This window comes from Amblyomma mixtum, chromosome 9 (genome assembly GCF_055824585.1).
Source record: "Amblyomma mixtum isolate Tamu chromosome 9, ASM5582458v1, whole genome shotgun sequence".
NCBI classification, from domain to species: domain Eukaryota; kingdom Metazoa; phylum Arthropoda; class Arachnida; order Ixodida; family Ixodidae; genus Amblyomma; species Amblyomma mixtum.
The window spans coordinates 77913261-78034031 of NC_143020.1; the positions used below are offsets into that span (position 1 = coordinate 77913261).

The 120771-nt window shown below is 45.5% G+C and overlaps 1 protein-coding gene across 4 annotated transcripts; it reads left to right on the plus strand.

Moving 5' to 3' along the window:
• Positions 1-10180: 10180 nt before the first annotated feature.
• On the plus strand, positions 10181-115606 carry LOC149329805 (uncharacterized). Of its 4 annotated transcripts, XM_089560471.1 has the most exons (27): positions 10185-10410; positions 13163-13410; positions 14561-14671; positions 16090-16245; positions 18125-18295; positions 18701-18862; positions 26784-26912; positions 29897-30022; positions 34017-34148; positions 34668-34799; positions 37324-37452; positions 38462-38557; positions 39514-39645; positions 42071-42199; positions 45407-45502; positions 54946-55041; positions 70956-71009; positions 94174-94246; positions 96118-96417; positions 99826-100110; positions 103643-103945; positions 104769-105053; positions 110036-110338; positions 112793-113092; positions 113960-114247; positions 115016-115130; positions 115434-115606. In XM_089560471.1, exons 2-27 carry the CDS (start codon positions 13186-13188, stop codon positions 115501-115503), a joined length of 4398 nt encoding a protein of 1465 aa, XP_089416597.1. In that variant the 5' UTR covers positions 10185-10410; positions 13163-13185; the 3' UTR covers positions 115504-115606. The 4 variants fall into 4 exon arrangements, with proteins under 4 accessions (XP_089416599.1, XP_089416597.1, XP_089416598.1 ...); XM_089560472.1 differs by lacking the exon at positions 29897-30022; XM_089560474.1 differs by lacking the exon at positions 103643-103945 and having other exon boundaries at positions 10188-10410.
• The last annotated feature ends 5165 nt before the right edge of the window (positions 115607-120771 follow it).

Consider the following 120771-nt stretch of genomic DNA (forward strand, 5'->3'; position numbering starts at 1 on the left):
TGGCCTAAGCTTGCAGCGACTGTGCGACACTGCATGTGTACGTGCCACGATTGTCAGCGACGGAAGAGATCCCCTGCCAAGCCAGCTGGACTTTTAAGTACATCCCTTACAAGTACCCAAAGTCCCGTTTAAGCAAGTTGGTATGTACCTTCTCGGCCCTTTTCCCACTTCATCTTCGGGGAACAGGTGGATCATCCTCGCCATTGATTATATTACTCGTTACGCTCAAAGCAAGGCACTCCAGTGTGGAACAGCAGCCGACCTGCGAAATTGTTCGTGAAACAGATCGTCCTAAGGCGTCCTAAGCCTTATTATCACTGTTAGAGGCGCCGCTTAGATTCCCTCATTCGCTAAGTGGCACTACACATTGGAAAGCAGCCATCAACCATATCCAGGCGAATGGCCTGACCCAACATCTTAACAAAACTCTCGCCGACCTGCTGTCTATATACATTGGCGTTCAACATTGATCATGTAACGGTGTGCTGCCATATCTTACTTTCGCGTACAACGCGGCGCAAGAAGTAAAAATGCGTAGGACTTCCTTCGATCTGTCGTATGGCCGCGAGGTATCGACAATGGAAGCAAAACTACCCTACGATGATCACGACCCCGACGTTAGCGCCGAGGAATTTACTTTTCTTGTGGAAGAACCCAGATATCTTACGATGCTGCGCATCCGGCATCAAGCAGACTGTGACACCCGGTGTTGCAACTGCAGCCACGAACTGATAACGTTCGCACTAGATGGCAGAGTGTGTATGTGGACACGCATTCGACGCCGCGATCTTTCAGGAAAACTGCTAAAGCTCTACTTCGGCATATACAAAGTTCTCAGACAGCTAAGCGAAGTCACTTCTGAAGTTCTTCCGGATGAGTTTTCCGGGACTACTCGGCGTCAGCGGAGACGTGAGATCGTTCACGTCGTACAAATGAAGCCCTACTTTTCAGGAGAAGTTTAGTGGCTGAGCCCCGCACGTTACCCTGTGCCATGTCAGTGCACGTTAAAGAACCCCAGGTGGTCCAATTTCCGGAGTTCTTCGCTGCGGCGTCCCTCAGACACTTAGTCGCTTTGGGACGTTAAACCCCCCTAAAACCAAACCAAAGCAGCCGCCCGTTACTCAATCTTTTTCTGCTTACCATGTTGTCATTGTTGTATCGTATCGCGGCGTCTGCTCGTGGCTTGTCGCGTGCGCCATGCCTTGGTGCGCATGCGCCGGCGTCTCACCAAATGTAATTAACCCCGTGAGGATGCCATGCACGGAGGTCGTTGGTTCGATGCTGCTTATATGCACCTCGTAATAAAGCGTCTCGTTCCCTGGCTGGCGTCTGGTTACCAGGCGTCTGGTTACAACAAGTGGCGACGAGGATGGGATGGATGAATACAACCAAGAAACCAGAATGACCGCAAGCGTCGGGAAGCTACCGGAGTTCCAGCCGGGAAGTGATAACTTCGAAGTATACCTGGAACGCTTCGAATTATTCGCTGCTGCCAATGACATCAATGATGACAAGAAACTTCAAGTTTTCTTAACGGCTATTGGCTAAAAAGCCTATGTCATGCTCCGGAGCTTGCGGTTGCCGGCGACGCCTGCTAAGTCTTCATTCAAGGAAGTGGTAAGTGCTCTAAAGAAGCACTACGCTCCCAAACGCTGACTTGTCACCGAACGCTATCGGTTCAACCAGCGTAAGCCAGAAACCTATGAGACCACCACGGTCTTCATTGTCGAATTGAAGAGGCTAGCTTGAGCCTGCGAATTCGGCATGCTTCTGAGCGAAGCTCTGCGGGATCGGCTCGTCGCTGTATTGCGTTCCGAACCCATACGGTGCCGGCTGCTCGCCCTTCCTGAAGATGAGATAACATGGGACTGAGCGTGTAGAGTGGCCGTAGCCATAGAAGCTGCAAGCCAGGACACCAACGACATGCTGAAATCGCCGAGCGCAGATCAGCTTCGTCAGACAGCACCGAAGTCTACTGGACACGAGAGGCAGGGAAGCAGTGTAAAGTTGCTAACAGAGAAACGCCTGTCAAGGAAAGAGGCAGAGAGAGTCCAGTTCGGAAGACGTCACAAGGGACGAAAGCTCCATGTCACCGATGCGGAGCGTAACACTAACCCGTGAGTTGCCCTTTTTTAAACAGCCGGTACTACAAGAGTAAAAAGAAGGGGCACGCTGCAAAAAAGTGTAGAACTAAAGTAGTGCACTCTGTAGAGCCGGATGATGGCAGTACTGAGCTACTTACTTTGTGTCACACTACCCAAAAAGCTGGTGCACCTGGTATTGTCACTGTGGTTACGATAAATGGTCAAGATATTCCCATGGAAATTGATACAGGAGCAGCTTTCTGAATCATGACGGAAGTGGAGTGGGCGGAACACTTTCCTAATGCCGGTTTAAGACAAGCCAATGTGAAATTCGCGACATACAACGGCACGGCTGTGCCTACTCCTAGAGTTATATACGTCAAAGTGCAATACAAAAATCAGTGTTTCGAGCTGCCTCTAGTTATTGCAAAGGAAAAAGAGGACTCGAGAATGCCCACGCTATTTGGCCGGGACGGGCTTTCCCAGTTTAGGATCAATGGGCACGAGATCATGTCTGTGCAGGCAGTAGAAAGTGACACGCCCATTAGAAAAAAACAAAACCATGTGTTCGACTCATGTTTTGGCGCAATCAAAGGGTTCAAGCTAGCATTGTCCTCAAAGAAAATGCGCGCCCAGTGATTGGTAAAGCAAGGCTAGTTTCTTACGCTTTACGCGAGCAAGTCCAACAGGAATTCCCATACATAGAGAAAAGGGGCGTCGTGTACCGGGTGAGGCACCACAGCACTTGGGAAACGCCCCTGGTCAGTCCCTAAACAGAACAGCAAGGAGCTTCACCTTTGCGGCGATTACGGGGTCACCGCAAACCCAGTAATTAAAGTGCACCATTATCCCTTGCCGCTGCCTAAGGATATTTTTGCCACTTTACAAGGCGGAACATTGTTTTCTGTTCTTGACTTGTCTAAGGCGTATCTCCAGCTCGAGTTAGACGAGCAAGCTCAAGAACAGCTTCCTATATACATGCACTTGGGCCTTTTTAGGTTTTGTCGCTTGCCATATGGCGTAGCTTCTGCAACTGCAGGGCTCCAAGCAGTCATGAACCAAATACTGCATGGTATGCCGGGTACGGCCTGCTACTTGGATGACATAGTCATCACGGGCGAGAACTACAAGCAGTGCTACGAAAGGGTGGAGCAGGTTCACTCACCGTGAGCGAACACGGTGACTGAATAAAAAAAAAGTGTGCTTTGTTTCAGCAGCGCATAACGTACTTGGGACATTACATTGATAAGGATGGGTTGCATCCCACGCCTGAAAAAGTGCTGGGCGTTAATAATGCACCTAAGCCGACCAACGTGACCCTGCTGAAGGCCTTTTTGGCATGGTGAGAATTTACGCTAAATTTTTGCCAAACTTAGCTATGGTCATTGAACCACTGCACAACTTGCTCCCTGTAGAAAGCAAATGGCACTGGTCGCGTCAGTGTGACGAGGTTTTCCCATTATGTCTGATGCCTGATAAAAATGTCTTCCAGCTTTACGATGTGAAAAAAGAAATTCAGATTACATGTGATGCTTCTGAGTACGGGCTGTGCACAGTACTGTCACACGTCGAAAATGGTAGAGAAAAACCAGTAACTTTTGTCTCGCGGTAATTGTCTGCACCAGAGCGGAACTGCACCCAAATAGAAAAAGAAGCCCTAAGCATTGTGTTTGCAGTGAAAAAAACTACACAAGTACCTTTATGGCCGAGTGTTTAACGTCTTGAGTCACCATCAGGGGCTCACTAATCTTTTTTGATCCAAAAAGACAGGCCAGTGCTGTAGCTACTGCAGGAGTCCGTCGTTGGCTCGCATTTTTGGCCAGCTATCGCTGCGAGATAAAACATAAGCCGGGATCTGCTATCAATCATGCGGACGCATTGTCTCGCTTGCCTCTACCAGACACGTGCGACCGGCAAGATGAAATCTTTTATTTCTCGTCTTTGAACGAGTTACCATTACCGGCAAAGGATGTGGAACGAAAAACAGGGCGAGATAAATTACTCAGCACTGTTCGGGAAATGATATGGTATGGCTGATCAAAAACACTGTCTGATGAGCTGAAACCATTCTGGACGCGCCGACTGGAGCTGAGTATAGACGACGAATGCCTTGTATGGACATAGCGGACATTCCCGAGTTGTTGTAGAATCTTGTGCTGGGTTTGTTGCATGAGCAACATCTGGGCATTTCTAGAATGAAATGAGTAGCGAGATTCATAGCATGGTGGCCTGGTATTGATGACGCTGTCGAGAGAATTGTGCGGAATTGTCAAATATGCCAGTCAGTTCTGACCTCCGCACAGCCCTTAAATTTGACACCCCGTAAACTGTGTGGAAACCCATGGGAACGAGTACATTTGGACTTCGCAGAAGAGAAAGGGAAATTGTGTCTTGTCGCGATTGATGCTTATTACAAATGGTTGGAGGTCAAGGTAATGACAGTGGCAACTGCCGGTAAAACAGTAGACTGTGTTCGTTCGTTGTTTGCGTCACATGGACTGCCTGTGGAAATAGTAACCGATAACGGTGCGCAGTTTCCAGCAGGTGAATTTTAATTTTCTTTTAAATCCAATGGATTTAAGCACACACTCACGCGTGTGCTTATAGTGTGTGTGGGTTTGCTCTGTGCGTGATAATGTGTTTAAATGGTGGCCTGGAAAATTCACCCGAGTGAAGTCACCGTCACCGTACTTGGTCAGTGTGACAGACAGAGTGCGGTTGGTGCACGCGGACCACCTGCAACGATCCGGCATCGCATCAAGTGCACGATCGAACGTTAACCCAGACGTGGAACTTCCGCACACATCAGACGGGGTGCCTCATTCACCCCGTACAGGACAATCGGCTGAGCCATCCCATTCTATCCGACCACCACAGCGAGCAAGCGGCAAGCAACCGGTGCAACTACGAAAGAGCACCTTGGAGCGGCGTCCGCCTGATTGTTTCACTTGTGCTTGCTTTTAGAACTTTAAAGCGGAGGAAGTGTTGTATCGTATCGCGGCGTCTGCTCATGACTTTTCGCGTTCGCCATGCCTTGCTGCGCATGCGCCAGCGTCTCACCAAATGTAATTAACCCCGTGCGGACGCCATGCACGGGGGTCGTTCGTTCGAGGCTGCTAGTGAGCACCTCGTAATAAAGCGTCCCGTTCACTTGCTGGCGTCTGGTTACAACAGTCATGCGAAAATATTCGTATGTCGTGCCCAGGGGCGTATTCGGCTCAATTCTGAACTCGCGTCGGAATTATCTTGACTGTCAGTGCTTCGGTTCTCGAAATGTACGCGCGCTGAGGCTTTGCTTCCGAGTTTTTCGACACGATTCTTAATGCGGACGTCAGGCATTTTGCGAGGGAGCTGTGGGCGCACAGATAAAACCCGGAAGCGCAGCTCGTACTCCTCCATTGCAGGTCCACAAAAGCTTGGCTCTGAAGATTACGTCGTCCAAAAGTGTTACTCAGGAATGCGCCCATATGTATCAAAAATTCGGGAGGAAAAAAGAGAAATCAAAATTTATTTTCCCCATCAACGAGCTAAATCGAACGTTCGCGTGTGTCTTCTTCAACTGTTGCGTAAAGAACCAATAATGTTCGCTCCGGAGCGAACATGTACCGCTGCATTTGCTACTAGAGCACATTGTCTAGCTGTTTCTATTCCGAAAGATTGCCGAGACGAAGGCTAATAGCTGCTTCCGGCGATGCGCACAAAGTTGCCGGAACTGTCAGGCCACGCCAGCAAATGTGACGCGGACGCGTCCGTGGCCAACACTGGGGAGCACATATCCCAAGCCAAAGGTAACGTATTAGCGAAGACTTGTCCTACAAAGGACTAGAATGAAGCCATCCATTTGAAGTATTGCGACGATTACCTGTGCTGCTTGGGATCACGCTCGATATACATGCGCAAGGCGCTTATAAATGCAGCTGCGCATTTTAAGGCGGAAGCCTTTAATGCCTCATCGTTGTAAGCAGGAGTTGTCGACAGAAATGTCACGCTTTTCAATTGGTCGAAACGGTCGTGAAGTCACAGTGCGCGAATTTCCAAAGGGGCCAATCGTACTTTGGCTAGTAACCATGCAACCAATTGAAGGGATCGTATAGTGATGCTCCAAGTAAGTGGGACAGAGTTTAGTTAATTGCCTAATTGCTTGCTACTCAGGTCAGAGAAATAAATAAAACCGGGTAGGAAACTGGTCGAGCTTGGGAATCGAACCCCGGACTCCGGAGTGCGAGACGGGCATGCTAACCCCTCCGCCATGCCAGCTTGGTGGTTTGGAATGAGCAAAATGAGGTGGAATGAGGTGGTCTAGTGAATGCGGTGTCTTCGCTCACTGCCATCTTCCTCCCTTCACGTTACGGCGAGGTTTAGGTGTGCACCGAGATATGAGAAACAGGTACATTTCGTTTCTTCAAAAACCAATTTACCGATGAACAAGGCGTAAAACCGAATGGGCGATGGCATTTTGTGGACTCCCCGGCAGCGTTGTAAGACGCTGTCGCGTTCCACTCTTAGAGGCGAAGCTTAACATCTTAACCACACATCAGTGACACAAGCAACAACACTGCGCTTAAGGCTTTCGCCTCACCGCACTTTAGGTCAACACAGTGCCCCCTGAATTTTTGGGAGCGCGGCGATAGCTTTGGGCTGTTGGCGAGAGCTTTGAAGAAAACAGAGAGGAAAGAGCGCAGTGGGAGATAGTGGCCTTATGCGCGCTGCGCCGGATGCTTGAGTCACTTGGTAGAACGCGTGCATATCACTCTTCGCCTTAACACAGCACGTGACATCTGATGCTGCCGGCTACGGTCCGGACGTGGCAACTTGAACGCTTGATCGCGTGTGTGTGAGGTGGTTCAGGATATGGAGAAACGCCACTATCCTGTTCTGAAATGGAACAGTAGTACGGGGCAACAGTCACCGTCGGTGCGACGCTTAACTTCAGAACAAATTTTTATGACAAAAAAATGCTCTAAACATATTTGTGCGAAATTTGGACTATACTAGCTATGAAAGGGCTGCGCCTTTTTTGGTACTTCAACTAGCTGAGCTTGAAATTGAAGGCTGAATACGCGGAAAAGCGCACTTTTGTGGCCATTGGAAATTTATTTTCTGGATTCTTATTTATTAGACAAGTTTAAACTCGTAATTAAAAACTTTTACACGCACAGTCTTTGTCAAAAGCATACAGGCCAAGAGGTCTGCTTCATAGCCCTACAGTGCGGCTCCTCTTGCATACTCGGGGACCGTAATCTTACGAAGGTAGGAGGAACTGAAGTCCTCAACCCTCCCAAGCTTAGGACTGTCAAATGTGCTTAAGAGCTCCGCTACACCGCCTGGAAGCAAACCCCTTGGTCTCTATATTTTTGACAAAGACTGTACATACAATATACGACGGTTTCAAGCCTACTCTGTTCCTTCATCAAGGGGCGACTGCGGACGGGTACCAGCTTAGCTTTAGTTTATGCCCACGAGTGCGACTGCCCCTGCCGCTTTAGGATTACAGCTGTGACTATCGTGATCTTGAAGTTGCGCAGAATGATCTCATGCTTTGAGATCTTGAGGGATAAAATAGTTATTTTATTCGTTAGCTTCAGGAGCTCGTTCTGCTGAAAACGCGGCGTCTTCCGTCGCTGTCTTGCGTCAGTTGGAAAAAATCCTGGAAGTTTCAAATACATCAAAAAATGCGGGAGGGTTCAAATGAAACCATAAGTGGTGAAGTGGTTCGTCTAATCAAGGTTTGTCACAATATTTCAATGAGTCAATAAAAATCAGGTGGCATGGATGGTGGAACCCAGGCCCACTGCAAGCCAGGCAGGCACGCAACGCATAGGGCACGACCGGTGTTTTTTTTCTTTATTTCATGGAAGTACAACCACTGTTACACGCTTCAAAGGTCGTCGTTGGTTCAGGCGTGTTAGAGGGGCACCTAGAGAATGCGTCGTGGTGTGTATGACTTATATGCAGTTACGATGTGTATATGAGTATCTAGTGGCCTAGTATATCGGGAAGTGTAACCTAGACAGTGACTGGTAAAGGTAATATGTAGTCAGTAATTGTGAGAAACTGTTGGCAATCGCTAATGTGATCGGTAATTAAGATTCCAATCTATCACCGTTATCGGCAGTGATGGTGGATTGGTAACTGGTAATGGCGATTGGTAATCGGCGGTGAGTGATACCTGATTAGTATTCGATAATTGTAATCGATTATTTGGACTGGTACTTGGTAATTTAATGCGCTTTATGATTAATTATTGATACTCGCGATTTCGCAAATCTGTAATCTGTGATTCGTAGTCGATAATTGTGAATTCGAAAAGTCTTGACTTCTCGCGGAGGCCGCCTGGTAGAGAAGGCCATGGCGATATTTCCGGAAAGTTTCAATCGCGCGCGAGTACTGCTAGGGGCGCCGTAAGTGGGAGCAAGACGTCAGAACATGCGTAAAAGAATTCAAGGGGCACTTTGGTTCTCTAAAGTGCTGCAAGGCGGAAGCCTTTTCTGGCGCACTGTTTGGCATTGACTGCGAGACTGTGCAGTACTAGTGCTTTATTTCACTACACACTTTGACTACACATTACAACTACACATTTTGACTGCCGACTTTGACTGCTGCTTTAGCGGGTTGGGTTATATGCATGGCTCTGTTCTCAGTGATGAGGTATGTAATGTGGTCACCCACGGACGCCTTATGCCCCCTCTCAGAATGGACGACAACTATTTTATTAGTTGTCGTCTTCTCCAAAAGGGGGCGTCAGGCATCTGTGGGTGACATCATTATTGCGAATCGACGCATTCTGACGTCATAACCATTTCGACCAAAAAAAAAAGAGCGTGGCACCTCTGTTGACAATCTGCTGCTGACAACCTTCTGTCGACAACGAGGAGGCATTAAAGGCTTTCGCTTTAAAAGTTTTCATCGATCATGAGCACCAGCAGGGCGCGTCACCAGGGGCAGCAGGACGTGGCAACATGGGTGGAATGTTATCATAGCTAAGGAATAAAAAGAGAAATATTAAAAGTAGTAGAAGACACTATCACGTCTACTCTTAAGACGAAGCTTGAGCGTCCTGCTATTTATTTACGAAGGCGTGCCACCCCCTCGAGCAGCGAAACGCGAACATTCAAATGACTCCGAACGAACTGGCGAGTAGTGCGCCGTACTTAGCGGCGTTATATTAGTTGCAGCAAAAGTTTGACTGGATATATTTGCTTTTAACTTCTTGGAAATATAGCGCAGAAAAGACAAGGACGGAGCAAGTGGTGGTCTTGGCGCTAACTTTATTTCAGAAGAAGTCATACGAGGGTTATATGCACTCTTCATCTGGCGAGGAGGATGACGAAGCGCCTCCTCTCCGGGCTGTTGCCATTAGGCCTGCGGACATCATCATCTGTTGCAAGTAGGTTCCACTCTCGCTTCGACCGTAGTAGCGCGGGTTTGCAAACAATCATTCGGAATGTGGTTTCCCACTTGTGGCTGCCTGAGAGGCTGACCGGAGGAGTTCTTAATCGAACGTGGCGACAATGGTAGCGGCCCCTGGGTATTGCACGTTGGCCATTGTACGAGCGAAAAACACTAAAGAAAATTCGTTCAGTGCGCCAGCAACGAACGAGAAAAGTAGTGCCTAGATAGCGACTTGCTGTACATATGCGCTGAAAAAACTCGCCAAGGCTGCCCTGTTCGCCTGAGACTGCCACAGCGGAAGCGAATTTTCAACAAGGAAAGCTGTGTAAAGCATGGTTGCGCATAAATCCCAAGGAAATCTCTTTCCGAACAGCCGCGAATGTTATGTAGCAAGTGGCTCCACTTTGTCTGTCACCGTTGCCGTAGCCTCTCTACTTTTGCTCAAGTATACTTACCTGGCACGCAGTGCTTGCTATAGTTCACAATCTACAGCACTGCGGCGCCAAGATGCCGTGGGTCGGCAATGCTTACCCAACAAACCAATAGATGGCAGCACAGTGCCATAAACTGCTGCGCGTTCGAGACACGCGTCGTCTGTCCCGGAGCATGGCGGCGTGTTGTAGCGCAGACGCAACGCTCTATGCGCGCAGCAGCTCTCAGACGAGGAACCCGTTTGTATCAACAGGACGAAGAGAACGGAGGGGCAAGGCACCGGTTGCTATGGCAACTATCGCTGCGCTGATTGTGGGCCTCGCCGGTCGGCGGAGCTCGGTTTTCTTGTTATCTTGCTGCGTCAATGGCGTCGCTGTGGTTTCTGCCTTTAGAAAATGGAAAATTAAGTTACCATACTGCTCCACTTACAAGTTCGTAGAGCGATCAGTGAGACGCCATCGTTGTGCTGAAAAGGGATGTGTTTGCTGAGGACATAGAAAAGGTTAGTGCTGTTTGCATCTACTTCATCCATATACGTGTTGCTGATGGAAGCCCTTATGATGAATAGTTTGCGGTGGCTCATGGAAAGCGTAAAATTACTCAAACGATCTGTGATAAAATTTGGAGGTACGAGAAAGGGAGTCGTGGGAATATTTAGAATATTTAGAATATTTAGAAATGCCTTCCACATGTGGATGCATCACCTGCGCGCTTCTAGCAGAACGTTATCTGTGACTACGCCTACGCCACTGAAGAATCAATTTGGCATCGCCATGCACTCATTACAGTGCGTTCCTTCATTGGTTTTAGAGCTCGAAAAGTCGGTCAGTTGCCCGCTGGGACCAATCGATGGCTCAATGCACGAGGCAGCGGAGATAAGCGCATGTCGCATGACAAAGCGACACTTCTCTGAGTCACACCGTTTGCGGCTTAATGTTTCCGTTTCGAAGAAAAAAAACGTAATTGCATTGTGTTAACGAATAAACGACACGACCTGATTACCGCGCTTTCCTTCCTTTAATCGACGAGTGAATGATACGTGCGACGTTACTGTTGTGAACCGGAAATTTTGGCACGCATCACGAAGTCCGCTTGCGCCATCAAGCGACGAAGCCTGGCACTGACTCTCGTCGCACTCTCCGCCTACGCACGCGGCGCTATCACACGGCCTTGCATGAGTTCCGTGCTGCTCAGCTCCGACCCGGAGATCCAACTCCGGGCAGTGGAGCGAGCCAACGAGGTCGCCGTAACCCACGCGCTGACGGCCATATAGCGCGACCAAGAAATCACCCTGAACCACTTTCTACCGGTGAATAAATGTTTTCCAATCCAATCCAGTCCGTCGATGATTTTGCATGGATGTCAGGCAAGCTGGTGTGGTGATAGAGGTTTGCTTATAGAGGACTTTGACAGCTTCGCTGTGTTCGAGCAGCCGCTCAGAGGTTTACAAGCGCGAACAGCATGTGTGCACAATTTCGTCGTGTTTCACCTTTCTGCAGGGTTGATCAAGCTTGACCCAAAGTTCGCACAGTTGCATGCACACGAAGCATATGGGGGCAACTGGCGATAAGTGTCGGACCTATGCACGACATGCACTGTCTTGTAGGGCTTAAGAGATAACGAGATATGACGCACATTTCAAATTCTCTGGTTTTGATATACTTCTTAATTCGTGGTTCTTAGTTCCTTCTGTACGTGACGAATAAAATAATTGCAGGATGTGAAGCGAAGGAAGGAGCATGGATGAAGAGAAGCAAAATAAACTCAAAAGCCGACACAGGGGCCGGCTAACGGCACACCTTGTACTTTCCAAAAACCGCCTGCGAATGCTGCTTGGCACTTGTTTTTTTTTTTTTTTTAAGCTATATACCCTCTGCAGAGCAGAGAGGTGAGGTGTGGGAGGGAAAACAAAACTCCCCAGGAGCAGAAATATTGGTCTGTGGGCAGGGTGTCGTGGGACTGAAGACGAAGGCACGAAAGGGCACGTGTGCTGGAAAGTATAGTGAGGTTTGGAAAATGCAGACGAAACGGCAAATTAACCTCAAAGAATGCGGCTGGAAGAAGCATTAACAGAAAGAAAGGACAGCACTTGAAGGTGAGATGAGACCAAGCTAGGGTAGTAAACCGATGGAAGAAATTAAAGGAAAGGCAGTGTCTTTCCAGCAAACGGGAGGAGTGACCAGCCAATTCTCCCCACACTTGCCTGTGATTGGCTAGAAAAAAAATTAGCAACATTTACCCTCGTAAACAGTTATGCTTTGACATTCACTGCCGGACTGTGCAAACAAAGCGCCCCTGGCATTCCCTTCCGCACCACTTGTGTAAGAAATGTTCGTTAAAAGACAGTTTTCTTTGAGATGCAAGCGACCGCAAACTGGGACGTATCTACTTGATCTTTCTGGATAGGGATACCAACTGTATTCTTGGACAGCTTTTTGCGGCATTGCAGCATAGGCCTAGGACGAAAGAGGAGGAGACGGGCTTGTGTTCTCTTGCGTGGGAAATGAACTGCTCAGCTCTATCGACTCCTCACTTCATTTCCGATTAATTCCAACTTCGCACTTTGAGCTCTCACCAACTTTCACCTATTTACCTCCGCCAGTATGACTGTATACATTTAACCCAGTTTTTCTTAAGTAACAGTACGAAGAAAAACAACAACCATGCAGTAAATGCTGTGGTTGGTTCGTTCAATTTCACGTCAGAATGTGATTGATTCTGTGGGTTGTCGCCGTAGTGGAGGGCTCCGAATAATTTCACCACCTCGGTTTCATTAATGTGCACTGATACCACACCCTACTGTGCTGTGCTAACCTTGAAGAACTAAGAGAAAACATTGTGGTCCATTTTTGTAATGAACAAATTGCATTTCAGTTTAGCCTGTCGCTAGAAATAAAAAGAACTAAGAGAAAACATTGTGGTCCATTTTTGTAATGAACAAATTGCATTTCAGTTTAGCCTGTCGCTAGAAATAAATGTCGTTTATATTACATGTACGCTTGCTTCCTCAAAGGTAGTAGAGGTTTGATATGAACTCTGATTTTCTGAAAAATTGTTAGTTTTTAACACGAGAACAAAAACCGAACCCTGTGCTTCAGACATGTCGGCATCTGATGCTTATCGGCTACCAAGCCCAATAGAACAAAACAAAAATTTGCGGTAATATGTTCAGTGACCTAAAGCAGTCACGAAAACTGTTTAAGGCAGTTCGCTTACACAGGTTTAAATAAACATTTGTTTTAATTCGTTTACAGGAAGAACACCTTGAAGCTTCAGAATGAGGACAGAGGTGATGTACAGAGACCTGCCGGGCGGGCCACTCTTGGTCAACTTCACAGACGAGCTCCCCCTGAGCATGTTCTGCTCGAAATGCGGCATGCTTTCAAAAAACATGTTCGAGGATCAGAAGTCCCACGCTTTTTGCAGTATATGCATCTTCGAATCGAGCGACCGGAAGAAAATACATTGCAAGTATGAAAACAAGGAAGTCTCTGTCGACGAGGTATTGCCGCCTTCTTGTCAACCATATCTTTTTGAATGAAGTTCTTGTGCGTTTCGTCACCTATATTTTTTGTCTGAATCAAGCCCGGGCGCCATTATTGCAAATTTTACTTGTCAAACAACGCGGATCACCTAGGTTGAATGCAATGCCAGATGTTTCATACGTTTACGAACAAGTGCAGGAATGAAGAAGTCAAAATAACGAATAGTAAGCATCATTACGATTAGTAACAGCACGAACGTAATCATAGGGCTTTATTCCATGTAGCAGACAACTTCTGTAGCAAAATGAATTTTCTGCCAGATAGACAACCCACAACATCGATAAACTGCTCTGAGACGCTAGCAGTTTAGTTTAGGAAGGCGAATAAGTTGTGTAAAAATAAACCGCCACTCCGAAGCCGGGAATTGTCACAATCTTGTCAAGGGGAAGACGTTTGGAGCTAGTGAATCCGAAGTAATTTAATCAGGTATAGCAGCACTACAGCTCAAGCATGCACATTAATCTTAAATATTGAAGCCCATGGCACCATATTGCCCTGTTCCCGTGTTTTTAAACATAGGGCAAAGCCTACTGTCTGAGGTTCGGTAGCAAGTGATTGATATTCATGCACAACTTACAAGTTGCTGACAGCTGGATACAGCGTGTTGTTCAAAGCAATTCTTGCACTTAGCTTTTTTCATATGGACTGTGACGCTTATCTACAGACGCACATTACATGAGCAATGTAGAAAAAGCGTTTATTCGGCCGTATGTAGCAGATATCAGATAAGAGACACGTTTCAGCAGCATGGCTGGACACATGAGTCAGTGCCGGAAATTTGAGAACAGAAAAGGCTTGGGCAGGTTGGTAATTCATTGTAACACAGTAATCGTAGCGCAGGAACAATGCAGGACAAAGACGAGACAAGACAAGTGCTATGCTGTCTCGTTTTCTCCTGCGAATTGTTCCCATGCTACCTGAAATTTCTTCTGAGGATATGGGCACGGCTCTGAGGAAGCAAAATTGAGAGACGGCTTTGGCGCTGGGTGAAAGGCTTGCAGAGACAGAGATCGGTGCTTCCTGTCGTGCTGAAAGAAATAGGGGCATCATGAGCATGTGCCACTGTCCATGTAAATTTGCCCACCCGCACTCCCGTTTTATACGCAGATGATGCCCGCAGTTGATATTATTACCATTGCGATGGACCAACAAGTTTATTGTCCGAACAAAGGTGGCGACAACTCCTGCGACAGGTACTTTTGCCTGAAGGACCTGGAGGTCAGTGATATTTCCTTTCTAATTCGTTATTAATGCTTCCAGCAAGCATTGTTGGTAGCGGTTACATCACACAAGGGCTAGGCCACTAGCACACAAGAGAAAGCCACGTATTTCATAAACAGATTCGAGTGAGTGGCGAATTGTGTTGCGTGACATTTCCTTGGACTATGCGGACAACACATACGTACTTCATATGATGGAAAGTCATCCCGAGGATATCTTTCAAACGCCACATTAAATTCATAGAAAAACAAAGCGAAAAACATTTAGAGCACATGGGAATTATTCTATGTTATACCAACCACATTTTCGCTTGAATGCGTTCACTAGGATCTTAGATAATATTTATAACAGTAAGATTAGCGATTTTTTTATGTGTGGTATACTGCGATTTTTAGCTGCGATTTCTTTCACGTACCAGCGTTTCAGGCAGCTTCTTCTGTTTTGATAGCATATTGGAAGCGTGATACATTTGACATTGTACATTTGTACAGCCATAATTGCGGTAGTTCTATAAACGGTCTGGTGTTCTGGCTGTCCTCCCACTATATAATGGAAATTTCGAGGCTAGCTCTCCTTATGCACTTTATTCCGGACTGTATTATCTCAAAGCAAAATGAATATTTCTTAGTTTGCAGTCATTGACGTGTGCGGAAAGCTTTTGCACACTGAAATGGGATCGACATTTAAAAAAAAAAGTCACTTGCGACAGTAGAGGGTGTTCTATATTCGCAACTCTATTTGGAGATAAATATGGACGGTAAGGATAGCAACACATAATATGGACACACTAGAGAGTGGACTTAGGAGACAGCCTCTGTAGTCGCTTAGCTGGCTGACGACTAAGCACAAGGTTCCGAGGTCATATGTTCGGATTCCTTCTGCTCCGTGTTTATCACTTCTCCTTTCTGTAATTTTTTTATTTTATCTCTATGGTTCTACAACTAGTTTCACAGCACTAACGTTACCCCGAATTAGAGTTAATGTTATCCTATAGTTGGAATCAAGAAGAAAAAGCGGGCATGGGCGGGGCATGTACTGGGAAGGCAAGATAACTGATGATTTCTTAGAGTAAGATAATAGTTTTCAAGAGAAGGAAAGTGCTGCAGTGGGCGGCAGTGAATGAGGACGGTGCATGAAGTTGGGATTTATAAGGATAACGTGGCCGCAGCTGATACAGGGCAGGGTTGAATGGAGGAATATGGGAGAAGCGTATGTCATGGAGAAGATCGAATTAGGTTGCTGATGGGCATAAGGATCCTAACGAGTCTGAAGTCGTCGTACCCTTGTATGCGTAATATGCTTAGTAATATTCTCTCCGAACCTTACGGGACGCGAAGCATTTTTCTGCTTTTTTTTTGTTTGCCTTCCCGAAAAGACCGCGATCGAGAAACACTGCATCGATATGCATTTTACAGGGACACTACTTGGAATGCGAAGAAACGAAAATTTCTTGCCTCACCTGCGGAGACTGTGTGAAAGGGCGGGAGTGGGAAGATCATGCTAAGAACTGTCCTCAGCAGATCCTGCAGTGCCGTTACTGCGTGGTGGCAGTACCTCGATGGCAGCTTGAGGTAAGCAGGTGCACAGTTACTCCACTGACGATTCAGAGCAAATCACGTAGTGATAAGAATTCGTGATATGATATTTGGTTCGGTATGAAACCGAAAAAAATTCCTTCTCTCTCGCAATACACCACCCGTCGTTACTAGGGGTTGTGACCTGTTAAAATAAAATGAGCTTTAAAAACGGATGCACTTTTTCTCTTTTAATTCGTCTTTACACCACCTGACCTCTACCTTGTGGGATTCACTGGGGCGAAAGAGAGGAGTAGAGAGTGAGATCAAGGTGGGCGATATATCCCAGTAACGAGTTTGGGCATTTCTGTCCCGTTAACATTTTATGGTCGTTTTCTTGAAAACTATGCTGCGTTTCCGGACTCCTTGATTTCTGCTCCTTGATGATCTTCACGGCATGTTTCTATATATTCCAAAACTTTATAGATATCACAGGTTATTTAGGAAGCTTAGAGACGCACTTGAATAACCAGCAGTAGAGTGACACCATATCGGACACCTAGCGATAGCCGAGCATGCACGTGTATGAATTGCGCCACTGCTCAGTTTTTTTCTAACACGAGGTAGGCACAGTTTTATGATATCTATCCTCCTCCCTCCCTCGTCCCTTCCCTCCCTACCTCTCCAAAGAAAATACTTGTAAAATGATGCTTTTGAAGTCTTCTCACACTATTCGTGTCTTTCGACTAGCAAGCTACCATGCCATTCTCTGTATGCTTGAACAAAAGTCTTCAGGCACGTGGGGATTGACACTTACTGTTTGTGTTTGGACCACATAGGATATATAGACAGAGATTAGCGGGAAAGCAAGTATACGTAGAATCTTCGCATGGTTTTCTGACCTGCGTGCACAATTAGGAACAAAACATGTGCTCGTGACTTTAGCACTCCAAGAGATCCAAGCACTTACGTATCTTTGAAGGCTGGTGAAGTCTTGGAGCACAACTTAATCTTTCAATATGCGTATATTTAGAAGAACCTACAGAGTGAGGCCAGATTAACTTTTTAAGCTGTGAGATAGAATAAATGAAGTATGATCGAGTGCATTGAAGTTGAATAGGGTTAATTAAGAGACACAAGTTTCTATTCGGATCCTTAGCCTTGACACATGAGACATGCTTTAATGCACAAGTCCAAATGAAGGGACCCAGTGTGGTCGCTAGAAATGGTATAAAATATTCAAGATGTGACTTTGGTCAAGTTTTCACACAGCGAAGAGACGCAGTGCGGGAGGAACAGGACTCTCTGTCGCTGATTGCGCCCTGTCTCTTCCCAGTTCTTATCCTTAGCAGCAACAACCTTGTGTAGTGCGAGGTCAGGCGGCAGTGAAACAAATCAGACGGTAGAATTCATTCGTGAAGCTTCTGCTAAATCTCTCATTGTACTCGCACCAAAGGGGCGAATAAGGATCATAACTTATAACGACTTACCATGCAGTGTCATATTCTGTGAAAGTTTCTGGATCAGAAATTGCTGGATACGATTTTGAGAAACATCCAAATTATTATTTGATTCCGAAAGTTTACGGCACCACTGTGTGATTCCTTACTCAATACGAGCAAGCCGATTGCGAGATGGAAAGCCTACGCTTTTCAAAGTATTTGTCTTGCATGGATGCTGTATGGATTTCAGCATACTTAACAACATAACATGTTTAGAGCGTCATAAGTTGGTGACAGTTCGCACTATGTAGAATACTTAGACTTGGTCATATATATTTGTATATAATTTGCAGGACAAACTGGCCGGCCAGCATCACCTTTATATTGACGTCGTAAATATGCCTGCTTGAACCACTGTCATTGTTGTTGTACCTTGTAGAGTGACCATGATGTTCAATATTCTCCGCACGGGTCTTTATTTTGTTGTTTGTCAGGCGCACGAAAGAGTGTGTAATGAAAACCCTTCCGCCATCCGTGGAGGCACTGAAGAATTAAAGGACCCAAGAGATTCTCCGACACCTCCGATGATGCCTTCTCAAAACAATGCTATGCCCGTTGACCAAGAGAACAAAAGTCAGAATTTCAAAGCTCCTGAAAGGAAGGAGGTAATATTCTACTTTATTATGTTCTTTAGCATTAGCCGTGCTTTGTCTGCATGATGCCTATGGGCCATGGGCTAGTGGTGTATCCTGTAAGGAATTCATTTATGCGTTCCAACGGGCAGCAGAATGCTTACTGAACTTTTCAGTGCAGTTGGCTGGGCATCGTTCTGGCATTCTTAAATATTCTCTTCAGCACGAAATGAAAACGCTAGGCGACGAAACGAAAATTTTGCCATACTTAATGACGTGGCGAAATTTTGACGCTCCAGCCTAAATGTCTAACGGCAAAGCAGGTCGCGGACACTGTATTCTCAAAGGGAGGTTTATACATAAAAAATGGCATTTCTTAACTCTTGATACTGGTACATATGTTGCAAACGTTAATCCTTACGTCAACTTTCCTTGCAGCCTGGCTTTATAAATACCAGTGACGGAAACAAGACTACGATATGTACACTTTGCAACAGGAAAGTGAAGAAGAGAAATGTGAACAAGCATTTAGAAGTCTGTCTAAAGCACAATAGTTCCACGCCAGTCAATTCGGTACGGAGAGATGAGCATACATCAGAGGTAAGAAAAATTGACAGCAAATATGCGATATGCTAGTATGGTGGTACTCATTTGTTCATTGGAAATTTAGTATTTTTAATATCAATGTTTTTAAGAGTCGGGGCTCGCACACAGTTATGTGTATAGGCGCGACGAACTCTAATGTAAACTTCAAACCCTGGGATTTTCGCAGCTTTACTAAAAAATAAATCAGAATTTATCTTTTAGAACAGTTTTCTTCAAACCACAGTGGGATTTTTTTATTTGATTAAAACATTAAATGTTAGGCTGATCTGCGAGCCCAGTTGTATACTAGTCAGAAAAATACAGACCATTTGACAGGGACGTGCCGCGTCGCGTAAATAAATTCTGGTGATTTCTGCGTTCAAAACTACTGTGCTTGTTTTTGGTCCTCAAGTACTTATTTTGTCACTGAATGTGTTGCCTACTACCGTATACTTGTCCTACAACCGCCCTTTGATCTAAAGATATCTATCGACAGGGAACCGATAATTGTGCACTCCTTGTGTTTATACGTGCACGAAATATGGTTCGGATTTCCCAGTGCTGTCGAACTTAAATCAGTCCTGTAACCAGAAGAGTGCGAGCCTTAGTTGCATTATTGTTTCCAAGGAAATTAGCCCTGAAATGCTTGTCAATGCTCTCATGTAAACATATCTCGTTCCTTCGGTTTCGCGTAAAAGAAATTTGATTTCAATAAAATTGAATCTTGAAAAGCCGATTATATGAATGGATTCCTTACATGACTTTTTGCATAATCCTCCAGCCTCAAGAGAGAGCCACGAATCCTGCTTTCTAACCACTAAATGACATGAGTAGCACGCGTAAATTATACGGGTGAGACTATAATGTGAATCCCGCAGGAACGTTACCGAAATGACCGGGTGCCAATAACGCATAGCGCTTTTAAAATCAGGCTGGGATTGCATTAAATTGTCTAAAACTGTAGTGACGAGCTGCATGCTAAGGTGGCGTTTAAGGCGCAAGAATACCGCTCAGCATTTCCCATCTTTTACCTTCGGTTCAGTTATCAGGAACAACTGAGAGTGACCATGGTATTCAGAAAACTTTCTGCTGATCCTTATGGACTTTCTGCTTCCATTCTGGTGTTATTATTGGCGTTTTTGTTAGCATTTCAGTTCTCACTGCTGGTTACTATATTTTTAAATTTGAGCAGACATACAAATAGTTGCTTAATATATACATCAGCGTACACCAGAATGCTAGCACACAATATTCCGGCTGCTAGTTATTGTTTGGTTGTCCGGTATTTTTACGCACTATGATTTGGTCCTCTATGCTTTCTGGAGTGAAGAAATATTTTTTTCGCACAATTCAACGAAACCAAAACGGCTAGAATGCTCTGTGATGCGATAATATTTATATTTTTAATGTATACACAAGCCATTTAGCAGAACATACATTTATGCAAAATTTGTTCATCGCTTAATGTATACATGGATGAACGATCGGAAGGACGGCCAGCAGTCAAGCGGGTGCATGGATGCATAGATGGTAGGAACGTCCCCTTTGAAACGACATGTAGGCAGATGCCACCACGCCCGGCTTTTTTTTCTTTATTTTTCGCTAACGGTGTTTGTTGGTATTATAAATCAGACTGTAAAATAAATTACAATCTCTAATATACCTTTCATTTCTAAAGACGACTGAGAGCGCCCCCCTTTACTCTGAACGTATTGCAACGGTAATTTTGCCGTTTTCCACGGCACTCAAAGTGCAGTATTGGAGTCTTTTCTAAAAAACGAAGAAGAAAAATATTTTAAAAAATGTTATGCATGAAGCTGGCAGAAAGAGAATCCACTTGCGTAGTGTGTTCCATACCAATATACGATTACGTGCAGGTAAATATAGTCTTGGTATCTATGCGTTTTTGTCCACATTTCAATTGGCCGTAAGTAGGAATGAACTGTAGTTAGTGGGCTTGCAAGGCAGCGCCATCTTGCGTTCTCCAAGATCGTTCGGTTCGACTGATGTTGGGAACAGCAGATAAATTGGTCAACTGACAAGATGGGGGCAGCGGTCTAGCTGAACTAGCCGAGTTGATGGCATTTGCCATTTTGATGCCTTTCTAAACTACATAAAAGGTTGCTTTAATGGCCAAAACTCACAGCTACAGCTTTCACAATCTGACTTTGCACATTTACAGTTTTCACAAATATAATTAGTGCAACCCATCTAACGCGCGAGGCGGCATCTGAGAAACAATGGCTGAACAATTAAGCCGGATGTGCGTCTACTGGATTGTTTTAGCTCTGTGTGATGTTCAGTTGCGGCTTGCTTAACGCATAAAACTTTAGAAGAAATTGTGTTTGAATGAAATAAAGCACGCAATCAATGCTTCGAGTTAAAAAAATAGAAAAAAACTTAGTTCATTTATAAATCACCAGCGCGTGGCATAATCATCACTCGAAAAAGTGAGATTCCTTGCCGCAGGAATGTTGCTCATTCGTTCTTCACTTTTACGATAAATGAATGGGATAATTTGCTGAAAGATAATCAATGTTTAATCCACCATGTTCTTTCAGCCTTGCTAGGGGTATTTTTGTTAATTTTATTGTATATTATTCACATTATTTCTTGTTGTGTTCGTGGTCTTTTTTTGTTTTTATCTCACTTTTGATTTTTACGAATGCATACCGAGCAGTTCTGGAGAAAAGCATTTTTAAGAGGGCAACTGTTTTTGAACGCAATTTTTTCATATAATGTGAGAAGTCACTCTAACAATTAATATCTCAGAAGATCACCTGAGGGCAGTCTTGTCTGTTTTTTTTTTCTATTCACGTTCTTACTATCGTCAAAAGCGTTCCCTATTGGTTTGTTGCGGCAGTCTTACCTGTTCAATGCGATTGACGGAAACTCCTTAAAAGACCAATTTTCCTGCATATCAGAATAATGAACCATCACCTTCCGGGTTTGTAATAAGGGAGTAATTACTCATTGGCATCCACCCAAGCCCAGCCATACGGCTACAACGGAAAGCTATATAGCTTTCTCAGAAACTTCGCAGTTAAAGAAAAATTCGTCCTGGTCCGGGGTTCGAACCGGGGACCACCGCTACACCGGAGCAGTCGCTCTACCAACTGAGCTAACCGGGACGGCAAGCTTATGGTAGGGCGAGAGCGAATTGATCAATAACTCGAAGTGGGAACAGTGTTGGTCAAATGTTTAAGGGGAATCCCCCAAGGTGGAGTAAATTTGTAATAAGGGAGTAATTATTGGCATCCACCCAAGCACAGCAATACGGTTACAACGGAAAGCTATACAGCTTTCTCAGAAACTTCGTAGTTAAAGAAAAATTCGTCCTGGTCCGGGGTTCGAACCCGGGACCACCGCTACACCGGAGCAGTCGCTCTACGAACTGAGCTAACCGAGACGGCAAGCTTATGGTAGGGCGAGAGCGAATTGATCAATAACTCGAAGTGGGAACAGTCATCATCATCATCATCATCAGCCTGACTACACCCACTGCACGGCAAAGGCCTCTCCCATGTCTCTCCAATTAACCCTGTCCTTTGCTAGTTGCCGCCACTGTATCCCCGCAAACTTCTTAATCTCATCCGCCCACCTAACTTTCTGCCGTCCCCTGCTACGTTTGCTTTCTCTTGGAATCCACTCCGTTACCCTTAAGGACCAGCGGTTATCTTGCCTTCGCATTACATGCCCTGCCCAAGCCCACTTCTTCCTCTTGATTTCAACTAGGATGTCATTAACCCGCGTTTGTTCCCTCGCCCACTCCGCCCTCTTCCGATCTCTTAACGTTACACCTATCATTTTCCTTTCCATAGCTCGCTGCGTTGTTCTTAACTTAAGCTGAACCCTCTTTGTTAGCCTCCACGTTTCTGCCCCATAGGTGAGTACCGGTAGGATACAGCTGTTATATAATTTTCTCTTCAAGGATATTGGTAAGCTACCATTCATGACCTGAGAGAACCTGCCATACGCGCTCCACCCCATTCTTATTCTTCTAGTTATTTACCTCTCATGATCCGGATCTGCGGTCACTACCTGCCCTAAGTAGACATATTCTCTTACTACTTCTAGCACCTCGCTACCAGTTGCGAACTGCTGTTCCCTTGCAAGGCTATTGAACATTACTTTGGTTTTCTGCATGTTAATTCTTAGCCCGACCGTTCTACTCTGCCTGTCTAGCTTATTGATCATGCTTTGCAGTTCTTGTCCTGAGTGGCGTAGCAGGGCAATGTCATCAGCGAATCGCAAATTACTCAGGTATTCTCCATTAACTCTTATCCCCAACTCTTCCCATTCCAGTCCCCGGAATACCTCCTGTAAGCAGGCAGTGAAGAACATTGGCGAGATCGTGTCTCCCTGCCTGACACCTTTCCGTATTGGAATTTTATTGCTGACTTTATGGAGAACTATAGTAGCTGTGCAATCGTTACAAATATCTTCCACTATTTTCACATAGCACTCTTCAACACCCTGATTCCGCAATGCCTGCATGACAGCTGAGGTTTCCACTGACTCGAATGCTTTTTCGTAATCAATGAAGGCTATATATAGGGGTTGGTTATATTCTGCGCATTTCTCTATCACCTGATTGATAGTGTGAATGTGGTCTATTGTCGAGTATCCTTTACGAAAGCCTGCCTGATCATTTGGTTGACTAAAGTCCAAGGTTGTCCTGATTCTATTAGCGATTACCTTAGTAAATACCTTGCAGGCAACGGACAATAAGCTGATCGGTCTGTAATTCTTCAAGTCCTTGGCGTCTCCTTTCTTATGAATTAAGATAATGTTAGCGTTCTTCCAAGCTTCTGGTACTCTCGAGGTCACAAGGCATTGCGTATACAGGGTGGCTAGTTTTTGTAGCACAATCTCTCCTCCGTCCTTCAGCAAATCTGTTGTTACCTGATCCCCACCAGCTGCTTTCCCTTTTTGCATTGCTCCTAAGGCTTTCTTTACTTCCTCCTTCGTTACTGGCGGGATGTCCCATTGCTGTGCTCGACTGCCTCCCTCAGTAACTTGATGATTACATTCGCTACTGTATAGATTTGTGTAGAACTCTTCGGCTATTTCAACTATCTTATCCATATTGCTGATGATATTGCCCTGTTTGTCATTTAGCGCATACATGTGGTTTTTACCTGTGCCCAGTTTTCTCCTCACTGATTTTAGGCTACCTCCATTCCTTAGAGCATGCTCGATTTTCTCCATGTTAAACTTTCTTATGTCGGCTACCTTGCGCTTATTTATTAACTTAGATAGCTCTGCTAGTTCTATCCTGTCTGTGGAGTTAGACGTCCTCATGCTTTGACGTTTCTTAATCAGATCTTTAGTCTCCTGAGATAGCTTGTTGGTATCCTGTCGAGCCATCCTACCACCTACTTCTGCGGCGCACTCTGTAACGATAGCTGTAAGATTATCATTCATTGTTTCAACACTACGGTCGTCTTCTTCAGTTAAAGCGGAAAATCTGTGGGAACAGTGTTGGTCATTAATTAAGGGAGTAATTACTCCCTTATTACAAATTTACTCCACCTTGGGGGATTCCCCTAAAACATTTGACCTTCCGGGTTTCTACAACAGTTTCTTACAATCTTCAAATTTTCAAAATTTTTCCACTAGAAAGATAAATATGATACATTGTTTGTAATGCCTCGTCAATAATGCCCCACAGTAGGCATTGGAATATGCAGACATAAAATTAAAAAAAAAAATGGAGATCACTGCGGCTACCCGCATTGGAGGAGTGCGAAAGCATTGATGCCTTCTCGGCTCACGGCATCCCTCTTTGCCTCTCTTTGATTGTCTTTGGCCCCCTTTGCCACTTTGATTCTCTTTGATCCTCTTTTTCCCTCTTTGCCACTCTTTGCCTCTCTTTGATCCTCTTTTCCACTCTTTGCCACTCTTTGCCTCTCTGATTTTTTTTGCTCCTGTTTGCCTCACTTTGATCCTCTTTTTCCCTCTTTGCCACTCTTTGATTCTCTTCGCCCCTCTTTCACTCTCTTTGATTCTCTTGGCCCTTCTTTGCCTCTATTTGATCCTGTTTTCCCCTCTTTGACACTCTTTGATTCTCTCTGCCCCTCTTTTCCTCTCTTTGATTCTCTTTGCTCCTCTTTGCCTCTCTTTGATCCTCTTTTTCCTTCTTTGACAATCTTTGATTCTCCTTGCCCCTCTTTGCCACTATTTGATTCTCTTCGCCCCTCTTTGCCTCTTTGATCCTATTTTCCCCTCTTTGATTCTATTTGCCCCTCTTTGCCTCTCTTTGATCCTCTTTTCCCGTCTGTGCCACTCTTTGATTTTCTTCGCCCCTCTTTCAGTCTCTTTGATTCTCTTGGCCCCTCTTTGCCTCTATTTGATCCTGTTTTCCCTTCTTTGACACTCTTTGATTCTCTCTGCCCCTCTTTTCCTCTCTTTGATTCTCTTTGCCCCTCTTTGCCTCTCTTTGATCCTCTTTTCCCTTCTTTGACAGTCTGATTCTCCTTGCCCCTCTTTGCCACTATTTGATTCTCTTCGCCCCTCTTTGCCTCTCTTTGATCCTATTTTCCCCTCTTTGATTCTATTTGCCCCTCTATGCCTCACTTTGATTCTCTTTTCCCCCCTTCGCCGCTCCTTCATCCTCTTTTCTCTTCTTTGCTACTCTTTGATTCTCTTTGCCTTTCTTTGATCCTCTTTTCCCCTATCTTCCATTCTTTGATTCTCTTTGCCCTTCTTTGCCTCTCTTTGATCCTTTTTTCCCCTATTTGCCCCTCTTTGATTCTCTTTCCCCTCTTTGCCTCACTTTGATTCTCTTTGCCCCTCTCTGCCACTTTGATAATCGTTGCCCCTCTTTGCCCCTCTTTGCCCTTTTTTCCCTCTCTTTGATTCTCTTTGCGGGAGTCGTTTTGCGGACATGTTTTGCAGACATGTTTTGGTGGCACGACTGCGCCGAAACAGCCTAGAAATGCTTTCGCATCCAAAAATCCAGGACAAATGAGATTTGCATAAACTACCTTGAGCTGCGCCTTGACGCAGTGCTTAACAGCCTCAGTTCGAATCCTTAATTGACGTTAAACTGAACGCCACTTGAATCTTTACTACAAAGAGGGCAGCAGCCACCATTCCGGGGCTATGCTTTTCTTTTCTAGAGGCAACTCCGTCTTGAACTCTGTGTTTTATTGCTTCTATCTTGAACAATATTATATTTCCTTTGCACTTGATATTCTGCAGTTGAATGCGTAGGCTCGGTAAGCTTTAAATCCGCTTGAGGTGAGTTTACTGAGGTTCCATATTTTTGTCATTGATATTGTAATCACTCGAGCAATCGTGCAGTGGAGCGCAGGAAATCTGTATTACTTTTGATGCATCTTTTAGACAGGAAACCGAAAGTCAAGTCCAATGTCAGACCAAGCGCCAAATGAATCATCAGAGTTGCCTGATGCCTTTTAGCAAGTTGAGAACACTCCACCACTGTAATTAGTTGGTGAAAAACAGTCCACGAGGACATTTACAGTTACTAACACAATGCAACTAAGTTTTCTCTGGTTGTGCTGTTTTTCTGTTACGCCACTGTGTACAACAATTTAGTAGTACCGCAGCCAATCTTCTGTAATGTACGATGCGCCATGCATTCAAAACAAAATGGTTCTTGCACGGTCATCGGATGCAATCTTGCAATTCATTCGTAGCAAGTAGCTTCTACTACTGGGAAAACAGCTCACCTGTATCAATTTTCATGCCATAATATAGAAACTCTAATGCGAGCCGCACAAAACTTCATATAATATTCAAATTTCTTGCCATAACAATTTCTGAAGGGCTGTAAAACTTGGTAGCCTAGCCGAAAGATGACTAATTGAGTCCTAGACGAAGCAACCGCGCCGTTGTGGATTCTCTATCCACGCCTGCTGCAACGTAATAAACTGTGCATAATCAGTAAGTCTATAAATTTATCTGATAGCCAACGGGAACAACGACACTCATGCCAAAGACAGGTCAAGAACAAATCGCTCCACCGGCAACTAAGGACGGGGCTGAGGAGTTCAACTTTTCACCGTCAAAGCCGTCAACGTTTCACGGTGATACACAGGTGACAAATCTTTCAAACTTTATGGCTTACTATACTTCGCCTTTTGCATTTTCTGTCGTGGCTGTTTCTTTTTTATCGAGGAAGGTTACAAAGTGCTCAAAAGGACGAGAACAGGAGGTGATTCTACGCAACCATTTCTTTACTTGTTTAGGAACCACTAGTGGTTCGATCTTGGCCTGGGAACTAATAGAAATTCACATGCGCGATTCATGCGATTAATAAAATCCGTAATATCTGCAATTAACTCAAACTTGCTGCTCGCTTACTGGAGTGAAATGTACTGAACAGCAATGCGTAAAATTTTACCACTAATTAAATATAGAACATCTACTCCTGTCTGGTGCTAAATGCTTTGTAAACGTTAGAGAGCATGAAAGATTAAGTAGATTTACAAGCACTGCTGCCGAGAAGGTCGTAACTTAGCTTGTTGATTCAAAACCCATTCATAGAATAAACACGCTACACCTCTTACTGTTGCTATACTAAATCTAAAACAGCGCACCTGCTTAAGTACGAGCCAAGAAGAGACGAGACATAGCGCTTTCTTATATTCAGCGCAGTGTCTAGTCTCTTCTTCCCACCTACTTGTTCATGTGTGTTGTTCTAGCTTTAGAATGCGATATCAACTTTCCTTTCGCTCTACAAGGTTGCCTCTGTGTCCATCAAGGCACCAAGTATGATGGTTTAGTAAGAGCCGCCGTGTGCAAATGTTCGCAGAGAACTTGCTACATTTTGCTGTGGGCCCTTGACAGAAACCCATATTCATTTTTAACCTTCAGGTTTTAATGCGAAAGCACTAATCCGGAGGTCCAGAGTATAGCAAAACTGTGTATTACCGATGTATGTCCGCATCTAAAAAAGTTGTATAAGGAGAAATGATATTAAGTTATACGATAGGAAGTCGAACCCGCGTCGGTGCCAACTGATCAACTTGAAAGGCTCCTGTGCAAGACCACCAGGCTATCGCCATTTTTTTATTTTTAGCACGGTATTCATTACAGTGAATCAATGCGCATGAAGTGTACATGAACCATGCACAAAACATCAAAACATTCGCATATAAGCACAGTACATAACAGGACGCCCCAAAACAAATCGCGAGAAAAGACGCAAGCCGGTTAACACCACTAGTACGTCATAATACGGCACGCCTAAGCAACGGTGCACTAGAATAAGCGTAATGAAGTGCACAGCTATAGGAGTGGTTGCCGTTCCGGCTTAAACCCTTTCTGGGCGTACAATTCCCTTAAGTGAACAATCATACTGCTGAAGTGGACTTTCGAATAAACAACGCGTTCACAATGTCGGTTCATCCTGCGCGTTTTCCGGAGGCTGTGTTTTCTAATCAGAAAGAGCATGCCTAAGAGCTCTTCAACAGATGACAGTCAATTGAGATATTGTGCAGAATGGGGTGTCAAATTAAGTCTTTTTGTGAATGTCCGTTGCAAGAAATCGCAAAAGTGTATCGCATCAACTAGAAAGTCTAGCAGTATAACCGTTCGAAACTGGTAGCGAGGTGCTGGAAGCAGTAAGGGAATATGTCTACTTAGGGCAGGTAGTTACTGCTGGTCTGGGTAATAACAGAGAAATAACTAGAAGGAAAGGATAGGTGTGGAGCGTGTATGGCAGGTTCTCTCACTTCTAGAATGGCATGTTACCGATATCCCTCAAGAGAAAAGTATACAACAGCTGTATCTTACCGTCACTAATCAATGCGGCTGAAACGTGCAGGCTAACAAAGGGGGTTCAGCTTAAGTTAAGGACGCAGCGTGTTAGGAAAGAAAAATCATAGGTGTAGCGTTACGAGATCGGAAGCGGGCGGAGTGGGCGAGGGAACAAACGCGAGTGAATGACATCCTAGTAAAAATCAAGAGGAAGTAATGGGCTTGTGCAGGGTAAATAATGCTAAGGAAAGATAACCGCTGGGCCTTAAGGGTAACGCAGTGCATTACAAGAGAAGGCAAGCGTAGCAGGGGACGGCACAAGTTAGATGGGCGGATGACATTAAGAAGTTCGGGGATACGGTGGCCGCAGCTCGCAAAGGACAGTGTTAATTGGAGAGACATGGGAGAAGCATTTGCCCTGCAGTGGGCATAGTCGGGCTGCTACTGCTGCTGATGATACAATCGATGAAACAATATACGTTGGACCCAAAAAAGCCATTTTTCCTAACCATGCTATAACGAGCAATGTCTCATTATTTAGCTTATAGAGGATTGTCTTGGTACACGGCGAGAGGGGCATCTTACGTACTCTCTTGAGTGCGTCATGTCCCGGTAAACCAAAATGCACAGAGCGGTACATGGTGGAGGAAACAGCGTACGTATTAAATCCTTGTACAACCGTTTCCCCGATACTCAAAACAGGAACTCAGAGAAGAAACGAACAAGCAGGAAACGGACAGCCAAATGCATGAAGCACCACAAGCACAGACGCTGAGAAAGTTTACAAGACACAGTGAGGTTCGGTAAAACATAAACTAAATTGACCTGCAAGAATGCACGCCTAATTGGATTTGTAGTGTCACGGAAAAACATGAAACGTGAAACTACCTGCCAGACATAGACCTATTCGTAGACCTATAGCCAAGACCACCAGCGCTACAAGGCCCACAAACATCGCAGCCAAACATATCTGGAGTTAAAGTGCACCACACCCTTGCACTGTGCAATGGACAGCATCTTCTTCAGCATCCATCTGCTCCCTCCGGCGATACTACCCGCTCATCGTCTTCTCCTTAGCTTAAATCCGTGTTTCGCACTGATTAGAATCTAGTAAACATTTCCTGTAATTTGTTTACACATTTCTTCGTCTTTGATGTTTCATTTGCTATTCATCCACGTCTGTTGCATAATCTTGAGGCAAATTATAAAAAAAAACTGATTACTTTCAGCCCCTTTTGTGGCCTAGATCTAAAACTCAAAGCTCGTATAGATAATTTCTGACAGCTTACAAAGGAATCTGGTTTGGTTCTTTTGTCTTAGACACCTCCTCTAGCTCCTGTGGCGTCCATCTATCCTCGCCTTCCGCCAGACCCAGTGGAAGAATGTATTCCACCAATCTGGCCAAGGGAATGCGAAAACGCAGGGGGACTGCATGATGAACGCCAGGTGAGAATACCGGCGACAGGTTAGATTTTATAGCAGCCAAGCTTAGTTAGAGCGAATTGCTGCAACGCCCCTACCGGCAACGCCAGCATCCGAGAAAGCTAACAAGGTGACACTTATGACAGTACACGCAAGGTCGCTCGTTCTGATTTATGGTGCGGCTGCTTGGAAAAAACACTGAACGATGTAACAAAAGCAAAGCATTAAGCAATAGCCTATGGTAGACGCAACTTTGCCTCCTGCCAGTACATTGCACATTTCCTGTCTGATGCTGTCGCAACTCAGTACTTCTCAGTAGCAGATATTATTAAGCTAATCTCGAAAACCATGTGCATTGTTTTAAGAAAGACCACGTCTGCAGCCTTTAAGAAAACGAGCTAATAATTAAATACGAGATCATTAGCTTCCCGCTTAGAGCGGGTAACCGCTGCAGCCAAGGCACAATACACACTTCGTCCGATACTTTAGGGGAGTCTTCTAACGTGTAGTAGATTTGTAATCAGGGCATAATTAATCATTATCATCAACACAACTGCAGACATTTGGCTACAAAGAAAAGATATAGAAATTTCACAGAAACTTCGTAGTGTAAGGAAAATTCGACCTGGTCAGGGGTTCGAACCCGAAACCGCATCATTTCCGGGCCAGTGGCTATACCAACAGAGCTATGACGTCTAGTAGATGATAGCACGAGGCTCAACTGATCAATAACACGAAATGGGAGCTGCGCTGGTTCAGCGTTATTACTCAAGCAAAGTGTCAACCTGTTTTTTTTTCAATGAAATTGCGTAATTTGCTCATTTTGGCTTAAATAGCAGTGCTTTCTTAGTTTTAGTTTTGTTTAGCACTTTTGTCATGGCAAATAAGCTGTTTTTGATGCGATTTGCGAAGTAGTAGATAATATTTCGCGAAATAGCGGGCTAGCACTACGTCCACCAGTTTTGCGGTGGCATATTTTTCCACCTGTAGTCGCATTATTTTTTTTCCCGCAATTTCAAGCATAATTTACACTTTAAAATAGAAATTATTTCATATCGTTGGGCTTTTTACATGATTGGTTGTGGCATTCAGATCTTGCTATTTTCGTCAGTTATGACACTTTGTCGGTAAATGTTCACGCCCCCGCAAAAAATCAGCCTGATATCTTGCGCTCAAAAGCAACAAATTTTCTTTCTTAGGATTTGAAATAGTACTTAGGCAGAAAATATTTTTTTCCGATGGAAACAAAAAATGCCGATAATGCCAATAAAATTAAAAAGGGTAAATAAGGCTCAACATGTACTTGTTGCTTTTACGTTTGCCTCTTACGTAAACACTGCATATGTGCGTCCTCACTAATCAACAGGTTTAAGGTGATCAGCTCAGTGTCATAAATATCATGTCCAAAAGACATTCGGATTGCAATGTGTTCTCCATAAAAATGTATCTTTGCTTGAAATGCGCCATTCCTGATACGAAAAAGGGTTTCAGCTGTTGTTTCCTCGATAACAGACGCCATTGTGTCAACCTCTCAACACAGTGCTAATCGAATTCCGCTCTAGTAGTATGACTAGAGACCCCAAATGTGTATTTTTCTTATTTTTAAAACTTTACACCATTTTTCATGCTAATGCTCGGATTCAAAAAAGGTTCTTCAGTTTATGGCACTTTTTTTTTTGGCGCAGCATTACAGAAATGGCACCAGCTCGGCGTTCAGAACACTAGTGCGCTTTTTTTACTGCCAGCTCTATTTCTTTCTTACCTGCGTATATAGAATACCAGGTCAGCAGTCATTGATCGCAGAGGCTGAACATTAAGTCGAGAAAATTTTTAGCTAATAACTTGATTGCGTTTCATTTGAACGGCATTCTGAATTCAGTTAAGGACGCAAGTTCATTAAAATTTTTTCATAATCATTTTCTTTAGGCCGATGAGCTTTGAAGTCCGCGAACGTATAATATCCAGCTTCAAAATGAATACTTACTCAGAGGCGATTGAATCTTTCCATCGTTCTGCACAGTTAAATTCTCAATGAAAATAACAGATTATGAGCCCCCTATAAGGCTAGATAGCCTTGTGTAAGGGGCTTTTTAACTGTTTAGAATATTCGCCATTGAAAAGCGATAGTTATTAGTGAAATGTGAAATATATGCTCTCAAAGTGAGAAATCAAGTGAATTGCAGTAGCACACGGCCAGTAACAGCGGTCGTGTAAATTATAGATTCTAAGTCACCCTTCCCCCGAAAAAAAAAACAAACACGACAAATACGTCTAAAAACACTACCTTGAATAGGCTAACGTCGAATCTAACCACTGCCAGAGGCTTGTCAACCAGGTGCTCCTAGACAGTTGCAGTTTGGGAACCTTGCCCCAAGCCGAAAGTTCCTATGCAAATCTCCTGACTGCCTGACCCTTCTGTTCGGTTAGATTTGTCAGAAGCACAAACAAAGAGGAGGCTGAGAAGGCAGAAAATATATGAACTGCTTGATTGAAAGCGTACACACCTGACAGTAGCAGTAAAAAACCACAAACCTGTGCGACATAATGAAATGTTCAGAAGCTAGTTACAAGCTTCAGCGAAATAGGGCTCACATGGTTAAAGCAATGAAGTTTGGCGCTATATTTAAGTTTTAGAAACTTAGAACGAGGCCAGAATCCAGGACGTTGGACTTTCATAATGAAGGACAGCTGAAGAAGATATTTTGAGTTTCTAAGATACTTTAATTTGTGTTTCAACGGCGGTGCTGTCAAAAAAGCAAAGTGGCTGCGACGTTAAGCACAAGAACCCCTAGCACAAGGTTGTCGTTGTTTCTTTGACTCCTCTCACATGTGGCAAAGTCTACATATGGCAGACAGGGCGCTGTATCAATATTCGCACGCGCGAACATAAGCGGTCTATTGAAAACAAGGAGCAGCGTCACCTAGCAATCCATTGCCTTGATCTTAAGTGCATGCCTTTACGCGAACGAGTTAAGATTCTGCGCAAGAAAAAGAATGAGAAAGCAAGGGAACTAGCAGAGGCATTTTTCATCAGCCAGAAAGGAAGAGAATGCTTAAGTGATGCATCAGTCAGGCTATATAAGATATAGGCACACTTCCTTTAAAGGCTGATGATGTAAATCTATTTTTAACGGTGTGCTTGGGATACACCTCTGCGCCTGAGCTGACATGAATATAGTGAAATGTCTGTTCCTTGAATAAAACAGTTGTTAGTTTGCGCTTTTCTCGTCTTCTTTCACGTGATTTCCGCTTTTGCCCAACCCATCTTTACGCTGTTTTTCTGGTACGCTGCTGTCTATATGATATCAAAGCAATTTAGCGGCCCATTTTCATGCTACCATGACGTGCCCTTCATTCAGATGGAACCGTCCTAACAAAGTCGCAAAGCCGTATTTTTTATTTGTTTTATCGGTGCTTAGAAGTTAATTGTCCGCAGCAGTTGACTAGCACTGCTTTCAAAACACCATGCCGGGTTTAAATTTCCGCGTTGTTTATGTAATAACTGTATATCGAACCTCACGAAGCTTCACCTAATGTTAGCCTCAGCCACCCTCACAACTGCTCTGGAGGCGGAGTAATTTTGGAGCCTATCCAAACGTTGAGTGATTATGTCTCCGGCGGGGCGGCCAAGTCTTTTGCAAGACACCAAACTGGTGTCTTGCAACGTAACAGTGCTCATGCTATTCATGGCATTTAATACCTGACATCTGGCATTAAGTCAGCTTCGTTACTAACTTACCGGAAAAACTATCCTGAAAGGCATTGTTTGAAAACGTTATCATTGGTCAGCTATTTGTTAACATATCACGCCAAGGCCCTAAAAGCTAAGTGTTCTTGAAGGCACAGGCAGCACATACACGAGTTTACGAGTTAAGCTGCTGATACGGCTGCAATTAGCTCCTTATTTAAGCAACAATTTGATAGAGGAAATGCACTGTGCTTCTTGCCATGCTCATCAAGATTGCCGTGACGTGTTAAAGTGCGCGAAAATTTTTAATTTTATAAATTTATCTGTCAGACACCAGCGACAAAGGAACTTATTCCGAAGCTTGACCAAGCACAAACCCCACCATCGGCATCGCATGACGAAGCTCAGAAGTTCAGGAACTGGTCACCGTCAAAGCCATCGGCATTTCAAGGCGAAACGCAGGTGAGGAAGCACTCAAACTATCTGGCATATTGCCCTTCGCATTTTGCGCGCTCTCTTGTGGCATTTCTTTACTTCTTCAGGAAGTACGAGTGGTCTGATTTAGGACCTTAGCTTTCAGTCCTTATAGCATGTATTGCTGATTCTCAGGACCGGTGTACTAGGGTTGCAAATCACATGTGCAGCTCATGCGATTCATGGCATTTGATCCTTGAGATCTGCCATTCACTCAGCTTCTTTCCTCGCTTACGGAAAACTATCTTGAAAGGGAATGTGTAACAATGTTATCATTGAACAGCTATTTATGAAGGTATCACACCACGGCCCTAAAAGCTAATTGTGCCTGAAGACACAGTCAGCACTTACACGAGTGAGCTGAGCTGCCTAGAGGGCCTCAATTAACTTCTTATGTAAGCAACCATTTGATAGAGAAAATGCACTGTGCTTCTTTCCGTGCTCATCAAGCTTGCTTTGACGTTTTAATGTGCGTGAAATTGCTAATTTTATCAATTTATTCGTCAGACACCAGCGACAAAGGAACTTATTCCGAAGCTTGACCAAGCACAAGCCCCACCGTCGGCATGGCATGGTGAAGCTCAGAAGTTCACAAACTGGTCACCGTCAAAGACATCACCATTTCAAGGCGAATCGCAGGTGAGGAAATACTCAAACTACCTGGCATAGTGTACTTCGGCTTTTTCACGCTCACTTGTGGCATTTATTTACTTGTTTACGAAGACGAGTGGTCTGATTTGGGACCTTGGCTTTCGGTCCTTGTAGCATATATTGCTGATTATCAGGACTGGAGTACTAGGATTGAAAATCACACGTGCAGCTCATGCGATTCGTGGCATTTTACCCCTGAGATCTGGCATTAGACACTTTTAGCATACTGTGCACCATGTTACCATTACCGTTACCGGAGTACCGGGTGCCCGCCCACCACCGCTGAGTCCGCGTTGATTGGTCACGATGCTGCACGCGCGCGCGAAGCTCCCGGGTAAATGACGCCTTTTGCGCCGTCAAGACGATTTGCGCATGCGTACTGGCTGCGCGCGGGCTCCCGGCACTCCGGTACACGGTATGCTAAAGGTTCTATTAAGTCAACTTCACTACTAACGTACTGGAAAAACTATCTTGCAGGCAATGTTTGAAAACGTTATCACTGGTAAGCTATTTATCAACGTATCACACTCAGGGCGCTGAAAGCTATATGTGCCTGAAGGCACGGTCAGCGCATATATGAGTTTTAGAGTTGGGCTTGTTAGAGGGTTGCCAGTTGATTCTTATTTAAAGAACCATTTGATAGAGAAAACGAGCTACGCCTATTGTCCTGTCCATCACGTCTCTAGGTATAACGTTGTGCGGCTGCGTAACGTGGGGGAAATTCGCGAGGATTTTGCGTAGTGAAGTGGTGCCGAGAGCTAGAATTCTTGACGCCGAGTAGGTGGACTGCACGCAGTGGACGGAGATGTGCGTGCGGACATCTATAAAGGCGATGAGCATGCATATCGACCGCAGTGTTGAGAAAACTAAGGAAACCAGCCGCCAGAACAGCTTGCGAGATCTCAGAGGTGAGCCGTGCAGCGCAATCCAATATGAAGCTTAAGAGGCCGAGGGCCGTTCGTGGTGTAATGGTGGAGTTTATCGCTGGAGCGGGGAGGTTTGTTTGCTGCGACGGTGGTCTGCAGAAGAGGTCGGTATGAAGCAGTCGTGTGCTTCCCGTGTCGGCAAGAAACTAGCGCCATTGAATTTGTCAGAAACGTACAAAAGGCGGCGTGTCCTTTCACGAATACCACTCTCCGCCGACAGTGGCCGGTGACAGCGTTTCCCGGCCAGGAGCACGGGCTGGTTCGTTTGTCGGCAGCGCTGCCGAAGGTACGGTGGTACCAGCATACAGCCGAGGGCGAGGTGTCCTGGCGCGCGTGGGATGGTTTGGAGCTCAGGGGAGCACGAAGGTGCCTGGCAGCGAGGGCGGAACCGTAACATCCACAGAGGAGGGCGTGACTAGGACGCGAGGGCTTCCAGCCACGTGTTAAGAGCATCCACACGGCCCTCGAGGCTCGCAAGCTGGGAGACTCCGGTAGTGGCTTGAGACGGAGCGGTAGTGACACTAAGGCTGGAGGGCGCGCGTAGTAGTTCGCAGCTCGGTTAGCGAGTTCGGCGAACTTGTGCAGTGTCACATCACCCGTGGCTGCAATTACGAGAACCATGTTCCTCGGGTGGCACTGGAGAAACAATTCACGCAGCAGTTAGTATACTGCTGGGCTTTGGGGGCTCCAAGCTGCTGACGCATCCGCAGAGTGGGCGGCTGTCATCGAGCTCTATAGCAGTGAGGAGCTGCTAGAATCTGCTGCGCTGGTACTCTAGTTTGCGGGCAGTGATAGTCGGGTCGAAGTGATGAGCCGGGTCCAGCTAGGTGATGATATCCGCTAATTCCTCGGCAACGTCAGGAGGCAGATAGAACCTGAGATGGAGGATCTTGGTCTCATGGCTGGTAATGTGCCCACGACGGAAGTCCGACTTGACCTGCAGGAGCCAAGCGCTGAGGCTGTTTGGCCAGAATGGCAGCAGGTAGATATGCTGGCGCGCTTCTAACGAAGCGCTGCTAGACTGAGCCTGCTGGTGTTCGTCGCCACCCGTAGAAAGGGAGGAAGAGCCGGTGGTATCGATGGCGGAGGGTTGGAGTTGCATGTTTGATGCCGGGATGCTAAACCTGTCGGAGCCAAGGTGATGAAAAACCAACCCCGACAGCATTGACTTTAGAACTAACACATTTATTTTTACTCTGCACGCGCTGCGAGGTCTATTGCAAACGTTTTCACTGAAGGGCGCCAAACGCTGCGTGAGTCGCAGCCATCAGGTAAGGCGCGACCGGAGCGGCGCCACCTCTTTGTAGGAGCTGGTGAGCGCAACTGTAAGCCGCGAGCTTGATATACTTTTGCCTATGTCCATGCGAAAAAAACGAAGCTCAATTTTGCCATCAGGTTTTTGGGATATTTTGTCATGTGTCTTATGTCTCTTCTTTATTCACGCTTGTCAGTTACTAAATTTTGCATAGAATATAAAACATTCCGCACTGTTTCGATTGAACTAGAGGCAGTTTCAGAATTTGTAGCACATATAGTTATTCATGCGACAGCATTAAAATTATCGTTGGTTGCTTCTTTTGTGGTAGATACCACCTGAAGCCTCCTCTGCGGTACCTGCAATCCCTAATCATGCGTCAACCTCAGCACAGGAAGGCCCTTCGCTACACCCACCGCGAGAATCGAACTTGGCTTGGGGGCAAAATGACGAAAACCAGGTGAGCACTACCAGGGCAAATTAAACTGTACTCTGTGGAGTAAATACAGTTTGTACCACTCATGATTAGGTTTAACTCAAGTGTCTGGCTTATATCTAGAGCTCTGCTAGTGGTCTCGTTTCAGTCTGTCGCGGGCATGTTAGTAGAAAACAGTCATAGCTCTCCTGGAGCGATGATGCAGCGGTTAAGTGATGCGCCACTGCCCTTCGATGGCAGATTCTCCCATCACTGGGCCTTGTGAGGCCCAGGTAGCTCTACCCGAACAACCAAACATAATACAACTTCCACCGGCCACGGTGGGGAATCGGCTCACTATCTGGTGGGCAGGTTGTGACGACGCCGTAAGGTCACGTGACCTATGTGGCCCACCTGCCTCCTAGGCTGCTTTGATGTGAGCGCCTGACTACTGCCGTGACTTTTCAGTCACAGCGGCAACGCTGAGAACGCCGACACCCAATTTTCGGTCAACAGGACTTTTGACGCTGTCGCATTAAACTTCTAAATTGTCGTGCTTAGCGTCCTGAAGCGACGAATGAGCTTTAAGGGACGGAGTTGTGGACAGATCCGGATTAATTTTGATCACCTGGGGTTCTTTAACTTGTGCTGATATTGGACAACACACCAGAGCATTTAACGTTGCCCCTCTTTGGAGACACGACAGCCGCGGCCTGTATTGATCCTTGGTCCTCCGGTTCTGTATCCGAGCGCCCTCACCACTGAGCCACCACAGTGGGTACAGTTGGGTACGACTTTGAGAGGCCTTTATGTTGGTAACAGGCGAGCGGTAAAAGTTGTGCATTCTGAGCTCTGCTCCCATTGACCATTGGGCACAATGTATGTTATTCTTGTAGATTTCAGAAGAGAATCAGCATCCATGTTCAGAAGATGCTATGCATGTTTACCCTATTCACTGTCCGAGAACTGACGTGCATTTCATTATGATGCTCGCTTCAGAATTGAAGTGCTCTCCCACATTTATAGTACTATGTACGCATTTACTTACTTTCAGATAAACCCTGATTCCTCACGACACGACAGTGTGATGTCCGACTTTGAAGTAATTAGTGCATCAGAGGCAACAGACGATGGGCGTCCACATGAACAGGTAAATTAGGACGTTATCATCTTAATGTGAGCATGAAGTAAGTTACAGCTTGCTAGCAACAGCTAGCGAGCTGCTAGCAGGGAGATTTAAAAACTAATTCCGACGTTTTTCCGACAATATCTCGGCTCAAGCCGGAATGTGCTATGCAACCCTCCTGACTGCATGACCGTTCTACCGTTCTTTCTGATTCGAGGTGTATGAAGCACAAACCGATGGGAGCATCCAAACCTTAGTTGAATTTTATTTGTATTAAGAAAATGCAATAACTGCTCCACTGAAAGCGTGCACACCTGACACCAAGAGTAAAAAATTTACATACCTGTGTGACAGGATATAATGATGGGAACTTGGTCGCAAGCAAGAGGGAACCGAGCAACAAATTCTGCGAAATACGGTTCACATGGATTAGTTAACTTAGGACGAGGCCAGCATCATTGATGTTCAAATTTCATGATGAAATACAGCTGAAGAAGCTATTTAGTGTGTCTAACACACAGTAATCCCGCTTTCCAAGGCCTGCTGTTTGTTTGTTACGCCACTGTGTTTACGATATTTAAGCAATTTAGCAGTAGATTTTCATGCAAGCGTGACATGCGTGCAATCTAGCGAAACCGTTCTAACAAAGTCATATAGCCTAATTGTCGATTTGTTTTATCAGTGCTTAAAAGTTATTTATTCAGAGAATCCGCCTACCACTGTTGACAAAACACCATTACGGGCTTAAGTTTGAATGTCATTAATGTCAACACTTTATTGGCAACTTCATGAAACTTCATCTAATCTCCGCCTTAGTCGTCCTCACAACTCATCAGGAGACGCAGAAATTTGAAGCTTAGCAAAATGTCGGGTGATTAAGTTCTCTGTGGGGCGGCCACGTCTTTTTGGAGCCTCTAACCACGCTCGCTTTGACATATTAATATAAGCGAGTTAGTTAATTTTATAAATTTATCTGCCAGGCACCAACTACAACGGAACATATTCCAAAGCTGGACCCAGCACAGACCCCACCATCGGCATCGCATGAAGAAGCTCAGAAGTTCACCAACTGGCCACTGTCAAAGCCGTCATTGTTTCAAAGCAAAACGCAGGTGAGGAAGCATTCAAACTTTCTGGCATACTGTACTTTGCATTTTCCAGGATCTCTTATGGAATTCCTTCACTTGTTTAGGAAGCGCAAGTAATCTGATCGGGGGCCTGAGCTCTCAGTCTTCATAGCAGGCTTTGCAGATTTTCAGGACTGCAGCACACAAATTGAGAAGCGTGCGTGCAGCTCATGTGACTCATGGCATTTGCTCTCAAATGTGTGCAATTAAATCAGCCTCGTTACTAAACTTACAGGAAAAACTATCTTGAAAGACAGTGCTTGAAAATGCTATCTTTGGCCAGCTACATATTAAAGTATCATACTGGGCCACTGAAAGCCAAGTATGACTGAACGCACAGCCAGCGCCTATATCAGTTTAAAAACTGATCTGCTGCGAGGGCTGCGAGTTAGCTTCTTACTTACACAACCATAGATAGAGTAAACGCATTGCGCCTCTTACCATGTCCATCAACAAGAGGTTGTGCGGCAGCGTAGTGTGCGGAAAATTGGCGAAGGCTTTTTCGTAGGGTGAAGCGTAGGCGAGATCTCGAAGCCTCGACGGCGAGGCTATGAATTGCAAGCCGGGTACGGGCAGGTGTGCGTGGAAAGCTATGAGGGGATGAGCATGCATATCGACTGCAGGGCTGAAGAAACTGCGGAAGTACGCCGTCCGAACAGCTTGCGAGGTATCAAAGATGCTGTAAATGAAGTGAAACGTACGGCGCAATCCAATAATAAGGTTAAGAGACCGAGAGTCGTACCTGCGATGTGGGGAGTTCTTTGTCGCTAGAGTGGGAGGTCTGTTCGCTGCGACGGCGGTCTGCAGAAGAGACCGGTATGAAGTTGACTTCTGCTTCCCCTGTCAACAAGAAACGAGCGCCTGTGATTTTGTCAGCAACGTAGAAAACGCGGCGTGTCCTTCCACAATTACCACTCTCCGCCGTCAGTGGCCGGTGGCAGCGTTTCCGGACCAGGACCATGGGCTGGTGCATTTGTCGGCAGTGCTGCCGAAGGTACAGTGGTACCAGTATACAGCCGAAGGCGAGGTGTCCTGGCGCGCGTCGAATGGTTGGCGCTTCGGGGAACACGAAAGTGCCCGGGAGCGACAGCGGAACCGGAGTATCCACAGCGGGTGTGACAGGGACACGAGGACATCCAGCCGTGTGTTAAGAGGGTCCTCACGGCCTTGTACGCTCGCAAGCTGGGAGACTCCGGTAGTAGCTTGAAACGGAGTGGAAACGACACTAAGGGCTCTAGGCTGGGGGGCGCGGGAGTAGTCCGGAGCTCGGTCAGCGATTTCGGGAGCTTGTCCAGTGACACATCACGCGTGGCCGCGAGGACGAGAACAATGTTCCGTGAGAGGCGCTGGAGAAACAACTCAAGCAGCAGGTAGTACTGCTGTGCGGCGGGGGCTCTAATCTGCTGACGCATCCGTCGGAGGAGCTCAGAAGGGTGACTGTCATCAGTCCCTATAGCAGTGAAGAGCTGCTGGAAGCTCCTGAGTTGGTTATCTAGTTTGAGGGCAGTGATAGCCGCCTTCAAGGTGCGCGAACTTTTGCGCCGGCGTGCAGCTAGGTAATGATATCCGCTAATTCCTCGGCAACGACCGGAGGCAGAGAAAACCCGATATTGAGGAACATGGTCTTCTGGCAGGTGACGTGCCGAAGACAGAAGCCCACCTGACCTGCAGAAGCCAAGCGCTGGGGGCTGTTAGGCCAAAATGGCAGCAAGTAGACATGTACAAGCAGGCTTCCAACGAAGCGCCGCTAGTCTGAGCCTCCTGGTGCTCGTCGTCACCGGTATAAAGGGAGGAAGAGCCGGCGGTGTCGATGGCGGAGGGTTAGAATTGCTTGTTTGATGCCGAGATACCAAACCTGCCTGAGCCAAGGCGAGGAAGAACCAGCCACGACTGGTTTGGGTTCAGAACGGTTCTTTTTTTTCGGTGCACTAGGTGCGAGGTCTATTGCAAACTTCTTTATCCCCTCATTCCCTTCCCCAGTGCAGGGTAGCCAACCGGAAACTTTTCTGGTTAACATCCCTGCCTTTCCCCCTCTCTTTATCTCTCTCTCTCTTTAATGAAGGGCGCAGAACGCGGCGTGAGTTGCAGGCAGTGGCCAGGGCGCGAACGGAGTGCTCCATGTCTTTGTAGTAGCCGGTGTACGCAATTGTGTACCGAGAGGATTCTATATTTTTGCGTGTTCATGCGAAAAAACTAAGGTAATTCTTGCATTTAGGTTTTTTAGACATTTTGCCATGGGTCATATTTCCCTTCTTTTTTTTCACGCTTGTAGATAACTCCTTTTTGCATAAAATGTAAGGCTTTTTTTGCATTTCTTCAGTCGCACTAAAGGCCCAGTTGAAGAATACGTAGCACGTAGTTACTTATGCAAAAACATTAAAAGTATCGTTTGTTGCTTCTTTGGTTTTAGATATCTCCTGAAGCCTCCTCTGCGGTACCTGTAATCCCTCATCATACGTCAGCCTCAGAACAGGAAGGCCCTTCAGTAAACCCCCCACGAGAATCCGACATGGCTTGGAGGCAAAATGACGATGACCAGGTGAGAACAACCAGGGGAAATTAAATTGTAATTTCTGGAGCAAATAGGGTTTGTACCACACAAGCATGGGGTTTAGCCGAACTGCCTGGCTTATTATCAAGACCTATGCTGGTGGCTCGTTTCAGTCTATCACGCGCATGTTGGGCGATAAGGCCGAACGGAGTAGGAAAAGCACACAGGTATGCATCTCTGCTGGTGTTACAACTTCATTTCTCGCCGCTATATTGCACTTTCCCTACCAGGTGCATGATTATATCAGCACAGTGGTGGTAGCGAATAGTTGCGCTCTTAGTTCAACTACGTTTTTTTCGGAAATTTTAATCGAAAACCTCACAGCAAGCTTATGACTGTGGAACATGAGATTGAGTGTCAGCTGTCAAGCTATTTTCATTTCGTGAAATTTTTGAGTAAAAAATGTGATGGCGACATTCATATATGCATAGTTATAATGGACTCTCTTTAAAATTGAAGCATGTTGACCGACTTTGTTTTTCGTTCCACATAAAGAGCATGAAACCATGGCGCTAAAAGAAAGGGCTACCGTGTGAACAACACTCTAGGTTCGCGTCTCTGCTCTCATGCCATACTCTCCCCTCCTCGTTCCTCAGTAACTATTCACCGAATGGTTACCATAGACGCGACCCACCGCTTGTGCATTCTTACGCTCTCACAACAGGCTCCTCTTGCCAAGGGAACTTCCCTCTTCCTTATATCCCATGGATACCACCGTGTGGTAATGCCGAGTGCCACGACGAAGATAACCCCAGCGGATGGGCATCTGTTAGCTGCCGCTATATAATGTGTTCAAAAGAGTTCGAATGACAGTCAATTCAGGCAGGGTTTTTTTTAGACACCGCGCAGACAAAAAGAGGAATGGAAAACAGTAAAGTATTTCCATATTTCCAGTAAAGCCCTCCATGCTGAGTGGCGGACCTTCAGTTGTGCACCTTCGGCGAGCATATTTCCTTCGTTAGAAGCACGTTTGGGAGAGCTGGAATATGGCTGCGCATGAGCGCAGTTACATAATTTCTTTTTTCATATTCCCCGGGTTTTCATAAAAATGAAGGAAAAAAGGTCCACGTAGGAGTTGCGTTGCAACACTAGAAAATGGAACTGTTATGTTATAACCCTTTCTGCAGCTTAACGAAACGCACCCGACCCTGAAGTGAACGTTTTCTATTTTGCATAAATAATGTCACCTAAATAACTAGCGGCAATTTGAAAATGCTATGCGGAGCGGCACTTGACGGGAAAGAATATGTTGTTGGTTTCACCCTACACTCGTACGTAACTTTTTTGAAATCTTTGGTTCACGTTACGTGAAATACACTGTGTTTTGTCATCTCAAAAGATAGAACATGGTTTATGGTTTATGGTTTATGGTGTTTAACGTCCCAAAGCGACTAACGCTATGAGAGACGCCGTAGTGAAGGGCTCCGGAAATTTCGACCACCTGGGGTTCTTTAACGTGCACTGACATCGCACAGTACACGGGCCTCTAGAATTTCTCCTCCAAAGAAATTCCAGCCGCCGCGGCCGGGATCGAACCCGCGTCTTTTGGGTCAGCAGCCGAGCACCATAACCACTGAGCCACCGCGGCGGCAAAAGATAGAACAGGAATAACTATGGAGAATTTTTCTTAACCTTTATACATACAAGTGTTCATATGTTGTTATGTTCGTTCAATGCACGTGTCGGAAGTCCGTTCAGTTCCATTCTTGTCATTGGTTTTTACTGACATGTTAACCAAAATATGCGCAGTCTGTTTTCAGGACTGTTTTCTTACATCTACTGTTAGAGATTAGCTCGCGACGGAAATGACGGTATTTTGCGTTTCTTTGCCAAATGTGTGCATACTTTTCCTTGTGGCCTCTTTTATGGTGTCTCGGCTCCCGTTGCACGTATTTTTGTTTCCAATATCGCCTGTTTTTGCAAGTTTTTAGATTTCTAGCACTCAACACCGCATTCATTCTGATCTTCCTGGCAATTGGCCGATTTCCATCTGGTCATACCCAAGAATATGGTGGCTACGCAGTTTGAAAGTTGCATTGATTTAGTGTTCCAGTGGAATGCAAAACAATGGCCATACAGTGATAGCCCACAAAAAACGCATTCGACCTAACTACACAAATTCTTCCAATTCTTCACAATACACAATTCTTCCCCCCCATTTTCTTCCCTCAGATGTGAGGGCCGTATTTCCTTGAAAGAGGGACGCCGCAGCCGACATCTTTTGCCGAAATGCGCCTTCGAGCACGAGCACAGTATAGCCTTTGCTTTGCTCACAAAACATTAAAAAAATTGGGGGGGGGGGGGGGGGAGACCAAAGCTTCACTTTAAGGTTCTGCCGCGAAAGCGGAACTGGCTAATTCCCCTATTTGCAGAAGTGCACTCTCTACTTTACATTAATAGATACGTAGGAGTCCTCATACCCCACTGCCGCAGTGGTGCAGTGATGAAGCGGCTAAGAGATGATCCATTGCTCTATGATGGCAGGTGCTCCCAACAGAGGACCTTGTCTGGTCCAGGTTGCTCTTCTTAAAGGATTTAACTGCCACCTGTGGGCAGTTTTCTATGGGGTAGACAGGTTGTGATGACAGATCAAGGTTACGTGATCGAGGTGGCCCCCCTTCCTCCTAGGTTTTTCTCTAGTAACCACCCGCCGCCTGCCATAATATTTCTCTCACAAAAGCGACGCCGCCAACGGCGACGCTGGATTTTTTTTCTTGAATGGAAACTATGGTGCTATCGCGATGAACTTGTGAATTGTGGCGGTTAACGTCCCGCGCCGATACATGGGCTGTGTGGGGGGCCGTTGTGAAGAGCTCAGGATTGATTTTGATCACCTGGGGTTCTTAGATCACACGACGGCCGCGGCTTGTACTGAACATGGGTCATTGGGCTGTGTAGAAGAGCGCCCTAAGCACTCAGCCATCGCGGTGGTTACAGTTTCATGACACTTTGAGGAGTAATACTCAAACGACAGCGGTTGTGCCTACTGAACACTACTGCTAACTATCGTGCGGAACACCTTATTTTATCACGGGAGGTGTCGGAAGTGTTTTAGCATGCATGCATGGAAGAAGCTGTGCATACTTACACTATTCGCTTCCTGACAACTGCCATGCATTTAATTTTGATACTTGCTTCATATTTCAAGGAACCCGTCAAATTTATTCCGCTATGTACACATTCATTTACTTTTAGGCGAACTCTGGAACCTCAGAAGACGACAGTGCAATCTCCGACTTCGAAATCATTAGCGACTCAGAGGCAGGAGACGACAGACATCCTCCTCAAGAGGTAAGTTAGAAACAAAATATTAAAGGATACAGAGCCTTTTTCATTCAGCTGCGTCAGTTTTGTGAGGGGTTGATAACGTCTTAATGTGAGCACTAAATAATTTATTAGCAACATTGAAGGGGAGGATGATTTACCGTAGTTATGCTAATTCGAATTAGATGCGCTACCACTTGTGTTTTCCCTTCGGTTTCGGCTAAAGGCTGGGATTTCAACGTCAGCAGACTTCCGACAACGATCGGCGAAATCGGTGAGTGGGGGCCTCAGTGTTAGCCCACTGCATCTGGAGGACATCTTTAAGCAACGCCGTAATGGCATGACGCGGTAGCGTAAATTGGTTAATATCCATACAAAAGAAATTGGCGATCCTCTGATTTGTATTCTATAACCCTGCGAGTCCTCATACCACTCCTGGTACAGTGATGCGCTACAACCGATGCGCGAATGCCCTGCGATAGCAGGTGCTGCCATCGGTGGGGCTTGTGAGGTCGACGTTGCGGTTCATGAGCGAGAAATCTCCAACAGATCTGTCACCTACCACCGCGGGCAGTTTCCTCACAATCCGATTGGCAGGTTGTAATGACGTCACAAAGGGACGTAGCCTTGGCAGCCCACAACTCCGCGGAAGCACAGGCGGACAGGACAAAATGGAAGCTCTAGTACTAACATATTAAACATTTTTCGTGTTCTGGCATGGTACCGTGGACTGACTGCCACTGGCACCAGTGGCGTAGCCAGAAATTTTGTTCGGGGGGGCTTATGTTGCAGCGCAGCCTTCTCATAGAACTTTTGGGGGGATCAAACGCAAGAATAATAACTGCATTGTCATTGATGACGACGTTGTGTATCAGATAAAGCTACTCACTGCCTTGAGAAGTGAAATATGTATTTTTTAAAATAAAAGATTGCATATTCGTATGTCTTAAAAATCGTGGCAGACTTAACTGATACCAAAACTTGCATGTTTTTGTGCATTTGCCAAGTAAAGAAAATATCACACCAAGTCTACAACTATATCAGTCCTTTAGGTTGCCTGCTATGGTGTCTACGATGAGTGTCTACTGTTATTGCAATTTTTCCACCAAAACTTCGGCTGGAACCGGCTCCATTGCCCTTACAACGTGTAAATCACTCAACACCTTATAGAAGGTTCGAGTAGCTTCTATTGGAATATCATGTGTGATTACACCAATTCGACCTACCCCTGAATCCCCCCACTAATCCCAAAAATTGATTGTAATGTAGCTTTTGGGGTGGGCCTACATCTAAAGTTTTCGGGGTCGTTTAGAATTTTGGTGGTGGGCCAAATTCAGAAATCTGGGGGTTCTCAGATTTTTCCAAGTTAGAGCTGTGCTGTGATTCGTCCAGTGGTGGTGACGTACTGTTGATGACGCCACAACCCTCTGAGTCGCATTCATAGATCATCATAAACCTTTGGAATGAGGAAGATATACTCTGCTTAATTTATTCTCTCCTTATTTTCTTCCTGCAGGCGGCAAGTGCCGACGATGGGGATATTAACTCCATAGTGGCAGGCATGGCACAGCTTAACATTTCTGGAGAGCATCCGGACAGTTCTACAGATGCTTAAGTAAGAATCCCCAAAGAAATCATAGGAGGCTTACAGCTGCGTAACGCGAGATAAAAAGATAGGTCTGCAGGTTTGGCGATATATTGAGCTAAACAATTTGAGATCTACATGCACATATATGTACGTAAAACGCAGCCTTTTCAGTTTTCACCACAGGTTCGTTCTTTCACTCTCTCCTCCCCATTCCACCACTCAAAGCGCGCAGCGGGAAAGCCGCTGAACCCCTGCTTGCTAGGCGCGTTTGGTAACAGCCCCTGACGACGTTGGGTCTCAAAATTCTCCGCTTTCGGCATGCTGTCCCTTTTTCCCTGCAAATAACCCTCAAGGTTTTTCCCGTGGGGTCAACCTTCCAGTTACGCATTCCTCCAATCTCTCCGTACGCTCCTTTTAGAGTAACCCTTCCACTCCTCCTTCCACACTGACCGTCCTGTATTTGTGCCTTCCTCCGCTAAAGCCATACCCTACTTCTTCCATGGCAATCGCCGTCCTTCTTTCTCGACCGTACCCAACATCCGGTAACACATTAGTCCCCTCTCGCCGTACCCTCCACGTACCACGGCAATCCCCTTCCAGCTCCTTCCATATCTGTCACTCCCAGAAGATGGTTCCTTTCACAACTACAGTACTGGTGTGCATTCTTTCGCTCTCGCCATAACCTCCTTCCACGCTAACCACCCTCCTTGGCAACACCCTTCGCGTTACGCATTCTTCCGCTCTTGCTTTTATTTTTCAATTAGAACACATTTAGGTTGTCCTCTAATAAAAAAGCCTGCTTCTCTGTCGCGAAATTTCCTGATTGGACGACATAGGTCACGTTATCTTGTGACGTCCTCCCAACCTGTCCCCTGTGGCAGCCGCCACCCTGCCCACCGCAATGCGTAGAAATTGCCCACCTTGGCGTGGCCAGTAAAATTTCTGATCAGTTGAAAGCACAACCTGGCCATCACGGCACGCAGAAACTTGCCCAGCGTGTTCTGATGTTCATGACTGCATGAAACGTGGAAATGAAATTGATTCATTAACTTCAAAGCAGTTGCTGTCTGCCCACTATGGCCTGAGGATGAGCCTTGTGGGAGGTCGGAAAGGAAAATTTGGGTCTGATCAGGCTAATCGTTTGGTTATTTTGAAAGAACCAACTGTTGAGGTAATGACCCATTTCTGCACCATTGCGGCACTGCGTGAGTAGCGGTATGAGTGCTCCCCGCTATCTATTGTTGCGATTGAGAGGGTCGCGACTTCGTCAACACCAATGGACTACGAGTCGACGAATCATACAGCACCGTCAAATTTTAGAATAAAAGGACCCCCAAAATGAGTAAATTTGCCCATCTCCAAAAATGTTGAAGGACTCCGAGAATTTCGAAGGCAGGCCGGCCCTACAAATTCGATGGGTTGAGTGAAGCGGATTAGTGGAATTGTGTTAAAATGAGGAAATATGATAATTCGATGGAGGCTGCTTGACAATTCTGGAAGGTAGTTACCGCTGCATGCTATATAGTGACACTGGAACTGGTTCCTACCGGCATTTTGGCAAGAATTTCGCAAGAAGGACATTTGAGACTCATTGTCGACACGGTAGGACCCAACCTAAATGCTATCGCATTTCTCCAAGAATATGATCAAAAAGACCTGCAAGGGTTTTTTTTTTTCCACAGGCACCACCATCTTTCCACGGTAACCACCCTTCACTTGCGCATTCCTACTCTCTCACCGTACTCTCCTAGTCCAGCTTTCAGTTTAACCAACCTCCTGTTCCAGATTCCTCCGCTATCGACATACGCTCCATCCAGGGTAACCTTCTGCAGCGCCCACGTTCGCCGCACCGTAATGGCGTAGGGTGCCTTGATAGAACGCGGCGCCCTATAAAGGTGCTTAGACCAGCGCTTCACTGCCGGCGCCTTGGTTCCGGCTTTGAAGAAAAGAAAAATAATGATCGAGGCGGCTTTGTGCGCAAGCGCGACTCATGCAGTTCATTTCCGAATGCCTGCTACTTCGGTTCTGTTTTCCTGGCGCTCCGCTGTGACCCCGTGATTCCCGACTTTAGTGACTACTGCCTAAGTGATGACCAACTCCAATAGCCTACCACCCTCAGAAGACCTTCCGCCTGACGCTGTTTCGCGTCCATGGCATCCAGCAACCATCCAGCAGCCATCCAGCAGCCATCGAGTTCCGCCTGCTAGCGTTCTGGCACAATAATCTGCGAGTATGGTTAAGCAAGGCGAATGCCATCTTCCACTCCACCTCGTCATTTCTGAAATGTCTCACTTCCATTAATTCATTTAGAACCGGTCTACTAAGATTGATCACGGTTTGGTGGACGTAAGCACTCGTGCCTTGGTCGATACTCTATATCAGTAAAACGGCGAGTTGAGCGAGTTGGTACGCATTGAGAAAAAAAGGACGGGACAAGCGCTGACTAGCAACTGAAGGTTTATTGCACGGAACACGAAAAAATATACTCTACAAACAACCAGGAGCACGCATGATCGACGCCAACAACACTGATTAGATGTTACAATCAGCCACGATCTCAAGAAACGATATCTCACAGTCATGAACAAGGACGGATGGAGTGCTTACGCATCTGTCGGGGTTTTTATGAATATGAAATGCTTGGCTAATTTCCCTAGTTAATCTATCTTTGGTATTGTATAAGACTTTTGTGTCGTTAAAAAGTGGAAAAAATTGTTGGGCAGCAGGCGCGGAGGTGTTACTATTACATTCTTTGTAGTGCAAGGCTAGGATCGAGGAAGGGGCCCCTTTCAAAGAGGTGTTTATTTATTTATTTATTTCATTACCCTCAGGGCAAGCGGGCATTACAGAGGGGAGTGGATTACACACGAAAGTGAAACAAAAAATACAGCTGTAAATACACTTAATAATTAGACATAAATGAAGCCCACAGAAAAAAAAACGAACCAACAGGTTACGTCAAAACAAGCAAAAAATTATCAGCGCCTATCGCAGAATGAAAAACAGGATGTTCACGCAGGCGGGAATTTAGGCATCTTCCCGTCTGGCCTATATAGTTCTTGCCGCACGTGAAGGGAACCCTGTACACCACACCCTTGGCACAAGGGACGAACTTTAAATCATGATTTACTTCACACTCTTTTTTGTTTTTATTTTTTGTCTTTTTTGTTTTTCTTTCCTGCTTTCCCTATTAACCCCGGCGCAAATTTTGCCCAGCTTATTAGGTGCTGAAAAAAGCACATCTACCCCATATGTGCGGCCTACCTGCTTTAAACGTTGCTAGTCAGCGCCTGTCCTGTCGTTTTCTTTTCTTGTGTCCCTGTTCCTGCGCTGGTTTTTTTTTTCTCAAAACTCTATATCAGTGCCTCAAGCAGAGCATTCTGGAATGCATCACTGCGTCCGAGCGCGCGCCCGTGATTAGCACATGCTCACCAATGAAGAGCTTGCCATACATCACCCTTCCAAACTCCTGATCAGCTTCTAGGCGACAGGAACGTCGGCATGGTGCGCTGGTGAAGGAGCTGCTCTAACAGCGCTTGCCGCAATACGTTCGCCTCATATTGATGCTGCAGGCGACATGAGCACCAACCACCTCCCCGAGCTAGCCGATAGCTATCGCGATGCTGCTTCCATCAGTCGCTACCTTCGCCTCGGCGCCTGTGCCATCCCACATATCCCGGTTACAAGCTTGAATCGACCAGCTTGCTGCTTCCATCGATGCCTTTTGCGCGTTCTCTCAAAGCCACCGCGGGCTCTGTCCCCGTCATAGCCGCCGTTGCTGCTTCCTGATTGCCACCCACACGTGCAGTCCTCCCAGCTCGCCTCTCTCTAGCGGCTCCGCACCTTCCGGCACCGCACCCGCAGGTGCACTTCAACATGCATCTGGTCGGGAAACGCGACGCGAGGTCCCTGACGGTGGCAAGTGACCTGCTTCGTTAAGCGAGCCACCTTTTCATGGTCATGCAATGGATTTCCGGCCTTGGCTTTCACGTCGACACGGGTGACGAGGTCAGGGTGCTGCCTTCCATGAAGGTTGACCGCAGTTACATGTCACCATGACCTAAGCTCCATGCGGCTAATTCAGCCACCATCACCACGTGTGGTCGTTCGCTACCAACTCTTTGTCTTGGATTGCAGGCCCTGGTTCCGGTCGATCATCCTGATCGCCGGCGTTCATCATTCTATCTTTAGCTGTGACTTCTTGACCCACTTAGACGTAGACGTCAGTATGGGACGACATCACCTCATCAACAGCATGACGCGCCTTACCACCACAGGCGTGTTGCCGGCCATCGCTTCCACTCTATAAACACTCTTACTCCGCCGTGCCCTTATGCCAAGGTCGTAGAGGACTCTCCAAAGGTCGCCAAGTTTTGAAACCTCAACCAGCCACCAAAGCACAGTGTGACCTACCGCACTGTCATGCGTGGCCCACTCGTTGCAGCTCGTCCCCGCCGCCTCTTCGGTGAGCGCCTCACGATTGCGAACTGCGAGTTCGATCACGTGCTTCTGTTTGGTATCATACGCCCTTCCTCGAGAACATGTGTCTCAGCTCTACATTTTCTGCCTGTTTCTACGGTATCCACCCTCCTATTCCGCATCCTCCACTCCCACCATGTACTCCTCCTTCCATGCGAACCAGCTCCTAAAGTAACCAACTTTCGGGTTACGCATTCCTCCGTTCTTCCACCTATTCATCCACCTATTGTAACCCTCCGCTACGGGAACCTGGTCCCAAAGTAACCTACTTCGGGTTACGTATTAACGCCACAACTGTAAAGGAAACGTTCTCCAGAAAATCCGGTGTCGGCGTTTTCGCCCTTGTGAGCGAAAAAATATCTGCGACATCATAGCTCAGCTAACCCAGCTTATCCAAGCGAAAGTCGAGCTTGAATAACCAGCATGAGGTCAAGCGGCGGCCTAATGCTGGAGTGCCGCGTGTTTGCCACAACGTTGTCAGCGCTAATAAATGGAGCCCGCATCTCTCTCTCACCACCGCCACGGACCGCACCACGCGATTGAGGCGTCCACTGCCCCAGAGAGCCCAAGGTATGCGCCCTTGCTATCCTCAAAATTATCAGAGTCTAGAACGATGTGAACGCCAACGCTAATGGGGAGAATAAACGCCGATGGCCTATAGCTTGTGTGCCACGTTACTGCCACAACTATGTCAACGCCAACGCATGCAGCGCACATCTGTCACTACCGCCACGTAGCTTAAAGTGCGACTCAAGTGTTCACTCTCCCAGGGAGCCAGTTATGCGCCTCCCCTTTGCTTTTGAAACTCCCGCCCTTCAAATGTTTCGGCTGCCCGTTTGGCACGTTTACGCTCCCTAATGATTGCTAAATTCCTCGCACAGTTGGTAGTGTGAACCGAATGATCAGGCTCGGCCCGACGTGTGCGAGCACCCGCTCTCAAGGGCGTCGGCTCCACCTTACATTCTTCACCCGTAGCGAGACATTGGACAGGCAGCGCGCAGCGGTATGCTGCAGCTGCTGTGACTCACGTGGTGCGTTACGTGCTTGCTTACGAAGCTCTGCTGCTGCTGTTGAGGTCATTCTTTCTGACACAGTGAAATCGGCGCCGCTAGGCTAGTAAAGCTTTCGCTTTAAAATTATGGCTTTGGCAGGGTGTTTGTTGCTCAGAGAATAACCTTGGAGGCAGGCAGGCAACCTCGGTCTCGTGACCTTGCAGCGTCATTAAAACCTGCCCACCGGATAGTTAGAAGACTGCCCACCGTGGAAGATGGCAGCTATATTAATGACTGCTCGCTAGGAAAGGTCAATTTGCGCCGCACAATGCCCACCACTGGAAGCATTCGCCGTTGCAGGGCAGTTGTGTATCGCTTAACCGCTGGACCACTGCGCCACTACGCCAGGAGGGGTATGAGGAGTCTCAGATATCTATGAATGTAAAGTATAGAGAATGAAATTCTGACATACGGCATATATGAAAATTATCCCATTAGGCTATCACGCCATACTCTTAATTCTGAGCTTAAGTCTACCCTCCCACTTTTTCTTCGCTCTCGCCATAGTCTCCACCCTCGCAAACATTACTCCGCCTTCTTCCACGGTAACCACTATCCCATTGCGTATTCCTCGGCTTTCAGCATAGCCTTCTTCTTCCACGGGAACTGCTGCGTAGTTATCGACGTACCGGTTACGCACACCTCCGCTCTCGCTACAGCCTCCACCCACGGTGACTGTCCTGCACCTGTTTCCGCGGTAATCGCGCATTCACCCGCTCTCGCATTACGATCATCCTACTAGGCGAATTTAACATCCCTGCCATTCCCCCCCCTCTCTCTTTCTCTCTCTCTCTACTAGGCAAACCGGATCCGAAAGTAACACCTTCGATTTGCGCATTCCTCTGCTCACGTCATACTCTCTATTCACGGTAGCCCTTCCTACTCTTACTGACACGATAGGCACCCTGTAGATATGCACTGCTGCGCTTATCCCATGGTAGCAACTGTACGCTGACGCAGTCGTCCACAATCCGTGCTTTCTTTGCACCGTAATCTTCTCCTCAGGCTTTGAAGGCAGCCATCCTCCAGTCACGCATTCCTCTCGTCTTCCCATACCCTCCATTACCAACGTTTTCACCCTTCTTCTTCCATGGTATCCACCTCCCCCTCCTGTTCTTACTGTAGAATCTGCCCTGAATATGCGCATTCATTCACTTTTGCAGTAGCCTCCTCATTCATGGGAACCACCCTCTGTGGCAACCTCTTCCAGCTGACTCATTGCTCCGCACTTCTTTTACCCTCCTACCACAATAGCACCCCTCTTCCACGGTTGGTGCATGCCACTCGCACATTGTTCCGTTTTCGTCGTATCTGCCACCTCTCGTGTCATACTCATCATGTTCCACGGCACCTCTCCTGTATCCACGGTAACCATACACTGGTTGCGGGTTCCTTCGGCGTCGCCAAACCGTCCTCCTTCCGCACTCCACCATACCGTCGTCCTTCTGTTCATGAGTTCCGCAATCAGCGCAATCAGCAACTATCTGATTGCGCTTTCTTTCACCCTTGCCACAATCTCTCTACGGTGACTTGTCTCTTCAGACAGTAACCAGCTTCAGGTTGCGTATTCCTCCTTTCTTGCTATACCCTCCTCCTTCCACAAGAACCATCGTTCGTACCAATGACCTTCCGGTTACACATTCCTCCCCTCTGCAGTACTCTCCTCCAGAGTAACTCTCCTTCTTCACAATAACCAACGGAGAGTTGCGCATTACTTCTTTCTCGCAGTACTCCCTTTCTTCCACAGAAATTGCACCCCATCGCAACACTTTTCGGTTTCAGATTCTTCTTCATCTGCCGTAGTTTCCTTTTACAGTATCTTTGTTCCACGGTAATCATCTTCTGGTCGCGCATTCAACCGGTCTCGCCTCTTGCCACGTAATTCTCCATCCGCGGTAACCTGTTCTTTTGGTAACTACCTGCCGGTTCCGCATTGCTCCTTCCGCTCCATACTCTACTTCCAAGGTAACGAACCACCTTCAATCCGCGGTAACCATCTTGCACTTGCAGGTTACTCCACTTGCTGCATATCCTCCTCTTTTTATGCGGTAATCGCTTACCGTTGGTGCATTCTCCCCTCACTCCATACCTTCTTCCACGGTTACCCACCTCCTCCTCTCCCCTCTGTGCTCCAAGCCTCTGGTTAAGCAGACTACTCCTACTAATCACAGAGTCGAAGGAACATCCCTTTGACAGCTTTCCCTGTTAAACAATTTGAGGTTGGAAGACTTTTATGTTCCGACGAATGAACAAATTAAGTACAAAACGAATTAACAAAGCTTATTGAGATTAATTCTCATGCAACGAATGTGAAATGTATTTGTTTTGATTTCCATTTGTGAATTTTTCAGCGCACTACCACTCCACATCTTCCAGCCGGGAATTTCGACAGAGGAGCTGGAAGTTCGGTGGTGACCACACAGCCTTCGAGCGCAATGACAGGCGCGGTAAGTGACAATGATTCAAATATAAAATAATTAGGAGTGATCGGTATCCCGACAATGTTGCCGTGCAGAGGTTGTAGAGCATACATAAAAGCTACATCGAGTGTGAGCTGGTGGAACACGCCTGAAATGGCGACAAGTATTGCTGAATATCCCTGGCGATAGCTTGCTCTAATACTGTAGTCCATCATCACGTCTAGTTCATAAAATGACTGTTTCACTCCAAGCTTTTGTTCACAATATGGGTAGGCAAGGAGGAGACTGGGCGGGAGTGACGCAAAAGCACTTTAAAAGCAGTTAAATGCCAGATGAACGAATCGTGTATTATGTTTCACGTTTCCTTCAGAAACGTGAAATTTTACTCAATATTATGTCTAAAACATTGTTCTGCTCAAGTATCCATTGGCTCGGCCCTCTCGCCTTATCTTCAAGGTAATGTAGACATCGTAGACGGCATCCTAAGCGAAATGCGAAGCGTTGCGCTTGCGTTTGTAGTTCACCCGTTCACCATAGTGCACACGCTTTAGTGAGTCAAGAGTGCAAGGCTAAAAAAACACTGAAACTCTTTTGGCGTCCTGAGGCCGCTGCGCTTTAAAGCGATCTGCACTTTGAGCAACCTAGCTCGGGTTTGCCTATGGGAAGCGCGACACATGGCGATTGATCAAATGCATTAAAGTACTTTTAGCAAGCACCGAAACTGCTGCCTTAGATCACGCCTCATTTTCCGCGAGATGAGAAAACAGAGATGAGAGGCGCTGGACCTGACGAATGCTATTGCAAACGAAATTCAGTACATCTGGGGACAAGCACTGTTTAATACCGCTGACGTATTTGCGAATTGTAAGCATAACCCAGGGTAAAGTTGTGAATTTGTACATGCGTGATGCTTAAGATATACCATGTGCTGAAATCTCGCCTATAAGTAGCAGAGCTCACCATAAGGCCCTTCAATTACGGTTGATATCTTTTTTGTAATTTAGGGGGGCATCTTACGACGCAATTTTCTTTGATCAGGGCCGGGTACTAGTAGTATTTTGGAGAAATGCATCCCATAACTGGACATTTTCGTTGAGTTATTTTTACAAGAGTTGGCCAACTGTTGCTGAGGGAGACGAACTGGACATACCAGTGGTTTCTACTTTCGCAATAAATTCCTAAATTGCAAGCTTCGAAACGAAAATCTTTAGCATACAAAGATATCTTTAAGTCTCCTGTAGTTACTGCGTCGAGCAATTTCTTATCTCGCAGCTCTGCATGAGGTGACATATTGCATGATTCAAGATGTGCTTCCGGGGTGAAAATATTGGAGAATATGCGGTGTTCTCCGAAATGAAGACCCTACACTCGCTACAACTTTTTTGGCAAGGAAGGGAAAGTGAGATTGGTGGAGAGTCTGTATAGGAGTAACTCCGCCAATATAGTACAAACAGCGTCATTTGAAACTGGGACGCACAGAAACAATCAAGGACGAGGCTTCGAGCGCTCGTCCTTGTGTGCCCTGGCTTCTGCTCCGCCGCTAGTTCCGCCGCAGAAAGGCCACGAGGCCATTCCTCGATTCGCGTTCGTTTCGCTCCGTTGATGATACAGCTCGCATCATCTACCGAGTCATTGCGTAGCTGCACGCACCAAAGTGTTCTGTTGGAATAAAAAAAGCGTTTACCCGCATCTGTAACATTTAAAATAGCCTGTTATCTTGGAAATGAGCTTTGAAGAACGAGTAACTATGTTCAAGAGGAACCAAATAACTGCTACCAAGGTCTAAATTCCTCTCCGTGAAACTAAAGAGAGTGTTTTGCCTCCATTGTTTTGCCTGTATTGCCTGTAAAGTTTGCAGGAGACTACGCACTTTGCGTCGCCGGAAGGTCGCTATGAAGCTGTTTATCGATAAAGTACGCACGTTTTCCTCTGGACCCTTGAAACACACACGCATGGACACGAAAATTCTGGACGAAATGTTCTCTTCGCTTTCTATTGAAGCCTCTCGAACCTGCTTATGTAGTGATTACATCATCGCTTTTCTCACACGCAGCGCACGCTAAGACAAACATCAGGGTGGAGATATAGAACGAAAATCTTCATACAACTGTCGATTTCTCATGGGTATGGCGCCCCCACACGACAGCCGCGAGGTTAGAAACGTGCGTCGTAGGAGCAGAGGACAGAGAGAATGTGTCACACTACACGGGCTACCGTAATGCTGGTAGGAGCCAAAATGGTGCACGAAGGCCAGTGGAAGACGGCAGCGGAATAGTTGCCTTCCGTATGCATGTTTGAAGCCAGTACTCGATTAACATACAACGAGAAAGACTTGCATAAAAAGGAACTCAAATTTTCTTAAGTACCAATAGAAGCATTTATGGCGGTAGTAGGGCAGGTAGCTGAGTGAATATTCGGCTTGTCGACTAAGAGTTCGAGATTATGCCCTTGCTTCAGCTGCCTCCTATAGGAGCTGTAGTAATCGCTACGCTGTTTTGAAAATGCAACCACAGTGGACAATTGAGATCTCAATATTGTCGGTGATCGACGTACCCTTCGACAGACTTGGTCTCCGACCTGTATGTTGCAGAACAAGGGTGACGACGTTACCAGGGCTAACGAATGGACGTCGTTCCAGTCAGAGACCTTAGGCGAGCGACGCTTGAAAATTGTCTTAGCAGAATCTCTCACGAGCGGTGTTGGGCAGATTGACTGAGCGACAAGAGCTTCATGGTGATATGACAATGCCTCCATAGCTATGCTGTTACCATACTTTTGCCAGAAAAATGGTAAACAGGCGTCTCCATTTCATAGTGTTACGGTGCTCAGTCGTACCACGACGAGGCCATCGCTCTGGTGTGGTGCTCTGCACGGCGTCGGCGTTGAAACTGGTTATGGTGCAAGCTTCCTTATGCTTGGGTCTGCGGTCTGTCGCAGCTGACAAAGTCACCGTGAGAGTTTTGTGGAATGAAAATGAGTTTTTGCAACGAGGGCGAATAGTGTTAGCGAGCTCTTTTTGCCCATAGGCATTAAAGTCGATGACATTTTACATTGCTGTATGCGCATGCTATGAGCTCAAAACGCGGATGCTACGCGTTCTCAACTGCAGCGACGGCCGAGCGTTTTCCACGCGCCTGATCACTCGTCGGTGTCACAAAAAATATTTTAATACAAAAGTTGGTTGAAAATTCATTTCTGTTCGCATCGCTGTACGCAAATGGAGTCAAGGGAAGAATGCCTTGAGCGGCATATGGAGGGCTATCGAGCATTCCCGGCGCCGATGACACTCATCGGCACGTTTCATGGAGTTATAGCAGGCCAAGACAGAGTAAATGTGCTGCTGTTGCAAAAGGCAAGACACTGCCCTGCCGTTTCAGCGAAGTGTAGAAAGCGCCTTATGTTAAGCAAACAATGATCAGTGGCTTCATTGCTGCGCACAGATATGTAAACAAGCAGTCGTTATGAGTAGCTGTTACCGTCATTGCCACTTTAATCAATCAGTTTTGTGCTGGCAGGATAGACAGTTCTGGAGCATCATTCCTGAAAGTTCGTTTAGTTTACACAAGAATTGTTTTCAAAACAAACTGCGTGAGCAACAGATGTCACAATCAGCAGCAGAAACACACAGGAAGCTGGATCTGAAGAGACAGCAAGCCTGTGAGCAAACTGTAGACACCGATTGCATTTGTTTTGGGCATGCTATTGGGCGTTATGGCGTTTTGTTGTGACAAATAAATTGAAGCCTCTCTCCCGAATAACAATGCTTTCTGACACGTATTACATTGCAGCCGGCGCTTATTCGCCACATCGTGGCCATATGACAGACGCGGCCCTTGGCAGCGTTTTCTGCCCCCTCAACTCATTGCAATACGGCCTTTTTATCTCTCATGGTAGACCCTGCTTTTAACTGCGTTTAATTACATGCACCGTCAACGCCGTTTTTGATGGCGTTCTTTATGCATTTCTGATGTCATCGACGGAGCGCGCCACCTAACAGATGGCTGCCTAGTGTCGGCGCTAGGATTTCGTGCGGACACAGTTCGCGCGCACAAAAAGGTTTGGATCGGAATGGCCACGCTCTTCTGTCCTGCGTGCCTGTTACCTCAGGCATTCAAAATAGGCGGTTGCTGTATCGATTTTACACTCATAATACGCACTGTCTCGACTATTGTCAATGTTAGCAAATATATGCCTATAAGTGGCGTTCAGGCCGGACAAAACCATAGGTAAAGACGCTTTGAGCCATCTGGAGGTTCCAGTCCTCTAAGGCGTCAGTAATGCGTCATCCCGATTGCGCCTTCAAGTGCCATGAGTTTCAAGAGTGTTTGCCTGCTCTAAACTGCTCCCTTTGCCAAGGAGTGTTGTAGGCGGACCACAAGATTCTTCTTGTTACTTTCGTATGGTAGCCCTACAGCTCTGAACAAATGAACGTCAAAAGTCAGTATAGATATATAATGCATTCTTACATACAAGCAAGTTTTACAGCTAAGTCTTCCTGATAAAGACCAACAAAATACATGCTCATCTTCATGCAACATACCCTTTCGTCTGAAAAAAAAAATATTTCCACGATCACCCGTTAAATTTTAGAGATCTCATCATCATCACCCTTCTCTTATTACCCTGCACCAGAAGTGCCTTTTGAAGTGGTATGTACGTGCCCGATACCCCTGCCTTGAGCTATGAACACTCAATGGATGGCGTCGTTGAATTCCTGTTTATTCTTGCTTTCCTTTGACTCGGACCCATTATCCTATTGCTGGCATCGTCTTGGGCTTGCGAGCATGCCATTGACAGTAGAAAGTAGGAAACAAATCGAGTACATGAAAGTTCACAGGGATATGGACACCACAACATATAGTAAAATGGAGATCAATGTGAGAGCGTATTTTCCTGCGGTGGGTACCAATTGGTTAAGGATAATGATGAGACCAATAATTATTTCTTTAATACATATTACTGTTTAATCGTGAATGTTGCCTTCTTGCAGGTAGATTCCATTGCAATATTTCATCTCCTCAGTAACAAAATTACCCTACGTAGATCTACTGATTTCATGTAGTTGATCTCGTATGTGAACAGTATTTGCTAGTTTCCTTGCTACCGACTTTAGGCGAAAAGAATTGCACATGGTAGTGGTTCTTTACTCTCCTAGTATTCTTAGGGAAAGTGCTGAGCAGCAGCTATAAATGCCTCCCAAATAGACTCGAACTCATTCTATTTTTTGTTTTTTTTTGGCGATACCAAAGCCTTGAGTAACTTCAAGGCAATGACATATTCAGCTATCGGAACCCATAGCTCGCTACATTTCATTAATATAGTGTATGCGCAAGGCAGCTATTATGGACCGACCTTGTCTTGAAATTTTATTTTGTGGCTATACTATGCCTTTCCTGATGCTCAAAGGTAGGCCCAACATGATGCTGAGCCCATCCTTTTTTCTGTAACCTAATTCTCACCTAGTTAACACGTTGGTTTTCAAAGTGTGGTTTAGTTTTACGACAGCTCTTAACTGCATTCAACCTCAATGAATAGAGCAATACTTGAAAAGAAACTGTGAATTGCGCCGATTTGAGACTTTGTTGTAGAAACATGACCCGAAACGCCGGTCATTCTGCACCCAAAAAACGAACGCTCTTGTACAAAAGCCTAAAAGTTTTAGACTAAAGGAGGTTGTCTGGTCTTAGTTGTCTGAATGGTTTCCCAAATATCAGCGCAGACACGATTCTTAGGGGAGCATAGGTCGTGATGATGATTCAGTGTTGGGTTATTTGCCATTACCTTAAACTCTATTATAGGATATCTAGTCAACCACTTAACCTTTTCAGGGCCTTCGCATACGGATTCGCCTTTCACCGGGTTGGAGCCTAGCGGCAAGATATCATCACTGGTTTGAACTAACATTGCCACAACTTCTGCAGCATGAGGTTCTGTCGGCAAGATTGTGGCCGTATGAAGCGAAAACTCTCTGCGGCCCTTCACGTCAGACATGCGCAATTCACAATGACTACAGACAAATGCCTTTGCCCGAATACCAACACTGCTCACCAGAAGAAGGGCACTGTGTCTGTGGAGAGAAGTTTTGCTACTCGGGCATCGACGACTACGACTGCTATGACTAATAATGCAGGAGTTCTATGGGCTCCCCTCGTAAAGCCATTTCGGCTGAACCATTAATTTCCCGTAACGGCGAGATAGGCATGGATGAATGTGCTGGTCTGCGCTAAGCTTTGAGCATAAGGTCAGGATAGCAAGAAACCGAAGAAAGAGAACCGTCACCAGCCGTTCGAAGATCAACTCGACAACTGACAGCACCAAATGTTCTACAACTTGATAAAAGCAATTAAGGAGCATTCTAATCTTGTTTACAAGACAATCTTGTGGTTAAAAAGTAAGCTCTCTAAGCTATGAATGGCCAACTGCCCGAAAAATATACCTTTTATTCATTTTTCACTGCGGACACTAGCACGTTTTATTTGGTTTTTTAAGACGTTAAAAAGGCTTAGCAACGTGGAAAGGCTATAGAATAAGGAATATGACCAAGGCTAAAATAAATAAATGATAGAACAAATCTGTGAGTCGTTCTTTAGCGTACCTCTCTTTTTCCACCTGCCGGTGCCAATTCTACAGTAGCCCGGAGGACTACATTTTTATGACTCCACGTGCTCGGTCGGAATTTAGTGTTGACACCTTCTGCATTTTGGCTAAATATGGTAAGTGACAAGCGCTAGAAACCTGTAGTCGTTTTGTGTTTGATATGCTAAATAAAGCTTTCAGCTACGCGCGAACAATCAAAGTTTGCAATGGCGCTTCATCATAAGCCACCAGGGAATCCCACCAGGTAGATTACATGTCATCAAGCTTTAGCCATAGAAGACCACAAATGAGTGTAAGAAAGTAAGCACCATAGTCACCTTCCGGGAACCCGATTTTATTAAAGGCAGTATAATGGGCCTCAAAGCAAAAGAACTAAGGGTACATGAAAGAGAAAATTTACCCTCTACTACAGTCCTTGGACAGTAGTTAAAGAAGATTGTCAAGAATAGTTGATTTTTGTAAAGAAAAGTTCAAAATAATCTACAGGAACGTCATTATCATCATGGCGGGAGAAGTAAATATTATAGAACAAGTGCTAAACATCTCAGCTTTTTGACCAAGATGTCGATAGTGAAAGATTTATAGTGATTTATGAGACCAAAAGTCTTCAGCAAACATTGTCAAAAAAATGCAGGCCTAATCGCAAGAAGACCACTAGGTTATTACAGTGCGCAGGAGATATAAAGGTTCAAGCGCCCAAGAACGACAAAAACCGCTGAACAGTTTTCTTAACAGTGTTACTTTTCGCATAGAGGCATATAGCTGAAAATGGCCATGCTTACAAATGAAAAAAAAACGGTTTCTTTGGCATACGTGCGTTAAATCAGGCCTGTCATGTGGCCGAAGTGAATCCCGTGACGACGGACAATTTTAATTTGAGAATAGTTACCAATAGAAAGCTGGATTTATTCTTTTAGCACCAAGAAGCATTCCCATATATTCTGCAAACCACCCTCAGACAAACTATTTTCCAAGAAGCTGCTACTGCTGTACTCTTTCGCGAAGGTTAGCCGCGGTGGCTCAGTGGTTATGGTACTTGGCTGCTGACCCAAATGAGGTGGATTCAATCCCGGCCGTGACGGTCAAATTTCTATGGAGGCCAGATATTAGAGGCGCGTGTGCAGTGTGATGTCAGAGCGCGTTAAGGAACCCCAGGTGGTCGAATTTTCCGAAGCTATTCACTACGGTGTCCATCATAGCCTGAGTCGCTTTGGGATGTTAAACACCAATTAAACCAATGAACTATCTAAGTAATCTTTCGCTAGGAACTCAGTGCCAAAGTAAAGTATAGTTACTCGTACAAAGTCGCAAATATTTTCTGCCAATATTGAAAAAATTCTGGCAGCCGAATCATTTTCAAGCAATGAAATCCGATGTATCAAAAGTATTTCCGACATAAGGCAGGCCAAGAGCACATCGCATGAAATACAGTGCAAACATATATTGGCGTGCACTTATAAAGAGACTGTCGGCATCGAGCGCATACTTGAACTTGTTGAGAGCTTTGTGTTTCAAACGATACCTGTCCAATTACACTTGGTCGGTGCGACGAATTTTTTCTAGAATGCTCCCATCGTTACGAAAGTGGAAGGGCACAGAATTCGTGTCCTTTAGCGGTTTTTCGATGCAGTGAAATTGTGAACCACAGTGACATTTTGAACCACAAATGCCGGCTAATGAATGATGCGAACCTCAGCTGTGCTTTCTTTTATTTTTCAGGTATGTCACGATGAGTCAAGGGATGTGGATCCTTTGCTTCAATCGCCCGGATGTAACGGAGCGAATGCTTCGCAGGAAGCTATGTGCAGTGCAGCCGCAAAAGATCTTGAACAATCACAAGCCTCTTGCTCTTGGTTCTGCTGTTAAGAAATATGCAAATAACACTGTCTTGTGCACTTTATATTACGTCAAGAAAGCCCACCACAACAATCAATTTTTCGAGAAAGCATGCACTAATAAAATGAACAAACTCCGAGCACAGCCTGAAACTATTTCAGAGAGGTGATCTGCACGGGGTAATTTTGTTGTTTCTCAATTTTGACTCAAAACACTGCACTTGTCTGTACAGAAAGATTACGCCATGTCCTCTCTACAATCTATTACTATATCGGAGAGTACGTTGATGCCATTCTTCTTTTCCCAAGTGTCAGTTCTGCAACCTTGTGGCGGACAATAACCATCACAGCTATTCGTAGGGAGTGCCGAACATTCCGATTCCAAGAGGCTTCAAAGAAAACAAATTTGTGCTATGTTTAGACGTTCAGTTCTTTTCCTCACGGTGGAAAGAAATCTGATAGTCAATGGCTCCATTTAAAAAGACCCAGAAGTAATTTCGATGTGGAAATTCTAGCGGAAAACATGTGCAGAGGGGTTAATTGCGGGTATTCGAGTAAAATTTGAGATATCTGCATAGACCTTATAATTTAGAAATAATTTTAAAACTCGCTGCTTGCAGTAGCTCGCAACCAATTGGGGAGCCACACCTCATTGCGCATCCCCTACTCTGATGACGTCAGTGGGCAGAAGAGCCAGCCTTCAAGGTCGCATCCAGATGGCGATCTCCAAACCTAAGGTTGCATGTGCTTGGTTCTGGGATTTCACGTGTTGGGATGCACAAGAGTCAGGGTTGTAAGATGCCGATGAAAGGAGGCCAGCCTGTGTCGATACTTTCTAAAAGACAGCAGCACCGTTCAAGTAGTAAAATGACTACGACGGGGGAAATAATGACAGCTAGCACGTCATGAGCCATATATTTCCCGTCAGGAGCTCTTAGGAAGACCAGCAATACCAGTGCCCGGCTTCATACGTCGGCAAAACAAAAAACCTCCACCAAAGTATAAGGCAACACAAAAATGACATCCGGCTACTGAATTCAGAATCCAACCCCCTCGGCGAACACTGCCAGCGCGCCTACCACCGAATAGCTTTCGAGGAGGTGAGCGTCTTGTCCGCGGAGCCAAACATGTTCAAGAGGCGACATGTGGAGTCATGGCACATCCGGCTCACAGAGGCGGCGATGAATAAGGCTCCATGAACGCTCCCCTTCGCGTACGTTAGTGGACTGCGCCACGTGCTAACAAAGGGAGAGCGAAGGCAGCACCCACACTTTAGACACTCCTGAAGAAGGGAGCGAGTTGGTTCTGAAACGTTGGGCAAAATTAAAATATTGGTTGTCGAAAGTTTTTTCTCAACTTTCTCAAGAACGCCACCAGACGGACTTCTGTCGAAAGTGTTTTTGTTAAAATTAGGAAAGAACAGAACCGGAAACATCGCGGCTAACTGTGAACTTCTTGGCGGATTTCGGACGATCTGCTGCGCTGTAAACACGAAGGACAGCCTTTTCAGCCACGGCGCACATTCGATGTTGCCATCCCTAAACTTCAGTGTGCACTCAGGCTGCTCTTCAGCTTTTATTTGATTCTTTTCTGCTTGTCATCTCATCCTGGCCTTCCCAACAGAGAGCCATCACGTGTCAATAGTGAGAGGACATTTCACGTGTGTGTCTTCAGTTTGCTGTTGAGGAAACTGACCGCGCCCCAAGTGTCCTAACAGTATTGACGCCAGAGCCGGGGTGAAAGTCGGGGACCTGGGGCCACCGCTTCTTTCTCTCCTGCCGAGCCAACAATCAGGTTCTCGCCTTCTTTATTGGTTGCTCAAGTCATCAAATACAGCGTGCGTCGGCCGCTGCTGTGGCGCTCTTTATTTATCTCAGGGCGCCTGTACATGAAACGTGCTATAAGATAACAGAGTAGGCTCATTCGATGGGTATAAAAGATAACGAAATTGCTTCAAACTAAGAAATGAGAATCCTTCGGCCTATTTTTACAGGAGGCTGTAAACAATAACAAATTCACTCCATCCTTCCTGACTACATCAAGCAATTCTGTAAGTTGGAAACCCTGCTATGTTCAGCAATACTGCCTTGTTCGACGGCGATGAATATGTTCTGAAACAGTTAAGTGCTGGGCTACTTTTTATTTTGTCACCACAATGATCTAATTTAACAACGCAGAGGCTAAACTCCTTTCTTGTCTTGTGTGATAACATACTGCTTGCTAGTTTACAAAGTTCCTTTGTAAGGTTGCGCCTGCTGCAAAATTCTGTAGATATCAATTCACATGATTCAGGCTCAATAAAAAACTTGTCGAAAGTGCCATGGTCTTCTTTTTCTGTTGTTTTGTCCTTTTCACTTAATTAAATTAATGTGAAATGGGTATTATGTCCCAGTCGAAACGTGTGCCTTCACCACCGATGCACCAGCGCACATCGCTTTGCGGTCATGTAGTTCATATTCCGATCCATTAATTTCGTCCCAACTAGCTAGCAATTTTAATTACATAGAGTAACTGTACTGCACTAAGTCAGCTTCAACCAGCGCCATAACTTCTCATGTGCTAGAAAATCTTAAGCGTATCCACGGGTTTTTCCTTTCACACAAGACATAAACGGGTTCATTTATTCATTCATTTCAGAAGTGATCATTAAGAAATGGTACTGGTAGGCTGGGGAGGTCGTTTCTGTAATCAGAAAAATAACTACCCGGGTACAACTGCCGCAGCTATAAACGAACGCTCGCTTACTACCACGGAACCAGTGGTACCGTGAAGGTGTCAGTCGGCTAAGGACATGTATCTCAGGTAAAACAAAACGCCGTGGCCACACAGCTCGGTTAGAGCAAAGGAGCATAAGCCATAAACTCTCACCCATAGTTGAAAAAAATAACTGGCTGGTGTTGTTCTCAGTGCGCCTTCAAACTCTCTCTTCCATACGTGAAAACTTCGCCTTTGCCAACTCTTTCTCTTTAGGCTTTTCCAAAGCCATGTTATACATTTGTCGAGGCGAAGTACTAGCACCATTTAGACCTTAATTACTGTGATTCAGACTCTTCCAAAACTGCAGGCATGATCTCACATGATCTCATATTTTTTCTGGAATGCAAGTCCGGTGAATCTACTTGGTCATGAGTCTACAATATTGTCACGTTGTAGTGACGGCAGTCCAGCGGTCAAGAAGACACCAGAAATACTTTCAAACGAAGCTCTTTATTTGGGCTGACTTGCGCCCTCAAAAGAACTGAATCACTCAGTGGCGGCGTAAGAAACAAGCGTGCTCGTCAATCGTCGAACTACGAATGCCCGCTGCTCGCGGCATCGTTCAATTTAAAGCCGGCAAGGAAACTTCGAGATAACAGGTCGAGATCATCTAGAGTAATCTAGAAACACGTAGATGCAGCTGTTCATGGCTGCGAACAATCGAGATAAGTCCGGTCGCTTCTCGCGTCACGAACAAAAATGATAACAGCCCTTTCCTGCAGCCTTGAGCGTGAACGAACAAACAATACAATGATACGTGGCATTACCCCCCTTCCAAAGAAGCATCGTCTCGATGCTTTAAAATGAAAATAAACACGGAAAATGAAACTTCGAGTGCTTTAGCGTTCATAATATGGCTTCAGGCGCACGACATGTACGACCTCCGGGCGTGGGCGGCGTCGCTGAGATGCTGTCGTGGCGTCGGGGATGACTTCATAGTCGAGGTCACCGATCCGTCGGAGAACCCTGTACGGGCCAAAGTAGCGTCGCAGCAACTTTTCGCTTAATCCACGGCGGCGAACTGGCGTCCATATCCAAACCCGATCACCTGGCTTGTAATGCGTGTCTCGTCGGCGCAGATTGTAGCGTCGGGCGTCGGTGTGCTGCTGGTCTTGAATGCGAAGCCGCGCAAGTCTTCGGGCTTCCTCGGCGCGATGAAGGTAGGCGGCGACGTCGAGATTGTCTTCGTCGGAAACGTGCGGGAGCATTGCGTCGAGTGTTGTCGTGGGCTTCCTGCCGTATACCAGCTGGAATGGGGTAAACCTGGTTGTCTCCTGGACGGCAGTATTATAAGCGAAGATCACGTAGGGTAGAATGGAGTCCCACGTCTTGTGTTCGGCGTCGATGTACATGGAGAGCATGTCTGCGATGGTCTTGTTCAGACGCGCTGTGAGTCCGTTGGTTTGTGGATCATAGGCAGTGGTCCTCCGATGGCTTGTCTGGCTGTAGTTTAAAATGGCTTGCGTGAGCTCCGCTGTAAACGCCGTTCCTCTGTCTGTGATGAGCACTTCCGGGGCGCCGTGTCGCAGGAGAATTTGTTCGACAAAAAATTTTGCGACTTCTGTTGCGGTACCACTAGGCAACGCTTTTGCTTCGGCGTAGCGGGTCATGTAGTCGGTGGCCACGATGATCCACTTGTTTCCTGATGAAGAGGTCGGAAAGGGGCCGAGGAGGTCCATCCCTATTTGCTGAAAGGGCTTAGTTGGCGGTGGTATGGGGTTCAGGAGTCCGGCTGGTCTAGTCGGAGGCGTTTTGCGTCGCTGACACTCACGGCACGTTTTCACGTAATGGGAAACGTCGGTAGCTAGCCGTGGCCAATAGTACTTCTCCTGGATGCGGTGCAACGTGCGAGCGATCCCGAGATGTCCTGCAGTCGGCTCATCATGACATGCCTGCATAATTTCTTGCCTGAGATTTTTGGGCACGACAAGAAGATGCACTGTCCTGTTCGGCGCAAAGTTCTTCTTCAGGAGGACATTATTGTGAAGGACGAAGGACGACAGTTGCCGCTTGAACCCTCGGGGAGGCGATGCGGTCTTGCCTTTCAGATAATCAACTAGGCTTTGCAAGTCAGGATCCGAGTGCTGCTGCTGCGCGAAACTGCTGGCGCTTACCGGTCCTAAGAAAGCGTCGTCGTCTTCCTCTTCGGGTGCTGCGTCGACAGGAGCTCGTGACAAGCAGTCTGCATCGGAATGCTTGCGGCCAGATTTGTAGACTACAGTTATGTCGAATTCTTGAAGACGCAGGCTCCAACGAGCAAGGCGGCCGGAGGGATCTTTCAAATTGGCCAGCCAGCACAGAGCATGGTGATCACTCACAACCTTGAATGGTCGTCCGTATAGGTAGGGGCGAAATTTGGACGTGGCCCAAATAATGGCGAGGCATTCTTTCTCTGTCGTCGAATAGTTGGCTTCGGCTCTCGACAGTGAACGGCTAGCGTACGCGATAACTTTCTCCTGTCTGCCATTTTTCTGAACGAGGACCGCTCCTAAGCCCACGCTGCTTGCATCGGTATGAACTTCGGTTTCGGCGTTTTCATCAATGTGCCCGAGCACAGGAGGGGACTGTAAGCGGCGCTTCAGCTCGTTGAAAGCTTCCTCTTGTGGCCTTTCCCATTTAAAAGGCACGTCAGCCTTGGTAAGTTGAGTCAAAGGTTCAGCGATGCGCGAAAAGTTCTTGACGAATCGTCGGTAATAAGCGCACAATCCAAGAAATCTGCGTATAGCCTTCTTGTCATTAGGCTGTGGAAACTCTGCGATCGCAGCCGTCTTCTGGGGGTCTGGGCGAACTCCATCCTTGCTTACAACGTGACCAAGGAACAGCAGCTCCTCGTAAGCGAAGTGGCACTTCTCTGGTTTCAGTGTCAGGCCTGAAGACTTGATCGTTTCCAGCACTATCCGAAGCCTTCTGAGGTGGTCTTCAAAGCTTGAGGAGAAGACAACAACGTCATCTAAGTAGACTAGGCAAATCTGCCACTTCAAGCCTGCGAGCACCGTATCCATTACTCGCTGGAACGTCGCTGGGGCAGAGCAGAGGCCGAATGGCATCACCTTGAACTCGAAGAGTCCGTCTGGCGTGATGAACGCAGTCTTCTCGCGATCTCTTTCGTCGACTTCAATTTGCCAGTAGCCGCTCTTCAGGTCCATCGATGAGAAGTACTTAGCGTTGCACAGCCGGTCCAGTGTATCGTCGATGCGGGGGAGGGGGTGTGCTCGGGGTGTGCCCGCTGCTCGCGGCATCGTTCAATTTAAAGCCGGCAAGGAAACTTCGAGATAACAGGTCGAGATCAACTAGAGTAATCTAGAAACACGTAGATGCAGCTGTTCATGGCTGCGAACAATCGAGATAAGTCCGGTCGCTCTCGCGTCACGAACAAAAATGATAACAGCCCTTTCCTGCAGCCTTGAGCGTGAACGAACAAACAATACAATGATACGTGGCAATATTACAACTCTATTACTTTCCTCCTAGATAGCAGCTACTATCCCTTTTGAAGCAGTCCCCAAAACATGATGGGAACTACTAAGTATACCGGCAACCTTTGCCGAGGTTGAATAACTTAGTCGAAAAATATCGCAAGATTGAAACTGCCATCTCCCTAATCAACACACATACTTACTGACTCCGAAACTTAACTATATCACCACCAAAGGCGAAACCGATCTTCTGCGCAACCAAGCTAAAGTGCACCATTTATTTTACGATCTCCGTCGATATCTTATTGTGAGAGTGTGTGAGACCTTTCTTCGTTCAGTTAGGTTCACGTCTTTAAATCCTGTCACGGCGCCAGTGTAATCGAAACAAACTCATGCCTTTATCTTTCTAGTATTGCCTGCTTCCGACAAAAAGCTCATGTCCCTAGATTTAAAGAGATTTAAATACACTGTCACTGTAGAACAGTTTAATCCGACTAGAATATCATTTCCCAACAAAACCTCCCTTAAAAAATGTTTCTTCATACGCGCACACATAAGACAAAATATGGGCTTCCTTTTAGTTTTTTGTAAGCTAAAGACTGCAATGACCTTCCCACATACATCGCTTTATTAAGAAGCCTCTAGCAAACAATATATATCCGCGAATCTTTGTGCTGCTTGTTTGTTCATTCTTCAAAGCTGCTGGCATGCGGCTTAATCACTTGGTTTGTGATGCAAGACACTACGAGATTTATATCGCTTGATCGCATCCAGGTAAAGCAGATTCTACGTTGTTCTAGAATATGGCAACTATACACGCCGTATCCCGAAGCCAGTTATCAGCTTCAAAATTGAGCACCGCCAAGAGCGGCGGGCATTCTGTTCGACGACCGCTGACCAAGCTTGTCGCTACGCCGCTGCCGAGTCATTCAGTTCTTTGCGGCCGCAAGTCAGCCTAAGTAAAGAGGTTCGTTTATAAGCCGTTTTCTTCGTCTTCCTCTCTCTCCATACTGCGGTCACCACTGCGGAAAAATAATGCATATCGTCGAAGTTAACTTTGAACTGCTAAACGCCCCTGTTTAGAGTTTTCGTGCTAAGCCAAGTAAGGTAAATAACAATTAGGAAATAACGTTGTAGATCATATGCCTCTAAACGTTTACAGAGAAAATATATTTTTTTCTCTTCTGGAGGAGAATCGATTACAAGGTTTGTTTTTACTCCGATGAACAATTGAACAAAACAAGAGGCACCCATCTTGAACTTGTTTTGGCACACTGAGCGTCAAAAGAATAAATCTGTGAAATGTTTACATTTTTCTCTTTTATTTCCAATACAGTGCCCGTCTACTAGCGCACCAGCAACCATCAGTTGGCAGGGCTTCTGGCACTGGGTAAGTACTGTTGACATCTAGTGCAAACTCCATTTTGCGGAGATGAAGAATAGCTCCAGAAAAAAAAAATTACTACTAGGATTGAAGTTCAGAATGGCGCAAAAGACACACACACAGGAAAAAAGGGGATGACACAAAGAGCGCCTACTACCAACTGAATTTATTTCAGAAACACCCTCTTTTATAAGGCAAGACATATCAACCACGAACCGGAAGCAGAAAAAACACATATCATGGTTTGAATTCACATTTCGAAACACCATCGGCAGAAAAGAAAAGCCACAAGAACAAAAAAAAACTAGAACTACACGTGCCCGTCTAAGAAACCCAGCTCCTGGCGGCATAGTTTAATCGATGAAGTGCTAATGCACGTGGACCCAGCTTTCTGTATATGGTATGCTTCTATAATCTCTCTTTCAAATCGCTCCTTGCCTCTGCCGATAAACGTTGCCTGTTCCAGCATCGGTCCGCAATCTCTGCACTCCCTACAGTGATCCGGCAGGTTGCCCCTGTCATTGTTTTTAATTGTTCTTCTGTGCTCGCTCTTCTGTGCTCGCTAGCTGTGCTCGCTAGCTCGCTGTGCTCGCTAGCTAACAACACCATCATACCCGTGTATGATGATAACAGCGATATGTGAATCTCTGCTACAAAGAATCAAGGTCACTTCTAGCGGTGATACGCAAAGCAAGCAGGAAGACAAGAGGCCTGTGGTGGTAATTCCGTACATGCATAAGATAGCGCACAATATCAAGAAGGTAGGGGGTCGATATTGTGTTAATGTGTTGTTTTCAGCACCATGCAAGCTTGCAAAAGTTTGCTCCATGATGAACAGACGACCCCGAAGATGCGCTATCAAACATCAGATACCGTTCACCGAATGCAAGTCCGAAGTCGTGTATCGCATACCGCTCAGCTGTGGATCCGCCTACATTGGCCAGACTGGCCTGTGTTTCAACGAGAGAGCTAGCGAGCACAGAAGAACAATTAAAAACAATGACAGGGGCAACCTGCCGGATCACTGTAGGGAGTGCAGAGATTGCGGACCGATGCTGGAACAGGTAACGTTTATCGGCAGAGGCAAGGAGCGATTTGAAAGAGAGATTATAGAAGCATACCATATACAGAAAGCTGGGTCCACGTGCATTAGCACTTCATCGATTAAACTATGCCGCCAGGAGCTGGGTTTCTTAGACGGGCACGTGTAGTTCTAGTTTTTTTTTGTTCTTGTGGCTTTTCTTTTCTGCCGATGGTGTTTCGAAATGTGAATTCAAACCATGATATGTGTTTTTTCTGCTTCCGGTTCGTGGTTGATATGTCTTGCCTTATAAAAGAGGGTGTTTCTGAAATAAATTCAGTTGGTAGTAGGCGCTCTTTGTGTCATCCTCTTTTTTCCTGTGTGTGTGTCTTTTGCGCCATTCTGAACTTCAATCATGAACCAACTAGCCCCAAAGCAAGTTCTTCTGCAACGCGGTACTACTAGGAGTGCATATGGCAGTACAGGAAAGAAATTTCCATTCCTCCCAAAGGTTTTTCGCGAACGGAGAAAATATCTCCCCAAAGAACCTATTATACCAGTGGAGATATCTTCGAGTCGTACTGATGTGCAATTGTCTTGAATTGCGGCGCAATGCCCAGGCACCCTGTGTGCCCACGCAAACTTTGTGATTCGCTGTAGACGGTGCTTAGCAAATTCCTAAACCGCCTAGAGTTGGCTAGGCTAGAAGCAGACGGAACGGGGGATGCCGGAAGACTGAAGAAAGTTTATTCTCGGCCATGGTACGAAAACATTTATACAGGTTGATCACGTACCTGTGCGCTGGGCACTTAACGACGCCGTGGATGCAAGGGTGGGCGCTTCGTATACTCACAACTCTTGGTGGTGGTCCTCACGAAGGATCGCATGACGACTCGGAGGCCACACGGTGTACTTTCTTCGTCGCAGCTGGTTCGCCGTCTAGGTACATTTTGTACCTAGACGGCATAGACAACTGGGACAAATAGAGTCCCTGCTTATCTGCTACAGACGTGGCTCCTTGTGACTTAAGCATATCTATCTTGCTCAGTTCTTTTGGAAAAGGAGCGTCTATTTGTTCGTCTTGTGGGGAAAATGCAAAGTTCAAGAATAAATGGAATCACTCTAACGATGTGCGAAAACTGCAAATGCAATAATGTCAGGTAGCACGGACCGGCTGGAGGGCTTTAATTCCGAGCAAATAATTCACAGACGGAGGCGTCTTCGTTGCGCTTCGTAATGTATGAAATGCGAGCTCTAATCGGACGCAATATTTCTTATCCCTCCCCGTAAAGCACTATATCCATCCAATCCCAAATCCAAACAACTCGCTGAGCGGCCGTTGGGCTAGCAGTAATATTTTTTGTATAAAAGTTTTGCTTTAGAGCAATCCCTCAATAATTTTCTTTCGATTGCCTTCATGCTCGTTATACGTCCTGGCTGGGGCTTTTTATTTTTCAAACATTTTTCCCAGCACCAACATTGCATTTATTTATTTTATTAATACGAGCGTCATGTTGTATGCTTCAATTACAAAACTCTCTTTAATGAAAAGGTTTCAATAAGGACTTCGAGCTATTGTAAACGCCGCTGTTTTCGTCAGGATCCAGATTCTAATTTATAAAAAAAATTCCTCAGGACCCTCAACAAGTTCAGCCAGTGAGAAGTCAGCGCCAGCTCCGAATTTATAGTATCTGTAAATCTAAGATTTCAGTTCGCTTGCTGTGTGGGCCTTTATTGTCTTAAATGGGCGTGCGGAGGTGCCGAGGTGTTGACTAAACAGTATGCGACAATAAACTTTAAGTCGGTTTTATGATCTTCAGACTGGTTCTCGCACATTTATCTTGTGTTTTTAAGCAAGTGAAAGTTACAAATAGTGATGCTTCAACAAAGCACTCAACCTGAACTCTATAGCGCTGGCTCGTAGCACGCTTTATATTCGGCAGCGTTATGACTTTCACTTATTCATCTTTGAATACCACCTCCCTTCGCCACTGCTGCGCTGATCTTGATAATAATCTTGGTGTCGTCAAGTAGCAAGATTGATGAGCAGCTGCCAGTCAACAAAGCATTATATGGCTGGCTGCGACTTTTTAAGAAGGCATTGGCAGTGTTTTTCATGGGTGCCCAGAACAAAGAACTTAATATGAGAGCAGAGGAGTTCATTGAAAAGAAATTTATGGGGAAAAAAGGTTCCCAACCTTATCAAAGAGTGGCAAAAAAATTCGTTTTTTTATATTACGTTTCTATATATTGGTTTTTATTTTTGAGCGCTTTGAAGCTTTTTAATGGTACAGTGAAGACCTTCTCCAGATATACATTTCCGTTCGACAGCCACTACGTCAGCGGCGTTTATTTCAGTAATTTTATCTAAAATTTGGTACCGCTAACATGTGCGGTCAGAAAAAGTCCACGTATTTTCGAAAACAGCTTTTGTGTCGGGTCAAGAAATTTTGAACAAAAATGGCTAAAGAAAAGGCGTTTACATAGGTAAACTCAAAGGAAAACCACGGTGCTTTACGCTTAATAAGCAAGAGCATATACGTATATCAAAGCAACATGCATTGTTTTAATCATTTAGTGTCTTTAGGAAACGGTGTTGGCTTTTTTCAGTCCTTGGACTTGACTTCTTGCAATGCTTGGAATAATCAGCCATGAACATGGACAGTGTAAACTGATTTTGTGTTTGATTTTTTTTCCAGACTAATATGTGTGGGCTTGGGTCAGTTCCGAAGCCAAGCTTTCCAACCTTCCCTTTCTTCTCGACATGGGACTCAGGGGACTGTGGAAAGAAGTGAAATATTACTACTGGGAAGCTTCTGTAAGAAATATTGTATTAATAGACTCTCCGCCCTACATGTAAACGACAAGGATAACTAGTAGTAAATAGCTTGCCTTGCTAGTCTTTATGCATAAGGCCTAAAACCTCAGCAATGCTCCAGCGTCCCAAAAGCTAAAGAGGGAGCAAACATTACACTCAAAGTCCTCTACTGCGCACTTTAGCAGCGGATCCATGTATTTCAACAAGGTTGTAGGAGGTGCGTCCTGCAGATCCCTGCTGAAGAGACAGAATGTGTATAAAGGTGTTCGCTTTCGGAACCAGCCGCATAAGATCCGGAAGCGTTGCCTGGTGTGATGCAATTTGCTCTATAATAAAGCGACAGCATTGCTTAGAAAACTGACTGTTTAATTACGCTCTTATCTTTTGTTTGGCCTTTTTCTAAAAAGCCGCTTGTGTTTCACGAATAAACTGACTACGAAGATGCGCATCCTGGCCTCGGTTTTCATAATCGCCATATCGCTAGCCAAAGCCAAGCATTGAAAGTTCGAAGAGAGCGCATGAGTGATGCTTATGACACATCAGACAAGGGATGGCGTCAATCATCGTATTGAGAGCGTTTCTCAGTTACTGCCCGCACCCGAGGCCAGCACAGTGGCACTAGCTGCGGAGGCTATCTCACTGTTTTCACTCTCGACTTCTGTACCGACGGCACAAAGTTGAACCAGCAGCCCAGCTAGTAGGCCCAATATTGAAAATGTGTTGGCAAAGGCCCGTGCTACAAAGGACCATAGTGAAACCATCCCTTACTATTACTGGGCCGACTACCTGTGCTGCTTGGATGGAGCTTCAGGCCATTTGAGAAGGAGTGCATCTGGCAGCACAGGTAATCACCGGTCGTCTTAAAAAAAATGTGAACAAGTCCACATACTGCACCAAGGAACTAGGGTGCCTCATCGGTTCACGGAGAAGACACAGCACCAAGGACGACATCAGACAGACATACCTGGCTTTACACAGAGATTTAGGAGCCACCGTAAGTATGCGCTGGATCCCTGGACACGAGGGGCATCTTGGGAACGAACAGGCCCATGAGCTGGCGAGGGAGGCTTGTACGCCGGTTTTTCGAGCAATTTGGGAACGAACAGCACCTACAAGCCTCATTTCTGCGCAGATAGTTATTCGGGAGGCTGTGTACCAGCTGTGTCAGACAAAACTTGAAGAAATGCTCAAAAATAGGATTTTGAGGTAAAAATACGGCTTTTTTGGTGATAGCTACACTACGCCAGCCGCTTCACGTCTTCAGCATGATCGCGCTTTCATCGTGGGTGCACCTCGGCCATGCTCGCACCTGGGTGAACACCCGAACCGCACCGTACACGAAGGGAGGGAGTGGGAGTCAAAAGAAGAAACAGAAAGAAGCGCCGTAATGAAGAAAATGAATTTGAGGGAAATAAATTAAGCAGTAGCTGTCTCACATATCTTGGTGGACACCTATCATCCGTTTGATGACGTCAGAGATTGCCCAAGTAAATAATCAGTAGCATTACACCGCTAAAGCATAGCGAAGCCTAAGCGTAGTCATGGCCTGTAGCTCGTGACGCCCTAATTAATGACGTAGGAATTTTTCTGTCATTTCTGTTTACACCTGAACCGCACCGTACAAGAAAGGAGGAAGTGGGAGTGAAAGAAAAAAGAGAAAGATTGGCCGTAATGAAGGAAATGAATTTGAGGAAAGGAAATTACGCAGTAATTGTCTCGCATATCTCGGTGGACACCCGTCATCCGTTTGTAGAGAAAGAGAAGTGGGAGTGAAAGAAGAAACAGAAAGAGGGGCCGCTATGAAGAAATTGAATTTGAGTAAAGGAAATTGCGTAGTAACTGCGAATCCGCGCCGAAGGACAAAGATGAAGGAAGGCCCATCGAAACGCAGCGGCGAAAGACTGACTTTGCAATTCGACTCATCAAGTTCCATACGGCATGCTGTTGCTATCGCGTCACTCTAGGTTTAGCCAGACATAAACCACAGCCAATTTTTCAGCATAGCCAACCAACGTGGTTGCCACCACGGAAGAACGGAAAAGCTATTGTCGCTATGCGACCTATTATCTAGATCCAGGATCTCTTGTCAAGTTGTAAATCCAGATGGACTTTAATTGTCCCCGTCAGCTGTTTACCAGGTTAATGGAAACAAGATATCGATGGTTACTTAGGTTTTCATCGTTACCTCTCACCCACAAAGTTCTCGGTCCAACCGCCTGAGTATTTCTTGTAAGCACGCTGTGCTGTCAGTGTCGCGATTTTGTCACTCCACATGGCACCCTTCCTTATTCGAATTTGCAAACTTCTTATGCACAGAAGAAAGATCGCGCTCTGCAGGCGTGTCGTCATTTTCTAGCACCAATAGATACGCCTCTTGCACGGTCCGATTGCGCAAGGTGTGCAAGTTTGGTGAATGAAATTCTCGGCAAACAAAGGCTAAAATTATCCACAAATCGCTGGGGTCCTGAAAGACAACATAGGGGCAAATCTGAAGGCGGACATAAAGTTGCACTTATCCGAAACATACCAGACATTTCTTTCTGAGTGGTATCCACTAGAAAAAAATCTCATCTCATGGCTCCTATTGGGACTCTAGCAGTGAAGCAAAGAGCAGTTCGTTTTCTAATGCATTTGACCACTCGGCCATCTTCCTATCCCCCTGATTTTGAAGCGAAAGCTTTACTACAGGACCTCGTGCTTCGATCGCCGTGTGCTCAGTTTTGACCTTCAGCTGAGTTAGAGGTCAAAGCATAGTAGAGCCATGGTGCAAATCCGGGTGCTACACCAAGGTGGTCCGTAGGCTTAGAGGTGGGACCAAAGTTGAGGTTGGCCCAATCCAGTCTCAAAGTCAAGTCAAGGTCCAATTCAAACTCGGACACTTGGGCGGCCACTGGTGTTACGTCATAACTGACGTCATGCTGCGACGTCACGTGTCAGCTACGTGTGGCGCATGGCGAGGCTTTATGAGGGCATTGTTGCCGTGTCTGGGCGGCCGTTGGCAATAGACGAAGAGCCGGAGCACCCAGCCATTGTCGCTCGCCGAGAAGCGTGATTGAAGCGGCGGCTTGAAGGCTACAAGAGGAAACGGGCAAATGAGACGGCAGAACAGCGAGAACGACGACTGGCAAAACGTCGTCAGTTGGAAGCGGAGGAACGACGTACGCTGCAATCCAACGGATGAACTTATCGGTGAGGTGTCCTCGTCGATGGATGCGCAGACCGAAGCGGATAACCGGTGGACCGACTTTGTCATACGGCTGAGCGAGTTTGTGGCTGCGACCACAGTTTCACCGCACGTTTACAGAGAACCCGTTTGGCAGTGCGAAAGGCTGTGGCACAAGCAAGATTTGAGTCTGGTGAGTGAAAGCATGCATACTACGATGACTAAGTTCAAACCAAGTCTCACTATTTTACGGATCACCGAAGCATCATCATAGGACTAACCAAGAAGCAGCAATGAAGTTCAATAAAGCCAAACCACCTTCCTAATTATTGCTTTACCACAAGCAACGCCTTGGCGTAACCATGCTGCGAAGCTTTCACTTGCATACCTGGTTTAAGCCAAGTTAAACCATCAACATTTTTTTTTGCTAACAGCACCGGCCAGCGTCGGTGACGACAGCACCGGTGCTGTGGTCTGCGGTCACCGTCCGTCCATTCGTCCATCCATCCATCCGCCGAGTCAAAAGAAAGATGGTTCAGGGGCTTGGGTTCCTGGTTGCTCACTCTCGGCTGAAGACTACTAAAAGCATACAGCTAGCACTATATTTCCTCATATATATTTCAACAGTTTCTTTCAGCATCTACTATGCGATAGGCAAGGTCAATATAGCCCCGAAAAAGGGCTTTAATTTTCTTGTAATATCTATCGACCAGTATCTATCACTTGGATCGCTTCGACTCTAACACAATTTCTTAAATCGTGAAACATTAAAGTAACAATCACACCATTGAAAAAATTCATCTTTCGACACGTAATTAGCCATTGTTATTAACGGCTTGAGGTCCAACATTCGCCGAACGCTGCAACTGGCGTTGGTTCTCTGAAATTTGAAAAACCCTGATAAGCTGACTCTCAAGCGACTTATCACCCAAGCCTGAATCATTCCTAAACTTTTTGTTGTTAATTGGATTAGCCACTATCTCACAAACAATGGTAGTTTGTTCTAGTTGATAAACATGTAGGTTCTTATTTCTCTATAACATGTAAGGAGCACCAGGGCGCAGTCCTCGTAACCGTGCTTTCATTACAAATAGATTATATTTTGCGAGTCATTACATATTCTTAAGTTCGCATGTTTGACGAATTTCGCATCATCCACCACTCTATAATAAAACGCGATGACATTTTCCTTCTTCAATAATAAATGGTAAATATCTTTAAATGAAAGCAAAAATTATGTTATTAAGCCGTCGACGTTTTTCACAGTCATCCTAAAAGTTTCTTCTTGACAATTCTGAAACCTTGGCAGTGACAACTTACAAAAATTACAACATTCACATAATGGCCATGTAAACTGCTCTTTTCACAATACTCAGAATGTTAACGAATAAAATAACATCCTTCGTTACTTTCGACTATTCCTGCGGCTAGTGCCTACAGTTCTGAATTCATTTATTTTTTATTCGTCCTAAACTATATGCATGTGCGGTTTGGAACCCTCTTAAATATCTTTCTACCTACCTCAAAGCAGTACAGAAGCGTCGCAAGGTTCAACTTCTAGGCCCACTCTCGCTATGTGTCACTGTACCGAAACGTAACGCTGTCAGGCTGTGTCATTTTCATAAGTTCTACTTTCATGAATTTCTTAAGTGGATTATGAGCCCCACCCACCGCATCTCCAACCGCTCAAACCAGTGGAAGGATGCTTGCCTTCTATCTTCACGGACGCAGGCGCATGTCGACACTTTAGTTCGGACGGTAGACGGTCGGAATGAAAGCCGCCATCGTGCATCAACTCGACCCATCATAATCAGCTGAATGGTCACCCTCTTATGCTATACCCGTTCAATGGAGCCTTCGAACCACTTTTAGATATAAAGTCTAAACATAAAACAGGTATTGGTGTCTTATCGTTGTGGCAATGGGCCGACGTAGTGGCCTTTGCCCACTCACTGATAACGCAATCGGATGATGTAGAGAAAGCGCCTGCCTTCGCTATAGATGTCAGGTACGGAGCAAACACGCCGGTATCGGACAACAGGTGTGTTGGCAGTACTGTGCTGGTGTTGGCCTAGTTTTGACTCATAGTGTAGCCGCCATGGCGGTCACCCATTGGGAGCAAATGCTAAATGTGTTCAAGGAACTGTGGGATACGCTTAACTCGCGCCCTTGCTACCCAATACCGGATTGTATCAAGCCGAACAAACGGCCAGTTACAAAGCTACTGGTGGCTGGAAGGAGCGAGACACCAGTACTTTAAAAAGGAGCCCAGCTCTCAACTGCGCGACACAGTACTACAGTTTGATGTCGTGTATATATCGTCATAATTGAACTACAAGGCAGCTGTTTCTAAAGATAACTGCTCTTCCGCTTTCATGTAGCAACCACTGTGGTTCTCCACAATACCTGTCTCGGCAAAGTGTATCTCCAGTTCCCTCTGGCAGTCGATCTTGTTTTATAGACTTAATAATTGTTTAGTGTTTACCTAGCGCACCCCACTAAGCGCAAGTACTCGTTATAAGAGGGACTTACTTTAATGCTTAAAATAAGAAATGTGCTGTGCGGTATTGCGTCCTCATTTTTTAGCCTAAGAAGCAACAGCTTTAATGTTTGCTTAATCATGTTTTAATATTTGTTCTTGACACTGCAGTGCGCCAGCATGAGATCTTTCAAACAGCCTCCCACAAGGTTTATGAGCTCGTTATGACAAAGTATAAAGTAATTCCAACGCTAATGTCGGCCGGTTTCCCAAGCAATTCAAGGAGCAAAGATCAATCGTCAGGATCACAGGCTCAATATACACATCCAGAGAACGCGATTCGGCTCAGACTTATTTATCAAATTTATGAGACTCTGATACCGGGAGCCAGTGGCGCTCACCTACAAAACGCAGTTATTTCATTTCGTTTTGACCGCGATGATAGACAAATTATGAATACATTTTAGTAGTTTATTCTGCTGATAGGTGCTATTATAAAAATATAATAGTTGTCCCCCTTTGTACATATGTAAATGTTAACATTGACACCATAAATGCAGTTGAACAAAAAAATTTGTCGTGATTGCTGAGAACAGTTGGCCTCACCGGCTGACAGAATTTAGTTATAGTCAGTACAGAATTGAATTTTTGCCTACCAAGTAGGATACTGATGCGTCCAACTAACTGTATATTTATATTGTCCAACTTATTGTCCAACTGGTTCAGCACTTCTAGATAAAACCAGTGGGAAAGTCAATTTTTTCAACTGTCAATTGGTATGAAATGTCCATTAGGACACATTTCAATTTTAACGAGATGAAAAGTAATTTGCCTCAAGTGGGAGCCAATATGAACCCCCCAGTTAGAACACCGACATAGTTGGAGCCAATTCTACGCCATTTAAATCACATTAGTACCAATTGAAAACTAATATTTTCCTAATTTTTTTCAGGGTTTCGCTAGTTCGCGTTTTCAAATAATAACACGGCGAGACCATATAATCTAGATGTCTGAAACCCATTGTAGATGCGAACCGGTTTCTTATTCCTTTCAAAATAGTCCCCCTAACCTCTCATAATGCCACAAAAGCAGGTATCGAAAGGGATATTCTAAGGTTTGCTTAAAATGCTGTGCGACACCACAAATTTCTTCTGAGTGATGAATGCGACGAAGCACAATGCTGACCATTGGTTGGCCTCCATGTGGACAAGCCTCTCACTTTGAGACGCCGCAATAGCGAATTTATTTCGCCTAAAGTGTGCTCGATGGCAAATATTAACTGAAGGTCGCGAAAATAGAGCTGCTCCAGAGTTAGGTAAGGCTCTTCAACAAGCGCAGCGTAACCATTACAGTTTCTACGCACCCCCCTACCCCCCCCCCCCCCCTACTTCTTTGCTGCGGCTTCACCTTCATTGAGGTGTGCGGAGGTGTTGCTGTAACATTATTCTGTTATTCTCCCAAGGCGGCCAATCAAAACTCGCCATGTGCACCCCCTACGCGGCCCCATATGGATTAATCATTGGGATATGTCAGTCTCGCCAGCAAGCAGCCATTTCTTCCGCGGTTGGCAGCTGCTTAAGTGTCCGTAAAGCGTCCGTGAAGTGCACGGAGACACCTATTCCAACTATTGACTCCCGTTTTCAGCAGACTCAAGCTGAAATGGCCCGCGATTGAATTCCAGTGCAAGTGCACGTTTACAATGGCTTCCCCGCTTGACGCTCGAGGACGCCAGCCATAGCGCAGTGATCACACATCAGCGGCCGTGCGAAAGGGAAGCTATGTTGTCTCGAGGGTAACGCGATGGTTCTTGCGAAGCTAAACCTGCAAAATGAAAGGCATTGTGCTAACCTCCATGCTTCAAGGAACGTCGAAACATCCGACGCTAGGGCAACTCTGCAATAAATATCCTAATATTTCTGACGAATCGTTCCGCATTAAGCATTCAATAATTCCGCCAGTTTTTTTTTTTAATGTTTCACGTTAAGCTCAAAACAGAATCCTTATAGGAGGGTAGATGTGTAGGCCAGTTGGTGAGACATGAAGGAGCTAGACACCGCAGCGGACACGGGACAGAGAAAGAAGACGACACAGGGCGGTACTTGCAGCAAGTACCGCCCTGTGTCGTCTTCTTTCTCTGTCCCGTGTCCGCTGCGGTGTCTAGCTCCTTCAGAATCCTTATAATTGCGAATGACACAGAGAGAACAAATGGATTCAAAGTGGACACACGCAAACAAGTTCTCATACTAACGCGTGCCTTAATGACACCAGATAGATTATGCTAAAACCATGCAGAATGCAGGTTGACATCACACTTAATATTAAGGCATGGTTTGCAGAATAACTGCGGCTTTCAGCTCATTACACATTTACGCTCATTACACGCTCACTACATTTGCTTCCTTGGGCATAGATTGAAAGGTGCCTCTTCTAGTGGAAAGCTGTTAGCCTACACATTAATCATCAGACCGCAACTTGAGTACGCATGCACCCTCGGGGGCCCTTACACAAAACATAACATCGAGGCACTGGAAATGATCCAGCGAAAGTCTATTAGATTAATCTTTAATAAATATCGTTCTACTGACTCTCCAACCACTCTTATGGCACAAAGCAACATACAGACATTGCAAACACAAAGAAAAACTCAATGATTTAAATTGAGTTTTTTTACTCAAAAATAACAAACTCTCCATGAGGCCTGATTAATTTCTTAAGGCGATCACGACGCGACTAACACGACATCGTCACACGGAATCACTAACACCGTACAGCGCTAGAATCAATACTTACAAATGGTCACTATTTCCTCATACAATAACTCACTTGAATGAATTCCCGCCTGAGGTTGTAAACAGCATCGATGCCATTGACAAAATTGCTTGTTAAGTTCCTGAGTTGTTTTTCCTTGTTCTTTACCATCTCCTATGTTAGTTTTCTGCGATGTTATTTGCCGCGTTTCTTTTTAGGCATTTTTGCCCCTCCTGCTTTGACCCATGTTAGGGTCAGCAGTATTCTGTAGATAAGTAAATAAATCAATAAATAAATTACGGGCTCTGAATTCATATAATTGGCCGTGTATATCTCATATAGAAATGCCTAGATGAGTTTCGTCCATTTAAAGACATTTTTTTGTTAATTTCTTATTACTCGCAATATATCATTCGTTAAAGCTGTGATAAATTGGCATCGACTACAAAAACAAGGGGGTGATAGCGCTGGAGGAGCATTTGTCATAGGACTGCATTCATTAAATCATCCAATCATTGTCCGTCAAGTCGTTATCTCTTCATTAACTTTCCGCCAAGTAGCAATTGATCTGAGGCGCGGGATATCGCCATCATGCGGGTTCTGGAGCTTCAGCGCTGTGCGTCTACCATCGACGTAGGCCGTGTGTTCCTGGCCAGCGCCGCCCTTGTGTGCATCCGCTCAGGTCAGAAGTGACCTCACCGTTCGCCGCAGCCCCGTCCCATGCACCAGAAAGAATACACGACGAACTAAAGAAGCCGCCGTGACCAGACCTTATGACCCCACCTACCATGATAACGCTCCCACACGCGTGCACACCGCCTCACTGCCCATGCCATTCGGTGGGTCCGTGTGGCACGGCCGCTGGCGCCATGTGGCCTGAGGCCCGTAAGCTTGCCAGTTGTACGCGCTGTCACTTTACGAGGCGCCGATCGGGTAACTGTAGTATATATACAGGGTCTGTTCTGAAAGTAGTAGGACTGGTTTTTTCCTGGGCGAACGGGCGGACTAGAGGTTGTCTGCGCGTGCAGGATCGTTGAAGGGGATATTGGGAATGCTGGGGAAAATTGGCAGTCGGCTCTCGGCCGTTGAAGAGAGCAGGTCGCTTCTACTGTGAACCCTTGTCGAAACGTCTCATCACGCAGAATCATCGAGCGTTTACTCGATCAGCGATACTCGATCAAATTTTGAGTAAATCTTGGTAAAACGGGTAAAGAGACTTACAACATGATTAAGGAGGCCTACGGTGAGGCTTCCATGGGTAGATCAGGTGTTTTTTGAGTGACACAAGCTGTTCTGAGAAGGTAAGGAAAGAGTGGAGGAAGACGACCGCTCCAGACGCCCTTCGACCAGCAAGACCAACGAAAATGTGTAGCGAGTCAAACGTTTACTAAGCACTGATCGTAGAATGAGTATCAGAAAGATTGCTGATGACTTGAGCATTCATCAAACCCAAGTTTTTGAGATCATGACAGAAAACTTAGCCATGAGGAAAGCGTGCGCGAAGTTGGTGCCGGCAGTGTTGTCAGAGGAGGAAAAGGCCAACCGGTAGGATCTTCTTCATGAGGTGAATGAGGACCCCGATATTTTGCCCAGCACAAAGCGGCAACGCTGCCTCAGCCCCCCTACAGCCTCGACTTGGCCCCGCCAGACTTTTTTCTATTCCCGAGAATAAAATCGATGCTCGAGGGGAAACATCACGGATCGGTAAAGGTGGTTCAACAGGCCGTGACGAGGGAGCTAAAGAGCATTCCGGTCCAGGCGTTCCTGGAGGAGTACAAAAACTGTAAATCTCATTGGCAGCAGCGTGTAGGTGCGGAAGGGTGCTACCTTGAAAACTTGTAATCGTTTGTACTATTCTCTTCAATATATTTTGTTTAAAAAAATGAGTCCTACTACTTTCAGAACAGACGATGTATCTGAGGGACAGTCGATGCGCTCCATTGTCGCCGTAGGTGAGAAGTGCTTCATATTTTTTCTAATCAGTACAGTAGCGCGTTAGTTTATTGCACCGACTCTTCACGTGCATTTCACGATACGTCCAATATGCAGTTATTTGGGGACCGCTAAGTTTTTTTATCAAAACATAGGTGACCCTACCGAAGTTTCTGCATTCTTCATATGTAATCGTTCAAAACGTCAGCAGATCACTATTAATGTATGATTGATTTCATTTTCACGGCTTTTGAACATACCCAACAATTATGAACAAAAGCATTTTTGAAGCGGAAAGAATTCATAGACGCAGTTTTTGATATTGCAAGATTTGACAATAACAATCATTCGCAGATCTCCCACAGTAGGCACCTATTTTTTGTTATTAACGTTACTCATATCATCAAAAGCGTTTCCCATTGGTTTCCTACTGTACTCCTAACTGCTCGATACAAGCGATGCAATACTTTAAAATAAAGATTTTGCTACACATGGAAAGAACGAACCGTTAGCTTCAATACTTCCGTAGCAGAATCCTCCTATTTTCCAATGTTCAAAATATTTGTCAGTTTTGTTCGACAAACGTTTATAATTCCCCAGTCTCACTATTAGGGCATGACTGTTTTCATTTTCGAGGCTATTAATTTCTGTGGCTTTCTTCTAGCTCAACCAGCATATATCAAAGTCGAGGTCGATATCGAATTGTCGATATATCCATAATTCCTTTAAAAAATGGCAGCAGAAAGCATTATCTCAACCCTAGAAGGAAGAATACATTACACCGATGCTAGTGACGCGCTTCTTGCAGCGACGTGCCACCCGCGGCGTACTGTAGAAGCTCACCCTTTGCTAAGCATGGCTAGGCCAATGTTTCTTCGCATCGAAGTAGCAGCCGATGATGCTTTGGAACAATCTGCTGCCTCTCATTAGATGTCTGTGAATAAAATTGTAGTTCGATATGAAAAGAATGACTCAATAAGATTAAGTTCCAGTTTGTTGCCGAGACGCATTCAACAGCGACGCGAGCGAAGCACGCCAGGCAAGGGCAGCTGCTAGCCTTTAGCCTCTTTTCATTCACCGTATCCACCGGTGGGGCGCGGAAATTGAGTACTACAGGCCGAAGGCCTCCCTCAAGCACACCCCACGTTCTTCTTATCACACGGTTTCACAGCTCTAGCGCTGCAAGCTGGCGCCCAAGACCGTGCATCCGGCCCTTCACTGCTCGATAACAGGGGTGAATGAATGCTGGTAGGACAAGTACAGTTTGCAGGGGCATGGCTTGCAGTTCGATATATCGAAAGTTTAGTTGAACCCGGCTTTAATGTACACGAACATTGGTGCTGTACTTGCATGAAATTTTCAGGATGTTCTGACTGTTCTATATAAACTATAATTCTATACACACGGGTTGCACTGTACCTATACTGCTTCATGCGTGTCACTTCACCCTACTGAGGTGACATTTAGGAAACCTGTATGTATACAGGCACTTACATCTGAGTATACGTAGTAGGGCCGTATGTACCCTTATAATAGAGTATATCTGTTTGTTTCGAACATCACTAGACGAAATGGAGTAGCGCACCTTTCGGTGCAGGATGAAGTGCAGGAAACGCAAACAGCTCATTCTAGGAATATAAAGTCTGATAAAGAGGCCAAAATGGCCTGTAATGTGTCGGTCAGTCATTTGTTTTGCGTTATGTGTAAGGAGTGAGAAAGCGAAAGAAAAACATAAAAACTAAAGACTTGGCTCAAGAGGTGCTATTTATGTTTATAACTCTGTTGCCTTCGTTGCTCTTGACTTCGTTATCGGACGATAGTCTTGAGAAATGCGGCTCTGTGCTTTCTCTACAGATTGCGGGAAACGCGGCACACATTTCAAGAGTCTTGAGTTATCTGCACGGTCGCGACGTTATCCGTTACCTTTGCGCAGCAGATAAGGTGCTCTCGGAGGAATCCAGCTTCTGGGCTCGAGAGAAGTGACGATGGCTGTTGTAGCGGGAGCTCGCTGGAGCAGTCGCGGTGCACAACTTTCGGCCGCTCACATCCTAGTAATAATAGGTGCCTTTTACACTCTAGCTGTGAATTCCCAAGATGTGCCGCCTGAATTGGTGAGCTGAACGTATTCGTTCTTGTCATTTCTGAAGGCTGTTAGTAAAAGAACAGCCGTCTTTGGAGTACCGATCATAGGCATTTGCATGTTATGTCTGGAACAACAGTGTTGTTCTGCGGAGAAAACTGCGCGTTTAACTGCTCTGTTTGGCGAGGAGTTATCATGTTATTGCATGTGTTCAGCAGTTCATTCTGCTGTAGCGATCTTGGCAGTGATGCCCTCGCAGTCCGAAGGACTGAGATATTGCCTCGAGCTCCAACGGTGTTGCGCTGTCACATACGCACCGTCCCCGTCGAGTGTCATAACTCCAGCGTTATTTGACACGACGGCACATAACCGCCATAATAGTACGAGAAGGTCTGTAGCTGCGCTTCACCAATTTATTAAGTTGAATTGGCTAAAGTTTCTCAGACAGCTACTGAAGCTACGATGACACCAATGTCCTGTACGAGATGCTATTCAAGATATCGCGCCTTCAAGCGCATTATCAGTGGCGCCAAGCACCGGCTACGTCGACGCCCTGCCATAGATCAGTTCTAAGGAATAGAGGTGTGAACGTTGCAAGTTCTGTTGTTCGTCCAAAGTAAGCACAAACCTCAGGTTAAGGCGGCACAATTGAACTGTCTTTCGTCATAAAGGGAACTGGATACGCTGAACCGAAGCACGCATGCTGCTCCAACTCCAAAACAAGTAACGTACGAACAATTGCGTCATGCGGCACGCCCGAACACGCTTGTTATCAGATTCTACTGCTTTCTGCCGTTTTTAGTTTTCCGTGTGCGCATTTGATATTTAATTCTAGACAAGTGTACAGCACACGAGGCAGTTAGTGCACGATGAGAAATTAAGGCAGTTATTATCGCATCAGTTATTACAATTTCAAGTCCCTTTGCGGCCCGCACTTATGGCGGACCACACTTAAGCGGACCACACTTAGGAGGAAGAGAACGCCATCACCCGGAGTATAAAATGAAAGGTATATACGCTGCATTGCGTCCATAAACATAATAAAATTGTATTACCGCGTCTCAATAAAAGAGAAGCCCTGTTATTGGAATTAGCTGAATAGTTCTAATGAAAGTGGCACAATAGGAAATTTGTTTCGTTATACCCAAGGAAGCCTGTAAAAAAAAAAAAACTTTTCGAACTTTTTAAGCAGTAAAATGTTTCTGCTCTTTTTTTTTTACGGAATCGCAATTCTTACGTAGCAACCGAGCTGCACTGAACCCATACAGTTAATTAAAAGAATGAACACAGCGTCCACTCTACGGAAGCGTCTAGACCGTCCTTAGCGCTTTTTTTTTGTTCTCATTAGACACTTGTACTCCTTTAAAACTTAAACATGTGCCACCTGTCATGATTAAAAATTTAGGTCTTGTTCTGTGGCATTCTGAGCGTAAACAACGGCTATAAATTTTGAGTAAACTCATTATAAAGCTCATAGCGAAGGAATACGAGGTCTGTTAGAAAAGTATCCGACCTTATTTTTTTTTTTGCGAACACCTGATGGATATGAAACAAGCGCGCTTGCTTCACGTGACCTTGAACCTTCGTGCGCATGCACGAATTTTTTCCCGCCTGCCGATAGCGTCAGTCGCTGGGACGCAGCATTTGAGTGAGGCGGTGCGTAGTGCTCTGGTCGGTTTTTTGTTGCAAGGAAAATGGCGGAGTGACAGGAGCAGCGCTACTGCATCAAATTTTGCCATAAACTGGGAGACAGCCAAGTGGAAGCCATTCGGAATATTCAGACAGCTTTCGGTGACGATGCTATGAGCAGCACACAGATTAAGCAGTGGCACAATTGATTTAAAGATGGCCGCACATCGGCGGAGAGCAAGCCACGCTCCAATCGGCCATCAACATGCCGAAATGACCAGGTCATTGCCAAACTGAACGCTGTGGTGATGCGGGACCGTCGCGTGACTATCCGAGAAATTGAGGAAGAGGTGGACATGAGAAATTTTTCCGCAGATTCCATTACCACCGAAGATTTGGCCATGGAGAGAGTTGCGGCGAAATTCGTGCCGAAGCTGCTCATGGTGGAACAAAAGCAGCTTCGTGTTGAAGTCTTACAGGACATGCTGGATTCCGCAAACAGTGACCCCGACTTCATCAACATCCTAATAACTGGTGACGAGTCTTGGGTGTACAGGTACGACCCGGAAACCAGATCCCAGTCGGCAAAGTGGAAGCATTCCACGTCACCAAGACTTCAGATGGCCCGCCAAGTGCGCAGCAATGTGAAAGTGATGCTGACTGCTTTCCTTGACACCCTCTGTGTGGCAGACCACGAGTACGCACTCCACAGGGTCAAACAATGACCAAAGAGTGCTACAGGGATGTTCTTTGTTGCCTACATGATGCTGTGCGGCGCAAGAACCCGGAGTTGAGGTCAACAGGAAAGTGGCGCATCCATCACGACAATGCTCCTGCACATGCATCGCACTTGATTCAGACTTTTTTGGCGAAAAACCAGACTCCTGTAGTTCAACAGACTCCTTACTCTCCTGATATGGCCCCTGCAATTTCTGGCTGGTTCCCAAAATCAAAAGGCCATTGAAAGGAGCGCGATTTCAGACAAGGTAGAACATTATGGCTGCAACGACAGCTGAGCTAAACTCCATTCCGAAAGGGGCCTTTTCGAAATACTTCACAAAATGGCAGCACCGCTGGGAGAAGTGTGTGGAGTCCCAAGTAGACTACTTTGAAGGTGACTAGGTTTGGAACGGTCCAGTTATGAAAGTTTTTTTTCTACGGCCAAAGGTCGGATACTTTTCTAACAGACCTCGTATATCACAGAGTAGGACAGGACAGAAGAAGACACGAACAACACGAGTGCTAACTTCCAACAGGTATTACTTCACACATGCAACATATTGTCACGACCAGAGGAGCCGTGAAGGTAGACGTCGAGAAGAACCCAAGACTGGGAGCCCTTTTTTAATTATGGAGCCAGCTTCCACGACACAGAACAGAACAGCGCGCCACGAGAGCCCACTGCCGCTTCGTCGTCGTCTTCGACTCAGCGCGGAGGCCACACGGCGCGTTAGGCGCGTGGCATTATTCCCCCCCGCGAAAGCAAACATCGTCTCGATGTGGAATGGGGTATGTACAGTGAGGGGAGGAGGAACAAAAAAAAAAAGACTGGGGGTGAGGTGAATTATACAGTGCGCTCTAGATGACATGCAGGGAGAGTCAAGTTCACACGTGGGGTAAGGGGAAAAGGTACGAAACAGCGTGAACACAGCGCTCAGTCACGCGAAAAGTACGGCTTTAAGCGCACTACATGCACGATTTCAGGCCGTTGACGCTGAGGGCCGGCGACCACAATTCCATGGGGGACAACTTCGTAGTTGACGCTGTTCAGGCGGCGCAGGACTCTGTACGGGCCAAAATACCTATTTAAAAGCTTTTCGCACAATCCCTTGCGGCGCACTGGTGTCCACACCCACACGTGGTCGCCCGGCTCGTAGTGCACGTCCCTGTGCCGAAGGTTATAGTGTCGGGCATCGGCGGATTGCTGGTCCTTGATGTGCAAGCGGGCCAGCTGAGGGGCCTGCTCTGCTTGCTCCACGAAGTGGCCAGCTTCAGGGGGAAGCACTGCGTCGCCGTACGGCAGCATGGCGTCTAGCATCATGCGGACCTCCCTGCCATACACGAGACGGAACGGGGTGAACTGGGTGGTTTCCTGCGTCGCGGTATTATATGCGAAGGTGACGTACGGCAAGACCTCATCCCAGGCTTTGTGTTCAACGTCGACGTACATCGAGATCATGTCCGCCAATGTTTTGTTGAGCCGTTCCGTTAGACCATTGGTTTGGGGATGATACGCTGTTGTCGGTCGATGAGCAGTATGGCTAAGCGCTAAGATGCAACGTAGGAGTCGGGCTGTAAACGCCTTGCCTCGGTCAGTAATGACGGCCGATGGGGCGCCGTGTCTAAGCACGATGTCGTGCATAAAGAAGTGGGCAACTTCGGCGGCAGTACCTCGCGCCAGGGCCTTCGTTTCAGCGTAGCGGGTCAAGTAGTCTGTGGCGACTACGATCCACTTGTGGCCGGAATACGAGAGAGGAAATGGCCCCAGAAGGTTCATGCCGACTCTGTCGAATGGTATTTGTGGCGGCTCGATGCACTGAAGCAGTCCAGGAGGCTTGAGCGCGGGTTTTTTTCGCCGCTGGCATTGCCGGCATGTCCGGACATAATGCTTGACACTTGAGGTTAGGTTGGGCCAGTAATAGTTCTGCCGGATTCGGGATAAGGTGCGGGTAACTCCAAGGTGGCCGGAAGTCGGTTCATCATGGCAGGCAAGGAGGACTTCATCCCGCAGATCAGACGGTATGACGAGCAGGTAAGTTGTCGGACTTGAAGTAGAGTTCTTTTTATAAAGCACCCCTCTCCGCAGGCAGAACGACGATAGTCCACGAGCTAGGTTTCGTGGTATCTCAGGGCACCCACCTTCGAGATGTTCGATGAGCAGACGGAGCTCGGCGTCGGCACGCTGTCTGGAAACGAGCTCAGATGTGCTGACCGCTCCAAGGAAGCTATCATCGTCGGTGGTGTCTTGCGGAGGAGGTTCGACGGGAGCGCGTGACAAGGTATCAGCGTCGGTGTGTTTCCGGCCTGACTTGTAGGTGACGGTGAAATCGAATTCCTGCAGGCGTAATGCCCAACGTGCTAGGCGGCCGCAAGGGTCCTTTAAATTTTTCAGCCAGCACAGCGAGTGGTGGTCGGTGACGATACGAAACGGTCTGCCATAGAGGTATGGGCGGAACTTGGCGGCGGCCCAGACTACCGCTAAACATTCTTTTTCCGTGGTAGAGTAGTTCAACTCAGCACGCGACAGCGCGCGGCTGGCGTAGACAATTACTCTGTCGACACCGTTTTGCCGCTGAACTAGAACGGCGCCAAGACCGACGTTGCTCGCATCCGTGTGCACCTCCGTATCGGCATCTTCGTCGAATTGTGCCAGGATGGGCGGTGATTGGAGTAGGCGTCGTAACTCGTCGAAGGCAGTCTGTTGTTCGTTGCCCCAAGAAAATGACGTGTCATCACGGGTTAGGAGAGTCAGAGGGCTGGCGAGCTGGGCGAAGTTTCTAATGAAGCGGCGATAATAGGAGCACAGGCCCAGAAAACGTCGGACTGCTTTTTTGTGGGAGGGGACCGGAAAGGCAGCAACGGCAGCAAGCTTCTCTGGGTCAGCGCGGATTCCGTCAGCACTAATGACGTGCCCGAGGAACTTCAGTTCGGTGAACCCAAAGTGGCATTTTTCTGGTTTGAGGGAGAGGTTGGCGGATCGAACGGCTTTGAGGACAGTCCTGAGGCGGTGCAGATGTTCCGTGAACGTTGCGGAAAAAATGATGACATCGTCAAGATAAACAAGACAGGTCTGCCACTTCAAACCGGTGAGAACGGTGTCCATCATTCTTTGGAACGTGGCAGGAGCACAGCAGAGCCCGAATGGGAGGACGCGAAATTCATACAGCCCGTCCGGTGTAATGAAGGCGGTTTTCTCACGGTCCCTCTCATCAACTTCTATCTGCCAATAACCACTTCTGAGGTCGACCGAAGAGAAGTACTTGGCTTGACGAAGTCGGTCGAGGGAGTCGTCGATACGCGGGAGCGGGTACACGTCTTTCTTGGTCACACTGTTCAGCTTCCTGTAGTCGACGCAGAACCGTAGTGTCCCGTCTTTCTTTTTCACGAGGACGACAGGAGACGACCACGGACTGCTTGACGGTTGGATGACGCCGTCTGTGAGCATCTCTTCGACCTGTGTTTGAATAGCATCTCGCTCACGAGGGGACACACGATAGGGCTGCTGATGGATGGGTCGGGCTCCTTCATGCGTGATAATGCGGTGTTTAACTATCGACGTTTGGCGCACTTTGGACGACGACGTGAAACATGCACCAAACTCCCGCAAGAGGTCCTGGAGTTGCCGCTTTTCAGTGGGTAGAAGGCCAGGATTTATGTCTACGCTGGTGACCGCTTCGGCGTATACACGAAAAACACGTCATCACTTGTGCTAACAGTAATGTTGCCTGAGAAACGAGAGTTCTTTATCACATAAGATAAAGGGAGTGCTTACACATGTCTCTCCCGAAGAATTTATCCTTTCATCTTCAATTATTAATATCGCGTGGTCATGTCCCTACTTTTTGCAAGCACAGCAGTTTTTTCAAAAAAATGGTTTGCACGTTTTAGATTCGCATGAACGAATGTGGTCAACAAGTGGTTTCTCTTTCCCGTTATTGACGTTGCGTGCGTGTGCCGTCAATCGCTGATTGAGGCATCTCTCCGTCTGGCCGATGTAATAGCCCCCGCTTGATAACGTCAAGGACGGGATAGACTTGTTTACCACATTCGTTCATGCGAATCTAAAACGTGACAACCATTTTTTGAAAAAACTGCTGTCCCTGCAAAAACTAGGGATATGACCACGCGATATTAATAATTGAAGCTGGAAGGATAAATTCTTCGGGAGAGACATGTGTAAGCACTACCTCTAACTTTTTGTGTGATAAAGAATTCTCGTTTCTCAGGCAACGTTACTGTTAACACAAGTGATGATGTGTTTTTGGTGTATGAATATATTGCATGTGTGAAATAAAATCTGTTGGAAGTTAGCGCTCGTGTTGTTCGTGTCTTCTTGTGTCCTGTCCTACTCTGCGCTATATTATCTCGCTATGATCATGCACCAACAAGGCCAAAAAGCTACGCTTTTGAACTTCATTAAAGCTGCTCAATTTTTTTAAGTAGGTGTACGGCTCTATATAAAAATGATACACGTATGCTACAAACAGCCCAGGTACGTTGTTTCGATTATAAAGAACGAGCCGGAAGCTCACAATTGTTCAGCCGCAAAATGGCGCAGTTTCGCTTTTTTTTTTTAACAGATTGCGCCTGAAGAGCCTAGCGAAGCTACAGATTCCCCCGATGACGAAATCACTGTTTCCATCACTGAGGCAAGTAAGTCGGCCATTTCGCAAGTCAAAACTAAAACTACAGCGTGCGCAGTATTTTCAGGAATTATGTGGACAAAGTCGTTCAGGTACCCACGCAGTAAAAAGCTAAGGCTGTCGGAAACCATGACCAAGTGCGCCTCCTGGTTGGGGGTCTAACAACTCTTCTTTGAATAAAATATGGCTAACACTATTGCCCGGCCGCCCAGTTTCCGTTCTGAAAATGTGTCAGGCAAACTTATGCAACATAATTCCTCGTTCCTATAACCACGCTTGTCAAATATTTGTTTGCAGGAAAACCACGGTTAGCTTTTTTTTTACTTTAAATATTTTCGTAACATTGCGACTTCCTTGCTGAGGCGGCTAAACATCGCAGAGATTAACAGCATTTCTACCTGGTGGCATTTCTGTTTTGAATGTAGGCATAAGAAATAATTCAACCGGTACTTTTACTTTCCTGAAAACTAACAAAGCACGAAGAAACAGCATTTTTGGCGAAGTTATAAGATTCAAGCACGCAATTTAATGACAGGCGGAACTTTTTATTTTAATAACTTCAGTGTTTGAGCATGAGGGTTCATGATTTTTAAAGTGTGTTAAAAAGCGGATAATGGCGTGATTATAATTTCATTTGTTACAAAAGCTATATAGCCATATGGGTGGCTTGAAAATCATATACGACGATATACAACGCTGTTTCAGCGAAGGCTAACAAAATTTTTAAAAATATGCCTTTTGAAGTAATGGGCGATGGCCTCAGCGAAAACATGTGAATCATGTTAATTAATACGCTTGACTAATTTTTAATAGTAACGTTTAGAACTTTTGCATTCAATCGCCTATTTGTCTTTAGAGATTTGTTGCTGTGCGTTATCACTAGCTGTGCCACTTTTAAATATGAAAAATGTAATCACCTTCGACGCCGTAGCCACAGATTTTAGCTTTTGCTCACTCGTGTCAATTATTGCGCGTCTCGTGCCGCACTCTCCAACCGCTAACATGGAGTCCATGACACTAAGCGGGGCACGTTCCATCTACCTAATCGTTCCTGCTCTAAAGTAGACGAGACAGTGATCGTCCCCTGACACGCGCACTGCGGAGGAAGGTTAATTAGAGGGTGCTACAGTGTGCGCACCAACGACACCTTATGGCTGAAATGTGCCTGCTGAAGCCAAAATTGGTTGAGCCAAAGGCGCGGTAAGAGGTCGCTTTCTTTAACTTCTAAACACTGTTCCCGCTATCACTAAGAGCCAGCTAGAACTCGGTAATCATACCTAGGCGCCTAACTAATATTAAATAAAGAACGGGTTCGACCCCTGCCGTGGCGCTCGAATTTCGATGGAAGCGAAATTTTAGAGGCCCGTGTATTGTGTGATGCGAGTGCACGTTAAAGAATCCCAGGTAATCGAAATTTCCGGAGCCATTCACTACGGCGTCTCTCATGGCCTGAGTCGCTTTGGAAAGTTAAACCGCATAAAGCAAATCTAAAAATATAACAATTTTAGATTAATTTAAACAACGTATTTGTTTTTTTTTTCAATTGGCCAGGAGTGATATTAGAATGACGCGGAAGACATGCCGATGCCTCAAAAAGCCAGTTTTTAAAAATTCTAAATCTCCATCACTGAAGCAGTTTGTATAGAAAGATCAAACAAAAAAAAATCAAGTCGCGGTTCAAGTGCCAGTTTCGCGGGAAAGCCCAAAATTTGCGCTCTATATAATAATATAGTCTTTTCCTTCCTTATTCAATCATGTTAGAATTCTTTAGAAGCGCATCAGGCTCATGAAGAACAGTAGTCGCGGTTTCAGTTTCCAATAAGCATTTTAATTCGACGAATAAAATTATTGCATTTTGCCTAATATCATTTTCTTTTATAGGCCCTGAGCTATTCCAAGATTTGGAGCACAAAATCATCAATGGTGTTGACGTGCAGATTACTTGGGAAACCCCAGCAGACTTCATAAAACTTTATAGCTACAAACTTGAGTGCAAAGACGCTGCTACAGGGCGCCAGGTATCGGTACTCATTGACGGAGGAAGATTGTTAACACAAGTCGTTCTGGCGCTGGACACACCGTTGGCTACATTCCACTGTAATCTACTCGCCGTCAGCACTGAAACCGGAAAAGCTGTAAATGGGTCCTCTGCGAAGTTTACTGTCTCCACTGTCGACATCGGTGAGTAGGAGCAGAAAGTAAGGAATGCTCCTGAAAGCCCTCGTTACGTAGTCATCTGTACAATTCCATTAAATATTTTGTGCCCTCAGCTACCACGGATCTCAAATATAGTAGTGTATTAGAAAATTTGATGTCTTCGTTGGCAAAAGCTAAAATCTTTCATGTATGATTCAACCGAGCATGTAAGCAAAATTGCTCCCTTTTAATCCTGAATTCTACGAAGTCGGTTTTATGTTTGAATTGACTGCTCAACATGAAGCAGTTAAGAGAAAACGGGTCAGATATACAACAAATAGAAAATATCTCTATTCGCCTATTAAAAAACAAAGAACAAACGGAATCCAATTAAAGCAGACTTTTGCCAAACTCTCGCTGCTGAAACTCATTTTTTACTAATATTGCAGATATAAAACTGGACAATACTAAATGTTCACGCGCGTTAAATTGGTCCCATTTCAGTACTGACTGCTTTGAATATTAATTTTTCCAACTAGCACTTAAAGAAGGAACAGCCTGAATCCATTCATTTCTGATAGTCAATTATCGACAAAACTTACTATTGGTATTCGCAATATGTCCAATACTCCAAGCCAAGAGGGAGGAGTGACGAATGCAAAAGAGTTCTATACCTGCTGCCTTATTCAGTTACTTTCTCAAAGTGGTTCGCTAACGCTTTTGCATGTTTTACTTCTTACATTGGTCAAACGCATTCTAGTCTGAGGCGGCGAAGAGGCAGGTGATTTTCGCAGCTCAAACAAAAATTCAGTACAGAACGCGGGGACCAAATTTCGAGAACTCACAACCGAATATAACAACACATAACCATGTCGTGACAAGCCTCCTAACATATTCACGTATATATGTATTTTTTCAAGTATGCAGCAATATCACATTATAACGGCAATACAGTACTGTGCGTTTTGATCGTAAAGACTAAAAATTTTTCTTACCTCAACCGCTGATTCGTTTGCGGTGAAACTGCACACAGAGCTTGCGTATTATGGTAACTTGTGTACCGTAGCAAGTTTTACGACGGTACTTACTGAGTTGAGCCTTGCATGATACAAAAGCGCAATTGTCTGCGTCGAGATCGGCTAACCAAAACCCGAAACACCGAGTTTTTGCTGAAGGGCGGCAGTAGCGCCATCTATCTTCTGCAGTGGAAAGCGTCACAAGGCGCCAAGGCGAGCGTTACAAGGAGCGCGGGCCCTTTGAATACGCCGTTCCGGCCTTTTCGTCTGCTTCAACTGAAGCGCTTCGAACATTTTCGGCCAACTGAGCGGAAAAAATGCCAGAAACAACTGTTTTAACGAGGCTTTGCCATTAAAAGAATATTGTTTGTCGTCTTCTTTTTTTCGTCCAATGACTATATCTAATTCAGCTTATATCGTCTGCTTTCGTGGCTCTCCTAAAGCGTCGGAGGACAACGTCGCGAAGGCCTGAGCTGTGTTTTTCTTGTTTAATTTCGTTGTGGAAGACAGGTGGCGCTACTGCCGCCCTTCAGCAAAAACTGGGTGTTTTGGGTTTCGGTTCGCCGATCTCGACGCAGATGATTACTCTTTTGCATCATGCACGGCTAAACTAAGTAAGTACCGTTGTAAAACTTGCTACGATACAAAAGTTGCCATAATACACAAGCTCTGTGTGCAGTTCACCGCATTTGAGCCAGTGGTTGAGGTAAGGAAGGAAGGGAAAACTTTATTTACACTAATGGTTTTTCCTGCAGTTTGGGGGCATCTTCAGAGACGTCTTGGTTCTACCCCCAGGAGCCTTCTCTGTCGAACTCGTCCGCCTCTAATCAGTGGTGGGTTGCCCTCAGTCCAGGGCTCCGCTGGCCACTGCCGCCCGTTGAGCTCGCTGTACCAGACCTTGTTGGTCTTCACAGCGGTAGCTGGACAGCAGAGTCTCCCACTGCTCCGCACTCGGATTTTGTATTTTGGGGACCACGTCTATGTTTTGGCAGGCCCATGTGATGTGGTATAGAGTAGGTTTTTCGTCGCACCAGGGACATTTGTTCGTGTATATCGTAGGGTGCATTTTGTTTACTATATGTAGGTTTGGAAAAGAGCCTGTTTGTAATTGTCTCCAAGTGACAGCTTCCTCTCTGCTGAGAGATTTGTGCGGTGGGGGATATCGCATACTTCTGCCTCTGTAGTTTTGCAGTATGGCTGAGTGTTCCCTGGGTGCTGGCGCGAGTTCCGCGGTCTCATCGGATGCTCGGAAAGTAATGCATCCTCGAGCTATCCTGTCGGCCTCTCGGTTCCCTGCCACCCCCGTGTGCCCCGGTACCCACACAATTTTGTGTCGGATCTTGTCGTTTTGTTCTTCCTGGTTTTTAATTTTGTCGCTGGCTGCGAGGAGTACACGGAGCGCGTGACGACCTATCCTGCCGTTCATGTAATTTCGGCAGGCTGTTTGAGAGTCCGTGAGTATTGTTAGTGACCGCCCGGTTCTATAGCCCTCCGCCATCGCTAGAGCAACGGCTACTTCCTAGGACTCTGCAGCTGTGCAGCCTCGGAGAGACGCGCTGGTCATTTCGCGTAAAGACGAATCGACCACCGCCGCTACAGCGATTTTGATATCTCCTCGTCTCCAAGACGCGTCTGTATACACAGTCGTGGCTTGAGGAGCGTATGTTTTCTCAATGAATTCGGCCCTCGCTTCTCTTCTGCCTCGATGGAGGTTGGGATCCATAATTTTTGGTATTGGAGCTACCTTGAGGGTCTTGCGAAGCTCGTCGGGGATCGTTGCCGTCCTCGACATTTCTCGCATCTGCTCGCGGTATCCGAGCCTCTGCAGGAGCGCTCTTCCATTCCTTGTTTGCAACAGCCTGAGTTTTTGCGACTCAAGCTGCGCCTCCCGTAGCTCCTCAAAGGTGTTATGTAATCCCAGGGCCATGAGTGTTTCTGTAGACGTGTTGCGTGGTAGTCGGAGCGCTGTCTTATACGCTTTGCGTAGCAGGGCATCCGCTTGTTGTATTTCGTTTTTGTTGAGGCACTGGTAGGGCAGGCTGTACGTGATTCGACTAACTGCTAGGCTTCTGACTAGTTTTAGTGTGTCCTCTTCACGCATGCCATGTCGCCTGTTGGTGATGCGGGTGATCATGCGTGCGACTTGTAGCGTTGTTGCTTTCAGTAGGGTAAAAGTGTGAGTACTAAAAAATTTTGGAAGTCTTTACGATAAAAACGCACAATACTGTACACACACACACACACACACACACACACACACACACACACACACACACACACACACACACACACACACATATATATATATATATATATATATATATAGTATATATATATATATATATATATATATATATATATATATATATATACTGCGCATTTCTGGTTCCTACAAGGATAAAAACATGCATGTTTTTTACCGCACTTCTTTCCACAGTTCCTCCGAGCCATGTTGCTCTTTCCGGGCGCACAAGCACCAGCCTAACGTATACATGGAGCGCTGATACGACGTCAAGCATGTGGAAGGTTGTAACCAATCGAACAGACCAACTGGATGGGGATGGAACCGTAAAAGAAGAGTACGTTGAAGGAGAAGGCTCAACTGTAAAGCACAGCGTGACGCATCTTGAACCAGCCACTGAGTACAGCATTTCTATACAGAACTGCCGTGGAATTTTTTGCAGCCGGCCGTTATTTGTGACTGGTGTGACGGATGTTTCACGTGAGTGAGCCTGCTATTTTTTTTCAGAGCCTCATTCTAGAAGGGAGTAATGTATGATAATTCTTACAGGAAAATCCACAGCTCAGGAAATAAAAGTATTGGATAGCAATGAACCAAAAGCTTTATTACTGAACATTTTGCCTAATAATATGAAAGAACATTACATGACAAGCGATAATTGTGAAGCGCGAACGTGAATGTTTTCACGTATGAAGTCACCTTCCTGCCCCACTGAGTACTGGAGATTTAGCGGTGGGCAGAAGCATAATTGGTAAAAGAGCACTGTTCAGACGACATTGCAGTGAAAATCACTTGCTATGGCACGTTAAACATGTTATTACTGTACATGCATTACCTTTGAAATGCATAGGACCAGCCACATACACACAAGTACTCATGTTTACTGGTACCAGGACTGGTCTTCCAGGCAATCGAATACGCGAATTATGATTCTTTGTATGGACTAGATCCTTTCCTATTGGTTCACAGTTCCCTCAGAACGCTGTGACGTCTTCATGTGCAGCTGGCTCAATATGATCGACCATTACATGGTCCTTATTTTACTTCTTTCAGCGAAAACTTTTCGGTCATGAAAGAAAAAGGACAATTTGTAGAAACTAGGGAATAACACCCTCATGCAGTTAAAACTGAAGTAATTACCGCGCAAAAAATTGGCTGTGGTTCGACCAATGGCTATCCCGAGTAGAATTGCGGAAGCAACGGCGCGGCAATCGCAGCGGTGGCGGCACCTATGAGTCACCCGCGTAGCTGAGGAGCGGCGGTGGCTCCAGCGCCGCAGCTCTGCGCCGTGTGACGTCACTCCTCCTGGAGAATGCACTGCCTGCGCAGGGGCGACGGCACTTCTGAGAGTCGTCGGCGGCTCCGCGCTGCTCTGACGTCATCGCTCCTCGCGCATGAGCAGTTGGAGCTCTCCGGGGCTTCGCGAAATCGCTCACACCTAACATAGTATTGCTTTCGCAACAATGTAATTACTCACTCCTGTCATTACTACACCGCGTTAAGGTGATCCTTCCGTCGATTTCTTTCTGGGCTAGCGTGAACTAAATTGCGTAGGTACCCTGTTCACTCGTGATTTGGCACTTTCTTTCAATTAAGGCTTCCAAATGGGAGTGTACAATATATGCCGCAATTTCTGAACACGTCCTAAAAATTCTACAAATGTCATAAGGCGCAATGTAGGTGTTTCAGAGAAGGTGAACCAAAATTTTTTAAAGCAGGCTTTTTTCAGGTATGATGGTGGCTCCTGCGGCACAATAATACCTTCGTTGGCAGACAACAGAATACATGTAAAAATTTTTAACTACTTAGCCGCTTACCTAATTTCTGAAATTTTAACTAATTAGCCGTTTACCTAATTTCTTAAAATTAGCTTTTAACTATGAGAGTTAGTCTACTGACTACAGTCGTTACTCTGACTACGGTCGTTAGCAATAGCGTTATCAGTTTTAAGAATTTTGAAAACGTGATTACCCTAGGCGCTGCGGCTCGCAAAACTTGGCTTTTTTTAACTAGTTACGTGCACTGCAAAGGTTGCTTTTCTGCATGCTTCTCGAAGGCGAATGTATTTTGGCACGATGTAACAAAATTTTGTTTAGCCACGTACCAAGGGTGATCGCGTTTTCAAAATCTAAGACTGATATTGCTATTACTAACGGCCGGCTACAGGTCACTAATTGCAACTAGTAGTTAAAAAGTTAATTATCATATATATTAGTCAAGGGGCTAACTAGGTAACATCATTTACATGTTTTCTGAGGTCCGCCCACATAGGTAGTATTGTGCCGCAGAAGACGCCTTCGTACCTTAAAAAGTCTATATATATAAATTCTGGTTCGCCTTCACTGAAACACCTTGGATATTGCCGCCTGCATGAAGACCCCCGCATCTAGCGGCCCTCACTAGGCAAAAAAAAAGTTGACAGCTAATATAGGATGCATATCCTCCCCCGCCCGGCCTAGCGTTGTGTAATTTCCCACCAGATGGCATGACGGCGTGTACGCAGCTCAAAGGAATAAACGCGAAACGACACAATCGGGGAGCCAGCAGTGGGGCGCAAAGGAGACAACGAGTGATAAAACGATGCCCTCGCGTGCAGCCCTGTTGAGTGGACTCGGGGACACCTTTCTGTGGCAATGCAGTGGAAACTGCGATAGCGAGGCGCGAGGTTTCCACAAGATCGCTCTTATCACGGGCTCACGAGGTAGATAGGTAGGCATTTAAGCTGGCGGCGCGCGCTTGTAGTTTGCCCTGCGCAGCCACAGAGTATGGCGGCAGACCGAAGAGAAAACAGTCGGGTAGTTTAGGATTCGGGCATGCTTCCGGATGCGTTTCCGAACGCGTGCCCGAATCCGAAACTACCCAACTGTTTTCTCTTCGGTCTGCTGCCAAAGGCATCCGCCAGCGCGAGCGGGCCAGATAAACGGAGCGCAATTCGTGCCCTCGTCACGTTCACCTCGCGGCAGCGCCGATCTTCCCAAGCCTGAAAACACGCACGCACCACGAAGTGCCAGCCACGGAGTCCTTGCGCAACTGCTCTGTCAATACACGGAACCGCCCCCCTACCGTCGCACTCCCCGCGGGAGGTGAGCGGGGAGCTTCCATAGCGGCTGACGATAATATATGGCATGCGGTTGTCTTTGAGGCAGTGTTGCTTCAACCACTTTCGCACGTCCTACTTGGTTTAAATACGTTAAAACCTTTTATTTTTTGAAAATCCCGGTGAAAAGTTGATGACGCGCAAATTACGCGAGTAAATACAGTATCTATAGCACACGCTAAATAAAGAAATGTGAATATCAATGGGCCATTTTTTTATTGCATTACTGCTTGCTGTTGTTTATGTCATAATGGCGCGAAATGAACAAGGACGAGAGAGGCATACGAACACAATCGGACAGGCGCCAATCTGCAGCTTGCAAGCTGCAAGTTGTCTCCTGTCCTGTTGTGTTCTTGTGCCTGTTGCAATTTGTGTCCTGTCCGGTTGTGTTCTTGTGCCTATATCGTCCTTGTTCCTTTCGCGCCGTACTGACCTCAACTACAGCTATGAACCAATTATACTCGACAAACAGTTGTAGGTTGAGATGAACAGTTTGCTGGCTGTGGAAGCCCATCATAAAAAGAATACGGCAGTCATTTGGATCCGCGATATGTGATTGCTTCTCTTTTAGGCGTGGTATGATATTCCGTATTCCAATTTATAAATTCCTCGCTTTACCGCCATAACATGTGTTTCCTTCTATCACCGTGTTGATCATGTGTGGTGGTGAGCATGTTATGTTTCCGTCTTTGTGAAGAAATAGTTAATAGTTTAGATTGAGTTCATCGCATTCAGGATGTCCTTTCTTTAATCTTCACGAAAACCTGATTAAAAGTTCAGCTCCACCAATTACCTTGAGCACCTAGAAGTGCCTGTCAACCATTCTGCAATATCAACTATGCGTAATTCAGGATTTTGACAAGACCGGTTGTTTGTTTTTTTTTCACTAAACATTCGTTTTTTATTTCTATGTAGCCCCGGGACCAGTGCAAAACTTGAGCTACAAAGTCATAAACGGCACAATTTTGGAAGTTGCCTGGGATGCTCCTGAAACCTCCAAGAGAGTCGATGGCTATTTCGTTGCATGCGAAAGCATCAGTTCCTGTATTGACGTCTCAAAGAAAATTGATAGCGTAGGTCCTTCTAGTATGGTGCTGCTGGCTCTTGATGAGCCAAAGGAAATATTCGAGTGTGCAGTACAAGCCTTCAGTACGGACGATACTGGTTCGCATCTCAACGGAACCGCTACGAAGTTCGAAGTCTCCACTGAAGGGCTCTGTAAGCAAAACTCTTAGCTAACTCTTATGACTTCGTTCGGAAACTGAAGACGCCATATTTTTCGAGATACCAGAAGCCCAATTTGTTCGCTGCAGAGAAAAAAACATTGCGGTTTTTACTCTGACGGAATGTAGTAAGTTTGGCAATTCTGTGGGCACCCTGATAAAAATGTCGCCAGTATTATCATCACTGAAAATTAACGCACAATCAACATCAACAGGCACTAATGCGTGATGCCAGCTATCTACGAAACGCTGATGTTCCGCACACGAAATACTGAATAACTTACCCCAGAACATAAAGAGTCGTTGCGGCTGCGGAAGGCTGTGCGGTAGCCTGTTTGCACAAAAGCCTTATGAAACAACTTTTCAGCCAGTTCTTTCGTGCTGAGCTAGGCTTGGTTGGTGTTAAATACACAACCACCGCATGTAATTATGCGGAATGAAATCTCTTGCCGGAAGATACGCACTATTATTGCGTTGGAGCCGATAATTATCGTGGGTCTGGAGATACCCCAGGTAGCCAATTAGCCACGAAATTGTTTTTGGTCCGTCACTTTGAATCACTCAAGACTTTCTGCCACTAACCTAACCAACAGACAGAACGTAAACGAATGCAGTGGATATTTATTCGTTGGCTTCAAGAGTAGTCTCAGTAAACGGGAATGTTGGTTGAATAAGCAGTTAAATTATCTTTCATTTTCCTTCCCAATAGAATTCTCTTACATTCTGCTCCAAAGAACGTTTCTGAATGTGCTGCAGATCAATGAAATTTTTCATGTTAAAAATTGTTGATTCTAATTTTTTTCTTCTTGGGCGCGCAGATGCTCCCGAAAACTTGAGGCTCTTGCAACGAAGTGATAAAAGCCTGTCCCTGGCCTGGGCTCCTGATGACAATACTACGATGTGGAAGATGCTAGCCTGGCGCGTATTGGCATCCCGTGATGAGTACGACACCATTCAAGAGCATGGTGACAGTAGCGGAAAAACTGTTCAGTACAATTTAACGAACCTTAAGCCGTGGACAAAATACAATGTTTCCGTTCAAAACTGCCTTGAGAATTTCTGCAGCGAACCAGCGGTGCTCTTAGCTTCTACGGATGCTGCAGGTAACTTACATCTTAATCTTATTTATACACATATGCATGAAGTTTCATGTAAGATCTTACACAATTTCTAAAAATAGGCTTGTTGAATTAGACACGTCTTCTTTTTAGCATAACATTGCCAGCGGTGTAAAACATCAGAATACAGCTAAGACAGCAGCCTGGTCAACTAATATTGATCAGCGAACTTTTTAACTATCACTGTTAGGCTCCTTAATGGTTGAAAGCGTGTAGCTCACCATAACTAATATGTATATCAGTAGTTGGAATTCTGAAAACACGGTTGCCCATGCCAAAGTGGCACAACCAATTTTGGCTGCATCGCACCAAAATACGTGCGCTTTCGAGAAGCTTCCAGGCAGTCAACCTCTCCAGTGCACTAACTCGTCCAAATAACCACAATTTTTGGGGGCCACAGCGACGAGGATAACCGCCTTTTCGATATCTTAAGAATTTAATTGTATATTACTCCCAGTAGCGCACACGCCTCTCAATAATTAATGACCCTGACAGTAATAATTACAAACTTAACCATTCAGTATTATTTAACGAGCTTGCTATTTGGCACATCTTAACTGCTTTCTGACCTACTGCATCCCTGATAATGTTATGCGGAAAAAGCGCCCTTCTCACCCAAAAAGCCTAATTTAGAAATTATGTAAAGTCTTAGGTGAAACACTCTGTAGAATACATGCCTTCCTATGTTAATTAGTCGACGTGTGCATGTGTGTGTGTACACAGTTGAAAGCAATCACAGAAAGGAATCATATGTGCACAATGGAACAGAATTAAGAGCTTCCAGATATTTGCCGATCGCTCACATGTTGCTCTAATTGAATTTTTAGGCACTACCTTTTTAAGCGCAATGTAACGTACCTGTGATTATATGTGATTTTAACAAAACCTAACGCCACATTGCGGTAGCGCCGACATGGATTGACAAATGCGGAACCAGGTCGTTCTCTCCGCTGCCTCAGTGGCTCGCCGGTGCATTCGAAACTAGTAATTAGACTTTTCCTTTCAAAATGTATCTTCTGAACGCTGTAACAAAAAACTTCTTCCACCCTAGAGAGGTAGAAGAGCCTCGCGAGTTTAATAGAGCCAGGAATACAAAGAAAACATGTGGCAAAAAGAGTTTTCTAGCCGTATTGAAACATTTCCAAGACGATGGCGGAGCAGTGATCAACAGCCAGCCTATGTTTCTAACATATGGTATTTATAGAGTAGGAGGGCCAGTGGAAATACGAGAAGATGAAGTTTGCTGATAAACACCATTGAGCATACACGATTATAATAAACACATTTAAAGCCGGAGAAGTTTTGACATGATTGATTCAGAAATTCAAAATAATAATTAAGTCATGCGCGCATTATGATGCGGCACTTGGTTCTCTATTAAGAACGTTGATGTAGCGATTTCAACTAAATTTCATTACTGGTGCTTCTCCCGCTTCGATTACCCCATGTCCTATCTGTCGATGGTTTATGGTTCATGGGGATTCAACATCCCAAAGTGACTCAGCCTATGAGGGACGCCATAGTGAAGTGATTCAGAAATTTCGACCACCCGTGTTCTTTAACGTGAACTGGCATCGCACAGTACACGGGACTCTAGAGTTTGGTGTTCATCAAAATCCGACCCCCGCGGCTGGTATCTAAGCCGCTCCTTTCGGTTCAGCAGGCGAGCGCCAAACCACTGACCCACCGCGGTGGCTCACTGTCAATGCAGTCAAGCTAAGCAAGCGCGCGACTAGCACGAATCGAACACAATATGAATAAACTATTCGTGTAAAAACGTTCATGCATTCATTACTAATGTTGCGTGAGCTATTCAGAAACTCAGAGCACAAGGCACAGAACTGCTCCGAGAAGACGGTTTGCGGAAGCAGTCGACCTCATTATTCTTGCCTTCAACGTGTAGACATGAATACAAATCTGTATTTTTATTTAAAATAGCCATGGGTATTTTAAATATTCGTAAAGATTTCTCTTCATGTCTCAAAATTGGTAGAAAAATTGTTTTTTGAGCAAAGAAAATGGGGCAGTAATCGTCGGACATAACTGCGCCTTTTCCTTTTCTCAAAAACCAACTTTTCTACCGAAGAAACGCAAATGAGCCAGCTTTTTCAGTCAACACTGAAGCGACAATGACTAAAAAATTCTGGCTTAATTGTGCAAAGCAGTATCATTACCAAATTGACAATTGCTGCTTATTACTTGCCTGTTGTGCTAGGTACAAGAAACCATGCTTCTAGACATCTCATTCATATGTTGTCGGAGTCTAAGTCATCGGTTTTAAATTATCAGCAAAGCGCGCTCCGGGTACATTAAAAGGCCAGACAGTGATTCGTTCCCCGTCCGTCATTTATTCTCGCACACTGTCTAGAAGGGAGACTGCTTCAAACACATGATGTCACCGCCATCGTCAAACAAGGGGAAATTAATCATGTAGTTTAGGAAGAAGCGCAAATCTACGGGGCTGAGCGCAGTAGCAGTCCTCTGTAATCTCGTCATCTTGAAGCATTTTAGGCACCACTACTAGGTCGCAAAAATCGCCAATATAAAACGCGTAAGTTTGGAAAGCCATGCCTGCGACTTCAGCAACCGCAGTACGCCTGAAAGTGCACTGCGACAGGTACGGTTGGCATCCGACTTTCGCACAGGGGCGTAGTGCAGCGGTCGTCTGCAGGAACAGAAGCAGCTAATCCTAAGTTCTAAGTCATAGTGTTGTTGCTTGACCGCTCTCTCTTTATATATATATGACAGAACCCAACAGCCACAGAAACCAAGGGGCACAGGGGATTTTTTTTTTAAAGTTATTTATTTTGTGGTGTTGATCAATATAGAATATTACTGAATATGTTATCGTTTAAAGATAACTGATTAGAAAAGCAGAAGAAAAAACCCACCGGCGGCAGATGGTTGTTTTTTCTTCTGCTTTTCTAATCAGTTATCTTTAAACGATAACATATTCAGTAATATTCTATATTGATCAACACCACAAAATAAATAACTTTAAAAAAAAAATCCCCTGTGCCCCTTGGTTTCTGTGGCTGTTGGCTTCTGTCATAATTATAACGAGCCCCTCATCCCCTTCCCATATATATATATATATATATATATATATATATATATATATATATATATATATATATATATATATTTAATTTTGAAGCCGGCTGGGCGCTCCTGCAGCACCGCAGGGAAGCTTGATCCCGTCGGTACTAATGACAGCCTTTTTTTCTGGGACAGCGCGTAGGCACCGCCTGACGCGCTTCTTATTTTCGGACAGTCAAAAAAGAGAATTCTTCTAGTACCTGAACGCGCTTGCTTATCCCTTTTCATTTTGGTAAGACATGCCCTTAACGACATCATGTGCATGGAATTTATGAAAGACAAGCTTGTCCTTTAAAATGTTGCACATTGTTTTACAATCGCAAAACCATGTGAATCTGAAAAGGATTCAATAACGTATTCATTTTTTGAACTTTAAAACAGAGCTGTATTGCTGAATGCATATAAATGCCCTCCCCCCCTTCCACCCCTCCTCTTTTGATGGGTAATTCCGAAGAAAAATTGCAGAAAGCTCAAAACTCACACCAAATTTTCGAATACGCCTATGATTCAGTTAGTTAAGTGGGAAGTATGTTCGTTTCCTGACCATTTCCTCACTGCGTTGTGTGTGTGCATAAACTTATTATAATGTTCACCACTCGTTTAAAGCAGAATTCAATCGATACGCAAGTCCAGCGCCGCTGAAACAAGCGTTCCTAATTTTTAATTTGTGGGGAGTATAGGCAGATTATCCATTATAATGTAATATTGTTAATAGCACTACAAAATCCTTTGGCGTATAGGTGAAACAACAACGCCTTAATTTTGGCCTTCCTGATCATCTCCCTGCGGAATTCAGTGCGCCGTTTTGAGATGAGGCCAGTGCCAAGACCGTGTATTCATGTATCTCTGTTAACAGAAAGAAGTAAAAAGAGAGTAAGATGTCCTCTCGCGCTCACCCTTTTATGAAAGGGAGTGTGCTAGAGGACAGCTTATTGCCTTTTTACTCCCATATAAGTGTATTCGTTTTTAGACTGTATTTATTGACTTCTCTTTTTAAAGGTGCACTGAAGAGGAACCTGAACGCGTCTTTTTCCCGCGGGAACACAATCTACACGTTCTGAGCATTCGTAGAAACTTCGATTTATAATTTATTTTCCTGTGTGGCCGATTTCCCCAATTAAATCGAATTAACGTCCGGCTCCCGCCTTTTTTTTTTTTAGTTCTCCGTGTACGGTGGGCGCAGTCGACCAACGCGCGGAGTGCCTTTCACCCAGTCCCGTGGCGGATTGCCGCTCTGCCATCGGCATAGTAATACGTAGTAATCCGCAGAAGCAAATAGTCCGCGCGTATTTTTATTTCTGCGGGCTTATTTTGCGGCTATATCAGCGAATGAAACTATTTATTCACGGAAACCTAGAAACAACATAAAGCGAAAGCAAAGCCTCCACGGAGCTGGCTGAAAGGCACTCCACGGGTTGGTCGACTCCGCCCACCGTACGAGGGAGAATTCAAAAATAAAGGCGGGAGCCGGACGTTAATTCGATTTAATTAGAGAAATCGGCCACACAGGGCAATAAGTCGAAGTTTCTAAGAATGCTCGGAACGTGTAGATCGAGCTCCCGCGGCAAAAAGGCGAGTTCAGATTCCTCTTCAGTGCACTTTAGTCATGATGTGCCGAGGACTTGACCAAAAATAGTTGATGCATAATGACCTATGCTTAAGTAAAAGATCAATATATATTAGGCTCCGGAAAATTAGCTAAACTTTAGAAAATGAGCATTATGTACAATCGACTGATATTGTCTTTAGTGATTATGCCTGTAAGCAGTCAACGTTCTTAATATTTGACTGCACCAAACAACGCTATCCACATCTTGTTGCCTACAACGATTTCATCACTTACTGCATGTCGTTTACTCGTGTTTCAGCACCGTCAAGAGTGGAAAACTTCGCCGTCGTCATCGAGAGTGATGTGAATGCGCATTTCACATGGGAAAGGCCGGAGCAGCCTAACGGTCCTCTTGACGGCTACCGCTTACTGGTCTACAACGAAGACAACAAAGAAAACACATCGTTTACGGTCCCAGGAAACTCCGTTGAGATCCGCTTGAATTTTACCCACGAGTTTAATCGGTTTAGTGCATCCATAACCGCGTACAATGTGATGCAGTCCAGTGATGAAACTGTGCACAGCCCCGTATCGCAAGTCGTATTCCAAACTTTTGGCAAGGGTACGTATATAGTGAGCATTCAAGCTGTAATTCAAGCACTCGATAAGAATCTAAACTTATTTCATACCTACGCACCTTTTTTTGCCTTACAAGCCACTAGACATGACCCGAATGGAGTTCTCGTGAATAACTCACACTATGTGCAGGAGTACCTTAAAAATCACACCTTTCTGAATGGTGACAACCAACCTCATCAGTCCCAATATGCAGGATTCTTGGCATAGATTCGATGACCTTAGGACTTTTCGTGGTGCTGTGTGTGTAAACACAGCAGATGACGAAAAACATCTGCCCTCGTGCTTGAAAGTCCGTAAGAGTTTAATAGTTGACAAAATGATCTGACCATTTTCACACGAGCTGGCTTCTTAGTTGCTCTGGCACGCTGTTTTAGAGATATTTTTTTATATAGGTAGGGCAAAAGGGCATGGTAGTCACTCGGACATTTTAAGTGTAATTGTCAGCATGTTTCAACAACCCTTAGAAAACTTAAAGGAGACACTGAATCTCCGCTTTACGAATACGAGGCGATAGGGCTAATGTGGTAATGGGGTAATTCCCACATATACAAAATTGGTGGTTCTATGCTTTTATATTTCTGTTTATTGATTCTGATGCTTGCAGTGCCCTATGAGGGCATTATTGTGGGGGTGTAATAGGGGAAAAATAAATTTTCGTACAACTGACACACAATATAGATGTAAAAATAGCAAAAAAATAAAAATTCAATACAACGTATCCTAATCTGGAACTAAACGATTACTAAGACATAGTAAGAAAACACAGGAAGGCAAGTTAAAATTAGATTTTCATGCAGCCAGCACAGCAAAACTCAAACATAGTACAGACTTATCCGTAAACTGCTAACACCAAATGGGAACATACTATGCCGCTCATAAATTAAAGCTGTGTTTAGAAATTTCACACCAAGACAAAACGCATAGGAGTGATAGAAATATTATTTTAACAAAAGACACGGGAAAGTATTTGCGCAAGAAGATGGCGAGGCTTCCTCCACAACTTCCTCCGGCAATTTATACTGATCATGGGCTGTTTTGGGAAAGAATGAGTTTTTAAATACATTTATACGGCACACGTAATTTTCAACTTTCTTAGTATGGTCGAAACGGGAAGACACATAGCTGGGACCTTTAATGTATGCGTCTTTTATCAAACATGTTGCACATATAAAGATATTGTGAAAGAGGTTCAGCCGTAGATACTTCCGCCGCTAGTGTGAGAGAGGCTACCACCGATTTCCGCATATCTGTGAGAAGCTTGGGTAAATTCGTAGTCTGCTGACACAAGCCGTACGCATGTCTCTTAATCCGTTCAAGTTCGCAGATAAGTGTTTTTGTTTGAAGATCCCAAGTCACACAGCCATATTCTAAGATGGGACACACATTTGACAAAAAGAGTATTTGTTTCAATTTGGACGGGGCCTGCCTGAAATTGCGTTTTGAAATTTAATACACGAGTAGCTTTAGAAGCGCTTTGGTTAATGTGGCCCTTCCAGGAAAGAATGCTATCGAAGATTACACCTAAGTACTTCTCATTTTTTCACAGTTCAGATGTTTCTGTTTCCAAGAAAACCTTGAGAATTTATAGTCTGCGTTTTGTTTGTAGATTGAAGAATATTGCATTCTGAAAAGTATATTGTCATGTTCCATGAATTGCACCATGCTAAGAGAGAGTTGGGATCACATTGCAACTGAATGGTTTCGTTCCCACAAGTGACGTCACGGTAAATGCAACAGTCATCAGCGTGCTATCTCACACGAGAAGAACCTCGGTCAGCGACATCAGTGATAACATTCATAGACCCCGGGTAGTCATCATACTGCCCCTGTCGAAGTGTTGCACAGTTTAAGACATGCGCCACTGCCTTACAAAGGCAGCTATGCCATCGGTGGGGCTTGTGACACCCAAGTTGCTCTTCCCGGGCTACCTCTCGCGACTAATCATTAATTGAACCGGCAACAGCCTCGTAAGGCACTTTCTTCGCAATCCAATCGGCAGGTTGAGATGACGCCACAATGTCACTTGGCCTAGGTGGCCTGCTTGCCCTTAGGTTGTTTCTCTGTGTTTTTGTTTTCGTGTACTGTTCGCTCACGGTCAATGAAGCCGACGACTACGCCGGTTATTTGCTACACAAGCTCCTTAAAGCTTTCGCGCTAAAACTGTCTGCAGTACATGATGTTTGCAGAGACAATTCTTAAATTTGGCTAGTGTGCTCTGATCCAACCTCTAATATGCGAAAGAAATTTCGCATTTCGCAATATGCGAAATTTCGCAATATGCGAAATTTGTTTACGCAGTGGGCTTGACTCCTTTATGAGCACAAAGTATCTTCAATATTAAGATTTCTTGCGAAAATAGACTAACTACGACCCCTTTTTTTGTACTTCATTGCTTTATAGGTGGCTTAAATAGTTAACTGACTCTATTCTATTTCAGGACCGATGCCTCCGCGAGTCGAGGTCACAGATATAAGAGAGCGCAGTGCGCGTTTGTCCTGGAAACAGCCGTCCGACCCAAGGTACTCCATCGTGAAATTTATTGTGAAAGTCAACGGATCTGACACAACCTCCAAACCAGTGAGAGTCAACGGATCTGATGCAACGTTCTCACCAGAGTACCATTTGAATATGAGTGATTTGGAGGTGTGGAAACTTTACTACGTCAGTGTAGCATCTTGCATCAATGACACCACGTGTGGACATGACACCATGGTGACGTTCAACACGGAGTTTGAAGGTACAGAGGCTATTCGGGGGGATAACTGCGAATTCGTGTATTTTCTTTTACATAATGAGCCAGCAATCACGGGAAAAGCTCTTGTCTTGTCGCTTGTCTCTGCTTTATGCTGAATAGAAGCTACTTTAAAGGCGAGAATGGCACAAAGATTTGCATTAGGAGCTGCTGCAGTTTTGCAAATTCCCAGACGTACGTGCGACAGGCCTTATTAAAACCAAACTGTTCATTTCAAACGGTGACCGCAAGTAGCGGTGCAGATTAGGAACCGGAATGTTCTGAGTTCTCAAAAATCATTTAATAACAGCCTGTACCTATTTATTGACACTCATTTGATGGCATCTTAAGGAAAGTATATGCAGCGCTAAAGACAGGGATAGCATAGAAGACAAAAAGAACAGGACTAGATGAGCAGCTGCTAATGCCTTCGTGTGATTTTCGGGCTGTGTGTTGTTCACGCCCTCTGTGATAATCGTAGGTGTAGTTTTGGTGTTAGTTTTACACTCTCATGGCGATTCATTATCTTCTTGGACATGTGGTGGCCTGTCTGTATTTAAAGCTCTGCCGTTTTCAATGAAATTTCAGTTGCTAGTTTAGCGCCAGTCCTGTTTGTGTCTTCTCTGCTGTCCCTGGTTTTTTGAGCTGCATATACTTTCCTTAAGATGAGCCAGCGACTAGCCCATACCAAAATTTTGATCGATTTGATGACAGTCTGTCTTAACAAACTATATGCCAGTGGCTCTGGACAGCATACTGCTTTTTCTAGTAACGTTTTTGTGTGTTCTATAGGCTAAGATGGTTTCGGCTCACCAAGCATCCTGGAGTACTGCTTAAGGAGTTAATGGTAGTAATTGCTATAACAACTTCCAGCACCATCCATACCTCTGAACCTGACGATACGCACTCTGAGCTCTGACTGGATGCTGGTGCAATGGGAGAAGCCACTGGTATCCAACGGACCATTAAGTGGATATAACGTAAGCATCAGTGACGGCACCACCCGCTTCGACGTGACCACTACAGATCTATTCTACAACTACACAGAAGTGGTTCCCGGCACCTCGTATGATGTGACAGTGCATGCTTTCAACGTCGTCGATGGAGTAGTGAAGTGTGGAGCCGTGGCATCAGTGGTGGCCACCTCCCTGCCATCTGAAAGTGAGTAACCACTCTTTAGTTGAAGTAAAATGCGAATTCCAGGATCCGACAGATATCTGGCTAATGCCGGATATTAGGTTCACGAGCGTCTGAAAATTGATGAAGCGTGGAAGTTAGGATTCTTGTTCTGCTTGATACTAATGTGTTCAGGTCCTGTTTCAAAGGAACAGGTGATAAATAGCACGAGTTAAATTCCCTTCGCAGGGTACCTTTCTTAGGCAAGTAATTTGCTTCGTTTGTGCGCAGAAATGTTCTCATGCACTCAGCCGCCTTGAAGCAAAAATAGGGTAGCTGTAATTTCTTAACAGGGGCATTGAAGGAGAAAACTGAGATCGTTCTTTTAGTGTTATGAGGGCTTGTGCAACGATGAATGTGACAAACAAAGCATATATCTTCGCATAAAGCTTCTGAGGCCGGTAGGACTTTGTCGTGATTTCGTGCTTTTCATTTGCAGTGTCATTGCCTTCATATATTTTGTTTCTAAACCCCACACTAGCCTCTGGCTATGGGTTCAGTCGGTGTTTTGGTAATTTTTATGGCAAGAGTATAAATAAAATGAATGAATGAATGAATGAATGAATGAATGAATGAATGAATGAATGAATGAATGAATGAATGAACGAACGAACGAGCGAACGAACGAACGAACGAACGAACGAACGAACGAACGAAGGTTCACTTAAGCGTCACTTAATTGTTATTCCACACTCACTTGAAAATTTCTCAGAACTACTTGACGTTCCTGTAAAACTTTTGTGTTCTCTTCAGCTCTCAATATGGCTGAAATTTCTACAACGAGGATCCTCATCGGGGCACTAAGTGGCGTAGTATTGGTCCTTATCATCGCCGCGTATGTCCTGCATAAACAGTGCCCACTTACAAGGTGTGTTGCATGCATTTCCTGTCATTGTACCGCACGGTCTTCATTGACATCAGACGCGTAGTTCAACAAAGGCTCTTTCTAGTGTTATTATGGCCATAGGAAACAATAGATTGCGAAAAACAACAATAAAAATGTCTCGCTATTGAAGATATGTTGTTGACGGAGTTGAGCGGATAGCTTTGACAATTCTTGTAGCTTACAATGAAATGTCTTTCTAGTCGGTAATTTTTTGTGGCGACTGCCTTTTTCTTTTTAGAAAAATGAAATATAAATGTCGATGGTTTTTTCTTTTTCAACACTCAGGGACTCTGGAGAAGAGAAGCTCTTCGAAGACATCCCAAAGCCACGCCGCCTGCTTCTGGACGACCTCTGATTTATCTGTTTAACAGGAACCCCAGATCAAACCTGGTCCCTTTTTTTGCGTTTCAGCATCTCATAAATAAACGAAGCATATTTATGTGCGCACCTGAGAAGGACTCTAAAATTATGGCTGCTGTCCAAAGGCATTCTTCTTGACATTCGAAAGTAAGGACTCTAGAATGATAAAGTGCCCTGGTTTTAGCCCCTCTAACGATCATAATAACAAACTGAAACGTAAATGAGCTCATACCAGGTATAATGCAAGCGGAGTGGGAATATGTCATGAAAAACAATGACCGAGAACACGGAACCTGAGGATGTTACAACAAAAAAAAAACTTTCAGGCAGAGGTTGTAAAAAATACAGGCTATGATGAGCCTAATTTGAAGGAGGTATACATATTTTGGCGTAGTCGCAGTGGGAAAGGAAATAGAAGCACACTCTAATCTTGAAGGTTAGCTACTTATAAATCAATTGAATTTGAGAAGTAGCGGTTCAGCGCAATTTATTCCGGGAATTGTCTCCCCACCTGCTCTGTATAAACCTGAGAAGACAACATAAGGTGATCCACAGAACAAATCGAAAGTCAAAGGTGTTGAAAACGCGTAATGTTTTAAAATGATATACGTGGATTGATTGCATTTCTTCTTATTCTGCGGCAAACAGCAGCTTCTAGTAAGAACCAATTTAATTACCTATCGCTAAATAGTCAATACAACTATTGTAGGCTGACCCAAATCTCCGTACTGCTTCATTAAAGGCCTTCATTTCCATGTTTCCAAGCCCGGTCCTTTTCGTTCGTCACCGAAGCTCAAGTCGTGGTGGAGGCAGAAGCAGCATCGGCCGCCTACAAAGCTCTTCGCTGCCGCCTTTCGGCATCCTTCAACCGCCGTTGAGCCACTCGACGCTTCCGTTCTTCATCGGTCCCTGCCGCTAGTTTGACACGCTTAACTTCCCTGCCTCTAGCTATATACTTAGCACAAGTGGCAACGTCAGCCGGATGATCAGAGTCAGCCCGTCGTCTACGAGACCTTGCCGGTGGCGTAGGCGGTCCCGGCCGACTCGCTTCATCCATAGCCCGAAACTGCAAGGCGGCAGTGTGCATGCACGCGAGAGCGGCACCGCCCCCTTTTCAAGCGAACGGCTAGTCACTTGGTTAATCACGTGCACACAGCTGGCGAGGCGGCGCGCGGCTGCAGCTGCGGCGAGTCATGTGATACTTTACGTGGCTGACACACCTCCACTCCTCCATTGATGGTCACATTTACCGCGCTTAACCCCTTGGCTAGACGAGTCCAGCAAATCTTACGCTTTAATAAATCGTGAGTGCATTAAATCATCCGTGTCTTGTAATGGTAGCACTGCTCCAGATGGCTTCGAGAGATTCCTCAGTCTTAAAATACGTTGGATGACGCAGTTGAGCAGTAGTAACCTTTCAAGTGGGACCTTACAATGAGGGGCTGGCGTACACCAAAATATAGCGTCTTCAAACCGGGCTGAGCGTATTTATGTTAGAAGTTTATTTTATCGTAATTAGTTTTATATAGCCTTGTCTTTTAGCGATTACAGGGGTGAACTATATGCAGGGAATGTTTAATAGCAGCTCGTGACCTGCTCAATCGTAGACCACGTTTATGCACGGTTCATCACAGCCACTAAAGGCAAAAATAAATCTACATACAAAATACGCCTACACAGAAAATACGCTTACTCTGTACATTGGCGATAGTCAAAGTTCCCTTAGTGATCTGCACTCGTTTCTTTTTGATGAAATTAAATGCCGTTCGTTACGCTTCTACAAATCGCATTTATTAACGGAAATACATTTATCAAACAGTTCGCCATTTAAAGCCAGTGGTATTTGCACCCAAAAGCGCAATGACCACGGTGATGCGCAATAAAGAGGAATGAACCTACTGCGGAGGCTACGTGCCCTTAGTGGTTCGGCTGCTGATCGCAATGTAGAGGGATTGAATCTCGGCAGCGGCAACCGTATATCTATATAGCCGAAATTAAAAAAAAAAACTTGCTTCTTGCTTGCTTTGGGGTCTTAGCACAGATTAAAGATCCATGTGGTGAACCCTATAGTTCGGCGCCATCCACTTCGGCGTCCTTTGTAGCTATATGCCGCTTCGTGCACTTAAAATCCACATACTAAACAGTAGCTGAAAGAGTCATTACTTTGAGTTCGTTGCTGAGTTGACTCATAGTTGTCGTTTTTTTCTTGGAACAGGAAAGATATTTAGCCGGCATCTGCGTTTTAAGGTGATCTCAACGTGGAATATTAGCCGCGATCATGGCAAAAACCGTCAGAGCGACATTTGTCCACTGATCTGCGTAATGTCTAACAAATTTCTAGGTATCAATTTTTTTTATTAAAGTGGTATTTCCAGCTTCTACAAGAATACCTGACGAAAATGCTAGAACGAAAAATGGAGAGCTATTCAGGAAAACAAAAAACTATTATTTGCAAGTCTTCCTCACCCTCTCTTCCTCGTGCTACTGAAACATTTTACAAATTTGTATTGTTGCATAAAGTAAAATTTTTCTACTATTTTAAACAATAACACTATAGCATTTTGTGTTTTCCCTCAAAATTGTTTGCTTTCTCATGTACTCTTTATTTTATTTTAAGGAAAATACTTGCATGTAGTTGTTATAATGTTTCGAATTTTTCTGTGGTCTGTAGCGTTCGTTAGCTGTCCGGAATATGTTATCAAGCAATTTCTCACATGCGAACATCAATTAACTATATCTTCTTCTAATCAGAGGTCAAATTCTACAGCGCTATGAATTTGATACCCTCTAATATTTCAAACTGATAATGACAACTCTGACAATGAAGTGTTAAAATAAAAATTTAGAAGAAATTGTCGTCTCTTCATGACAATCTTTTACAAGTGAATCGCAGCAAAACAAGTATTATGACCTTTTACTATCGCAAGCAGACTTGCGCTTATCATCATCATCAGCAGTAGCAGCAGCAGCCTGACTACGCCCACTGCAGGGCAAAAGAACCTCCTATGTCTATCCAATTAACCCTGTCCTTCGCCAGTTGCGGCCACCGTATTCCCGCAAATTTCTTAATCTCCTCCACCCACCTTACTTTGTGCCGCCCCCTTCTACGCTTGCCTTCTCTTGGAATCCACTCCGTTACTTTTAAGGACATTCCGTGTCCAAGCCCATTTCTTCCTCTTGATTTCAACTAGGATGTCGTTAACCCGCGTTCGTTCTCTGACCCACTCCGCCCGCTTCCGATCTCTTAACGTTACACCTATCATTTTCTCTCCATAGTTCGCTGTGTTGTCCTTAACATAAACTGTACCCTCTTTGTTAGCCTCCACGTTTCTGCCCAATAGGTGAGTACCGGTAAGATACAGCTGTTGTATACTTTTCTCTTGAGGGATATTGGTAAACTGCCATCCATGATCTGAGAGAACCTGCCATATGCGCCTATATGCATATGTAGCAGAGGCTAGGCAGGAAAGTGAAAATGACGGGCGTTTATCCCTGTGCCGGAAGAGGGAGTCAGGAGATTCGTAGCTCGGACTAGGGATGCGAAGAAGTGAAAAGGAGGATGTTAAGAGAGACGGTGCGAGGTCGCTAGGGCTGACGAGCCTGATCCCGGCCCATCTCCTCTTCCGTGCCTGGCCGCTGCTGCATTTGCAAGAAATGCTGTCGCCGTGTATAGTAAAATTTACACATCTAATTCCTTGAACCTTCTTGGTGTTGTTCTTCAGAAGATTTAAAATTTGGTCTGAATATCTGTTGGCAAACACGCACTAATTAAAACTTGTCATTTGTCTCAGCCAGTAATACTCCACTCATTGTGGTACTCTTTTATACACAATCGCCTTATATACGTATTATTTGTGATCTTCGGGTGTATACACATCACATATTTATAGCGTTTCACCATGTTCAAAATCAAGCCGTTTCCTTTATTCTCCCAACTGGGCCTTTCGTTCCTCATTTTTATTGTATCTACTATGGTCCCTACAACTAAAACAAAAGTTAACTTCGCTTACATTTCAGGCTCCTAGGAAGGATATTAATCTCAATAGCTTCGATTCAAAGTGACTGCTAAACTAAATAACACCACGTTTTCGGAACACACTAATTTAATCCTAGGAAAGATCTGCACTAGATACGGAAAATATACATGTATATCACCGCCATTTAATATAAAATCCTTTGCTAAAATCTTTAAATCATCTCACGGAAACGTCCCACAGAACGTCGCCCCCATTTGGACATTAATGTCTTAAGCGACGGCAACAGCTGTAGGCAGCCCCGGGGCCTTCTAACGCTCTAGAGCTCTTGGTTACTGATTCCGATGAGCTGTCTGTAATGAATGCCCTAGCAGCTTAGCTTAGGTTCATAATTTTTTTCTGCATCGTAGTATGCGGGAAATTCTTGACTCCGCTGCAGTGGTTCTTCGAATGGAGGGGACACCGTATTTACTCGCAAATTGGTCCCTACGGCGTAGCTGTGTAGCCTCCAACCAAGAAAACACATAAAACAAACTTCAATACAGTATATATCGAACAACAAGCGCTAGGAGCCGCCACAATGCAGTCAGAGTGGTCCGCACAGCTAAACAAATATCGGAGGCACTGCAATGCCGTCACAAACATTCCTTTGGAAACGACGCACAGCGCCGTGCACGATGGCTTCATTCCACGGAACGCAAGAAAAAAGTAGAAGAAGAAATGGCCTTCATTTCTTTTGAAATCTTGTTTGACAGGCACTAGAAACCATCGCAATGTCGCCGCCGTAAGTTTTGAGCAGTAATCTTTTACGGGTGCTCACAAAGCTTCTCGGTCTTGCATGCGAAAATACGCTCTCGCCACTTTCCCCACCGCCTAGGCCACTGCTCGTGTATGGGCCACAATTTTTTGACACCACCTCAACCATAAGGTTTTCAGGGCACACGGAACACAAAGGAGGGAATGATGCCGCCCAGTGGCATGCCCCAGCAGTCTTACATCGGGATTCCCCCTCAGCCGGCGAGGCAGAGGAGCACACTACACAGCCCCGTAATCAGTGCGCCAAGCACCTCACAAAACTCTACACAGGCTGTGGAGTAGCAGGCCAGGGCCATGTTGCCACCGGCCGACTTCTCCGCCTTTTCCTCATTAAAATTCTTATCTCTCTCTCTTTCTCTAGACAGGCCAGAGCACACCCTTCGCCGACTACAAACAGACACTCTCGTAACTACACTTAAACTCCACCAATGATGCCCCTACCTGTACAAACCACAGTGCCCTCGAGTAGCTGC

What these genes read in the sequence shown, in the direction of transcription:
- LOC149329805 (XM_089560471.1), top strand. Translation starts at nt 13,186, where the DNA reads ATGAGGACAGAGGTGATGTACAGAGACCTGCCGGGCGGGCCACTCTTG. An exon ending in GGCAGGGCTTCTGGCACTGG is followed by an intron (nt 71,010 to 94,173) that starts GTAAGTACTGTT and finishes TTTTTTTAACAG; the next exon opens with ATTGCGCCTGAAGAGCCTAG. An exon ending in AGCTTCTACGGATGCTGCAG is followed by an intron (nt 105,054 to 110,035) that starts GTAACTTACATC and finishes CTCGTGTTTCAG; the next exon opens with CACCGTCAAGAGTGGAAAAC.